The 142838-nt window shown below is 32.8% G+C and overlaps 15 protein-coding genes and 1 long non-coding RNA gene across 36 annotated transcripts in view; 8 read left to right on the top strand and 8 right to left on the bottom strand.

Moving 5' to 3' along the window:
- Positions 1-2110, bottom strand: part of LOC123885403 (sulfite oxidase-like) — a 5972-nt gene extending 3862 nt beyond the window's left edge. Inside the window, exons 1-5 of the mRNA XM_045934679.1 lie at positions 1934-2110; positions 1741-1856; positions 808-870; positions 266-302; positions 72-153 (exon numbers count right to left, since the gene is read on the bottom strand). Coding sequence (XP_045790635.1) covers positions 72-153; positions 266-302; positions 808-870; positions 1741-1856; positions 1934-2008 — 373 coding nt within the window. The 5' untranslated portion in view covers positions 2009-2110. The remainder of the gene's footprint in view (positions 1-71; positions 154-265; positions 303-807; positions 871-1740; positions 1857-1933) is intronic.
- Positions 2111-25544: 23434 nt separating this feature from the next.
- Positions 25545-26103, top strand: LOC123883117 (pectinesterase inhibitor 2-like). The gene has a single exon (XM_045931841.1). It carries the CDS (start codon positions 25573-25575, stop codon positions 26101-26103), a length of 531 nt encoding a protein of 176 aa, XP_045787797.1. The 5' UTR covers positions 25545-25572.
- Positions 26104-27443: 1340 nt separating this feature from the next.
- LOC123883116 (vacuolar protein sorting-associated protein 2 homolog 1-like) lies at positions 27444-29676 on the top strand. The gene is made up of 5 exons (XM_045931840.1): positions 27444-27587; positions 27819-27949; positions 28078-28182; positions 28698-28958; positions 29357-29676. The coding sequence occupies exons 1-5, from the start codon at positions 27551-27553 to the stop codon at positions 29495-29497; spliced, it is 675 nt and encodes a 224-aa protein (XP_045787796.1). The 5' UTR covers positions 27444-27550; the 3' UTR covers positions 29498-29676.
- A 528-nt stretch (positions 29677-30204) lies between these two features.
- On the bottom strand, positions 30205-30675 carry LOC123886743 (RING-H2 finger protein ATL52-like). Its single transcript, XM_045936035.1, has one exon. It carries the CDS (start codon positions 30673-30675, stop codon positions 30205-30207), a length of 471 nt encoding a protein of 156 aa, XP_045791991.1.
- Positions 30676-34226: 3551 nt separating this feature from the next.
- On the bottom strand, positions 34227-106008 carry LOC123883114 (PHD finger protein ALFIN-LIKE 4-like). Of its 5 annotated transcripts, none has more exons than XM_045931834.1 (10): positions 41676-41982; positions 39923-40019; positions 39737-39803; positions 38822-38915; positions 37442-37561; positions 35845-35877; positions 35282-35510; positions 35022-35172; positions 34348-34632; positions 34227-34301 (listed from the first exon to the last, which is right to left on the bottom strand). In XM_045931834.1, exons 5-9 carry the CDS (start codon positions 37527-37529, stop codon positions 34408-34410), a joined length of 726 nt encoding a protein of 241 aa, XP_045787790.1. In that variant the 5' UTR covers positions 37530-37561; positions 38822-38915; positions 39737-39803; positions 39923-40019; positions 41676-41982; the 3' UTR covers positions 34227-34301; positions 34348-34407. The 5 variants fall into 5 exon arrangements, with proteins under 5 accessions (XP_045787790.1, XP_045787794.1, XP_045787791.1 ...); XM_045931838.1 differs by having other exon boundaries at positions 34348-34629; XM_045931835.1 differs by having other exon boundaries at positions 39742-39803.
- On the bottom strand, positions 39919-41004 carry LOC123886742 (PHD finger protein ALFIN-LIKE 4-like). The gene is made up of 4 exons (XM_045936034.1): positions 40889-41004; positions 40626-40782; positions 40202-40235; positions 39919-40019 (listed from the first exon to the last, which is right to left on the bottom strand). Exons 1-4 carry the CDS (start codon positions 41002-41004, stop codon positions 39919-39921), a joined length of 408 nt encoding a protein of 135 aa, XP_045791990.1.
- Positions 44265-59837, top strand: LOC123883110 (disease resistance protein RUN1-like). Its single transcript, XM_045931820.1, has 4 exons — positions 44265-45011; positions 47142-47824; positions 57794-58097; positions 58916-59837. The coding sequence occupies exons 1-4, from the start codon at positions 45004-45006 to the stop codon at positions 59454-59456; spliced, it is 1536 nt and encodes a 511-aa protein (XP_045787776.1). The 5' UTR covers positions 44265-45003; the 3' UTR covers positions 59457-59837.
- LOC123883112 (reticulocalbin-2-like) lies at positions 61101-68263 on the top strand. 4 transcript variants are annotated; one of them, XM_045931830.1, is made up of 7 exons: positions 61101-61571; positions 62849-62951; positions 63092-63157; positions 63554-63727; positions 63846-63942; positions 66074-66211; positions 66355-67015. In XM_045931830.1, exons 1-6 carry the CDS (start codon positions 61202-61204, stop codon positions 66176-66178), a joined length of 915 nt encoding a protein of 304 aa, XP_045787786.1. In that variant the 5' UTR covers positions 61101-61201; the 3' UTR covers positions 66179-66211; positions 66355-67015. The 4 variants fall into 4 exon arrangements, 3 of the variants coding, with proteins under 3 accessions (XP_045787786.1, XP_045787788.1, XP_045787787.1); XR_006800111.1 differs by having other exon boundaries at positions 61112-61571; positions 64214-66211; XM_045931831.1 differs by lacking the exon at positions 66355-67015 and adding an exon at positions 67630-68263 and having other exon boundaries at positions 61114-61571.
- Positions 68189-96986, bottom strand: LOC123883107 (disease resistance-like protein DSC1). 3 transcript variants are annotated; one of them, XM_045931811.1, is made up of 7 exons: positions 96658-96986; positions 95822-95922; positions 90208-90274; positions 72621-72768; positions 70236-71340; positions 69721-70038; positions 68189-69511 (listed from the first exon to the last, which is right to left on the bottom strand). In XM_045931811.1, the coding sequence occupies exons 4-7, from the start codon at positions 72647-72649 to the stop codon at positions 68270-68272; spliced, it is 2694 nt and encodes an 897-aa protein (XP_045787767.1). In that variant the 5' UTR covers positions 72650-72768; positions 90208-90274; positions 95822-95922; positions 96658-96986; the 3' UTR covers positions 68189-68269. The 3 variants fall into 3 exon arrangements, with proteins under 3 accessions (XP_045787767.1, XP_045787769.1, XP_045787766.1); XM_045931813.1 differs by lacking the exons at positions 90208-90274; positions 95822-95922; positions 96658-96986 and having other exon boundaries at positions 72621-73131; XM_045931810.1 differs by lacking the exons at positions 72621-72768; positions 90208-90274; positions 95822-95922; positions 96658-96986 and having other exon boundaries at positions 70236-72216.
- LOC123883108 (disease resistance protein Roq1-like) lies at positions 81886-87706 on the top strand. Its single transcript, XM_045931814.1, has 4 exons — positions 81886-82598; positions 85435-86117; positions 86417-86837; positions 86918-87706. The coding sequence occupies exons 1-4, from the start codon at positions 82039-82041 to the stop codon at positions 87468-87470; spliced, it is 2217 nt and encodes a 738-aa protein (XP_045787770.1). The 5' UTR covers positions 81886-82038; the 3' UTR covers positions 87471-87706.
- On the bottom strand, positions 100854-107980 carry LOC123883111 (PHD finger protein ALFIN-LIKE 3-like). 8 transcript variants are annotated; one of them, XM_045931822.1, is made up of 10 exons: positions 107658-107980; positions 106862-106962; positions 106699-106765; positions 105950-106016; positions 105750-105843; positions 104413-104571; positions 102950-102982; positions 102137-102365; positions 101890-102025; positions 100854-101269 (listed from the first exon to the last, which is right to left on the bottom strand). In XM_045931822.1, exons 2-10 carry the CDS (start codon positions 106863-106865, stop codon positions 101024-101026), a joined length of 1035 nt encoding a protein of 344 aa, XP_045787778.1. In that variant the 5' UTR covers positions 106866-106962; positions 107658-107980; the 3' UTR covers positions 100854-101023. The 8 variants fall into 8 exon arrangements, with proteins under 8 accessions (XP_045787778.1, XP_045787777.1, XP_045787779.1 ...); XM_045931821.1 differs by having other exon boundaries at positions 100854-101275; positions 107658-107978; XM_045931823.1 differs by having other exon boundaries at positions 100854-101275; positions 105950-106008; positions 106704-106765; positions 107658-107977.
- Positions 107981-109080: 1100 nt separating this feature from the next.
- On the top strand, positions 109081-116087 carry LOC123883104 (disease resistance protein RPV1-like). Its single transcript, XM_045931805.1, has 4 exons — positions 109081-109789; positions 111956-113063; positions 113162-113461; positions 113889-116087. Exons 1-4 carry the CDS (start codon positions 109179-109181, stop codon positions 115218-115220), a joined length of 3351 nt encoding a protein of 1116 aa, XP_045787761.1. The 5' UTR covers positions 109081-109178; the 3' UTR covers positions 115221-116087.
- LOC123883115 lies at positions 109932-116319 on the bottom strand. The gene is made up of 2 exons (XR_006800112.1): positions 116191-116319; positions 109932-115533 (listed from the first exon to the last, which is right to left on the bottom strand). It is a non-coding gene; the product is annotated as an uncharacterized LOC123883115 (long non-coding RNA).
- A 2913-nt stretch (positions 116320-119232) lies between these two features.
- On the top strand, positions 119233-125485 carry LOC123883109. 4 transcript variants are annotated; one of them, XM_045931818.1, is made up of 9 exons: positions 119233-119597; positions 120303-120465; positions 120904-121078; positions 121429-121472; positions 121797-122813; positions 123350-123526; positions 124238-124528; positions 124632-124688; positions 124994-125485. In XM_045931818.1, exons 2-9 carry the CDS (start codon positions 120337-120339, stop codon positions 125153-125155), a joined length of 2052 nt encoding a protein of 683 aa, XP_045787774.1. In that variant the 5' UTR covers positions 119233-119597; positions 120303-120336; the 3' UTR covers positions 125156-125485. The 4 variants fall into 4 exon arrangements, with proteins under 4 accessions (XP_045787774.1, XP_045787771.1, XP_045787775.1 ...); XM_045931815.1 differs by having other exon boundaries at positions 119271-119597; positions 121414-121472; XM_045931819.1 differs by having other exon boundaries at positions 119311-119597; positions 121809-122813.
- Positions 125486-128532: 3047 nt separating this feature from the next.
- LOC123883113 (calcineurin subunit B-like) lies at positions 128533-132421 on the top strand. The gene is made up of 6 exons (XM_045931833.1): positions 128533-128902; positions 129497-129599; positions 129715-129780; positions 130036-130209; positions 130323-130419; positions 130710-132421. Exons 1-6 carry the CDS (start codon positions 128569-128571, stop codon positions 130803-130805), a joined length of 870 nt encoding a protein of 289 aa, XP_045787789.1. The 5' UTR covers positions 128533-128568; the 3' UTR covers positions 130806-132421.
- Positions 132422-132812: 391 nt separating this feature from the next.
- On the bottom strand, positions 132813-140931 carry LOC123883105 (disease resistance protein RPV1-like). 2 transcript variants are annotated; one of them, XM_045931808.1, is made up of 6 exons: positions 140848-140931; positions 140159-140735; positions 139034-139523; positions 134765-135385; positions 134287-134604; positions 132813-134089 (listed from the first exon to the last, which is right to left on the bottom strand). In XM_045931808.1, the coding sequence occupies exons 2-6, from the start codon at positions 140716-140718 to the stop codon at positions 132968-132970; spliced, it is 3111 nt and encodes a 1036-aa protein (XP_045787764.1). In that variant the 5' UTR covers positions 140719-140735; positions 140848-140931; the 3' UTR covers positions 132813-132967. The 2 variants fall into 2 exon arrangements, with proteins under 2 accessions (XP_045787764.1, XP_045787762.1); XM_045931806.1 differs by having other exon boundaries at positions 132813-134093; positions 134288-134604.
- Between the last annotated feature and the right edge of the window lie 1907 nt (positions 140932-142838).

The raw sequence follows: 142838 nt of genomic DNA, 5'->3' as shown, positions 1-142838 counted from the left end.
ACGTTTCACTACTGGATGTCCAAGCTCCTACAATCAAAGAGCAATTTAACAATAAAACTGACAATACTAACCATTTCCAATAGCCGAAACATCCCATCCAACCCCTTTCACTGTCCTCGTCTTGCTCATAGCAGTCCTCCGATTTCCTGCGCACTGAAACAATTCATTTGCAGAATGATGTAGTCATCCAAAAATCTATGTAAAAACACCAAAACTACCGCTGCTTCACTTCAATAAAAGTTTAGCAAGATAACAAAACACATACCTGCAGTGTGGCAGTTACATTATACTTTGGAAGCTTCCTGTAATCAAAATAACATGGTCACTTCCTTGCACCACAAGAAAACAATAATAATGAACCAAGAAATCAAAAATTTAAGGGATGCTTGGAAGACTAATTTAGACATTTTTTCTGACATGAGCAGCTGCGTAAGTGTTTAAAAGGGCTTATAAAAATAGCATACGAAATGCTCACAAGATGCTTTTAGCTTTTTTAACTAAGCTCCCTATGGTAGCTTATAGAAACAGCTTTTATCATATAAATGCTTATTTATAAGCTATTTCTACAACATAAAACAGAATAAAGTCAAACTGTTTCCGTATTGGCTATAAATTGTTTTCATACGCTATCTTAGAGAGCTTATGGAAATAAGCAATATGAACATATCACAAGTTGTTTCTATAAGCTCTTCATAGCAGTCACACGAGTGCTTATGCGCATATGTAAGCACAAGTAAGTCAATCCAAACAAACCTAAGCATAAGAAAATCCTAACTGAATTCCGTATTCAAAACAAACTTAACTAACCTGATATCTTTCATAAAGAGCTGTTTGGAATGTTCCAAGAGACCAGATATCACCACAGAGTATCTGTTCATAAATACCAAACATTTCATAAAATATAATAATATAAACTATTATATAAAGTCAACTCTTAAGTTAACTACCATTAACAACTGGGTGGGTTGAGTAGCTCAACTAGTTTGAGCTAAGGGCTCAACCCCGGCAAAGGCGAAAAACAATTAATCTAAAAAACTAAAAACTAATATTGGTCACTTAAAAAAAAAACACTACAATTAACGCTTAATATTTGTTCACATCTTAATCAAATGAATTTAAAAACCAACTACAAAATTTAGTCAATCTTTTCCTGACGAATTTGCCCTCGACAATACAATATTTTCCAAATTCAATTTTGAATTCATAAACATATGACACAAATATTTAAATTGAAATTTGGATAGATTTATATTACCTAAATACTACCTCTTCTCTTACATATAAAAAGCAAGATAAAATACAATAAAACTACTCCTTCCGGTCTCATATAAAACATCAAATATCTGATGTATCTGATCCATAATATATATATATTAGATATATCAGTTATTCAATTAATCTAAAAAATGTATCTTTGCTTGTATATGAGACCGGCGGATGTATGTATTTTACCAAATCACGCCACTACACTCCACTCTACTTTAATCAGGATGGAACCGTGGTCCTCCCTATCAAATACAGCACCAATCACCACTAGACCAACTAACATCGGTGACATGGAAGAATATTTGATTTCTATTCCATGTAGTGTAAAATTAATTTACACCGGCATAGCATATTGAATAAAGTAAAAAATTATATAAAATTGGACCAACAAAAATTGATATGTCTACTCAAAATTTAAAACTTGATAATCCACTAAATAATCAATTTATTGAATTAAGAAAAAGAATAATGAACCTGTCGATGTCTTCAACGATGGGAATAGGGCCATGATTCCTCTTATAGAAGAAATCAGAAGGTGTGACATACGATGCAATAAGTGCCAAACGATTTGGTTCTGCGTTGAAAGGTTCCTGAGAAAACAAAACGACGATGAGAATTAGCGTTTTGGGAAAAAGAAAGAAGAAAATGAAGAGAGTGTAGTAGTTACCTTGGCGTTAATTTGAAGAGAAGGGTGACGAGGTGGTTCTTTCGAATAATCTGACGGTGCTGTTAATCCTGGCATTTTTTGTTGAGGAATAGAGTGATTGGAAATGAAGAAGAAAAAGAACAAGGATTTGGAGATGGAAACAAAGGTTCTTTGGAAATTCCAAACTAATAATCTTATAATCTACTTATATCAATGTAGCATTGCAAGATTACAAAATTAATTTAGTTATTAAAAAAAAAATTAACTCATGAGGAATTATACGAGATTATGCGAGTCTCTCGTAACTTAATTAAAAATTATGGGTTTGATTCATCTTTAAGTGGAATTTCTAACAATTAGGTTATTAGATAAAAAAAATCATGCATTTGATCTTATCTTTAGTAGTTTATGTCCAATTTGAGTCCATAAGACTCAAGTGTTTCATTTTTGCACTTGCGTGTAAAGAATATTTGATTTAAGAAAAATAAAAAACAAAAATAATTTATTCTAAAACATCTATGATAATGTCATATTATTGATTTACTTGTATTATTTGTATTGGAACTTCTTTCATATTGGATAATTGATAAATTAGATTATAGTAGATATATCATAAATTGGTATTTGTGAGCTTAACTCAGTTGGTAGAGACATCGCACTATATGTGTAGTAGATCGGATTCGAACTCGGGATACTCCACTTATTCACTTTTAAGGTGGATTTTCTAGGCTACTTGACAAAAAAAATCATAAATGGTTTAAAAAGAATCATGCATTTGATATTATCTTTGGTAGTTTCCAGACAATTTTAGTCCAAAAGACTGGAGTGATTAGTCTTTAGAGTTGCGCGCAAAAGGTATTTGATTTATGCAAAAACAAAAATAATTTATTCTAAAAGATCTATGATAATATCATATTATTGATTTACTTGTATTCCTATTGGAACTTCTTTTCAATAATTGATAAATTAGATTATAGTAGATATATCATAAATTATTTAAAATATTAAAGGTATTTTTATGGTCGTAAAAATTATTTACATAAAAAAGATAATTTTTTGTTTTTTACATAAAAAATATATTTATTTATTGAAATTGATAAAATACATCGAATATGTTCTGGTGAGCATAGCTCAATTGATAAGGTTATTTCAAATTATTGCATGGACTAGGGAATCATGTACTCCCTTTTTTTTTTACTAAAAAAATGTGGAATTCTAGTCACTAGACTACTTCACCAAAAAAATACATCCAATATAAATATAAAGTTAATATTACTAAAAAAGAAAATGATAAATCACTGAATAAATTTACATTATCTAAGTTAATAACATACAACCAAGGTTGTTAGAACCGAACCGTATTGGCCGGTCGGACCGGGAACCGGAGGGTTGAGCGGTCCAATTAGACCTAAAAAATGGACAGTAAAAACCGGTAAAAAATCGTTCGAACCGGCTTAGAACCGGGTCAAACCGGTGAACCGGCCGGTCGGTTTGGCGGTTCAGTTTTTCTTTTTTTTTACAAAAATTGGACAAAACACGCATTTTAAATTGTTTTTTTTTCTTTTTAAACTGAAAACACCAAAAGTGTTTGGTTTGTTTGGAAAAGAAAAAAGATTGAAACTTGGAAAGAAAGAATTGGAAAGAAGAAGAAGAAGTCATGGTTGTTGTTGTGAAAAGAGAGAGTGATGAACATGAGGAGAATGTCAAATGGGTTTGAAGAGTTCATTTTGATGTTGCTGTTTGTTTGATTATGTAGAGAAAGAGAGAGAGGAGGGAAAGAAGAAGAGATAAGCATGAGATTGAAGAACAAAGAGGCAAAAACTTGAAGAAAAAATGAATATGTGATGGATGATGATTTTGAGAAGAGAGAGTGGCAGCTGCACTCTTTGTTCATTTCTTTGGCATATCTATATATATAAATCCTAGACAGTTATCCAATTGACTATCTAAACCCTAATCCACATCACCCACTTAAACCAATTAAAATCTTTCATTTAGCCACATCACTCACTTACATTCATTTAATGTGTGGTACTAATTATTATTATTATTATTATTATTATTATTATTATTGTTGTTGTTGTTGTTGTTGTTTTGGGTTACTATTCATTTTAATTTTTTTTGTTTAATTTATTTTTTTGGGTACAAAATAGTTAATACTTTTTGCTGATAATTTTTTGTCCAATTTTTGTGCATATAGGAAGTTGGTCGATTGTCAGGACTATTTACTGATAATTTTGGTATGCAAATTCATTGTCACGTAAAAAAAATATTGATGGTGTGTCTAAATATAAAATTCAATTTGAATTGTTAGTAAAAAAAATAGATAAAATAAAATTTATTGATGGTTTGCATGCTTTGTGTGATTTTTATCATATTTGATTTTGAGTACGAGTTAAGTTGGTTTATTTTTGTCTCAATATGTTTCAAATTAATATAAATGACAGATTCGATAATGAAGTAGTTTATCCAACTCAGAATCCTCCAATGAGATTTATAATATAAAAAAACTTATTATGTTTCAAAATCAATTTTTTCCCATTTAGATAATTTCTATTGTTATTGTTATTATTTTGATAATACCTATTGTTTCGATTTTAAAATTATTACCTATACAAATAATTTTTTGATGTTACATTATAAAACAGCGCATAAGACCCGTGCATCGCACGGGTAATCGTCTAGTATCACATGTGAACTTGCATAGTCATTGTATTTTATATTTAGGTTTAGTTAAATGGGTTTGGGCCATATTTCTTTTAAAATGCGGGTTAGTATAAAATAAAATTGTATATTATTTTTATTTAAGTATGAGTTTAGTGCTAAAATCTGCATTTTTTATTTGATTATATATTTTTATTTTGTGTTGACTTTATAATATTTTATCTTTTTAATGTGTGAAATTAGGTAATATTGATTCATTATTTATATATTAATTAAAATATATATTTAATTAAAAATGGTCCGACCCCGGTTGAACCCGTCCGACCAATTGAACATTGAACCGGTGAGCTTGCTGGTTCGACGACCGATCCGATTCTGACAACCTTGCATACAACAATACAATGCCTATAAATAATATGATGAAATCAAAGCTTATCAATAATATCTAATAGTATAACTTACCCGTGCTATCCCTCGGGTTAATGTTCTATGAAAAATATAGATCATTTTTTTTCACACATGAAAAATATGGATTATTAAAATTTTAATATTGTGATTTTTTAATTATTTGTAAAAATAATTTTATATTTAATGTAATAGTTTATTTAAATATGATAAAATATCCAAATTTTGGAGATTTTAAGGAGAAATGACAGAATGAAGAGTGATACTCCACTCCGCGTTCCCAACTCACATGTTCATATATTTGTTCTTTTATTTTCATAAAAAAAAAAGTCATTATGCAAAAACTAATCTAACGGTTAATATATTTGTTCTTAATCGTCATCTCTCTCCTTTAGACATTTATTTTCTTCAGGAGTATTTTATCTCATGTCCCCGTGTGAAAAAATTTCACATTTGAGAAACAAAATGGGGCGATTTTAATTTAAATATTATTTATTTAAAAGTAATGAACAGTAGAATTATTTGTCATTTGCTTGACACAAAAAAAAATTATATAATTTTTTTAAGCATATCTCATTTGTTAATGTGCAAATTTTAAAAAATGTATCTATTTGTTTTTATTTTTATTTGTTTATTTTACGGTGATGTATGGAGAATAAAAATAAAGTAATACATGATATTATTGCTTTTAATTCTTTTTTTTATATATAAAATATATTTTTTATATAATAAAATCTACAAATGTATGTCTCACCCCGTGTAAGTTTTTTTTTTGAAAAAGCTAAAATGATATATATATAAATATGAACAAAACAGCCTCCTCAGCACAAGGTGTGCCAAGATAGACTAACAAAGTTTACAGTGAGACCAAGAAAGAAATACACAATCAAAATCATACAAGACTCAAACATAATAAGGGACTAGACCACCAAACATGGTAGTTTGAAACTAGAGTAACACTCGTCGTCTTCAACCACCTATATGAAAAAAGCTTGATCTTGTCCATCATCTGAAGAGGAGTACTAATTGAGCCTGTAAACAATCTGTGATTTCTTTCTGTCCAAATAACCCACACGCTAGCGAGCCAAACAAGCTGCAAAAAAGACCGACGTGCTCGAGATCCACCAGCTGAAAGAGTGAACCGAACAAAATGATCCCGAATAGAAGTAGAACTCGTCGATGGGATGCCAATCCAAGTGCACACTAAAGCCCAAAGGGAACCAAAACAGCTGCATGAGATGAATAAGTGATAAGCTGACTCTGCCTCCCCACATCCAGAAATGCATAACTGTGCTGCAGAAGACAGAATGCCTCGAGAAATCAGGTTTGATTTTGTAGGCAACCTGTCCCGCAATAAGCGCCACGCACAGATGGATACCTTCAAAGGGACCTGAGAATGCCAAATGAGGTGCTCCGCATCATCTATAGTAACCGAATCAAGGGTAGTCAAAAGCTCATAAGCTCCCCGAACACTGTAGCCTGTATCCGGATCTGGCTGCCACTGCCACCTGTCTGTAATATGTGCCTGCAATGAAATGTTAGAAAGTAAAGTCTGACACTCCCCCAACATCTCCTCCTCCCAAGCCCTCAACTGCCTCCGCCACACCCACGCTGCCCCATCTAACCCCCAACCCAGAGTGAACATCTCAGCCACCGTAAACGACTTGGTCTCTGACAAGACATAAAGACGACCAAATCGCTCACACAAAGGAGTCTCATCCAACCAGGGATCTGTCCAAAAGAGAGTATCAGAGCCATCCCCAACCCTCCTAACCACATGCTCCCCAAACCATCTCCCTCCTGACTCACCAACACCAACTAGTGTAGAAAGGAGATACAACTACTGGCCAAACTGACTTTCCACTACTGGCTGCGGCCAGTAGTAAATGCAGCCGACGTTGTAAGTACACACTTTCCACGTCGGGTATTTTTATACCCGTCGTGGTATGTGTAGTTTCTTCTGTAATTATTATGTAAAATTATGGGGATTCCACGTCGGTTTTTATAAATACCCGTAGTGGTATGTATGAGATTCCACTACGGGTATTTACAATATCCGTAGTGGTATGTATGGTTTCCAGTTTTTTTTTTTTAAGAATTGGGGATTCCACTACGGGTATTTACGCATACCCGTAGTGGTATGTATGGTTTCCAGTTTTTTTTTTAAGAATTGAGGATTCCACTACGGGTCATTACTTTTACCCGTAGTGGTATGTGTAGTTTTCACTACTGATTGTTATAAATATCAGTAGTGGTATGTTAGTTTTATTTTTTTTTTTTTTTCGTTTTTTTGTAGCTTCCTGTGCCTGCATATTAATATTGTAGTTTTGTAACATGTTTAAGACCAAATTTCATCACAGACCCCAAAGAGAAAATAGTGAAAGAATCATAACAAAGGAAAGTAATAAATTAACAGAACAAGAGAAAGCCCAAACCAAGCTGTTCAGAATTCCTCATCCTTGGTGAGGGCAAAGAGATATACTTTGAATCTTGTCTGCACAATGTTCATGCAGCTGATACAAACACAAAACAAAAAACACCAACACTAGCAGACACCATCAAAAGACAAACATCCCCAATCACAAGGCATAGAACACAGCCTGCAGAACAGGATAGTTCATTGGAACAATTTAAGCTTCAACCTAATACCAGAGGAGTCCTAGGGCCACTGTAGTCAATTGATCCGCCACACCCCATTCCCTTCCTACTAACAATACATTGAATATCCTAGTCCCAATTTTCCAGACTGCATTCCTCTTTCCAATGAAATTCGTAACTGAATTTAGTATATGAGCAGCTCGATTAAACTGAACATGTTTCAATGCCCTGCAAGATAGAAACCAATGCAGACTTCAGAATTATAGTCCCATAAACCAGGACTCCCTTGCACTACATTACACTCAAATCTCGCTATTCATACTATGGCAACAAAAATTAACATGTTTTGCCATTTTTTGCAACAGAATCTTTCATGCAAAATCACATGCAATACAATTAGCCAATTATGTTTTGAGAAATAGAAAATTAGACAAGAGTGAACTGGCTTGGTTGGTATTCAATCATAGGATCATAGTCACAACACTCACACATCGAAGATAGTAATAGTCCAATATGCTATGACATGTCAATATAGTTTATGTTTGACAGGTAGGCAAGAGAAAATCATGCTAAAGCGGCTGGTATTCAATCATAGGATCAAGTAGTCCCAGATAAAAAGAAATCAATGCACCAAATTGGTTGGCACACCACAAAGCATCTAAGGCTAGTCTAGTTTAGATTAAGATTGAAAATTCATTCTATTCTCTAAAGAAAATAAGAAAAATTCATTCTATTCTCTAAGAAAATATGAACAACCTTAGCTTAGTCCCACATAGAAAAAAGTCTACAAATAGTCCCTAAATTACAAAATCAAGACAACGCCAGCCTCTTTGTTAGGGTCTTAAACTCTTAAATCAATCAACGAGTTTTCAACCATGGAAAACAAACAAACATGCAAAAAATCATTTCCAATTGTTTCCCAATAATGTAATGGAGTTGGCATACTGCAAAGAGAGAACAATATTCTCTCTTTCAGAGATAAAAATGATGTTTTCATCAAAATCAATATAATACACACTCTTTAATAGCATGTTTTGCAATGAAAATATACAAATTATATTAGTCGATACAAATTAATTCATAAAGATTTATAGCACGTCTAATATTTTAGATATATACCTGCGGACGGCAAGACCACCAAGGAGCTTGTAACGAAGAGACTCAGCCTGAGCAATGGCACAAAGTCCTCTGTTGTTAACCTACCAAGTTGAAGATCATATTGGTCTCTAGCATCAAGTCCAGTAGGAGTGCCACAAGGTGAAAATTCTCTATCAATTTGCTGCTGCAGCTGCTTCCTGCAAACCACAAGAATCATTATGAGCAAAGTTCAAAGCATGTTTGAGACTATATAAGACTAATAGGCTATTACGGACACTGACAAGTCAACACTGGTAATGTCAAAAACATAAGAGAAGGTGAATGTACTTATAAAAAATTATACCTAAAACAAGAGTGTTAATTAAAATTAAAATTAACCCTTTTAGATGAGACCGTGATTGAACCTTTTAACTTCAAACAAAGATGACAACGCCAAAAAACAGCAACACCAGCCCCTGCACAGCAGCAGTCAACACGCAGGAGCAGCAACCACTGCCTAACACAGAAAACAGCTCCACCCCTGCACAGCACAAGCATTGAAACCCTCAATTCATACATGATCTAAGAAAAGCATCAACCCTCAATTCATACATGATCTAAGAAAAGCATCCACATTAAACATACAAACAAACATCAAACATATCCTGAAAAAGAAACAACCCTTTTGACAGAACCATGAATCAAGAATGAAAAACAACCTTATTTACCAAACACATTAAAATCAAAAACTGACAAACAATAAAAAAAACTATAAATGAATAAAATTAACACAAACCTTCCATGTTAGCAGAAACCAACCATAGTGGATGAAGCAACAAAAACAAAAAACCCCAAATGAAAACCAAAGTACACAACTTTCTCTCCATTTAATAATTATGTAGTAAATAACCTCAGATCCATACCAAATCCAAATCCAAATCCAAATAATAATAATAATAACTCACAATACTATTGCGAAATCCTAAATAATAACATCAATGGATTTTTGCACAATGAAACCCTAAATCACTCTCCTATTCCTATAAACCAAATCATCAATGGATCAAAATCAAACGAATAGATCTTTCTTTGTTAATATAAAACCCAAAAACACATGAAATGATGATGAATATACCTGAACAACAGAAGCAAAACGAATGAAAACGAATGAACAAGAATGAAAACGAATGAAAACGAAAACGAATGAAATTTGGAGGAAGTTTGATTTATTCATACCTTTACCGAATGAAAACGAAGAAATTTGGAGGCGATTAAGCGTTCTGCAGGGTCGGCCGTCTAGGGTTTGGAGAATGAAACCGAATGAAATTGGAGATTGGAGAATGGAGAGATTGGAGAATGATTGGGATTTGGCGCAGGAGTGTTTGATTTGAAGAACTTGGGACGATTTGAGGAACTGGGATGATTTGGGACGATTGGAGATCGAGTTGCAGCTTCTTCGAATTCGCGTATGAACAAATGAACAATTAGGGATAATTGGGAATGAATGAGAATATGAAAAAATTAATAACACTAATAGGGATTCCACTACGGGTGAATCCTAGATCGGTAGTGAAATACAATTAAAACAAATTTTAATGTAATTACAACATTGCCACCGTGTCTACTTTTCACTACTGATATAAGAAAGCCAGTAGTGAAATCCCTTGTCTATGAACTTTTCACTACCGGTATTAAAATATCAGTAATGGAATCCTTTGGTCAAATGTATTTCACTACTGGTATTCACATACCAGTAGTGGTATCTCTAAACCAAAAGTCATTTTTCTACTAGTGACCCTCCCTAATCCTCGCTATCTCTCGCCACCACGATGACCCTCTTCGGCCTCCATCTCGCAACCTCCCTCCCTCCACCCCATACCGAGCTGCCAACACCCTAAACCACAACCCCTCTCGATCAACTAACATCCTCCAACACCATTTACCTAAAAGTGCCAAGTTAAACTCCCTCAACTGTCTAACCCCCAAACCGCCATACTCCTTACGTAAACAGATAGTTTTCCAATTAATCCATGCGATTTTCCTAATATCCTCACCCCCACCCCAAAAAAATTTAATGAAAAGAGATTCAATAGAGGAAATGATACCTGAAGGAGCTTTGAAAAAGGAGAGAGCATAGACAGGTAGAGACGTCAAGACAGACTTTAGCAAAACCAAACGACCACCAACAGAAAGAAAACGACTCTTCCACCCAGATAATCGAGTTTTTAAACGATCCAACACTGGTTCCCAAAAGCTCAGACGCCTCGAATCACCCCCTATAGGAAGCCCCAAATAAATGAAAGGAATCTTTCTCACTTTACAACACAGAGCAGACGCAGCTTCGCCTAACCAGGAGTCAGGAATATTCACCCCCACCAGCATACTTTTGTTAAAATTAACCTTCAAACCAGACATAGTCTCAAACAACACTAGAGCAGCTCGCAATGCCCGTACATTACCCCAACTCTTCCCCCCAAGTAGCAATAGATAGAAAAAAAAGTAGTGATTCTGTCAAAAAAAAAAAAAAGAGTAGTGAAGGTGAGAAGAGAAAATAGAGAAGGGGCGCTGAGACACTCAATGACCCTCACTCTTACATGTTAACCCGTATATATAGAAACTATAGTAGATTTTTGGTCCTTTATTTTTGAAATTTCCATACATTTCAACATTGATTTAATTTAATCAATATATATTTCAAAAATGAGTTGGTCAATAATCAAAAGTTTCCATATGTAAAATTTCAATTGTATCAAAATATTAATATATAGACATTTGTTCATAAAACCTGATTGAGCAATTTCTATATTTATAATTGAGCACTAATGACTAAAGGAAAAAACATAGAAGAATGACACATCAACAAAATGAATTGAGAGATTGCCACGTGAGATTTTGACCGGTAAAAAAAATGAGAGGACACCATCTAAGAAATTGAGCATGAGAGAGAAACTCTCAAACATATAATATATAGATATAGATGTCTCAGATCTAGAGCATTGACGCCCAAGTCATTGTTCATTAATTGAATATGTTTGATCTTTGAAGATGAACAAAATGAATACCACAATAAGATAAGAAATAAAAAAAATTGTATCACGATGGCAAACAATACGATACCGACGAAATCAAAATAATAATAATAATAATAATAATAATAATAATAATAATAATAGTAAAAGGAAAAAAATGGAGGAGAGGTGATTCCAAGCTAAAAAATTACTCAAAGTCACTCCTCTTTGATACGTGAAGGAGAAAGAAAAGATGGAGAAAATGCTATAACAAAATTCACTGTAACAAAAAGAAAATTAACAATTGATGATCAAAGGTGGCAGTGTTATCCTAAATTACTAATCTATGGTTTCGCGGCTCCGCACATTGCTTCTAGCCAACGGTAAGTCGGTAACACAGGAAATATGAGATTAATCGTTTTCTATATTTCTCGGTTTGTTCTCATTATTATTATTATTTTTAATTTTATTTTCAACGATAGATTTCTCTCAGAGTCTTTGTTTGAAAAAATTGGAATAAAAAATGATAAGCTATAGGCTATCTCCACATTGACTTCAAATTAGTGATCATACCAATTTAACCATCAATCACCTTGCTGCTCTCTCCATGCTGCATCTATTCTTCGATGAAGTTGATCAAGTCCAAGCAATGCTTGAACCCTGATCTAACAATGATTTGATGAACATGTCCGTTGGATTTTCTTTTAATGCCACTTCTTCTTGATCTATTAGAGATGGGTGATTTAAGGTCAATTTAGGCCTAATATCACTCCTGCAAATCGTTTTTTCCTTTCTATTATAGTTAAATAAGTGCGGGTTCTACATATTTTGGCGTTTCCTTTCTTATTTCACAAACGTTCCAAAATATTCAATACTTTGAATATTCACTCTAGAGTAGGAGAACTCTAAAGAGGAGGCAAGGAAGCCAAGAAACTCCAAGACTAACAAGGTTCTTTTATTTCTGCTTTTTGTAATTTATTTTTCCTATGATAGGTGGAGTCGAGAAACCCTCTTACAAATGATTGGTTATATTATTTATAATATTTATAAATTTCAGTTATTTCTATTTCAAACTCTTTTGTTGTCTGATTTTAGTTATTTTAATATTGATCACATTAGAATAAAATCTAAGGACCTAGTGGATATCGCATAGGAAACGAAGCTAGCAATCCCGACCGAAGGACAACATGCTAGGGCCTACATGAGACCATTAAATTCAGTATCTGCCGTCTTAGTATAGGATTGGAAAGTACGATAATTTCTACCTTGCAGAGTATGCCTATGGGTAGGTGACTAATTTTAGGCACACATGCCAGCTTATAATTTAGGGTCCCCAAGGTGATGAGATCAAAGTTTAAATGAAAAAGTGAAGCTCTGATTAATGGTGTCTAAATAAAGTAAGAGTAACCTTTAACTAGACTCTGTAAAAGCTTGTAATAGAAATAGGAACAGATGTTGCTTCAAACCTATTTTCAACAGTCTAAATCCTTATAGAGGGAAATAATTGAGCAACTCTGTTTATTTTCCGCAATTTACTTTTCCGCACTTTTATTTTTTGTATTTTCTAAATTACCCGCAAAGATATCTTCTTAAACAAACAAAGCGAAGACAACTATCTATATTCGTAAGCGAAACTAATAACTTTGACACAATCCCCGTGGAGAACGATAAACTTACTACTTTATTACTTGATAGCGATTATGTACACTTGCAGAACCACCGTCAATCCTTGAGATCAATTTTTGTAGAGTGCGGGATTAATTTTAAAATGTCACAATTCAAACCCCCCTCTTTCTTGTGACTATTTCAGTATTTCTTCCACTTCAAAACGTTTTTAATTGAGGTGTAAAAACAAAATTAATCCTAAATTTATTTTTGGTTACCATCGATAGGCAATTAATCACTACCAAAACAAAAAACAAAATTAATACTGCAATGCCTAAATTTATTTTTGGTTACTATCGATAGGCAATTAATGTTTTTAATATTGATTGTGTTATGAATATATTAGTAGATGTCAATTAGTCTTGACCCATATTCATTGGCCCATATATTGTCCTATAAATAGAGCATATGATACAATGTGATATACACCTTGAATAGAACAATACAAGAGTCTATTCTCTATCTCTCCTTCATCTCTTCTTCTCTATTCTTGTTATTCTCTAGGAATAGTTCATAACACGTTATCAGCACGATAGTCTCTCCTCTTTCAAAAAAGGTATAACAACAATGGGAATTGACAATTTTATTTTATGTATGAATTTTTTTTATTCTATTTTTTCAGATCATTTTGTTCTTCTCGTTTTTTTATATATTAATTCACAAACCTACGATCCAGAAGTATCGTGGTGATATGAATCCTGAAGATTCATAGTGTGATGAAATTTTAAAATATGAATCCTGAAGATTCATAGTATGATGAAATTTTAAAATATAATCCTGAAGATTCATAAGCATACGCTTATAAAAGTAACGTAAAATATCTTTTAAAATATGAATCCCGAAGATTCATAGATATAATATGATGAAATTTTAAAATATGAATCCCGAAGATTCATAGATATAAGTAAAATCAATATCTTGTTAATCTTTTAGAAGAATTCAAAAACATCAATCCCTGAAGGATTGGATAAATAATTGATTTGATTTGTTATACAATTCTTGAACAATTTAAGAACCAATTTTTATTCTCCATAATTCTTGAAGAATTCATTACGGATACATCTTTGAAGGATCGTACAATTAGATCTATTATATAGTTCTCAAAGAACTTAAAAATTCAAATTTTGTCCTCCATGAAATCTTGATGAATTCAATTGTGACACATCCCTGAAGGATGTACAAAATAATTGATAAGATCTATTATAGAGGTTTTGAAGAACTTATGAATGATTCAATATATATGCATCCTAAAGGATTGTACACAAAAAAAGAAAGATTATTCTTACATTATATTATATAGTTCTTGAAGAACTTCCTATACATGCATCCCTGAAGGATGACTTTATCAATTTATAATTTTCATTGGATTTATTTATTTACTGTAATAATAATAAAAACAAACTAAACATACATATATCATGCGCCGTTTTTTTTAGAATACTTCATGTATGTTGCTCATAATCTATACATATCATGTTAGAATTTTTAGTTAAAAAAAAAAAAGAAAAAAAAAGTACAATCATATGCTAATTTACGTTACCTATTCTATGCATATGCCAAATTTTTTTCAATAACTTACTAATTAATATATGTTACATTATAATTATTATTATAGGTTACATTATAATTATTATTAATTTCATTATGTTACTATTTAATTTGTATTATAAACTTTTATGTTACATTATATTAATATTAATAAAGATAATTGGAATTTTTTATTTGACTGTGTTTACTATGTTTATCTAATTATTTGCTTAATTTTATTATTTGATGATAGTATATATCAATGATAAATGAATGAAAAATTATTCCCAGAAGTGAATGAAATCCGATCCACTGATGTTACTCCATTCCCAGAAGTGAATGTAGTAACACAAGATTACCATGAAAAAAAAAATTGTGGTCATGGTAATAGTCATGACCGTGTTAATTTTAAAATTAAAGTGGGCAAATTAGTTCCCGAAGAACTAAGGAAGAAAAAGGGAAAATTCAATTGAATGCATAAGGAATAAATTATTCTTTTTCTTTGACGCAAGGAATAAATTATTCTTAATCATTATGAAGATCACTTGTGATATAGTTCTTGAAGAATTAATGTTTTAATAATAATGATCTCCGATGGATCACTCAAAGAATATGGATTTCCCGAACCATTGTTAATGAAAAATTATTTGTATAGTTCTTGAAGAACTTAAAATTCAATATTAAAGCATTTCTTGTAGTATCGCTCAAGAACAATTTTTCATAATCAATGTTTATGAATATTGGTGGTATAATTCTTGAAGAACTAATATTTTAATATAATATCCCTAAAGATATAGTTCTTGAATAAGCAAAAATTTAATATCAAGTATTCTAGAAGGATTGGAAAATTGTAATTTTCCATAGCCATTGTTGATAGAGATATATTGTTAAGTTCCTGAAAAACTTATAAAATTTTACAACATGATTACAATTTATATGATATATTTGAACTTGGTATAAGATAGACCAAAATTAAAGAAAATCAATAGAAAAATTATTTATGTCTCTTGAATATGCTCTTGAAGTAGCAACTTTGAAAAGAAAAAAAATAAGTTCAAGAATATTTTGTATATCCATTGTTGTACATACATTGGATGAATATTATTGATATATTAAACTCATGATTGAATGCATGGTTCATACGTTTTTTTTTTCCTCTCATAATAATGATTATTCTTTGCTCTTAAAAAAAAAAATATTCTTTGCAAACATAAACTGACTTTAATTATTCGGTTACATATTTAAATCAATTGATTGATTTGAATTTTAAAATCTTTTAATTGTTACTATATTTTAATTTCTAATTCTACTGAAATCCACATAAGCATTATTTTGTTATACTTTATTTTTACTCTTTTAATTCTCATACAAATAAATTATTACTATTTTTTTTATTGTGTTCCACCGAAAAGATTTTTTTTGTAGAAACATATTTGTTTAGCTTGAAAATATTCATTGATTCTACTATTCATGAAAAATTAAATTTTATATTTGGTAGTACGAAAATTATTAAAGGCTCCAGAAGAATCAATGCATTGTTATATCGAGAAACGAAGTTGCACTTTGCTAATGTATTTTATATTTTAAGTCTTAAAGAGATTTGTTACCGAAGGATATTCACATAAATGAATATCATATTGAAACAAGAAACGACGGAGATATTTTATCTCTATATTACGAGACATATTATCAACTTTTGTCTCTAGTTTGTGGTGTACTTATGATATTAGTGCAACTTAAGCACATGTTCAAGTAAACCAGAAGTTTACAAATAAATCATATTATTTTTGTCATTGGCAAGATCAGTTGGGTCATTTCTGGTCTATTATGATGCGAAATTTTTTTTATGGATATGTATTGAATGGCCAGAAGTTCATTCAATCTAACACTTTTTGTGTATTACTAGTTCCCGAAGAAAATTGATAAATTTAGTAAACGAGCGTCTCTTATTTTATATATAAGGTGATATTTATAAATCAATACACCGATCATGTGGACCAATTAAATTTCTATAATTTTAAAAGATGCATCAACTAAATGGTCACATGTATGTTAGTTATCAACTCACAACCAAAAATTTGTGAGATTATTTTTGAGAGCTCATTTTATATATATATATAAAAAAAATTCTAGAAAGTATTTGATAAGTATCATATGTTAATTGAAATTTATACCAAACATCTTGTAGAATATGTTCATACAAACAAAAATAATAATGGACTTGAAGATCCATTCTTTAGACGTCTAAAGTTAATTACATGGTCGATACTTATGAGATCAATACTTCTAAGTTCTATTTTATATTTTGGGAACATTTAAATATATATGTTGAGATATTGATTCGCTGAAGCCAATATGTTATTATACAAAAGTCTTCCCCTTAACTTGCAATTAAGTTTAGTTTTATAATCTAATATTTTTTATATAAGCATTTTTGGATGTGTTTGTATGTTCCAATTGCTCCAATATAATGCAATACGATGAATTATTAAAGAATATTGGGAAAATATATTTGATATGACTCTTCGTCCCTTATAAATTATATTGAGCCAATAATTAGGGACTTGTTTATAGCCCAGAAGGATAATATTCAAGTGATGATGAATTAGTTTTCCCAATATTAGGGGGAGGAAATTAGCAGCTGAAAAATATGAACCAGAAGTTCAAATGAATCACTTGAAATAAATAGTTATTATTATCTCATCTTGATCCTCATATAAAATAGATTGAACCAGATGTTCAAAAGATATATCATTTGCAAAGTTTATGAAATCAACTATCAGCTGCTAATGCTCCAATCAAAATGGATGTCCCTGTTGGACAATCTTATATTGCAAATGAATTTTAACCACCCTGTAGCGTGGTAGGTCGGTCGGTTCCAAAGATAAAAATCCTCAAATAAGAAAAGGAGCTAAAAAGAAAGATGACCCAAGTGAGGATATAAAAAGATTATTTGACATAATTAATTTTCTAGTTCCATCAGAACTTATCAGGTACCTGAAATTTATGAAAATAAAGAGATCTCGACAAATTATGTCATGAATGGAATCCGATGAAACCGAAAGAAAATCAACGTTGACGGTGTTTATTTATATAATATAGCGCTATATATGATAAGAAATAATGAGGATCATAAATCAAAGTCTATTAAGGATTATAGACAATGAAATGATTGACTAAATAGATAGACGTAATTGATACAAAATTAAACTAGCTTTGCAAAGCGGAACGTTTTTGGACCAATAGTCCATTCCATCTGCAGATGGAAATAATTCGATATGAATAAATTTTCAAGAGAAAAATAATGAAAATCAAATATTTAGAGTTTGAATTGTTATTCAAGTATATTGATAAACGTCTATCTTTTATTTTCAATAAGCATATTCACCTAAAGTGAATTTCAAAACTTCTTTGTAATTAATTAAGTTGAGTAGCATATGAAATACTCAATTTATGTGAAATATGTGTTTTAACGTATTTGACTGGCTCACTGGATAATGATGATTATATGAAAATCCCAGAAGGATTTAATTTTCGTAAGACACATATATATTGGAGAGATGACTTAATAAACATGAATAAGTCTCCTTATATACTCGAGCAACATCTATATGCATGTTGTATAATATTCCTGTTGAATATTTCCAAGTGAGAAATATGAAAATGACAATTTGTTCATTTTAAGAAAATATTTGGCAATGAATTTGATATATTTAAGATTTATGTCGATGATAAAAATATGATCAAGAGACTCCTGAAGAGCTTGAGATATTGTCATTTCTTACAAAATAAGTATTTGAAGAATATTTTGTGAATCATGAAGTTTATATATAGAAGGTTCTAAAATGATTCTATATGAAAGATAAAATCAGTTACGTTTTGTAAGATCACCGATGTAAATAAATGTCATTTTAGAGTTCGAGTAAATGATGAAGAACTATAATAACAATCTCATGAAATAAAATGATGCGGAAAGTTTAGCACTATATGAAATAGATCAAGAATGTGATTTGTTTTGAAGTACGCTATTCACCAGATACAAGGGGTTGTGATTTTTCTAATAAAGGGTTTTTGCTACAATTCAACATGAAGATCATATCACAAACACTGCTAATTTGAAGAATATAATAACGAAGATATAAGATTGTCAACACGTCATCACCAATCGTCAAAGCTTTGGAGCAACTAATATTGAAGATTATTTGACATTTTTCTTCTTAGATATATTTGTATTTATCAGGGGGAGATATAAATATGTTATGCACTCTTTTTCCCTTCACCATGGTTTTATCCCACTGGGTTTTCCTGGTAAGGTTTTTAATGAGGCAGTTCACACACAAAAGACTATGTACTCTTTTTCCTTCACTAGGATTTTTTCCCAATAGGTTTTTTTCTAGTAAGGTTTTAATGAGGCATATCCTCAATGGACATCTAAGGGGGAGTGTTATGAATATATTAGTAGATGTTAATTAGTCTTGACCCATATTCATTGGCCCATATATTGTCCTATAAATAGAGCATATGATACAATGTGATATACACCTTGAATAGAACAATACAAGAGTCTATTCTCTCTTCTCTTTCTCTCCTTCATCTCTTCTTCTCTATTCTTGTTATTCTCTAGGAATAGTTCATAACAGATTGTTATTTATACAATTAAAATATCGATGCTGTAATAAGAAATTATTTAGTTTTCAATTGCTTCCATTTTGATAAATTTGTCAATATATCCAAATTTACAGAAAAAGAATGCGAAAATACAAAATAAAGGGACAAATATGTGTAGACAAATATTGATCATTATATTTTTGTTTTAAGTAAGCGTAAAAAAAGATGTGTAGACAAATACAGCATTAATAAAATGACAACTATATATGAAAATTTTTCATATAAAAATTTCATGAAAAAAAAAAACCAAAATATAAAACAAAAAGACAACTATGTTTTTTTCTAAAGATTTTAAAAAATACATGTGTAGACAAAAATGACATTAAAATTTTAATTTTTTAGGTAATTAGTATTACTGGTTTGATAATTAAAATTAAATTTTCATATATACATTTATTGTTCATTTAACAATTGACCATATTAGTCCCTGTGAGCTTAGCTCAGTTGGTAGAGACATCACACTATATGTGTAAAAGCCCGGGTTTGAACCCGATCGAGACACTCCACTTATTCACCTTTAAGGTGAATTTTCTAGTCACTAAACTACTTGACAAAAAAAATTGACCATATCAAGCATAATATGAAACAATTGATGTGAAAATAAAGGTAAATGAAACCAAAAAAAATAAAGGTATACAAATAATTTTTTATTTGTTGATCTAATTAGTATACGCGTATTAAATGATTGCCTATTGATGTTCAGGGTGTCCATATCTCTGATTTATTAATCCTGATTTATAGGCCGTGATTAAAAAAACGGATTTATAGGCAATTTAATTGATTTATTAGTCATACATTTAACCATCTAAAGCATATTAGGAAATCACTTATTATTTTTTGGTCAAGAAAAAAGGAAATCGTTTATAATTGTTGCCTTATTAATGAAAACTTTCCATAAAAAAATTCAAGAAAAAAAAAACGAAAATATATAAAAAATAAAAGGACAAGCAATTAACGATTAAACACATCAAGCAAAATATGAAATGATAGATTATTTTTTTTTTTTGACAACCAACAAACTATATCATTTCATTATTCAATATAGTAGTAATACAAGGAGGTAATGTCTCAAAAGTACAGCGACAAGACCATGAAACGGCCGCCCGAGCAAGTGTGTGAGCAATCATGTTCGCTTGCCGCTTAATAAACTTAACCTTAAAGTTTGGATTACATAACAAAATATTTTTGATATTGCAAGAAATAAAACTAAACTCAGAGCTACCACCGCGTAAATGTGAAATTGCATCTACCACGCTTTTGGAATCCGTCTAAATGATAACATGAGTTAATCCTCTTTGTTGTAGTACCTTCAAAGCTTCGAGCAAGGCTGAGGCTTCACCTTCTAATATAGAATAGTTGCCTTCCATCCATGCTGTTGCTGCCATGATAAACCTGCCCCTGTCATCGCGCAAAACCCAGCCAAGACTGGTCTTGTTTAACTCTTTGTGAAAACCCGCGTCGACGTTGCACTTGTACCAGTTTTGGTCTGATAGATTATTATATTTAAAAAATTAAAAAATGTCATGAAAAGATTTGTATATCATCAAACAAAAAACGTACTACAACGCTGTTTTTCATTATTTTTTACAAACTCTCATGTTGAGTTTAATAGGAGACAAGCAAATGAGGTAGCTCATGCTTTGGTAAGGGTAGCCACATCTCTAGCTAGCTCCAATATTTTTATTGATGTACCGACATGTATAAGTCAATTGATTATGAATGAAATGCTATAAGCATATTTTTCTAAAAAAAAAAAAAAAACGTACTACAACGTAACGAAGTTATTTAATTGAAATGAACTATTTGAGTTCAAGAATAAAATAGACAGTTTGACACTGTTGAAAACTTTAGGAACACTCAACTGTATACTTTGGCCCTACCGTAGTCTCAGTGTAGCAATCAAACGCTTCCACTCACTACCAATTGTGTAGTGATTAAATGACATAGATCCAAAAATAAGAATGCAGTTCCATATGTTGCCGTTATCATCAACTAACATCGAAGAAGTAGTATTTTTATGTAACGTTAATTGACCAAAACCGTTATATTCCACCATCTACAAATAAGGATAAAATATTTAGTAAATATAAAAAAACCAAAATTAACAACAACAAAAAAACATAAATAAAAAAAAAACTCACAAAAAATTCGGTTTTCACATCATAATCAATCATTTTCTTTTTTAATTTTAACGCAAAATTGGAGTCATTGTGCGAAAACGATATGTGGTCAGTTGATTCTGGCCGATAATTAGGAAAATATGATGGAACATTAAATTTATCCAAATTAAATTTCATAGGAGGAGTGAACTTAGGTGGATAAGACAATCAAATTTGTCCTTCAAAATCAATCCAAACCGACTCATACAAGTGTATAACAATAAAATTGGATTTGATAAGTTTTTGGCAAAATTAGATGAAAGCGTCCCACTGACTCATCCTAGTGTATACCAAAATCCAACGAAAAGATTTTTGGCAACATGATGGCGCCCTAAAATAAATGTTAAATTTTTATTAATGTTAACTAATTTATTGCAACACATACAATCATATGATATAATATATATAGTTACTTCATCAGGATGAATTTCAACATAATACAATTGTATACTTCTCACATTAGAATCTGCTTTTGGTTTATCTCCTGCTCTAATAGATAGATGTCCGCTTCCGACTCTTTGAGGGTTTTGTGTCTGTTTTTCTCCAAGTTGTATCTTGTTTTTATTTCGCTATTTTATTTTATTCCGAATTTTCTCGAGCACTTCTTATACTTTTTTGGTTTTCTTATGTAATATATTTTTGTCATTTGAAAACAAAGTCACGTGAATTAAATTTAAATGTAAAATGATTCTATATAAATAATGTTAGATACACAAATCATGTGATGAACTATGATGGGAGAACAAAAGTAAATTCTAATATGGACCACTTCATCAAGTGGTCCATGGTGGACCAGTCATGAATAACATTATAACGAATACGAATTTTGTAAAATCTACCGTTGGATTGAAAGTTTATATCATATAGATCATCCATAGAAAAATTTAGAAAAATTGAAAATCATTTGATATGTTATTGAGACACATCAAGATTAACGGTTTATTAAATAACGTAAATCTTGATGAGTCTCAATAACATATCAAATGATTTTCAAAAATTTTAAAAAATTTATGGATGATCTATACGATATAAACTTTCAATCCAACAGTGAATTTTGTAAAATTCATATTCGGTAGATCATTTGCCCACGGTGGACCACTTGTGAAGGTGGTCCACCTTAACATTAGCCGGGAGAACAATATAAAATTAATAAATAAAAAATTATGGCCCTTTATGGATCTAAAAAATTTGGTTCAAATATAGTCTCGGTCAAACTTTAGTGAAATACCATATTTAATTAATTTTTCTTTTACTTGGTTAAAAAAAAAATTAATTTTTCTTTTACTAAATTATTATATTCAATATTTTATAAAAATTTCTAGTGTCCAAAATTGAAACATTTTTCCTATATTAGGCTATTCAAAAAATTATATTCAACTTATTTCCTATTAAAAAATATTTGGTGTGATGTACCAAAAAAAAAAAATTTGGTGTGACTGTAGAATATTTTTCTAATAGATTTCTAATAGATTATAAATTATTATTTTATTAAAAAGCATTGACCACACAGACACGGACAAGCGTGCACACATGTATGTGTTTATATATATATATAGAGTCAGCATCAAATAACACCAATTAGTTTAACGGTTTTTGTCTTTTTTTATATGGCGTTAATTTTAATATATCTCAACAGCATATCAAATAACACCAACAATTGTCAATCTATCCCAACATTAATTTTGAATGGATGAATTTGCCCTCATATATAAACTAAAACCCCGAAGAAAAAAATTTGGTTACCGGACACTTTGAAAAAAATTTGGTTACCTGAACACTTTGAAAAAAATTTGGAAAAATTTTATATACCTGAACACTTTTTTCCAAAATGTGTATGTAACAAAATAAATTTGGAAAAATTTTACATACCTACACACTTTTTTTCAAAGTGTTCAGGTAAAAAAAAAATTAGAAAAATTTTACATACCTGAACACTTTTTTCCAAAGTGCGTAGGTAACAAAATAAATTTGGAAAAATTTTACATACCTACATACTTTTTTTCAAAGTGTTCACGTAAAAAAAAAATTAGAAAAATTTTACATACCTGAACACTTTTTTCCAAAGTGTGTAGGTAACAAAATAAATTTGGAAAAATTTTACATACCTACACACTTTTTTTCAAAGTGTTCAGGTAAAAAAAACAAATTTACGTATCAGAACACTTTTTTCCAAAGTGTTCCGGTAACCAAATTTTTTTCTTCAGGGTTTTAGTTTATATATGAGGGCAAATTCGTCCATTCAAAATTAATGTTGGGGTAGATTGACAATTGTTGGGGTAGGAAAAAAATTTTCCTCAATTGATCTCAAGCTAACCAAAGATATGTTTAATATTAAGGGTCATGCTAACCAAGATATTGATCTCAAGTTATAATGAACTTTTTCTAGGACGAATTGTTCGAGAGAACCCGAATTTTATTTCTGATGCGAACAATTATTTATCAGATTTTACATATCTTACGGGCAAACTCTAAATTACTAGAGCCCCTTGCTAGAGAGTAGGGTTGTAAATGGGTTGGACAAATCTAGTTGACCCGACCAAACCCACCCAATCCAACCCAAAAAAGTGGGTTGGTTCGGGTCATTGGGTGGGTATGGATTTCAAAATGAAAAATCCATTAAAAAATCGGGTGTTGGGCAAACCTGGACTCATACCCATAGAAACCCACTGACCCACTAATACGGTATTGCTATGTTTTTTTATAAATATTTTTCATACAAATAACAAAGGCTTTGCTTTTGTTGTTTGATCATTAAAAGAGAAAAATTTAAGGTTCAATACTCTGATTTCTAAAACAAGTTGTATGTGTGAATATTTCAAACCACAAACACGTTACTCTTCCGTACTTTACAATCTCAACGCATTATATATTCTTCTTCTTCTTCGAGTCTTCGCTATTTGACTTTCTCTCATCATACAAAAATAGAGATGCTAAAAATGGTATATTCTGATGACATGCCTATATATAAGACATCATAAACATCAAGAAGAAATACATTTTCCATTCATCAAATATACATACCATAAAACAACACGGACAAGAATTTGGCGCTCATTGTGGGGATCAAATCCAAGATCACAAGGCTAAGACCACTTTGAAAGTAGTGAAAATATGCTTCTTTTTTTTTTAAGAAAAAAATGATGATATTACGATTTTAGATGCTAAAGAATAGTGAAAATAGGTTACACTATTTTTTTAAGAAAATAAAAATGTTGAGTTATTTTTATTAAAAAATATATTGTTTCATCATTTAGTCATTTAATATTAAAAAAATAATAATAATTTGGATAAATCCACTACCCACCCAACCCAACCCGAAAATGAATGGGTTTATCCAACGTGGCCCAATGTTAAAGTGGATGGTTTTATGTGGTTCAGGTTTTGGTCAAACCCTCCAATTCGGCTCATTTACACCCCTATTAGAGAGTTAACGCAGAAAAAAATATAAAAAATATAAACCAATAATCTGGTACATGGGTTAGTTCTGGCATCAAGTGGTTTCAGCTCCCTCCCAATTGCAACTACGGGAACGTCGTTTAAAAATTAAAAATATTTAAACCAATACATTAAGCACAAAAAGTCAAACATACAAAATGTCAAACCAAATAATAACATTCAATTGTGGTGATTTTATATATAGAAAGAAAATCGTATAAAAGTAGTATGTAGTATAATAACATCATTAAATTAAATTTATTTCATATAAATACAAACCAAAATTAAATACAACGTCAAATAATATTTAGGGTTATGACCAGATTATACTTTACTCCTTGACCATAATTTATTGCACTCGTTTTATACAATGTATATAAAGATGCTAATGAGTGAACCAAAATATACCACATCAATAGAAAATAATTGAGAAAAGAAAAGAGAAAAAAAAATCATGGTTCGATTCTCATTTCTAGCGGTATTATTATTTTTATGTGTTGTATCCTCTTATGCAAGGACCGATGTAGATGTGCAAGCTATTTGCAAGCAGGCCAAAAACCCTTCTTTTTGTTTAACTTTGCTCAAATCAAAGCCCGGTGGTCCAGGCAAAAACCTAATTGACCTTGAGTCATACATCATTGGTGTACTTCGTACCGATGTGACCCAGACAGTCACTCTACTAACAAAACTAATTGCCCAAAGTGGTGGTGATCCAAAGAAACAAAGCTATTACAAGATTTGTTTGGAATATTTCGGAGATGAAGGAGCTCTTGGTACGATTGATGAAGGTCTACGACAACTGAAAACCGGCGATTACTCTGGTGTGAATGTGCATATGAGTGCTGTTATGACCTATGTTAACGACTGCCTTTCAGATGAGGATGCTCCGAAAGAAGATACGTCTTTGTTTCCAAAAGATGTTGATCTTGTGAACCAAGTTGCTAAGATTGGTCTTATTATCTCAAATATATTGAGAGAAAAATAGATTATTATATAGTTTCGTTTTGTCTAATGTTACATTTATATTGGTTAATTTTGACGTTGAAGTAATACAAATTTTAAAGGTTTACGTAATAATTGTTGGACTTAATATTTTTGTTTAAGTTACATTTTGTTGGAGGAGGGATCCGTTGACTCCAGGAGTAAGTCTCTATTGATTTACTCCGCTTAATAACTCCTTAGTCTTCATTTGGCCCCCTAAGTTTTAGAAAGTTGTGATTTTGGCCCCCTATGTTTCAAAATAGCAGTTTTAGCCCTAACGTTAACTCCTTTTACAAAAGGTTAATTTTGACCAAGTCAACACTGATGTGGCAAGTAACTTAAGTGACTCAACTGCCACATCAATTTTTTTTGTCACTTATTATTTAAAAAAAAAATAAGAAAAGGAAGAATAAAAGCAGATTAACACTTTTGGAGCATAAAAACTACCGCCGTAGATTATCTTCCTATGCAAAACAATCACCAGATTGTGATCAAAATAGTAGTGACGATCCTCCAAAGAATAATTAAAATCATCATGAAAAGAAAAAAAAAAAAGCATTCAAGTAGCTCCAAATGTGGACATGTTGAAAATTGCAAGTAGCTGCTCCAAATTTTTGAACCAATGCCATAATAGAAATAGGCGAACCCCATAACAGGCTTGATATATTGATGAAACATCGATGTAATTTCAACAAGATTTGGTATATCTTGTAATGTAAAAAAAAATTATATTTCAATTAATCATTTAGAAAAATAATTAAAATAACAAACTCGTAATCGATCATCGCACTTATAGTTTTTTTTTTTTTTTTTTTAATATACTGGACACACTATAAATCGTCTCTTTTTTCAATTTGAAGAGGGTCATAAGAAATTTATTAATTTTTCTAATGAATTTTTTTGGCACAAACTAATGAATGCTCGTTATATATCCATCCGTCTATATCTTTCTATCATTTTGTCTTTGTGAAATTATTAATCATTGATTCATATATTTTTAATATTTATGATAAATATCGTAGATCTTAATTTTTTTTATGCATGTCTATGCATATATGGACCTGGACCGTCGTTTATATTTATTTTAGGTTTTAATTTAATTATTTTTGTTAATTTTGTCACTAATACCGTTTGATTATACACATGTCAGTGAGACCAAATTGAAGTAAGAGACAAAATTAAAACTTAAAATAAACTTTACTGACCAAATATATAGTTAAACCTCGAAAGAAATAACATTGAGTTTATTGCAAACAAACGCAACTACATTTGAAGGGGATTGAAACCACTTTATGCCACACCGAACTCTAGACTAGTAAGGCTCATTCCCCGGTAACTAGAGGGCGAAAAAAAAAAATTGGAATTGCAGAGCATAGAAACAGAGCGAGGCACTCAAAGTAAAACACCGAACAAAGAAAGATAAGCAATCAGCAGTGGCGAGGTGAGCCAACATGAGTTTTCTGTTCGGCCGTAGAAGGACTCCCGCAGGTAATTCTTCCCCTTCTTTTTCTATTTTCAAATTTTCACTTTTAATCAATTGGGTATTTTTATTTTCTCATTAAGATTGTGTTTCTGTTGATTGAATTCAGAAAAAACAATAATTTAATACTGGGTTCATTTTATTTGCTTTTCTAGTTTAGTAAAATTGTATCTTTGATTAGGAACTGTGTTTTTTCTTTAATGGGTAGTTATGATTTTTGTGGACTGTGATTATAACAGAGCTTTTGAGGGAAAATAAAAGAATGCTAGAGAAGTCTATGAAAGAAATTGATAGGGAAAGACAAGGTTTGCAGTCTCAAGAAAAGAAATTGATTGTTGAGATTAAAAAGAGTGCCAAACAAGGACAAATGGTATTACCTATTATGTCTTTTTTAGGTTTTTGTTTTTTGGTTTATTGTCATGTTGTATTGTTTTAAACAGGCATGTAATATGTTTGGTCTGGTTTGAGTAGTTTCTGAGTTTGGCTTCAATTTGTTAGGGTGCTGTGAGGGTTATGGCCAAGGATCTTATCAGAACTCGTCATCAAATTGAAAAGTTTTACAAGCTTAAATCACAACTTCAGGGCGTTTCTTTGAGAATTCAGGTTTGTTTTTGCAAAATTGAAATTTTCTTCATGCTTCTTGAGCTCCTAGGAAACTAGCATATAAGTTAAGATTGTGTCTGTAGCAACAACAATTCTGATTGGAGGGCGTGTCAAGTGTCCGACATGTGTTAGTACACCCGACACCGACACATGTGATTTACATCCATTCAATTCATTTTCTTAAATTATTATCAATGTCGACATGTTAGTGTCGTGTCTGGTATTCGTTTATGTGCTTCATAGCATATAGCTTATACATAATGAAGCATTATTACTGTCACACACATTCATATTTCATACTATGGTAATATCATGTTAGTGTCGTGTCTGGTATTCGTGTATGTGCTTCATAGCATATAGCACTATTACTGTCACACTCATTCATATTTCATACTATGGTACTATCATGTGCATACTGCAAAAGTATTGTTTGATTTATAATTTATAATTTATAATCTGTTAGATTGATTGGTTTACTAAAGCTTTTGAAAATGACTTTCTGAGATCAATTTTAGACGCTTAAATCTACTCAAGCGATGGGGGATGCTATGAAAGGAGTTACTAAAGCGATGGGTCAAATGAATAGGCAGATGAATTTGCCTTCTTTACAGAAGATAATGCAAGAGTTTGAAAGGCAGAATGAGAAAATGGAACTTGTTTCTGAGGTAATGGGAGATGCAATTGATGATGCTTTAGAAGGCGATGAAGAAGAGGAGGAGACGGAAGATCTTGTGAATCAGGTTCTTGATGAGATCGGAATCGATATCAACTCTAAGGTACATTGTTTTCTTTCTTATTATTATAAAGCAAATAAGTTAATAATAGACTAAGCCCTTGTTTGGATAAACAACTTAATTAAGCACTTATTATATAAGTATTTATGTATAAATTATTTCTACAACAAAAGATAAAATAAAGTTAAATTGTTTTTTCATGTAAGTTATAAGCTATTCTAGAGAGCTTATGAAAGTAAGCTAAAAATAACTTATGGACATGTCATAAGTTGTTTCTATAAGCTCTCTCAAACAGTCTCACAATTGTTTATGCAAGTAGATAAGCTTAAATGTCAATCCAAATAGGCCCTAAAATGAATTATTGTTTCCTTAGCTTGGGGAGAATCTGTAACAATAATAATGGAAAATGTTGATACATATTCCTTTTGTTCAACATGCAGCTTTTGAATGCACCTGCATCTACCTCAGTCGTTGCACCAGCGGCAAAGAACAAGGTTGCTCATGCTGAACCAACAGGAAATGATGATGGGGGAATAGATGATGATCTACAGGCTAGGTTAGATAACCTGAGAAAAATGTGATGTGTTCGAATATTTGGAGAATCGTTTTAAAGAAGCATGAAAATGATTGTATATGAAATCAGGATGTGTTTTAGTCACATTTTATTTTCCGGTTTGAAGCTAACTTATTTATGTAAAGAGTAAATCTGAATTTTACACGTTGAATTTCTTAAATACAAATTGAAAGAGATTTGCAATGATGTATATAAACTTCAAAATTGGCGATCTTTTCTTGCGTCAAAGGTATAATTTCTATGATCATATAATTACTAGAAATTCTTTGTGATATACTATGTGTATGTAGCGTCGATACTTTAAATTGAAGGTGTGTCCAGTGTTCGATATGTGTCACCGTCTGACACCGGCACATGTGATAATACTCAATTACTTAAATTTTCTTAAATTATATCACTATTAACATGCCACTGTTGTTGTCTTATTTGATGTTTGTGTCCGTGAATGCTTCATAGGCGATACGCAGGATTATACATATGTATGTATGTACTAGATAGAATCCCTATGCATCAGGGGTTAGATTTGTATAGTTTCTGACTTTCTGTGATTCAGAAGGAACAAATAGCTGATCATAAATGAGTTCATTGTAGAAAGTTTTAATAAAATCTTCAATTTCACATAACATATGGGAGGAACAAAGAAAAAAGTTTTAGTTTAGGAAAAATGCTAGCTATGTCATTGTCAGTAGTAGGTTGCAATGAATCAAAATATTCTCAAATTCTGGAGTCAACAATGGCCACAATCGTGTGATCGTTTGCCAATGATTCATTTGGCGAAGTTACTTGATCAATCTTAGAGCGACATAGCGGACATCCCGAATGAGAACCAAGCCACTTATCAATGCAAGATGTATGAAACACATGCTTGCAACTATGAAGCTTCCGAACACTTTCGTCTTCTTGAAAGACTGATAAACAGATAACACATTCCGTCTGGTTTATGCCTTGTTCTGCAGCATCACCTTCCTTGTACATGAATGTGATTGAATGTGACTCTAAACTCATGCAAGCAGAAAATTTCTCATCATAAGATATGACTGTTGTAGGAAGGGTAGGTTCGTGATCGATAAGGTCGCACCATCCTTGCATTGTGAGTCTGAAAATTATAAAAGCAATTACTATTGATCCAATGATTATAATCCCAGGGAGGACATACATTTCTTTAGATTGTGAAGAATAAGCCATGATGATCGTTACGCCTTTCGTGCGGGTCGGAACTTACCCGGCGCAATGAATTTAGCTACTTTAGCACCATGAAAAATGAAAAGGGTAAAATGAAAAGGGTATCTGTAGAAATACTTATAGAGACGTCTCATGAAAGAGTTGAAGATTACTATGATCTCAACAAGAAGGAATTTGGTCTCAACAAAGCTGGAGATTATTTAAAAAATAATTTTATGAAGTCATATTTATATAGTTTTGGAATTAATAACAGATGTTAACCAAAACATCGGATTCAAGTGGTTAATGAACTTCTTCTAGGACGAATTGTTCGGAAAAACTCAACTTCGATTCCCGATAAGAACAATTCTTTGTCAGACTTTACTTACCCCGCAGTTAAATTCTTAATTATCGAAGCCTATTTCCCTGAGAACATGAGGGTTATCACACAAATAAAAACATAAGAATTATGTGTTGTTTTGGAAAATGAATGTAGGTGGTATATTGTGATGGATTAGGATATAAAGTAATTGTAATTTTGTGATTATTAAAATAAAATGACATGTTATGTGTTTGATGGTGATGACTATTTAATTTCTAGCTTTGTTGGCAGCCGTAGAAGGTATCTTTGTCTGTTGAAGGGGCTTCTGCCTTTCCTTTTTGGTGATAATTCTAAAACATTTTCGACAAAAGCTATGAATGAGATTATGAGAATAACATTGGCGGCATCAAATGAACTTTTGGGAGAAATTTTCTTTTTCTTTTCAAATTAATAGATAGATAATAATGAGTCTATGACACATGAGCTTATGCATATGAAAATGGGACATGTTTGTTTTAAATTTAAAAAAATGATTTTTTTTTTGTTTTTTTGAAAATAGATTTTCTAAAATCGTTTTACAAAATATTTTAAGTTTTTTTATATTTGTTTTTTCTAAATTTAAACACTAATTTTGACATCATATAATATATACACACATTATTGAAGATCAAAACATGATCGAAATCACAATTTTTTCAAAAAGTTTTATTCCAAAAATGATTTTTATGAAAATCTATTTGAAATAGCTTCAAAATTAAGTGATTTTTCAAAATTTTGATATCCAAAAAATATTTCAATAAAATGATCAAATACCTAAAATAACATTTTAAGAATAACTATTCAAACCAAATTGTCATTTGAAGCTTTTATAAAAAAAAATTCTTTGTAAAATATTTTTGCACAAAATTATTTAACACTAAGAATCTATTTTAAAAAATCTATAACAAACAGGCCCAATATTTGCGCAAGTTCAAGGATTTAGTCTAACGGTAAAAAAATAGACATTGAATTTAAAGGACATAGGTTCAAGTTTTGCTAGTACTTTTAAAGGAGGTAATTGTAAAGAAAATAAAAAATTATCAGTCTTATTATTTTGCAGGGGTAAATGAAAGTTTTTGCAGAGGTAATTGAATTCAAAAGTTTTTTCTACTTTGGCTTGATACTATCCCCTCACTGTAAAATTTTAAAATAAAAAATATTGCCCATAAAAATGGGCATAATTTTTTTTTACCAGAGGTAAATGAAAATACGCTAATTTTGCAGGGGTAAAAAGTCATTTACCTTTTTTTTATATAATAAAAGGTGAAAAAGAGGTATTAAATTTCAATCTTAATAAGACTTCACGTTAGATTCATTGTTGATTGAGATTAATTTTGGTGTACCAACTTGTAAATTTTTTTTACATACTAATGTATCTAACCTTCTTTTTATATAGCTAAATAAAAAAGGGGCTAAAGTTAAAATAGTGGTTCTCCATTGTTGCGTGAGAAAAGGTGAAACTAAGTGTCCATTTCCAACATAATGACAAATGTAATTTTTTTTTTAAAATCAAAAGTATCTTTCACGCGCAACTACGAAAATTAATTCTTTTAAAGTAATTGAAATCTATTTAAGGAGTTGACTTCTTTTAATAAATATTTTTCATATATGCAAAGAGAATATAACACATTTTTTCATATATGCAATCAAATATTAATGATAATATAGTATGATGTACTTCAAAAACATTTATGCTACTCACTTTGTCATGTCAACTTCCTTCAATGAAGAGCATAAAATAAGAACATGCTCATTCTTCTCAGAACTCCTCGCATTTATGTTATGGACTTGGACTAAAGCTAGTCCACATCAATGCCTACCTGGACCAATACAATGTATCCACATCAGCAGAGCACAAACAGATCAGCTCTACCAAGATATGAGTAGATTACTACTCTTCCCACTATGCAAAAAGGGGTATCTTGACGGTCTTTCCTATTAGGCCTAACAGCACAATCTAACCCAATAGGAGGACCTTTGGCCCAGAGCTGGGTGCTATATAAGCTCTCATATATAGGAGAGCTAGGTAACACTATTCATTCACTCAATTACTTTCTCTCTCTTGTATCTTGCTTGCTCTCATTCCCTCTCTAACTTTGGCATCGGAGCACCTGCAGGTACAACCCCCCTTCGTGGATCATCTGCTCGACCCGTCGTCAACCACCTGCTCAACGGACTGCTAGCTGGCCATCCACCTGTTCTAATCAACAATTAAGATCAATTTACAAATAAAACAATAACATAATTGACGTAAATTCAATAAGAGTTACATTACATCATTATTTTTTTTATAAATCAAATAGATATCAATTAAACCATTATTTCAATCATAATAATAAAGATGACCATTAACTTTTTTTTTGACTAAAAGATGACCATTAACTTATACTTTTAAACCACAAAATATGTCATTGAAATTTTAAATATTTTGTAAATACCGGTATACAATAAACCTATACTTCATTTTTTTAATTATTTCCAATTTCATTTTTAATTAAAAACTGACCAATGATTTTCAATTTCATTGTAATTTCATGAATTTCAAAAGTCCAAAACGTCTAACCTGTACTTCACTCTATTTTTGTACTTATTTTAAATTTTGAAGGAGGGGCACCATTACTAAACTATCAACAAAGAAAATAGTAACAAGTCAATATAAAAAAAAAAAAGGCTTTAATGCAGTTTTGATCCCCCTATTTTGAAAAACCTGAACTTTTGATCCCCTATTTTAAAACTCAGCACTTTTGATCCCCCTATTTTAGTTTTGTTAGTTTTAGTCCCCCACCTCAATTTGGTCAAATTTTTGCTAATGTGTCATGCTCACTGATGACGTGGTATTGTACATGTGGACAACTTGCTATGATGATGTCAGAAAAATTGGTGACACACAATATTTGACCTATAGAGATGCATGTTTTGCAATAGGATTCCTTAAAGATGATCGTGTTTACATCACTGCAATCAAAGAAGCAAAATATTGGGGCTCGGGACACTAAGGAAATTATTTGTCCACATGTACAATGCCACGTCATCAGTGAGCATGACACATAAGCAAAAATTTGACCAAATTGAGATGGGAGACTAAAACTAACAAAAAACTAAAATAGGGGGATCAAAAGTGCTGAGTTTTAAAATAGAGGGATCAAAAGTTCAGGTTTTTCAAAATATGGGGATCAAAACTGCATTAAAGCCAAAAAAAAAAAAAAACAGTAACAACAAGTCATCATTTTGAATAAATTTCTGTTTCAATATCCTCGTTTTCCTCAAAACATTAAGGAAAATATTATTCTCTCTGGCGCCAATTTGGGCGGGCTAATTTAGCTTCTTCAAAAAAAAACTTTCCAAGCAATTCATGAATAACAAAAAACTACATATTGAACAAATACAAGATATCATCAACCGAAATGCAGCCCACAATACGGACATTTGTATTTATCGATTTCCTCTGCAATGGTACGAGTAACATTCACACACTTCCCATGATACCAATTATCACAGAAGTCGCAGCAAATCCAGAAAGTGTCCTCCCCATAATGCACATGACATACATTGCAGAAAACATTTTCGTCGCCCTCCTCCGGCTCCTCTTCCACAACTTTGGGTTCTGATGCCTTTGTCTGCTTAATAACCATTCAAAAATCAGATTAGAAAACAAACTAGCCAGGAGAGAGAGAGAGAGAGAGAGAGAGAGAGAGATTTATAATATAATATTCTGATAATATCATCCAATATGATAGCAGATTTATATTCTGGAGATGTGTATATAAATTTAGCATATATGTTATACATTCATCCTCCATTTTCATGATATTTGCAAAATCTTTTTAAGATTACAAATTATAGACTGAGCAGTGAACTCCACAGAAAATTAACTAGCTACTCAATTTTAAATAGGGTGTGCATCTAAAAACAGACAACACCTGAAAATCAACAATAGTAACACAGATGTATGTATAAAAAAGTAGATGTATTTGCCATGCATAGGTTAAAGTAGAAAAATATTGTTTACCGCTATCAAGTTGGACTTCGATTTGCTGCCACTGTGGTTTGAAACTGAAGACTTCACCTCAACTTGTTTCTTTGCAGTATCAGTAACGTTTGCAGCATCAACAACTTTCAATATTGTTGGCAGTTCATTGATCATACTGAAAAGGCGCTCCCTGCATTACAATGCAAAACATGAGTACATGGATGAACATAAGATATATGAAGAAAAAAATGATAGATAACTTAACCGCAGATAAGATCTATGGTTAAAACATGAAATACCTGTCAGATTTGTTAAACCGAAATTTAGCTCCATAATAGAATGCAACGCCAAATAACCATGAATCGCAATGACCGGCAACTAAGGACAGCCAATCTGTTTTTTGCATTCCGGACCTAGCAAAGTTAATGCCCAGGGAAGGCTCGGGAAGCTCCAATAGCATATCTTCAGCAGGTAAATTGACTTTCCACTCCTCGTTAGGAAAGCCGTACAAGCACAGGTTTTCCTTGTCTGTAAGAATCAAGTAACCGGTTTATAAAACAAAAGTACCAAATAGAATAGCGAAAAGAAATGGCCTATATTCCCTACAACATGGCAAGTAATCCTTTCTCTACATATTTTTCTTTGCAGCTGCAAAAGATCTGCAATATCATATCTATCTTTGCAACGAAAAAATTGCTGCCAGGAGACTTGAGAAGATAAGAACATAAATATAATGTTCCTTGATGCAAGAACCACGATAGGTGTTACTTAATCACAAGATCATGTAACTAATTTAGTTTATAAAACAGTACTACTCTCATGTAAAATTAACTGGAGTACATGAAAAGAGATTGTAACTTACCAGGATCACATTGGTTATAGAAATCTTCAGCATCTGCAACAACATAATCAGGCAGAAAAATTTCATCAGCAAAGAAAAGACTTCAGAGCATTCATATATATAAATTTAAAATAAACACAATCAAAAAGCCCAAGGCTACATATATCAATTGCAGGTTAACATAAAACGACAAGAAACACATCATATATCAATTGCAGGTTAACATATTGCACAGCCTCCAAATAAAGGGCATAGCAAATCCGAGTTAAATGTATTGAAAAACATTTGGCAACAACGGACTAAAGCGGAAAGAAAAAATAAATGCACCGCAACTTTCTCAGAGCATCTACAATAATACAACTGCTTTGGATTCTTATCGAAACATTAGATGGGATCCACAATGCCGCATCACTTTTAAGCAATCTGCTCATTTGTTACTCTCTCTCTCTCTCTCTCTCTCTCTCTCTCTCTCTCTCTCTCAATGTGTGTCATCTCTGTTCTCATAACCACTAACTCACAGCACCACCAAGCCATGGTGGCCATTCACCATCCGTCATCTCCCTTTTTCTCGCCCACCGTGTGCCTAGGATTTTGTGGCTGATGGCGTTCATTATCCATGGCACTGCGCCTTCCCTGTTGGATGTTGATTTTGTGTTGACCTTACTAGATTTTAAATGTGTTAGTTTTGGTCAACCTCTGTTCTAGTTAAAAAAAAAAGGTAACTATCCGATTATTTTAGCAGTTGACTCGATTAATTTTACTGTAGCGGTTTTATTTCGATCCAAAACAACCGGTTGTTTGTAGAAGAACTATCCTTGCATGTAACGGCCAAATTACCGTTTTCAAGCAGTGAAACTCGGTAAAGACAGGATCTCTTAGAGTTGAGGAACTCTATACACTAAATTGGAGATGCTCTTGTGGTCCTTACAAAGCAACCCAAATCTCAAATAAAAAACAATACTAATATAAACCACATCCACTAACACTATGGTAGTTTCAGTTCAAATTAGACACTCCCATTTCTCAAGAACTAAACTCAATTCCCCTTCCTAAGAACCCATGAATTATTATTACACAAATCAAAATGAGATGAAAGTTAAAATAAAAATAAAAACATTTCATAGCTAGTATATTGTAAACCGTGCAACTGTGCAAGTTCAAAATCAAAACTCAAACACTTATAGTTGAAAGAGAAAAAAAATTGAACCATGTCAAATACTCGATATAAACAAACATCACAAATTCTTGCATTTAACCAAAAAAAATAATCAAATTTCAGAAGGTACTCAAACACTAAAATTTTCAGCTAAACATATAATTGAAAAAAAAAAAAAAAAAAAAACACGGAACCATGTAAAATACCCGATATAAATAAACATCACACATTCTTGTATTTATCCAAAATAATTAATCAAATTTTACAGGAACAACTACGTGTAGGAAACTCAACCCACTTGAAAAATCGGTTGACCAATTAACTAATATTAAAAAATTAAAAAACATGCACAGAACCCTTTGAAATGCTCAGCATAACACATTAATTTACGATGGACACAGTTATTAAAATTTTGATTTGAAAAAAAAAAAACAGAGAGAATATGTGGTCTGTTAGAAATACCAGTGGTGAGAGCTTTGATGAGACCAGCTCGGCGACCCTTAAAATCTTGAAAGACCTCTTCGACAGTGTGATGTGTGCGTGAGTCCATTATAGCTTATCCTAGTATTCTTCTCAAACGAACTGAAAACGCAAAATCACAAGAAAATTTTGTTCATTTGCATTATTTTCAGAATTTGGGTTTAATTTATACTAAATTATTATACATATTAATTAATTTAATAATTTAAAACCATAATATTTTATAATAAAGTTATATAAATTTAACTCCGCATTGATTATAAGTCAAAAATAATTTGCTTTGTTTAAAAATAAATTTAGGTAAATTTGACTTCCGTTGATTAAAAAATTAAATGCAAATACATAAAGGGTACAAATGTAAATGGCATTTCTATTGTGTTGGATTATCGATATAATAATGAGGGCAATTTTTCGTATCATGATCATCATTTTAACACACCACACATCCATATGGTGATTACTGATTAGGGGTGGGAATAGGTTGGGTCGGGTCGAGCTAGACTTTTTGTCATAGCTCTCACCACTGGTATCTCTAAAAAACCAAATATTTTCTCTTTTTTTCAAATCACAATTTTAATATCTGCATTCATTGTAAAGTAATGTGTTTTGGGTGTTAATTTCTCAATTTTCAACTTGGTTTTTAAATTTAATAATTTAAAACCTTAATATTTTATAACAAAGTTATATAAATTTAACTCTACATTGATTATAAGTCAAAAATACTTTGCTTTGAATAAAAATAAATTTACATATATTTGACTTCCGTTGATTAAAAATTTAAATGCAAAGAATACATTGTACCAGTAAAATGCAAATACATAAAGGGTACAAATGTAAATGACATTTTTATTGTGCTGGATTATCGGTATGATAATGACGGCAATTTTTCTTCTTGCGACCATCATTTTAACACACCACACATCCTTATGGTGATTACTGATTAGGGGTGGGAATTGGTTGGGTCGAGCTAGGCTATCCAAGGCCCAAGCCTGACCTGGTAAAGTAAGAATATTTAAGGCCTAGGTTTGACATGTAGTCTATCATAGGTTTATTTTTTGACTTGAGTCTGGCCTTTTCGAATGCCTAGTATGGCCCGTTAGCCTATTTAAAAGCCTACTTTATACAAAATTATGTAAATAAATAATCTGACGTGTTTAAATAGATCAGCGAACTACTACTCTTACTCTGAAGGTCGGAAATTATACTTAAGATGGAGCAATTTTTGCTAGAGCCTATGACAGATTGAACAATTTTTGGATTAAATGAAAAATTAGCTTGCTGATTGACAATTTGAAATGGCATCATTGTCAACAAAGAGAGTATAATTATTATATGCTAGACTCAATATGATAGATTCAATACCTGTGAAATAAGTATTTTACTTGTTGTTTTCCATAAATGCCCAGATGGATGTAGTTTTCCGATTATAGGCAGGAGTTCAATATCTGACAAATATCTGGACAAATGAAATGAAAACCCAAAAATAAATGATAGTATATACTATTAGGTAACTACTATATAATTGGTTCAAAGAAAGTAGAATAATAATGATTGGAAAAAAACATTCTCTGCAGTTAAAAAACAGTAACATATTCTGAAACACTTTATCCAGATATTGAGGTTTCCCTGAAAAGCTAAATATCGGAGTTAGAATTTTGTGTTGGTATCAAGGTGTATGAATATATTGTCATTCAAGATACATGCCAAATAAACAATCCCACGGATTGCAGGTGTCTTGTAAAAACTTTTACCAACTTCCATAAAAAACCAAATTGTATCCTTCAATTTGAAGTTTTATAACAAGGATATGCTAGAGACTCATGTAATTTAAACTTGCATCTAATACCAATGTGGATCTAGATGCAGTCATAGAAAAAATATACATTACCAATATAATTGAGTACATAAAAGTGATCTAATATCATCATTTTTATTGTAAACAAGAAATTATGCATTAATTAACTAAATCTTTTTACCATTATGATGCACAAGCATCGGATACAACAAAGACAGGAAATATCCAAAATATAGAATATTGGGACATGTTTTGTTTGGTTTTGAGGCTTGTAGCTACAACTACAATCCTAAAACTCTTGAGAGTAGTGAATTTTCCAGCTCTGGTCCTCATTTTTGTTTCCTTGTTCTATTTGGCAGAAACCATTAAAAAGGAATTTCTCTCGACCGCTTTCTCTCCTTTCCTTACATTGTGCATAATTTTTACTCTGATACTCTCGTATAGTTATATTTTACATAAATAACTAGAAAGATTAGAGTTACCTTACTTCTGCCTTGCACAACCATCGTTGGAGCTTTGGGATATTGCTGTCAGCCGGGTGAAGAAAAGCTAAAGAACATTGAGAAAAAGAAATGCAAAAAATTAGTCTGGATAAAACTATTATCACAGCAGGTAAATGTGCATGTGCAGACAAGTAACTAGCAAACAAGTATTAGAAAGAAGCTCACTCATTGAACTCGGCTAAGTTTAGAAGACCATTTGCGTCTACATCCGATGCATTAAATTGCTCTTCTTTCCACCAACTCATATCATAACCAAAAGAATCTGATGAATGAAATGCACAAATTGCAACATTCAATTCAACGCACAGGCATAAAGGTTTATAGAAACCAAATTACATATCAGTTGTGTTATTTGAGCAAACAAATTTAGACAACTTTTGCAACAACTTCTTTAAGTGGTTAACGCAATTCAAATTGCTTTCAGTAAATGGTTAATGTATATACCATCATCGAAACTCAATAACCACGACGTAACTACCTTAACCACAAACTTGGACATGATTAATCACAATTTTTCAGATAGTCAAATCTACATGTAATTGAATATCATATAATTGTGGTAATTAAAAATTATGGTTAACTACCCCAAGAGTTCGATTTTTAAATTTCGCAATTTTAGACAACTTTCGCCAAAAGTTTTAGGTGGATAATGCAGTTTAAACTGCTAATTAATTACCTTTGGTTGGGGTTAATGTGGTTAATTGATATATATCGGTTGTCAAAACTCACACGTGGCAGATACCTGGGATCTTTAACCATTTGGTTAAGAGTTCGTTTTGCAGTTATGCGTGGAGATACCTTGGTTTACTATTAAAAAAGTAACTTGATTAATTGTAAATTTGGGTAGTTAGCCATAATTTTTAATTACCACAATTATCTGATATTCAATTACATGTAGATTTGACCATCTGAAAACTGAAGACTTCTCGTCAACTTGTTTTTTTGCAGCACCATTAACAACATCCGCAGCATCGACAACTTCCAATATTGTTGGCAGTTCATCGATACTATTGAAAAGGTGCTCCCTGCATTACAATGCAAAACATGTTCATGGATGGACAGAAGATATATAAAGAAAAAATGATAGATAACTTAACCGCAGATAAGATCTATGGTTAAAACATGAAATACCTGTCAGATTTGTTAAACACAAATTGAGCTCCATAGTAGAATGCAACGCCAAATAACCATGAATCGCTATGAGCGGCAACTAAGGACATCCAATCTGTTTTTTGCATTCCAGACATAGCAAAGTTAATGCCCAGGGAAGGCTCGAGAAGCTCTTATGGAATTCCTTCAGCAGGTTAATTGAAGAAATTCCATCGGAGCTTCACGAGCCTCCCCTGGGCATTAACTTTGCTAGGTCTGGAATGCAAAAAACAGATTGGCTGTCCTTAGTTGCCTCTCACAGCGATTCATGGTTATTTGGCGTTGCATTCTATTATGGAGCTCAATTTATATTTAGCAAATCTGACCGGCATTTCATGTGTTAACCATAGATCTTATCTGCGGTTAAGTTATCTATCATTTTTTCTTTTGTTCATCCATGTACTCTTGTTTTGCATTGTAATGCAGGTAGCGCATTTTCAATATGATCATGTACTGCCAACAATATTGGAAGTTGACAATGCTGCGGAAGTTGTTAATGATGGTCTTCAGTTTTCAGATGGTCAAATCTACATCTAAAATATCAGAAAATTCTGGTAATTAAAAATTATGTCTAACTACACCCAAATTTACAATTAATCAAGTTACTTTTTTGTATCCTCCACGCTGCAAAGACTAATCCATTATCCATCGAGGTAAAAGTTTTGGCGAAAGTTGTCTAAATTTGTTCTTACAAATATAATTTGTTATTGTAAATTTGAAATTTAGTATGAAAAGTGAAAACAAAACAACGCATTAGTAGAAAGATAACCTGAATTTGAAGCAAAATGGGAGGAGCATATTCTGAGAATGAAACGAATCCGTCTTGAATTCGATCCAGAATCTCCCTGAGCTTGCTGAAGGTTCCACTGAGTTGATTCGTGGAGGGAGACGAACCAATCAGTGAGGTCCACATCGATTTAAGGGAAGAGACGGACGATCTTGTCATCGCACTCGTCCGCGTGTTGGTGGTGGGAGGCGGAGAGTGTGGCGGTGGAGAAAGGGTAGGTAGGAAGATTCTTCTTCCCATTGAGCACCGATCAGGTGTTTGTTTGTTTCAATAGCAATTATTCCATGTATCATCCGCAAAGGGTATGTATATATACACATATAGATATTGTCCTCGATAAATAGTCGATAACTGATAAGTTAGTTTATTACCGATAATTTTATGTCAAATGCTTGAATTAATTTATAAATATGAAATAATATATATTTAATTTTGTTTCAAGTAAATGATTGAGATAACATTGGGATAAAAATGTTAATTTATAAGCTAGTAAAAATAAGTTATAATTTTTGTCATATGAAGTTTTTTTGACACTTTTGTAAAAATAAATTATAAGTTAGTAAAAATAAGTTATAAGTTTGTGAGAAAAAACGTATATATTTTTTTCGTCATATGAATTTATAACACATAAACTACAAATTCAAAATTTGACATAACTAAATAAAGCCATGTAATATCTTCGATTAAAGAACCGATCAATATATTATTTTTTACAAAAATGAAATCTAATGCATTTCATTAATAATAATCAAATTACATATATACTTGGTGGAATACCATAAAAAAATTGATTCAGTTAAAAAGAATATTTGAAAACAAGTATTAAGAAGAGATTGTATATAAAGTAGTGCACTTCATTTGTTTCCTAAGCCCGATAACTCTATTAAAAAAATTTACACCAACAAAGTAAGATTGTAGAACGTTTAGAAGAGCTTTAACATCCTCAAGAAAGCAAGAGTAATCCTCAGACAAAAATAAACTTTAAATAAGAGTAATGGCTGGAGGTATTTCACTAAAATATAGAAATTCTAACATTTGGTGTTTCACTAAACTATTAGCAACCTCTCTCGGGACAAAGTACGCGTGAGAGTTAGAATAAATTGAATTCAATAATGGCGGATTCTAGTGTGGGAGATCTTAATAGGTCTCTCACCAATGCACCATATCTTTTATCCATCGGATGAAATGGATTGAATGAGATGCATGATATTATGGTGTACTGTCAGTATTATATAATTTCCATAAAAAATAAAATAAAATTCCCGAAAAAAGTTTCCGATATTTTTTATAGAAAAAATTTTTGATTTTTTTTTTTGGAAAAAAAGTTCAAGGGAACCTAACAGTGCCGAATGAAGTTTTCCGCCTCATCTATAGTAGCAGAAACATTTGAAGCCAAGAGCTAATATGCTCCCCATACGGTGTAGCCTTTATTAGGGTCAGGCTGCCACTGCCACCTATCAGACGGCTGTGCCTGCAATGAGAGGTTCAGAAGTAAAGACTGACACTCTCCCCAACATCTCCTCCTCCCACACCCTCAACTTTCTCTACCACTCCCACGCCTCCCCATCTCAGCAACCGTGTGCAATTTGGTCTTCGCTAAATCAAACAGACGCCCAAACCGCTCACACAAATGAGTCTCATCCACCCAGGGATCGGTCCAGAAAAAAGTATATGACCCGTCCCACACCATTTACCTAAAAGAGCAAAGTTAAACTCCCTCAACTGCCTGATCAATCAAGGTGTTATCGTCAATAAAACGGTTGAAAGAAATGTGATCCAAGGAGCGTTTCCCACCCCGAGAAGAGCTTCGTTCATCTACGTGTTTAACAACATTGAAAGCCCCACAAACATGTTAGAAATAATATAAAACCATTGATATGGCTCTATCCTAACAGCTTAAGCTTTTGGGATAATTGGTTATTTGACAGAAATAATATAAAACCATTGATATGGCTCTATCCTAACACCTTAAGGTTTTGGGATAATCGGTTATTTGACATGGTATCAGAGCCTCTATGACTAAGTGGTCTAGAGTTCGATCCCCGCTCCCCTCACTTTCTAATTAAAAAGTGGAATTTAAGCATATGGTAGGTGAGACTATGCATTATCCACGCTTCAAGCCCAAGTGAGCTCTTGCGTGAGGGGGCGTGTTAGAAATAATATAAAACCATTGATATGGCTCTATCCTAACACCTTAAGGTTTTGGGATAATCGGTTATTTGACAAAACACACACCCTCCTTCTTTAGATTTTACTTTTATTAGTTGTTATTATTATTAGTAGTAGTTAACTCATATTCAGGCCATCTCGCAACCGATGTGAGATTTGTTAACACTCTCGCTCGCGCCCAGCGCGATGAGCTTGGGCACATATATGAATGGTGGATGGCCCAATCATAATTTTGATAGCATGCGACCCAGCGGATCATGGATGAGGCTCTGATACCATGTCAAATAATCGATTATCCCAAAAGCTTAAACCGTTAAGATAGAGCCACATCAATTATTTTATATTATTTTTAACGGATATTATAAAATAAAAACATCCAAAAGAGATCTTATTAGATTTTTCATGGCCGGCACGTGGTTCCTTCTTGGCATTTTCCTAGCCGTCTAGTTTGAAAATTGTGTCGTGTTGACATGAAGAAAAAAATAAAACAGAGGAAATACAGAATATCTCACTCTAAAGTGAGGAAATCTAGTGTTCATATATTTCCTTCCTTTTCTATTTCCATATGTTTTCCTAACAATGAACCACCATGCTACCTACCATAAGGAGCTTATGTTGTTTTGTTTATCTTGTGCTTGTTTCCACATCGATTGAGTCTGAAGCAACAAAAACAGACATTAATGATTCTAACACACCTCAATCTCATATCAACCATGATGTTTTTATCAGCTTTCGAGGTTCAGGCATCCGCCAAGGTTTTCTTAGCCACTTAGTTGATGCTCTTAATGAAAAAAAAAATTATTGCCTTTGTGGATAATCAGATTAACAAAGGAGATGAAATAGCACAATCACTTTTTCAAGCAATTGAAACATCATTGATTTCTTTGGTTATATTCTCTAAAAACTATGCTTCTTCACGTTGGTGCTTAGATGAACTTGTTAAAATTGTTGAGTGTAGAGAGAAAATTGGACAGATTTTAGTGCCTGTTTTCTACAGAGTGGACCCCACAATTGTGAGGCATCAAAATGGAACTTATGCAAATGCATTTGCTAAACATCACAAAAGGTTCAATTTGACGACTGTGCAAGAATGGAAATCTGTTTTAAAGGAATGTGCTAGCATCTCCGGTATCCTTCATCGATGTTTGCGTAAGTCATCTTGTCCCTGTTTTACTGCATTATTTTTAAGGATACAAGAATAGTTTTAAGGATATTTTCAGTCCCTACTTAATCACAATAATTAAGGATATGTTGTTTTTCATGCAATGACCGATAGTAAAAGAAATTGTTTTAACGAGGGAGAGGGAGATAAATAAATGGTTGAGATGATGACAACATAAACAACATGAGAGGATGAGTTGGAGATGATCCATATCCACTTTCGATAGCTTCATGTACCTTTTTTACGGTTGGTGATAGGGAGGAGAAGTTAAGACCATTTCTTGCCCCCATATAGACTAAAGTGTCAAATCAAGAGACGCCCTTTTTCCTTTCCTATTCTTCTAGGCACGATATAAGTGTTAACAATTGAGATACTAGGGAAAATGGAAGGAGGTTACTAGGTTAGGGTTCCAATATGAATGTGCTAGTATCTACGGGTATCCTTCATCGATGTTTGCGTAAGTCATCTCGTCCTTGTTTCCCTGCATTATTTTTTATTTTTTAACTATACAACTGTTATATATTAAAATTATCGTGGATAATTATGGCCACCCAACAAATTATTCAATTACATGGAAAAAGTGCAAGAGGTATTCTAACCACCCAACAAAACTACAAATACAAAAACAAAATCCTCAAACTAGGACGTTTAATACACTCAAATGGATAATTTGACCATTCATAGAATAGGATCCTCTAGTGCCAGTCTGCCACCTTATTTAATTCAAAGCCATATCCAGCTCCAAGAGACACTTTTGATAAAATTGGATTCTTTGTTGCCATTATTGTTCATTCATTTATGTTCCTCTTCATGCAATGACCGATTGTAAAAGAAACGATTTTAAGGAGAGAGAAATAGAGAGAGAACATAAATAAGTAGTTGGAATAATGACAACGCAGACAACATATTAGATGATGAGTTGGAGAGGAATATCCACTTTTGATAGCTTCCCATACCTCTTTTACGGTTGGTGATTGAGAGGAGAAGTTAAGACCATTTCTTGACCCTAAATAGGCCAAAGTGTCAAATCAAGAGACGTCATTTTTCCCTTTCCTATTCTTCTAGGCACGATATAAGTGTTATCAATTGAGATACAAAAGTAGGGGAAAGGAAAGGAGGTTAGGGTTCAAATATGAATTGTATAATATTACATTAGAAAAAATAAGGGTTACATAGAGATAATATATAACAAACCTAATATGATTAAACTACTAACTTAGAAACATAAGCTCTATATCTTAAGCCCACTAATATTATTATCTAACGTCTCTTCTCAAACTCACAATGCATTAATAGATAATCATCGAGAGTTTTTAAAAAAATGAAAAACATGTTTAATAATATAAACTCGGAATATTATCTCTCAAGCTAAAGCTTACTCAGCTTTAAGCTTGTTACAAAATATATTAACCCAACAAATAAACTAAACCAACTATAGCATTGTCAACGAAGAGGAGCATCCAACGATGAAGTTGTAGGCGAAGCGAATAACCAAAGCAAACCAACACCCAATCCAAATCAACCAAACCAAACAAATTGTGAGTTTTATCTTGACTCACCAAACCAACAAAAAAAACACTTAAACATGATGTTTCACAAACAGATTGTGCGTACTAGCTTGACTCACCAGACAACGGGGATGGATCCTCTCCCATTAATTTTCTCTCCCATGAAATCCTGACCATTCACTTTTTTTTTTCTACAAGTTGGTCAACCAAAAAAAGGCAATTGAGGGCATAGATGCACACATGAGGGAATCCAGTGAAATTTTCACTGGAGACAACCCCTGCCCCTAGACAACCAACAAAAACACCTACATGTGGTGTTTCACAAACAGATTGCAAGCATTCACTCACCAAACAAACAAATTGTGAGCATTCGCTCACATTCATGCACGTTGTGTTAAGAAGTCTCACATAAGGCGTGAGATGACTTATAGGGTTGAGTTAGACCCAATTATAATATGGAACGATTATTTTGTTGCTAAAATCCAAGGTGCTCTAACCTGATTGCACCGTTGCATCTAGTCTTCTAGATGATATAAAATTAATGAAAGTTATTTGAATTTTGAAAGGATTAATTAATCTATGAATGACCTTTTTATTCTTCTCCTATAGGAATGATTCTGTGCTTGTTAAAGAAATAGTTCAATATGTGGTGAGTAGGTTGGATGATATTCATAAGTACAAACCACATTCAAAAAGAGCACTTATAGGACTTGACAATCAAATTTCACATGTGAAATCATTGTTACTGGAAGATTCAAAAGATGTTCGTGCCATTGGCATTTGGGGTATGGCTGGTATTGGGAAAACAACTATTGCAGAGGAAGTATTTGACAGGCTATGTTCTGAATATAAAAGTTGTTACTTTATGGCTGATATCAGAGAAGAATGGAGGAGACATGGAAGGATGTATTTAAAGAAAAAGCTTTATTCTGCTCTATTAAGAAAAGAAGATTTGAATATTGAAAGACCACATGGATTGCCCTATGTTGTTGAGAGGAGACTTCGAGGTATGAAGGTTCTCGTTGTTCTTGACGATGTTAGTGATAAAGAGCAACTAGAAATTTTAATAGGAACACTTGAATGGTTTGGAAAAGGTAGTAGAATCATCATAACTACAAGCGATAAGCAAGTACTTTCCAAAAGGGTTGATGATAATGATGTATACCAGCTTAAGCCATTGGATTTTGATGACTCTTTTCAACTTTTCATATCGACAGCCTTTGGACAAAACCATCCTAAAATGGAATATGAAAATGATAAGTTATTAGAGAAAATGGTCAATTATGCCCAAGGTATTCCATTTCATGAACAACCCTCCTTTCTTTCTTTTTTTAAGGCAGATATCATAGATAAATAGATTTAAATGCATTTTGATTCGGTTAATGAACTCTCTTAGGACTTTTTTTTTTTTTTTAAAGAAAAACTCCCTTAAGATGAATCGATCGAGAGAATTCAAAATTTAATGTTTTGTGAAAATAAATTTTGGTTAAACTTTATCTACCTCGCGGCCGAACTCTGGATTACTTGAGTTTCTTTCGCTGAGAACCAGATGATTAATACAAAAAAAATAAAATAAAACATTTTGGTTCTCTTATTTAAAATAAAAAGTTTTGGTCTTTGGACTGGGCGAGACCTAATAATTTGGCTAGGTTACACCCACCTTTATAGTAAGAGGCCTAATACGCCTAGATAACCAACCCGTGTAGTTCTAGCCAGTAATCAATCAAATAAGAATTGACATTTGTAGAAACGGATAGGTCCGCAATAATAGGGCACATGGACACATCGAAAGGGCGGAGTGGAGCTAGTCACCTCTCGCCCATCAGGCGGAGTTATAGCACTACCTATTAGCTAGAGGTCTATATATATATATATATATAGGGGGCTGCTTTGGGTCTAAGTTAGCAAGGTGCACTTTTTCAGTTGGACAAAAATACCCATTTTTTTAATTTTTGAAAGAATAGAGCAACAGGGGCATTTCTGTAATTTACCCAACAGTACACGCGCCCCCACCTTCTTTTCCCACCCCCAGGACACGTGGCAGCGTGTGATTGCACAAAATCCGCGCGCGTGCATCACACGCGCCGACAGACGCGCGTGGTGGAAGGATGACGCGGAGAGAGAAAGCTTTTTGAAAAGGCAGGCCACGTGTCGCTGTCTGATTGGCTGCGTTAATTTTTTTCCATTTAATACTTTAAACTCGATTATTTCGTCGTAAATTAATTTTTTATTTTTTATTTTTTATACCAAAATTCATAATTTTTTTTTCTCTACAAATAGAGACTTGGTTCGTTTGATTTGGACACAGGAAAAAAAACCCAATTTTTCACTACCTTAATCTCATTTTTCACTACCTTACATCAACTCACTGAAACCATTCTACCAGGAAAATGGTTTCATAGTACAAATCTCTGAAACCATTCTACAAGCTAAATGGTTTCAGAAGCAAATAACTAATAATCAACTTACTGAAACCATTCTACCAGCAAAATGGTTTCAGATTACAACTATCCGAAACCATTGTACCAGATAAATGGTTTCAGAAGCAAACACAATTAATAAATTACTCACTGAAACCATTCTACCAGTAAAATGGTTTCAGAATACAACTATGTGCAACCATTCTACAAGCTAAATGGTTTCAGAAGCAAATAACTAATAATCAACTTACTGAAACCATTCTACCAGCAAAATGGTTTCAGATTACAACTCTCTGAAACCATTGTACCAGATAAATGGTTTCAGAAGCAAACACAATTAATAAATTACTCATTGAAACCATTCTACCAGTAAAATGGTTTCAGAATACAACTATGTGCAACTATTCTACCAGTAAAATGGTTTCAGAAGCAAACATTAGTTTTTAATTACCGTTTTATCTCATTTAATTAACTAAAAATAGTTTCAGGTCTCCAAAAATTTCATAAAATATACCAAAAGTTCCAGAATATTATCTACTATTTTCCTGGTATAATGGTTTCAGTGAGTTGGTTGAGTGGTGCGTGTTAAATTACAACACACAAGTAACGTATTTAGTAGACAAAAATGAGATTAAGGTAGTGAAAAATTGCGTTTTTTTTTCGGTGTCCAAATCAAACGAACCAAGTCTCTATTTGTAGACAAAAAAAAATTATGAATTTTGGTATAAAAATAAAAAAATAAAAAATTAATTTACAACGAAATAATTGAGTTCAAAGTATTAAATGAACAAAAATCACGCCCAGCCAACCATTGTGTGACACGTGTCCTACTTTTAAAAAGCAAATTTTTCTCTCTCCAGGTTGTAATCCAATGTGGCGCAGGCGCTGGAATCTGATGGATCAGGATGATCTGGGCTGTATGATTGATCAGACAGTCTTGATGAGATCAGATCTTGGCTGTCTGATGGAAATCAACGGTCTGTAACCATGGTCCTTCGGTACGCGCGCGACACTGGATCCGCATCTATTAATGGTTTCAGAGGGTGGGGGCGCGTGTACTGTTGGGTAAAATTACAGAAATGCCCCTTGTTGCTCTATTCTTTCAAAAATTAAAAGAATGGGTATTTTGGTCCAATTGAAAAGGTGCACCTTGCTAACTTAGACCTAACTAGGGTCTAGGTTAGAAAACGAAAACCCCATATATATATATATATATATATATATATATATATATATATATATAGGGATTTGCTATAACAGACTCACTCATTTTTATGAAGGTGTGCATTAGCAACGTACACTTTAGGGTGTATTTAATCACTTTTTAATTATTGGTTGCTAAAACACACCTTCTAAAAAATTAGTGAGTGTATTATAGCAAATGCTTATAGGAGTTGCTAACGTACACCCACTTTTTTTTTAGAAGGAGTGTTTTAGCAACATGCACCTCAAGGTGTATGTTACCATTTTTTAGTTATGACTTGCTAATACACACCTTCTAAAAAACAAGTGGGTGTACGTTAGCAAAACCCATATATATATATATATATAGCGCCCTATCTAGTGCCATTAGGTTATATCATCACTATTTTACACATCTTTTATATTATAAGCTTGAATACACAAGCAAACTCCACTAGTGCAGAAAGGAGATTCAACTACTGGCCAAACAGACTTTCCACTACTGGCCGTGGCCAGTAGTAAATGCAGTCGACGTTGTAAGTCCACACTTTCCACGTCGGGTATTTTAATACCCGTCGTGGTATCCTAATTTCTTCTGTAATTATTATTTAAAATTATGGGGATTCCACGTCGGTTTTTACAAATACCCGTAGTGGTATGCATGAGATTCCACGTCGGTTATAATGAATACCAGTAGTGGTATGTATGGTTTCAAATTTTTTTAATATAAATCATGGGGATTCCACTACGGGTATTTACACATATCCGTAGTGGTATGTATGATTTTCCATTTTTTTTTTTAAAGAATTGGGGATTCCACTACGGGTCATTACTTTTACCCGTAGTGGTATGTGTAGTTTTCACTACTGATTGTTATAAATATCAGTAGTGGTATGTTAGTTTTATTTTTTTTTTTTCATTTTTTTGTAGCTTCCTGTGCATTAATTATATATCGTCTATACTTTTCCGGCGCAGAAATTATACAACATAATTTCAAGTCACTGGTAGCTAATAACGCACAACAAAATTACTAGTAGCTAATAACGCACAAGAAAATCGACATAATTCCGAATATTATTTTCCACAAGTCATTGTCAATTCCTAATTAACAAGCTAACAAAGTTACATTCAACACATTAAAAGTCAATACTTAACATTATCACTAATTAATTCCAAGCAGACAATCACATGTAACTACTTCATATATGATTCTTTTATAAATCTCGTTACATTACTTATCGTAACAAGATACATACATATAAATATTAGAAAGTCTAAGGTCTCTTAAGAAAATTCTTGAACCATTGTGCTGAGAGCTTGTGAGCTACTAACCATCCAATCATGAAGTCAATTGATCGCTCTGCAGCTCTTTCATCGAATTTGCTATTTGAGAACGGCACAAAATGCATCACAAGCAGCCATCATGACTCTATCATCGTGTTCCAGAAGAGTTGCATGATTGTCATAACCAACTGCGGCGTACAAATAATATATAATGTCAGTTTATAAAGATCAAATATATATGAACCTTGTTTAGGCTTTCTTGCTTAACTTTCTAGTTTTTGTCTGCATCTTCTCTTCCTTCCTACAAAAACCATAACCTAAAAACTAAAAGAAATAAATAGTTTAATTTAAACCTGTACAAACCAAAATGATTAAGGATACAAATATCAGCAGACTTAGCATACAAATCATGGATTGAGGGTTGGAAAAGTGTTACGAATTTACCAAGGATACAAATATCACATATACAAATATCAGCAAATATCAAATATTCCAAGGGGAAGATAATTTTCCCTTCTTTTAAACATTGATATCCTAAAAACTTTCTATATAGGATTGGATTTAGCAACAAACAGATTGATGTACTTCAGTTCAATATCTTTGACCTTAAGTCATACCTTTGGATGACTGGCCAGCTTTTTAAGGGCAGTTGATGCAGACCAAAATCTTTGATTGGTTCAGTTCTTGAGTAATTTGACTAATTTCCTGTGTTTGAGGAAGTAGATTTATCTACAGCTGCATTAATCAGAAAATAATTTAATGTAATTAAATGTGTCGGAGTCGGACACTGACACGTGTTGGACACCAGACCCTGCTTCAATGTGAATGTCCGTGCTACATAGACACTAGTAGCACGAATTGCATGATATAAGCAAAACTATGCAATCAAACAGATAAGGATAGCTGAATTTACTGATCTTTGCGGCCATGCTTGCACGTTCTGCAGCATAGGCATTAAGATAGTGTATCCATGAATGGATCCTTGTGTTCTGAACTGATTATACTTTCCCTTCAATACATAGATTTAAACTGATTCCTAGGTCAATATAAAGGGGTTCACAACAATTCTATCAAGACAAAAAAAACTGTTTTTACAAAATGAATGAAAATTGTATAGTACTTCTGCCTTGGTTACCACATCAGCTCTAGGTCAGAAAACAATTGAACTGATAAAGATTCCAGCTCCAAATTCTTCAACCCTCATCATAGTTTTCGTCTATCGTGATTCGTAACGCCTTTCACCTGGACATTCTTCTCGGTGGAGATGGCTTTCCCTTTGTGGTCCCAACCGTTGTGAACTGCTGAGCCAAAAAAATTTTCAATCGCTGCATAGGTGCTGCCGTTAGAGTTCCGCCAATGGACGATAGCTTTTGTGTAAGTATGATTATCTCTTGCTCTACTGGAGCCAATGCATATAACATGATTCAAGCATTAACTAGCTCTACCAGTGCATATAATTTTTCCTCTTCTTTTAAACTTTGATATCCTAAAAGCTTTCTATTTGGACCCTCCTTCCTTGAGCAAACCTTCAAGAGATCAAATACAACATGAAATTGTTGTACGGTTAAAAGTTCTAAACTGATCAATAACTGTATATTTATGTAAAATAACAGTAAATTCACAAGTACATGTTGGATTTTAATTAAAAAAGAATAATCTAAACTTTGTTCTACCTACAAGAAAAGAAGAAAATCAGAATTTTGATTAGAATGGTATATTCACTGTGATACAAAAAACACCAATTTAAAATTCCAAGTCAATAGGAGGACCAGAAACAACTATCAATATACACAAACCAATTGTGGCCAAAGAAAACAGCCAGTACTTCAGTCAATATCTTTGAATTTAAAACATACCTTTGGAAACTGCATAGATATTTAAATACAGTTCATGAAGAACATAACCTTTGATTGCTGAAGTTCTTCAGTAATTCCCTGTGTTTGAGGGAATAGATTTATCTATTCTGGTTTGAAAACTATATGGATAAATGAATCATCAATATCAGAGAGATTTGAGTATGTAATAATTAGTATACAGTAAATAATTTGCAAAAAATAATCAATAAAGCTTCACCCTTTTGATTAAACAAAACAAGTAGAGTATATGTCCTCATTCAACCTGAAAACAGCAAGCAAAACATTCAAAGGAAGAAATAGACCAGAAATAAGGTAATAAAATACTTTCACAAACAAATTCAAGATCCAAATCTTTTACAAGGCCAGAAAAAAATACCAATATACACAAACCAATTGTGACCAAGAAAATTATTACAATAACAAAACAAAAAACCACCTCCTAGTGTGCAAGTCCAGGTCCACGGGGCATTTTCTTAGAACTCGAGTCTTCAACGTCGTTGAGCTGGTAATAGTGAGAGGCTATCTCCAACAACCACTCTGGCTTTATCTCTGTGACCTGTCTCATATATTCCTTGGTTGTGAGTACTAGTTCATGGTACAAAACCAATCTAGGAACAACCTCTGCCAGCCCCGAACTAGGAATTCCCTCAACAACATTCCATCCGTCATATATTTAACAACGGTCTTCTCAGACGTGCAATCCTCAAAACGTATAGAGTAACCAACCTCATGCGCTAGTTTTACCCCCATTTCTTGAGAAACTCGAGAAGCCACGCTCATAGCAGCAACACGACGTGGCTGAGTACACGCAATCATTCTTCCATTCTTTGTATAACCGGCTTCGTGAAGATACTGGGGAATCTGTGTAGTCTTACCGGAACCAGTTTCACCAACAATGACGATTACTTGATGATTATTACCAACTTGTCTTATGAAACTCACAATTTTGTAACTGTCTTGAAGGAGACAAATGAGGCCAGCAAAATCCTTTTGGAAGTGAACTCTGTTGAGGCCATTCCTTCACTATTCCCCACATGGTATCTCTAACATGAACATTGGCACGCGCAACAAAATTTTATCAAGAAAAGTAACACTAACAGACTCCAAACTACACCCCCATTTCTTTGCCAAGGTTAAATCTAAAAATTTATTAGTGTTTCCACAATCAACCAATTCATAACTGTCACAGACCCAAGTAGACAAAGAATTCAAAGCATAATTCATATAAACTTCTACATACCAAGGGTCTTGGAGTTGAAAATTTTGAGCAGCAAGATCGACTCCTCTAGCATGAGCATAAATCCTGACTCCTTTTGCTTCAGACTTTTGAAAAATCAATTGTTCATAGAATAACTCTCCAATGGTATGTTTAATTCCACTAGCTTTAAAACAAAATCAAATCTTCTGATCCTTGGACTGTCATCAAAATAGCAGTAAATATTGGCTAAAACAGAGCTACAATCATCATGAAAAAGATCATGCGAATAGCCCCAATTGTGAACAAGTTGAAGTCCAGGTGCCAGCACTTTTGGAACTTCAATGCATACTCCACCAAGTAATGCTTCAATTACCTACCTGCTCATTATCCATGAACCTATTAATGATGGCACTCCAAACAGTTATTTGGTACTCTGGCATTTCATCAAACAGTTGGAGGGAAGTTTGCAAGATGGAAAAATGCTTTGCAGTGGTAACCAACAAAGACAATTTGAGGGACGACATCAGAGTGACAACCCTGTCGAGTGGTTTCGGTGGCGGTGGGAGCTCACAAATGTGGTTTCAATTTAGAATCCATTTCCCACAAACAAACCTTGATAATATTATACCTACAAAATATGCAATTAATTAACATAATTAACTACACATATTCATCAAACAATTGTGAAAACTAAAAACCATAAAACACAAGCATTATATTTAAAAAAAAAATACCTAACCTCAAGTGAAAATCTTCAAATCCCATAGTGAAACCCATATAAAAGGGACTCTGTAACTGCATTGTAACCAAAAATCCTTAGATATTCAATGAAATTCATTTTGAGATCTAGAATCAATAAGCAATAAGCAAAATCAATACCCATTCCTCCCAACAAGAGGATTACCCTCAAACACACCAAAAAACGCATGGCACAGCAGAAGAAGCAGAACAACACACAAAGGGCCACAGGTCTCTCGTATTTGAATGAAAATAAAAGACAAAAAGTGTGAAAAAACGCACCTTGAGGAACTAAACACCAACGTCCCAACTCTTTCTATCCAAACAAATCGAGCAGAAGCAACCCAACTCCACTGGTAACCTAATAAACCAAATTGAAGAAAAAAATTTAAAATATGAATTGAATTTAGGTTATAAAAAAATGAAGAATAGAGAGAAAAAGGGATTGTTACCGCAGATTGAAGCTTGTTACCGCAGATTGAAGCAAATTTGGAGAATGATAAAGGGGTCGCCGTCTAGGGTTTGGAGAATGATTGAAGAAATTAGGGACGATGGCGATTTGGGAAGAAATTGGGAAGAAATTTGGGAACGATGAAGAATGAGAATGAAGAATGAAGAAATTAGGGACGACGGTGGTGTACGTTCTCGCGTTCGCGTAGGAGAAGAATTGGGAACGATAAGAATGAAAGAATGACGAATGAACAAATTAATTAATTAATGAACACTAATAGGGATTCCACTACGGGTGAATACCAAAACGGTAGTGAAATCCAATTAAAACAAATTTTAATGTAATTACAACATTGCCACCGTGTCTACTTTTCACTACTGATTTAAGAAAAACAGTAGTGAAATCCCTTGTCTATGAACTTTTCACTACCGGTATTAAAATATCAGTAGTGAAATCCTTTGGTCAAATGTATTTCACTACTGGTATTCACATACCAGTAGTGGAATCTCTAAACCAAAAGTCATTTTTCTACTAGTGCTCTAAACCCTAATTTGTTTTCCATGTTTTCCCTCTATTTTAGATTGCAATTTTTATTAAAAAATAATACAATTTTGTCTTGACTATGATTCGAACCTGCAACCCTTTAGTGCAAGGCAATATTTCCAACCATTATGGCAAGTATATCAATTGTGATTAAAATTATGTGCAATAATTGATAAGCACCATCAATTTTAAAAGTATATCATATCAAAATTATTGTTGACTATATTATTCATCAGAAATATTTTTATGTCTTTCCTGATCAATATTTTTTTTCTACCGGATCATAAATTTAGAGAATAATTATCATGTGAGATTTGGAAAGTTATTATCACGTGTAATTTAGAAAGTTATTATCAAACTCAATTCTGCTAAATCATTTTTTTTTTTGCAATACAACCAAACACAACCATAGTCATGTCACTAATCACATTCATTATTTTGATTTTAACATTGTAGATTTAATATTAACTGATGATCAATTGATACAATATGCACTAGCAGACCAATTGTGATTTAAATTATGTCCACAAAGTGTTAAGCTCCATCAACTTTCATAAGAAAGATTTCATACGACAATTAAGCACCATCAATTTTCATTGCACAATTTAAACAATTAAAAACCGATAATCTCTTATATTATAAGCTTGCCAACATAAGCTAACCCTAAACCAAATTTTTTCCCCTCTCATTTTCTCTTTCTTTTTATTGCAGCTTTATATTAAAAAAATAAAGATTGTCATCGAACCTGCATCCCTTACTTACAATAAAACCTTTCAACCGCTAAAACATGTGCTTCAATTATGAAAAAAATTTAGGAATCCTAATATGTTAACCCTGTTTTCAATAAATTTGAACGGCGGAATTAATCACAATTTTTATTTATTTATGGATGTCTACTTAAGTTTATGTTCTTGATTATGTCTTTAATTTTTTTTTAACCTTTAATTATCATCAATTTTTTAACCTTTAGTTATCAGCAATTTTTTTTTAATAAGTAAACAAAACGATGGGGTTCCAAAATTATTTAAAAAATATATAAAATATAAAATAAGCACATAAACAAATATAGAATAATTAGTCCATGAAATTCCCTATACTACTCTTATTGAAAATAATCTTAGAATTTTTATATTTTATTTTTTATTGTTACATATTACACCTAATTAGACCCATGCATCGCATGAGTCAAAGTTCTAGTTTACTATACTTTTAAAGCTTGACCTCATATTATTTCTGGAGTTCAGGTTCTCTCCAACCTGGACTCATCAAGTATTGCTTAAAAATGATGCTTGCAAGAACAATCTCCATTTTAAAAATCACTTTATCCACCACCAATTTAATATTATTTGATATTTTGGTTTCTCATCTCATTTTTAAATATTTTTTTATCATGCAAAAATTATCTATTGGCATGAATGCAGCGACAGCGACACTTATTTTGAGATGGATAGAATATAATTTTATTAATTTTAACTTTTGGCTTTAAAAAAAAAATTGTTACGATATTGCAATTAGAGAAGCTATTATAAGGTATTCCCATTACGATATTGCAAGAACTAATTACGGCTATTTCTCTTGTTTTTTTATAGGTATTCCTTTAGTTCTGAAAGAACTAGGTTATTTTATTGGTGGAAAAGATAGAGAGGCATGGAAAAGGGAATGTGAGAAGCTAACAAGAGAGCCGTTGAAAAATGGCCATGATGCTATTAGATTGAGTTGTAATTATCTGAATGGTGTTAATGAAATTGTTGAGTGTAGAGAGAAAGATGGACAGATTTTAGAGCCACATGGATTTGCTCAACCACATATGTTAAGTTTGCCGAGGGAGCAAGGATGGAAATTTCTTAGAATGGAACGTTTTAATATCTCTGGGTATGCTTCATCGATATTTGCGTAAGTCATCTTGTCCCTGTTTCACTGCATTAATTTTTTCTATAAAATAGAAATACAAAAGATTATATAGTAAAACCTAGTGGACCATAAACCTAATGGGCCCAATAATTTAAGCCCAATGACTTATTATCTATCAGACACATCTTATACATGCATATTCATCATTGTGAGCATCCGATGGATAATAAGTATCAAGTTATGAAGCATGGACACCTCTATGATTAGACGTGTCGCCTCGCGGTGCTTGACATGTGCTCGTACGACACGTGTCAGATATTTCATACCGGTGTCCCAAAAAATTCAATTTTTTCTTTACTTTGACACTCCTTTAATCGGTGTCCGACACCTGTAAGACACTCGTACAACACGTGTGCGACAAGTGTCGCAAAAAAATTGTTTTTTCTTTGCTTATACTCTCCTTAGGCACATATCAGACATATGTACAAGAGTTAAAAATGTGTCGAAATAACAATATTGATCAATGAGCGATTGAAGACATTACATTTTAATTACGATATTTTTAGTTTTTTCGATAGTAAATAGATAAATAAAGGTAAAATACTATCGTATCTTGTTTTAATTTTTTTATTAAGAAATAACTTGTTCAACTTATATTTTATAAATATGTATCGGTGTCAGTGTCATATATTTTTTACATTAACGATATGGCGGTGTCCGTGATAGTGACGCGGTAACCGTGTCGGAGTATGTACTTCATATCTGTTACATCTAGTCTAGATGATAAAATTAATGAAAGATATTTGAATTTTGAAAGGATTAATTAATCTATCAATAACCTTTTTTTTCTTCTTCTATAGGAATGAATATGTGCATGTTCATAAGCACAAATCTCACTCAGAAAGATTACTTATCGGACTTCAGATGGCTATTCAAATTTCACATGTGGAATCATTGTTAATGTCAGATTCAAAAGATGTTCGTGCCATTGGCATATGGGGTATGGCTGGTATGGGGAAAACAACTATTGTAGAGGAAGTATATAGAAGGCTATGTTCTGAATATGACAGTTGTTACTTTAAGGCTAATGTTAGAAAAGAATGGGAAAGACATGGAAGGATGCATTTAAAGAAAGAGCTTTATTCTGCTCTATTAAGAAAAGAAAATTTGAATATTGAAAGACCACATGGATTGCCCTATTTTATTGAGAGGAGACTTCGACATTTGAAGGTTCTTGTTGTTCTTGACGATGTTAGTGATGAAGAGCAACTAGAAATTTTAATTGAAACACTTGATTGGTTTGGAAGAGGTAGTAGAATCATCATAACCTCAAGACATAAGCAAGTATTCCTCAACAAGGTTGATGATAATGATGTGTATCAAGCCATTGGATTTTTATGACTCTTTTCTGCTTTTCAATTTGAATGCCTTTGAAAATACACATCATTTGGTTATTTTTTAGGCTTAAGTGTAGTTTTTGTCTCTCTATTTAACAGATTTAATTTCTTTATCAACTTTTATTATCTTAAACTCTTTCTCTAATTCTTAGAGAAAAATATCTTGCTAATCCAAAATCCGGCCATAAGATAAATAAAGTTGATAAAGAAATTATTTGCATAGATCTTATCTTTTTCTGTTTGCTGACAAGACATGACTTGATCCAGTCTTGATACCAATATACAATGTGTTTCTACTTTTTTTTTTTTGTTACAAAAAAAGAGCACAACTCCAATGTGTTTCTACTTTAACTATAAATAAATAAATCAAGATTATTCATTTGAATAATATGATGAATGATGACAATAGAGGAAAAGTTGAGGATTTAATAATTTTATGACAAACAAACGAGACCTACTCCATCCGACTTTAATTTTAAGTAAATTTTTATTTTTTAAATTTATTGAATAACTAATCTATATGACTTTAATTATAGATCAGATATATTATCTAATTCTAAGAAATGTAATTTTGTTTATTAGGTAAAGGACTATAATTATAAAAACTTGTACAATGTTCAATGGAAATTAATTTCTCCATATATCAAACTATAAAAATGGGGTGTAGGTATGGTTTACTAGTACTCCTACACCATCAAAACCAGTGTTGGGTCTCTGTCTTGGGGGCAAACTTTAAATTAGTAAATCTAAATTTGACCGACTAATTCTGAAATTGAATTAGTATTAGTCGTTTCAAATATATAAAAAACAAAAATTTACATTTTAGCATCAATGAATAATTGATTTATTTAATATAACAGTTACTCTATCCCAAATCTTTGATTCTTTTGAGTTTAATTGATATGCACCGACCGTATAAAATTGTTTTAAACAATTGTTCAATAAGCAACCATTAGACATGAAAATAAAATTCATACCCGCGAGTACCCACCCAAATCATATCCACTTTGACAGGGAAAATCCAAGTTGACTGAGTTTGAGTTCGGGTTTGAGTTTTCTCCGATTTCAAAAGATGAGTTTGGGGCAGGTAATGAGTACATTGATACCCACCCCGAACCCGTCTCCGAACCCGCCCCGCTTATACTAAAAATTAGATTTCACCTCTTTTAAATTAGAAACGCTTAAACAATATCTTGTTCATATATATATTTTTTAATAAAAAAATACTAAAATATAATCTAAATTCATGTGGAAAGAGGCGTAATGATACCCGAAACTCGATGGGGATACCCGATCCCCGTTGGGTATGGGTTTGAGGTTATCATTTTTATCCCTGCTCGAATTTGGGATGAGTTTGGGGAAACCCGAACTTTATGGGTTTGAGTTTGGAGAGGGCAAAACCCGTCCCCGCCCCGCCCCATTGTCATGCCTAACAATTATTATTTAGTCATGTCATATCAAGAAAGTGGGGTGAAGCGGGGTATGTGACGAAAAACATGATTGATATTGGTTGACAGTGTAAAATTATTTTACACCGTCGGTGCATATTAATTAAATCCGATTCTTTTAGCTTTTTTAATTTTGTTTTGTTCCAAAACTTTTGATTCTTTTAAAAAATTAAAGGATAATTAATGATGTTTTACCTTTCTACCCTTACAACATTTTACATGCCCGGAGAGAGTATATACTACAAAATTGGAATCTAAAAAATTTGGAAGAATTGGAATTCATATTCTTATACCGAAGCCAATGGGAAGAATCTCCATTTTTGTTTGCACAATCGCAGTAATATTCATATTTTTTCTTCTCTCCCGCTCATCCAACAACAACCACCGTCCCATCCACCGCCGCCTCCGCTCAAACTCCACACACTCTGCCGAGTCCTACGATGACAAGTTCAATCTCACCAACAGGATCGTCCGTCTCTTCCCTGAAATCGATGTGGATCCCACCGATTGGTTCGTATCTCTCCATGAATTGACTCAGTGGAACCTTCAACAAGCTCAGAGGGAGTTCTTGCATCGAAGCCAGAGGGAGATGGTTATTCACGATAAGAATCACGACGGATTCGTTTCATTCTCTGAATATGCTCCTCCTTCCACTTGGTTTCATCATGCAGGTTCTCTTTCTACTACTTTTTCTCCACTATCATGTTCTTCTGTACATTTATTTTTGAGCTTATGCAAAACCGTCAGTTTATACAAATAAATAGATTTTTACTTATTATTATAAGTTTTTAAGTTAGTTTACGAACGAAGATAAGTAGTACGATTTTTGTTGGTAAGAACTTATGAATTAACATAAAAGCTTACTTATTTGGATAAGCTAAAAAATAAAACGGTCAACTCATTCTTCATACTTAACTTAAGCACTTTTTGGAAGTGATTGTCATTATGGTAAACAAACATAACAACTTCTAAGTCATTAGGTTTGGTCTAGTGGTGAGGGGTTTGAGTAGTATGTATGAGGTCGTGGGTTCGTTCCTCTGCTCCATGGTAAAAAGATAAAAAATAATAACTTCTACTTTTTAAAAAATCTCTAAAAATTATTCTCTTAATTATAGGGTGATGGGTATCATGTTTTTTTTTTTTTTTATAATTCCGTAACAAACGAGTCCTTGAAGGTTTGCTACAGTTTTTATAAACAAAATAATCACTTTTAGAAATTTTCATAAGTTTGTTATAGATTTCCAAAAAATAATAATTTGAGAAAAATATAATTATTTTTATTTTTTTCAAATGATAAGCCGTTTTTGATAGTTTCTCCTAAAAATTGTTTCAATTGATATTGATTTAAAAAAAATGATTTTCATTCGTGTAAACAAACACAAAATAACTTCAGTCACGGCCAAATTTGGGCAACGTTAGCGACAGTTTTAAGTGGTGAAAGAAACAATAAAACTAGGTGGTTAATTGCATTGAGTAGGGATTAATGGATATCGGGTGTCGAAACTCATTAACCACAACTAACATAATTTCATTAACCATAAATTTGGGTGTGGTTAGCTATAATTTTCAGGTGTATAATTACATTTAGATTTTAACATCTGAAAAGTGTGGTTGATCACCTCTAAATTTGTGGACTATGTAGTTAAATCAGTGTTTAATAAGTTTTGACACCTAATATATCCATTAATCATGTATTGAACGTAACTTGATCTTCACTAACCGCTTGAAAAGTTGTCGTAAAAGTTACCTAATTTTGATTCTTCAAATAACACAAATGATTTGCAGTTTTGTTTTGATATGATGCTGATCACTACAACTCATTTGCAATTTTGTTTCGATATGATGCTGCTGATCATTGTCTCTGAGATACACTGTGTTTTGTAATTTTTTTAATCTCGATGCCTGTGTATTGAATTGAATGTTGCAATTTATCTCTTTCTCTCATCAGATGGTGATTCTTTTGGTTATGATACGAGTTGGTGGAAAGAAGAGCATTTTAATGCATCGGATATAGACGGAAATGGTCTTCTAAACTTAACTGAGTTCAATGAGTGAGCTTCTTTTTCTACTACATGTTTGTTAGTGTTACTTTTTTCTAGTTGTCTGCACATCCACATCTGACTGCTGTCTGTGATGAATGCCGATCCTTTTAATTTATGCTATTTTTTCCATTTTTTCCAATGTCTTGTAGCTTTCTTCACCCGGCTGACAGCAAGAACCCCAATCTTCGACAATGGCTGTGCAAGGCTGAAGTCAGGTAACTTGAATCTTGCTTGTTATTTATATACATCGGACGCTATATGAACAAATCAAATTAAAAACTATATACTACATAAGAAAAAGAGAAAGAGGAAGAGAGAAATTCTGCTGCACTGGTCTCGAAACAAAAGTGAGGACCAGAGCTGGAAAATTCTCTAGTCTAAGGGTTTGAGTTTTAAGCTTCTAGCTATAGGCCTCCAACCAAACATTACACCTCATAGTATCCTATATTTTGCATATTTCCTGTCTTTGTTGTGTCCGGTATTTGTGCATCATAATTGTGTTAAACTTATTTTTCTGAAAGGAATAGGTAATCTTCAGTTTATATACATTTAGCTTATTTGTATCGCTGTTCGTGTACTCATGCTTAATGTATTATTTTATTTCTTTATAGAGAAAGAGATATGGACAGAGATGGGAAGGTCAATTTTAAAGAATTTTTCCACGGGCTGTTTGATTTGGTACGAAACTATGATGAAGGAAGTTACAATGATTCACGTCATTTTGACGATTCAATGGATGCTTCAGCTAGAGTGTTGTTTTCTCAGCTTGACAAAGATGGAGATGGGTATTTAGAATTTACCTTTTTCTTTTCCATCATTATTCTACTTTTTTTGAATCAATATGGTAGTTTCCTAATAGTATATACTATCATTTATTTTTGGGTTTTCATTTCAATTGTGCAGATATTTGTCAGATATTGAACTCCTGCCTATAATTGGGAAACTCCATCCATCTGGGCATCATTATGCAAAGCAACAAGCAGAAGATATAATTTCACAGGTATTGAATCTAACCATATAATAAATACCCTCTGATTATTGACAATGATGCCACGTCTTTCTTGCAAAGTCGTTTGACTATGCGAATGACATTAGTTATCAAATATCAGCGAGCTGATTTTTTTGAATTGTAAACGTTAGTGAATCATAAGATTTAAAAGCACCATAAAAACTAGTTGAAATATATAATATTCCGTATAAAATTGACAAAATTACTAAATAGTAAATATATGTAACAATTACCAAGTTGGTGTGGTCTTTGTTGTAAGCAGCTTGGGCGCTGTGAGTATGGAAATTCACTCTTTGGGAGAGAAGACCCTTTAATGTGTTCCAGATCTTCGAAGGAATTAGTTTCTTCAGTTGCACGGGGAGAATATCCCAAGAAACCAAAAGAATTATGTCACAAGTTAAAATGATAACTGTGCAAAAGGTACAGTCAAATAAGCAGTGTTTGCTTTAACTGTGAAATCGTGTTCTGAGGCATTTCTTGGTGAAAGCTATCTCTACTACCTTGACACGGACGCATGTTTGACAAGGAATGGACATTCTTCTAAACACTCAGTAAGATGTGTACGAGTGAGAAAGCGACTGTATGAAGTTTCAATGTGAACAAGTAACTTAACGAGTGCCTGTGTGAAACATCAAATTTCTAAAGAATGAAAGTATAGCAATGAAATGATTAAACAATGTGTATTTGGTAGCACTACTTTAGTTTCTTTTCAATCTTCATTTAACAATTTATGCTTGAGTTGTAATTTATGTTATGAGAATTGGTGAAAGAAAAATGAAACTGGAACAAAACATAACAAATTGAATCTTGCTATTCATAATGGTTTTATGAATAGAACTGGTTGATACATATAGTCATTGAAGAGGCGCTAACTTCACATCCCATTCTCCTTGCTTGTGATCTCTTGAATTCCCTTTCTGCGTTGTTCTCTGCTATGAAATCTCCTTGTTCTACTGTGCATCCTAGTAATGGTCGAGCATTTATCACATTTATTATATGCTATAGTGTGTTTTTGTGATTTCTTAAACAAATTAACAAGATGTTTTCGTTAGGCAACATATCTGAACCAATAATGTTGATGTCATTTAGTTGACAAAGCTGATAAGATTTTTATACCTTGGTGATGTCTCTGAGGGCTATTCTTCATCTGTGACACATCTATGCAAGAGCAGTAATAATGTCTCTTACTACAGTCATGTGGATTGATAGCTGCACAATAGGATACAAATAACATACCGTGTTAGGTTCCTGTCTATGGGAAATCAGTGACCGAAAATTTCGTTCCCAACAAATATGGCCTCCTATGTCGGAAGGTTAAGACTAAGGCCATTGATTCTTTCTCTTGTACTGATTTAGTAAGAGAGGAACCGGCTAAACTCATGCCGTAGTAAGCTATAGGCTTCTGATTTTTGGACAAAACTGCACCTATCCCTTTGTCCAAAGCATCACAGTCGAGGGTGAAAGGTTGGGAAAAATCGGGAATAGCTAGTAGAACAGTAGCTGTGGCAACAGCCTGCTGCTAACTTCTGAATGCCTCCAAATTGTTATTGTTCCGCAGACAATTTCCTTTCTTCAACAGGTTTGTCGATGGCCTTGCTATTTAGTGTAGAATTCATTAGACATTGGAATGTTGCAAGAGCATTTGTAAGTCCAAAAGGAAGCACCTCCTCGTGCATTCTGATTTGGTGGATACCCAACTTTTAAATCAACTCTTGAAAAATAGGAAGCACCTATAACTGATCCAACAATTCCTCAGTGACCCGTTTGGGAAACTTGGCAGGAACTGTAGCTTTCTTCAAAGCTCTGTAAACTACTAAAAAGCGCCAACGTCCATCCTTTTTCTTCACCAAGGCCATAGGACTAGAAAAAGGGCTAATACTAGGACAATGATACCTATATGACCAGTCTTTCTGTTTATGGAGGGTTTATATCCTCATGCTAGATTTACATGTTAGGGGGTCTCTTAACTAGATGCAGTTGCGTAACACCTCATTAAGCATAATATTGTTATGAGAAGTAGATTGTTTTGTCAAAGATTGCTCAACGAGCACTCCGAGTCGACTTCTGTTGGATAACATCATTCATTAATTTCATTAATAACCATTGCATAATGTTGTGACAGGCAGAAATTGACGAAGATGGACGTCTTACACTGAGTGAGATGATTGAGAATCCATATCCATTTTATAGTGCTATTTTCAATAATGATAAAGATGAAATAGGATGATTCACATGACGAGTTATGTGAAATTAATGCTAGGTAAGAGCAGTTCTTACATTGTCTATCTCAACCAGCATTTACTATAGATTTTTGTTAGGAAATGCTAGCATGTGCCCTTAGAACACATGTTAGCATGACCCTTTTCGTTATATCATAATATATTCTATGATCATCAAATGCAGGATATGCAGAAAAAGTTGGGACAGTAGTAATGGAAAAGTGACGAGTTATGTTGTAAATAATGTATATTTGTAATTATTTATAATAATTGTACTCGGCCCATTTATCATTCATGCTCTAGGTGTAAGCGGTTCCGTCAAAACCGATCAATCCGACAAATTAATCCAACCTAAAAATGACTGGTTTTGTTTGGTTTGGAACAAAAACTGAACCGAACTGAAGAAAACCAAATTGGTTCTGTTTGGTTCTCAGTTTTTAATTTTAAAATAAAAACAGGTGAACCAAACCGAACCTCTTACTAATACTATTTTAGTCTAGGGCCGGATCCAAAAGTGACCCACCCTCAAGTTGGAAGGAAATGAATTGGAATTTTAGTTTAGATGTATTTGTAATTTGAGATTAATTTAATTTCAGGATGGTGAACTATCATCATTTTAGTTTGTATTTGGAATTCATTTTGGATGTATTTGTAATTTGAGATCTAAAGTTGTGTCTTATGGTTTGCAATGTTGAGGGTATGCAATGTTTCTGCAATTATAGCTGTTGTGCTGGTCCCTTTATTACAGTGTTCAGGGGACTCTACTATTATTTGAAGACTTTTTCTTTGTTATCTTCAGCAAGAAACGGTCACATGACATCAATAAATATATCAGATGATAGATATGTTGTGGTTTTAGACTTAAATGCTGCTTATACTAGCTCTAGGAGTACATGAATTTCTTGATTTTGATATCACCGATCATATAACATTTGATTCTCGAGCCTTTTTTGAAGTATACTTTTCCTTCCGACATTTTTTATATTACTGTTAAAGATGATTTTCATACTCGTGTTGATGGTTGTGGAGACAATGGCCTTCAATCTTTTAAATTGAAAGATGTCTCTGATCGAACAACTTTATCTTTATTCGCAAGCTTACAGACGATACTAGTTATGCAGTAATCTTTATTCATTCTCATAATGCTTTTTAGGGTCTTCCATTGGGGAAAACTATTGGAGTTTCGATAAATTAAATTCTTGAAAAAAAAATTAAATTTACGCTTAAACAAAATACATTCATTGAGAAGTCATGTATGGGAGAGTAGCAATAAATCTTCTTCAAATTCCATATATAACTTGTTGATGATTTTGTAGATATATGAGTTAATGTTACTTTCACAGTACTATATCCTGCTTCATATATACACTTTTTTTTTTTTGTATCAACTACAGTTTCTCTGTCTTAATAACTGTTTAATATCATCAAGAGTTTCTAATCAACTTTTTTTCTATACAAGGTGATCATCAATTTAGCATTGCATGTAAAGATGTATTGCTGAGCAACATATCGATTTGGATTCACGATACAAATTGCTAAGAAAAGGTCAGCATATCTATGTATACACTTAATTTGTTTTCTGAGTTCTGGTAGGCTGGTAGCACAATTACATTATAAATAAAGTTTAATTTTGGTACACTTTCTGCATAACCAGTTTTACACGTATGTGATTTTAGAAGTAATTATGGAAGGAAAATATTTTTAATGATCAGACGATTATCATTGGTTATTATGTAAAAAATATTTAAACTAAAGCTGTATATGAATTAGATCCTTATAAGAAAGCTGGTAGTTTGTTGGATTGAAAAAAGACTCATAATTAGTATCAGTGGTGCCAAAAATCAGATAAAAACAGTAGAACGACAACGTGATATATAGCAGGCACCCTGTTCAATTAGGAGACTGGCCTACAAGGACAGCCAATTCAATTAAGTATGCATTCATCAGAATCCATCAATTCAACTCTAATATATGAACTGTTAAAAGAAATGATGAAGTGTGTGTGTGACTTTCATTCCTAAAAGAAAATGAGCTCAAGATTAAATTTACTATACAGAACATGAGTATTATTATTTATTATTGGTAAGGCAAAGTCATCATTAAACAAACCATAGGAATAATACTATACAAATAAGTACTACTAAAAGACTGTTAACAACACTCCATAATGAAGTTGGGATACTTGGACCTTCAGCCATTTCCATTTGTTGAATGAAATTTAGATATTGTGAGGTGTTTATAGGACTGACCCCAAACCCTCTCAACATCATTAATGACACATACTCTGATGTTAGTCTGCGTGATTCTGCTGTAATCTTAATTTTGAACTTTGGCTGATCTTCGACTCGGCTATTGAGATAGCGAGAAAAACCTCGGTCATATACTAAATACACATGATCTGATTTAATTTCATGACTTGGCCTATCTAAGTGCAATTGACTATCATCACCATCAACACTAATATTAAATCTCAAAATGAAACCCTGTGATGGAACCGGTGGAACAACGAAGCAAAATATGAAGCCCAATTGAGAGGAATGGTTGGCAAAAGAGAGATCAATAGTCATGTAATCATGTGTTGTTCTATACACCAACCATTTTGGAACACTGCTTCCCGGGAACACGTACGTGCCTTTAGCATCATAAGGGTGACTACGAGACATGGATATATGCTGATGTGCAAATTTCATCATGTTAATTTGTGCATTTAGCTCAATTTCCTTGAGAGAATGTTCATTCAGTTTCAGGCAATTCCAGAAGGCAACCCTCGTCTTGTTTTCCTTTAACATTTGAATTGCAGTTGAAGGAAAAGTTACATTCTCCAATGATAGACAGCCACTGACATCTAGAGCTATCAATGATGAAGGTAGCTCAGGAAGACTTTGAAGCTTCCTACAATCTTCTAAGCCTAGATGTCTCAGACTTGTAAGAAGTTTGATGCTTTCGGGCAAGTTCCCAATGTAACTGTGTCCAAGAAGCAACTTTTCAAGTTTGGTTTGAAGTCCAATTGATGATGGTAATTGTTTGATACCTGTGAATTCTAAATTCAACTTTACCATTTCCTTTGAGGTTACTGAAAAATCCTTCAGTGAAATGCAACTAGCGAGGGACAGATAACGAAGGGAGCTTAAATGGATATTGCTTCGAAAGCTTATGAGGGAAATGCATCCACCTAGGTCTAATTTCATAAGCTTATTTAGAGTAAAGACAGATGGATGTACACTAGTCAACCCACATAGACGAAGATCGATTACTTCAAGATTTGTAGCAGATGATAAGTCTGGAAGCTCCACCAGGTGCGAGGATGAACGAAGCTTAAGATATTTTAAATTAACTAGATCCTGCAGAAATGAAGACATTAAGTGAGTGAGCTACTTAAAAGTGAGTTTACCAATTATATATGTGACTTTAGAAGTAGTTATAATTAAAGTCAAACATTTTTAATGATCTGACAATTACTATTATTTGACACGATAAAAAGTTTTTAAAATGACGGTGTATATGAATTGAATTTATATAAATCAAAAAGAAAATGTGGAAATACTTTTACCTTATGATCTTCATGCCAAAGTTTTCTCACTTGGCTGTCTTGCAAGTCCAATAGAACTAGTTTTTCTCCAGAAAAATTGGATGGTAAGGACTCCAAAGGGAAATGTGCCCACCGAAGGTATCTGAGTTCATTTGGCAAAGATTCAAGCCCTTGAGGAAGATACAAGACACCTCGACTCTGGAGAATATCACAAGAGGACCCCTTACCATAAATATCCAGATATTGTAGTTTCTTCATTTTAGCAAACACCTTTGAATTTAACTGCACCTCCTTCATTTTCGACAAGTTGATAGCTATGCTTCTAATAGCCTCACTACCCTGCCATCAAAGTAGTTGAAAATTTTCAAACATTGATGTAAGTTACTTTACTTCCTACAAAAATCAAATCTTATGATCATTGATTTCAACCTTCTATGATTTGTTATTTATACATGTGCATATAATATCGATGATTGATTTATTTATTCATCAACAGTTGATGCTACTTTACTTTTTAAAACGAGTTAAGCTTTTACCTTGTTATTTTTCAGTACTTGATAAATATCATCAGGATCTAGTAGCCGACTTTGCTTTCCAGGGTCATCAATGGATTCTTCCCGAACAATTTCCTCAGCCGTTTCTTGTATAATGCTATGCATGGATACAACATTATCTTGAGAAATAGTTATGAGAGCTTTATTTTTAAGGCTTTCCAACTCAACATCTACCGAATAACCATGATCTTTCACTAACAGTTTTATTTGGTCAACTTTTAGATGCAATCCATCAAAAAAACATGCAATGTCCAAAAGTATCTTCTTCTCATGACGATCAAGGTCAGTATAACTCAATCTAACAGCATCTTGGACTCTCTTAATTGGTACTTTTGTAAGCCTCTGCAACTGGCTTTCCCATATTGTTTTGTCTTTTCCGCGAAGATGACGACCCAAAACTTCAACAATTAATGGATTTCCTTTAGCATAATTGACCATCTTTTTCGACAACTCAAAGTACTCTTTTTCAATATGGTTTTGTTCAAAGGCATTCAAAATGAAAAGCCTAAAAGAGTCATCAAATTCCAATGCTCTTACCTCATATATATCATTCTCAACAACCCTTTTGGCAAGTACTTGTTTATCTCTTGTTGTTATGATGATTCTACTACCATTTCCAAACCAATCTAGTCTTCCAATTAAAATTTCTAGTTGCTGTGGATCATTGACATCGTCAAGAACAACGAGAACCTTCATACGACGAAGCCTCCTCTCAACAAAACCTGGCAATCCATGTGGTGTGTCAATTTTCAATTCTTGGTCCCCTAATAGAGTTGAAAAAATATCTTTCTTTAAATACATATCTCCATATCTTCCCCATTCTTCTCTTACATTAGCCTTAAAGTAACAAGATTCATATTCAGAACATAATCTGCTGTATACTTGTTCTGCAATAGTTGTTTTACCTATACCACTCATCCCCCAAATTCCAATGGCACGAACATGATTTGACTCTGTCTGTAACAATGATTCCACATGAGAAATTTGTTTGCCAATTCCAACAAGTCCTTTTGAGTTAACTTGTTGCACATGATCCAACCTTGTCAACACATACTTAACTATTTCCTTAACAAGTAGAGCATCATTCCTATAGAAGAAATTAAGAAAAGTGTATAACCAAAAAAATAATGTAGACATGTAGAACTGACTTAAAATTAAAGTCTGATATGTACTAAAATAATACTATATATTATGTTATTATGCGGTGGTGTACTAAAAGTATGATATGATGAAATAATATTATCATGTTTCTTATTTTGTGTTCATCAAACACTTTATAAGATAAATATTTATCTAGTTTATATCAATATATTATACTACCTCCGTCCCTAACTATAACACCCTTTAGAAAGAAAAAAAATTATCATTTTTTATAACTCTCTTTGAATTTTCAACCACATTAATTACTTATTTACCAAATATACCCCTAATTATTCTACCTTTTTATCTACACCTTATGTTATCAATCATGAAATCGAAGGGATAAAGATCATAAATGTCGGCAAGATAGAGTGCATAAGAGTATTCATGAGGAAAATATCCATAGGAATTCATATTGAATGAATATAAATTGATAAAAGAATGATTAAAATGTACAATGGAGTAGCTTATTTATAGAACCTATTTGAAGTAACTAACTTTCTAATCTCCTAACCAACTTGGTAACCTATCAACTGACTATAGTTGATTAACTAACTACTATACTCTTTTAACACCTTATAATAAATATCTTGATAAAACAAAGAAATCCTCTCTCTTAAAGAATAAAATTGTGCCTAAAAAAAAAATTGTAAAAATAACACTCACTATCAATAAATTTATTACTACTACTAATTTTTTTTAATATCCATAATTAATCAACGGAATCTTATATTTAGAGACGGAGATCATACTTTTTTATAGTCCATCATGTTTTTATAATTTCAACGTCAAATAATTTGACGTCACTTTTTTAGATTTAATTCATTTTTAAGTTTTTTTTTTTTTTTGATACGCAATTCATTTTTAAGTTAATTTTGTCTTATGTATACTAGCTAGCCTCCAACTTTTTTCATGGGTGGGCAAAGAATTCTCTATTAAAAATGAAAAGAAAAATAAAAACTAAAATGTTCATTGACTATTAATTTTTTGTACACCTCATCACATGGTTAATCACATACAAAATTATAGTGATTAATTTAGATCATATTCAAAAATAAGAAATTGTGATAAATTGTTTAATTGAATACACCACAATTTTAATGGTCAATTGAATATCACGAGTCAAATAAAATGTGCTATTTTAAAATGTTCTTAATAACTTTTGCAAATTAATAAAAAATAACTTGATGATGATGAATTGATGGAAAGAAACTTAAAAGAACTCACCTAAAATTTGATGAATGAAATCCAAACATATTACCAGATTCCTTTAGAGCAAATCTCCATTGGTGCACCTTACTCAAATTGTACTTTTTTTCATGTTCATCAAATTCATTTGCATAAGGTCCTTTTTGATGCCTCACAATAGTAGGTTCTAATTTGTAAAAAACAGGCAATAAAATCTGTCCATTTTTCTCTCTACACTCAACAATTTTGACTAACTCATCCAAACACCAAGGTGAAGAAGCATAATTGGTTGAAAATATTACCAAAGAAATCAATGATGTTTCAATAGCTTGAACAAGTGATTGTGATATTTCATCTCCTTTAGGAAGCTTATTATCTACAAAGACAACAATTTTCTTTCTAGAAAAAGCTTCAACCAAATGACTAAGAAAACCTTCACGGATGTCAGAACCTCGGAAGCTAACAAAGACATCATACTTAATCTTAGGATTATATATCAAAGGATACACATAATCTTTGTTGTCAGATATTGATGTTGTCTTAACGTTTGTTAGTGGCATTTAACTAAGTCAAGGTGTCCCCATCAATGGACGTTGTTTGGTGGCATTTAACTATAGTCAAGTCAAGGTTCCTTAAAAAAAAACTAAGTCAAGGTGTCCCCATCAAAACGTACCCTTGTTGTTATTAAAAAGTAGTACTTTACTAAATGTACATGTATATGTTGCCTAAAAAATATTTAAATAAAATTTGTCTCTTTTTTTTAAAAAAATAATATATTGTAGAAACAACAACCACCTCAAAAAAAATGTTCATTCAGTTTCAAGCAATTCTAGAAGGCAGCCCTCGTCTTGTTTTCCTTTAACATTTGAATTGCAGTTGAAGGAAAAGTTACATTAGAGCTTATCAATGATGAAGGTAGCTCAGGTAAACTTTGAAGCTTCCTACAATCTTGTAAGCCTAGATGTCTCAGACTTCTAAGAAGTTTGACACTTTCGGGCAAGTTCTCAATGTAACTTTTCAAGAAGCAACTTTTCAAGTTTGGTTTGAAGTCCAATTGATGATGGTAATTGTTTGATACCTGTGAATTCTAAATTCAACTTTACCATTTCCTTTGAGGTTACTGAAAAATCCTTCAGTGAAATGCAACTAGCGAGGGACAGATAACGAAGGGAGCTTAAATACTGGATATTGCTTCGAAAGCTTATGAGGGAAATGCATCCACCTAGGTCTAATTTCATAAGCTTATTTAGAGTAAAGACAGATGGATGTACACTAGTCAACCCACAGAGACGAAGATCAATTACTTCAAGATTTGTAGCACATGACAAGTCTGGAAGCTCCACCAGGTGCGAGGATGAACGAAGCTTAAGATATTTTAAATTAACTAGATCCTGCAGTAACTAAGACATTAAGTGAGCGAGCTACTTAAAAGTTAAAAGTGAGTTTACCAGTTATATGTTCTCTTCATTAGTACACTCATCAAACTTTGAGTTTGTCTCTGATGGATTTGACGATGAATTGCAGGCATTCATTTCAAACCTTTCAAGTAGTTCACCAATGTATTTTTGCTGGTGCATTACTATACCATATTTGCCTTTCAAAAATTCCATTCCTAAGAAGAATGAGAGTTCACCAAGATAAGACATCTCAAATTCACTTTTGAGTTTGTCTTTCACTTTTCCAATTTCTGTAGTTTTACTGCCAGTTATGAGCAAGTCATCTACATATAAGCAGATTATGATGATTTCTTCATCTTTAGGACATTGCACATATACACCAAACTCTGCTGCACACTTTTTGAATCCAATTTGAGTCAGAAAATCATTAATCCTTTTGTTTCATGCTCTAGGTGCCTGCTTTAAGCCATATAGAGCCTTATACAGCTTATACACCATTGCTTCTTTCCCTTTAATTTCAAAACCTGGAGGTTGTGACTTGTGACACATACACCTCCTCATCTAGTGGACTATTTAAAAATGCTGACTTGACATCCAAATGGTGAAGGTGTGAAAACACAAGAAGGGGGGGTTGAATTGTGTTTTAGCCAAGTTAAAACTTTTTCAAAGTTCTTAACTCAACTACAATGGCAGCGGATAAATAACACAATATAACGAGATAAGAGAGAGAGAGAGAGATCACACAAGCAATTTATACTGGTTCCTCTCACAAAACGAGAGTAGTCCAGTCCCCTTGCACTTCCAAGGGATTTCACTATAATCACACAAGATTACAAATGCTCAAGCACACAAGCAAGAGACTTCACAACTATGCTCAAGCACACAAGCTTAAGACTTCTCACTTAAGCACACAAGCTTAAGACTTCACAAACTTACAGAGATAATAAAGTTGTTGAAAGAATACAACTGCTCTTAAGAGAACCTTAATAAACAAATACAGTGAGTACAAAGTATTTGGACTAAGAGTTAAAAAACACTAGTTCAGAGGTTCAGAGCTTGTATTCGCAAATCAGAATTTTTCGAGCGCGTGTAAAGATTGTTAATTTTTTTGCAACTTGATTCTTCTAGTATATATAGGACTGATAAAGAGTCGTTGCAAAGATGACCGTTGATGAAGATAGTCTTTTGTCTTCAAGCAACTTGTCTTGATGTAGTTTGGTCGTTTCCAAAACAGAGTAAGAGTTTCAGTAACTTTGACCATGTGCAGAGAAGACTAATTCCTTATTCAGCTAATAAGTCTGATAACCCACGTTCTCCATTGTGGACAGACAAAATGTAAGTAGCTGTTCTGATCAAGGTTGAGAGGTCCTTTTCTTCATTGGTAAGAGAGTTGACCTTCAAATTCGAATCTTCACACCATTCAAAATATACCTCAGAGTTTGATTCACTTCAGACTTTAGTAAGTTCTGATGTCTTCATCCTCTGATGTAAGTAACTTCTGAAGATTCTTATCTTCTGAGTTCTTGCGAACTTCTGAGGACTTGTCTTCTGAGCTTTCCTCAGAGCTTGTTTGAAGCTAAGTTCTGCACACTTAAAATAAATTTTTAGTCCTTCCAATTGTATATTAATACTTTGTTATCATCAAAACCTTAATAGATTTAGGGGCAAACATTTTTAAATCAATTTTGTTCCAACAAATGGTACAATCTCCATCTATTCTTACAAGCCAATGCTACAACCAATCTTACAGTTTCAATTCTAGCAACTGGTGCAAAAACTTCATTGTAGTCAATACCATGTTTCTGCAAGAAACCTCTAGCCACTAACCTTGCTTTATGCTTTAAAATTATGCCATCAGGGTTCAGTTTCACTTTGAATACCCATTTCACATCTATTTTCTTTTTCTTGTCTGGCAAGGCAACTAGCTTCCAAGTCTGATTCTTTTCAATTGACTTAAGCTCTTCTTCCATAGCCTTCTTCCATACATTATTTTTCAAAACATCCCTGAAATTCACTGGTTCAAAGTCAGCAAGTAATGCAAAATGAATGAGATCACCCTCATCATTCACTACATTATCTTGAGTGACTTCACAGTCATTCAATCTAGCAGGCACACGTTTGGTTCTCTGAGTCCTTCCAATTATATGAATTATATCATCATCATCACTTGAGAGATTCATATCTCCATTAATTTTGTTCCAACAATCTCCCCCTTTTTGATGATGACAAACATAAGTATTAATTGACAATTGTTGTTAAATTAACTTATCATGTTTCTCTTAGGTTTGTGAGGTTTGCAAGCTCCCCCTAAGATTGATACTTCATAAAGCCTTAGCTTTAAGATTTATCCATGATATTTTAATTTAGTATAAGATTAAGTAATTAAAATAAAATTAAATTCTGTATTTTTCTTCAGGACGAGAGGTTTGCAAGCTCTCCCCCTAAGTCTCATAATGTTAAGTTAAAATTGCACTCTTAACTTATCCTTACTAATGAAATTTATTTTCAGTTTAAAATACTCAGTCTCCGCAATAAAACAAATATTTGCTAAACAACTTTAATAACATAACAAACATAAAGCGTATAAAGCGTGGTTTCAGCTTTTTGAAACATATCAATTAATGCGTAACTACTCCCCCTTTTGTCATTATCAAAAAGTAAAAAAAAAAACAAAAAGTTAGGAAATCAAGACAGTCAAAGATAGGAATTGGTTGTTACGGAGGTGAAATTTATTTCAAAAGCAAAAACCAAAGCGCCAAAAAGGCTATAAATAGAGAACTAGTTTGACAAACATTCTTCACAACAAAAACGCAAACAATATACAAAGAAAAAAATCAAGAAAAATGAAGAGATTTAGTGCTCGTATCGCAGAGTATCGCAGAAAGAGAGATGAGGAACGTGAAAGAGAGGAGAAAAAGAAAGAAGAAGACAAGAAACCACAAGAAGCAGAAATTATCATCATCTCTTTAGAGTCCGAAGCTGAAGAAGATGAGATAGATGCTGACTATGCTGAGTTTTTAGCGTGATATGTTCCTGAAGAGGAACAAGAAGAAGACGATGAAGAACAAGATCCAGAGCCTATTGAGATTTCTTCAGATGATTCTGAGACAAAATCTGTGATCTCTTCAGAATCTGAATAGGATTAGATGTTCTTTTTCTGTTGCTAATGTATTCAATATCATATTCGGCAGTTTTTAATAAAAAAAATTAATGAAATTCTGCTTGTGTTTCTGTGTTTCTTTCTTTAGATAAGTGTAAAGAAAAATTTTGTAAAGATAAAAAGAATCAAAACAAAAACACACAATATAAGCAAGAACATAATAATCATAACCAATTGTTCAGAAGGAGATAAATAAAACAAAAAAAATTGAAACAACAGATAAAAGTGCTTAGAATCCTAAGGTTTCTTGAGGAGGGCTATGATGGTATCAAATTTGTCATTCAGAGTGTCCACTTTAGAATCCAGCTTGTCCACCTTGGTTTCAAGACTCTGATGATCAGACCTCTGTCTTTCAATAGCCTGCTGCAAAACACTCAATTGATCCACATCTGCTTCCAACGGAGCCTTTCCTTTATCAGAGGAAGATTCATCATCCTCTGAATACTCAAGCATAAGAACTTCTTGTTGATTCAACAGTTCAGCTTCTGAAGCAATCCTCTCAGTCTCTTGAGCAATTCGTTCAGATTCAATCCTCTGATCTTCTAAACTCTTGAACAACTTGGAGTCCACCCAGCAGTTCTTGAACACATTGAGTAGCAATTCATCAGCAGTTTCCCTTGCAGACAGAGCAGAAATCCTAGCAAGCTCAGTTTCCTCATGATTGAACATGGTTAACCTCTTCAGACTGACCCTTGCAAGACCTTCCTTCATAAGATTGACAACCTCCAGATCCCTCTTACCAATCACAGCCTTGATATCCTTACCAACCAAATCCAGAGCATGACAAACCTTGGCCTTGATAGTAGATACTTCAACATCCACATCAGAAGGACAGACCAAGAACCTGTTCTTAATATTAGACAACCTAAGAAGATCATCATAAAGCTGATTGGATAGGTTACTAAAAAGGTCAGAAGGTGTGGGAGAGATATAGGGAATTGTGGAGTGTTTTGGTGATTCAGGAGCAGAGTTGTCAATAAGAACAACATCTACCTCTGAAGGGCAGGGAGCACAAGTATGAACACGCTCAGGAGAAATATGTTCAGCACCTGAGTTAGGGTTAAGTCCAGGAGCTTGTTCAGATGATGTGGGTTCAGAGGTTGGTTCAGGAGATTTTCTAGGAGAGATTTGTTTGGTGGGAGAGTTAATGGGTGCAGAAGTAATATCTGGTTGAGGTTCAGATGATGATTTGGCAGGTGTTTCTAGTTGTGGTTGAGTTGGTGGTGATTTTGGTTTGGGAGGTGATGTGAGCTTGGTGGTTTCATGAGAAAAAGAATGATTATTCAAAGAGTCAGGGCTTAGGTATTTTTCTAGTTTAGAAAGAGGGTTGTCAGAAGGAGCTTGTTTATCCTTCTGTTGAGATTTATCAAAAGAACAAGCAAGTTCTTCTGAATTGTCAGAAGATGAAATGTTAATGGGGTTAGGGTGGATAGTTCTAAGGGGTTTGGTAAAACCTATTCCAATTTCAGCTTCATTAAATACATACTTAGGAGTCTTACCTTTTGTAACAGGAACTGGTTTCTTTCGCAGCTTAGCAGCAAGAGTCTCTTCATCAGAACTAGTCTCTTCTGAATCACTTTCATCCTCATCAAGATTGATTGGCTTTTGAGATGATTCTTCAGCAATCTTCTCAGCAGTAGCTTCATGTTTCCTCTTTGTCCTCTGTTCAGCCATAGATTGTTCAACTTTGATTTTCTTCTGAGCAAGAAGATCTGGCTGAACTTCCACCTCTTGAGTATCAGCTTTCCTCTTAGACTTCCTCTGTCTAGGTTTATACATATTCTCAGGAGCCTTAGGAACCATTTCTCGGGTAACAGTAAATCCTTCATCTTGTAGCTTCTTCAAATAATCCTGAATGACTTCCTCAACATCCAATTCAGAGATTAAGGGATAACCATCTACATACAACCGATCTTCTAGGCGAACTGAGAATTCTTGAGCAGGTTGAACCTGTTGGAGTAAGCCCTAAAAGCCAATCTATTTTGATAGAATCGTCTTTTGTATGATGACTTTGATTTATATATATATATTTAATATATATTAAAAGGCATTTCTTTATTATGTTTGTATGTCCAAAAATGATAAAGTCCCTAGAATAGTTGAATCCATTTAACTATTCTTAAAGTATCCGTAGTCGAGTTTTATTATGAATTGGGATAATAATAAAACATAGAGACTATTATGAAGATAGACTGATGATCACATCTCATGGATCATAGGATAAGGAGTTATCAAGTCTTGACATAGGTATAAATATTAGGAGTAATATTTATACTGGATTGACCCGCTATGAGAGTACTACATATAATGTTATGCAAGATGTCATAAGTTGCTCTCATGGTGATAGTGGTGTATACCACCCTCCGACCTGAAACCACTATGGACCCTAAATGTAGAGTCAGGTACTTTGTTGCTGATCAAACGTTGTCCGTAACAGGATAACCATAAAGACAGTTAATGGGTACTTCACAAAGCATGCTTAGGGACATGAGTGACCTAGATGGAATTTGCCCGTCCTGCATAACATGATAAATGTCTAAGGGCCCAATATTGAATCGAACAAGGGTGACACAGTGTATGCCTTGTGTTCAATATAGACATAGGGGCAAAAGGGTAATTATACACAAGATATTTATCACGGAAAAAGGTTTGTCAGATCACGTGACATTCTTGTGACTTGGGTAGCAGTGATGTGTTGCTAGATACCGCTCACTGTTTATAATATTAAGATTAATATTATTGCCAACGTCATAAGAACCTACAGGGTCACACACATAAGGACAGTTAAGACGGGAGAAATAAGTAAGACTTATTAGAAAGGGTGCGATTAGTAAAAGGCGGTTATTGGGCTTATGAAGACCAAAACCGTGTGACCCAATTGACCACACAAGAAACTCTATAAATAGAAGCTTGTGTAGTTCAATTGTGACACTGCTCCTTCACAACCGAATTTTAGAGAATAACCCTAACTTGGTAGTTTTTCTAACTAACTAACTACCTAAAACAATTTTAACCAACTTTCAATTGATCAAAACTAACCAACAAACATGTAAGATCAGTTATGGATTACACATTTCAACACATTTAGCTTCATTGCCTTTAGAGAATGTTCATTCAGTAAAACAAAAAAATGTAAATTTTGTATTGAAAACAAACTTTTATATATTTTAAAAATAATAAATTACACAAGTTCTAAAATTATTTTATCATATTAGTCTCTTTAGTTAGTACCGCACACTAGTTAGCATTTTTCTTAAACATTAAAGAGTCTTTTAAATTCATTATAACTTTGACCTGAATTTTGTTTTGATTAGAAATGAAGAGTACGAATATTATTAAATTTTAGTAAATAGAAAGATGGGTTAACTTTTCTTTTTAAACTAGTTTAGAAACCCGTGCGAATGCATGGGTCCATCGACTTCTACTCGATTAAGTTTGTCATTATGATAATGTAAAAATTTATTTAAAATAAAATATTTAAAAATTTGTTATAAAATATTTTTAAAATATAAAAGATATTATTGTGCTTTTTTTGTAAAACATATTAAATTAATAAATTTGTTTTATTAAAGCTATTGTCCCGTTTATATTTTTAAAATAAATTATAATTAATATTTTCTATTTTTTTAATTAAACTTTCTATAATTAATAAACTTAATTAAACTTTCTATAATTAATAATCTTTTATTGTTTTTGTTTTGTTCATATTTTTATTGTTGCTTTTTTATGCATATATTTTTAATATAGTAAAATTACAATGATAGATATAAAATTTGGAATACTATTCAAATTAATAAAGACAAATTAGTAAATTTGATAGTAATCAATTTTATTATATTATTATTATATTATACTAGCGGTCAGACAGGCGCGGAACGCGCCCTGTCAGTGTCTATTATGAAAATTTTATGTCAAAAAAAAAAATGCATGTCTTATGTTATGGTGAGTTTGTTAATAAAAGATTTTTGCTGCTTAAATAAAAAACCATATGGTGAGTTGGTTAACAAAAGATTTTTGCTGCTAAAAAAAAATTAAGGGTATTGTTGGTATTATGAAAAGTACACACTAAAATTTTTTGTATCCTCTTTATATATTTTATTGAATTAATCCTCTTTATATATAGGTAGATTAGAAGTATATATATATATTTTTTTTATGTAAGATTAGAAGTATATTGAAAGTTAAATATATGAATATTGCTATGTGCTAATTTTTTATTATTATTTCTTAAAAGGAAGCTAAATTTTTTTTTTCAGGAAATTAAAAAGAATTCTTTACAAAAATCACAATTTTTTTTAATCCTCCGTCAATATTTGTAAATATTTCCGTGTAATTTAAAATCTATTAATTATCCGCTAAGTAAATATCAGCATAGATATATTTTTTTTTTTACTAAAATCAGCATAGATATAAACATATAGGATATATTTATCTAACGCTAGGGACACATATATCATACTATCCAGCTACGAATATTCATTTACATTTTTTTGGTTTGTTTACGATGAAACTGATACACGAATCTAAGTTCTCTAGCATACTATTCAAACCTATCACTACTAAACCAAACTTAATATGTGATAATCCACACCATTGAAATCATGTTTTAATAATTAATTATTTTTATCAATTATTTTTTAAAAATTGAAATTATACCGGACCCTCCATTGACCGGAGAGCATGTAGTCTCCCCTGGATATAAAGGAAAATTTCATGGTCGGTACGTGATTCCTTCTTGGCACTTTCCTAGCCGTCTAGTGTGGAAATTGTGTCGTGTTGACATGAAGAAAAAAATAAAACAGAGGAAATACAGAATATCTCACTCTAAAGTGAGGAAATCTAGTGTTCATATATTTCCTTCCTTTTCTATTTCCATATGTTTTCCTAACAATGAACCACCATGCTACCTACCATAAGGAGCTTATGTTGTTTTGTTTATCTTGTGCTTGTTTCCACATCGATTGAGTCTGAAGCAACAAAAACAGACATTAATGATTCTAACACACCTCAATCTCATATCAACCATGATGTTTTTATCAGCTTTCGAGGTTCAGACATCCGCCAAGGTTTTCTTAGCCACTTAGTTGATGCTCTTAATGAAAAAAAAATTATTGCCTTTGTGGATAATCAGATTAACAAAGGAGATGAAATAGCACAATCACTTTTTCAAGCAATTGAAACATCATTGATTTCTTTGGTTATATTCTCTAAAAACTATGCTTCTTCACGTTGGTGCTTAGATGAACTTGTTAAAATTGTTGAGTGTAGAGAGAAAATTGGACAGATTTTAGTGCCTGTTTTCTACAGAGTGGACCCCACAATTGTGAGGCATCAAAATGGAACTTATGCAAATGCATTTGCTAAACATGACAAAAGGTTCAATTTGACGACTGTGCAAGAATGGAAATCTGTTTTAAACGAATGTGCTAGCATATCCGGGTATCCTTCATCGATGTTTGCGTAAGTCATCTTGTCCCTGTTTTACTGCATTATTTTTAAGGATACAAAAATAGTTTTAAGGATATTTTCGGTCCCTACTTAATCACAATAATTAAGGATATGTTGTTTTTCATGCAATGACTGATAGTAAAAGAAATAGTTTTAACGAGGGAGAGGGAGAGGGAGGGAGCATAAATAAATGGTTGAGATGATGACAACATAGACAACATGAGAGGATGAGTTGGAGAGAATCCAGATCCACTTTCGATAGCTTCCCGTACCTTTTTTACAGTTGGTGATAGGGAGGAGAAGTTAAGACAATTTCTTGCCCCCATATAGACTAAAGCGTCAAATCAAGAGAGGCCCTTTTTCCTTTCCTATTCTTCTAGGCACGATATAAGTGGGTGGCATTTAGGGTGCACAAAGTGTAAAATTTGTGCACCATGCACAAGTTTCAAAAAACAAGATGAGTGGTTGGATTTTACCGTCCTACTAAACATTAATGTGATCTTTCAGTACTAGATTATTTTTTATGTTGTCTTCTTCATTGACACAAGAACACAGCAACTGAAGCAGGCAAGCAGCAACAGAAATGAAACCCAAAAAATGCAGGGAAACAATTCATATTCATCACCAACTTTTAACCCTCAAAATAACAACACAACAATTTCAAATCTCACCAATTTCAACCCTCATCATCACAACAACAACAACAACAACAACAACAAACCCTCCAAATCTCTGACCTTATTCAATTTCTCAAAATCTAAAATTTGTGTGATTTTTAACTCCCAAACCTTTTTATGATAGACTCACGAAATCCCTAACCTTATTCTGACACTCACAAATCGTTCTTATTTAGATTTCGACTATACGTCTTGGTCTTCTTTCTCTCAAATTCACTATTATGAATATGCTATTTTTTCCCAATTTTTTTGGATCTGAATTTTTTTTATTTCCCATATCTTTTATTAGCAATAATCTTCAATGTAATACTAACCAAGAACAGAGTTATAAACACAAAATCAGAGTTGCAATTAAGTTGGATTTTTTTTTTTTTTTGCAAAATTAGAAACATAAATTGCAGTTTTGAAAATGACAAGAAACGCAGCAACAACGTTGATGGGTTAGATTTGATAGTTGGGTGTGAGAAAAAAATCTAGTGTTGATAGACTACAATAAAACTGTGTTCCTTATTTGATCTAATGGTCAAAAATTAACTTATAAACTTGTGCATCTATGCACAAATTGTTAAATGTCACCATATAAGTGTTAATAATTGAGATACTAGGGGAAATGGAAGGAGGTTACTAGGTTAGGGTTCCAATATGAATGTGCTAGTATCTACGGTATCCTTCATCGATGTTTGTGTAAGTCATCTTGTCCCTGTTTCCTGCATTATTTTTTAGTTTTTAACTATACAACTGTTATATATTAAAATTATCGTGGATAATTTGGCCACCCAGTAAATTATTCAATTACACGGAAAAAAGTGCAAGAGGTATTCTAACCACCCAACAAAACTACAAATACAAAAACAAAATCCCCAAACTAGGACATTTAATACACTCAAATGGATAATTTGACCGTTCATAGAATAGGATCCTTTAGTGCCGGTCTGCCACCTTATTTAATTCAAAGCCATATCCATCTCCAAGAGACACTTTTGATAAAATTGGATTCTTTGTTACCATTATTGTTCATTCATTTCTGTTGCTCTTCATGCAATGATCGATAGTAAAAGAAACGATTTTAAGGAGAGAGAGAGAGAGAACATAAATAAGCAGTTGGAATAATGAAAACACAGACAACATATGAGATGATGAGTTGGAGAGAAATATCCACTTTTGATAGCTTCCCATACATCTTTTACGGTTGGTGATTGAGAGGAGAAGTTAAGACCATTTCTTGCCCCTAAATAGGCCAAAGTGTCAAATCAAGAGACGTCATTTTTCCCTTTACTATTCTTCTAGGCACGATATAAGTGTTAACAATTGAGATACAAAAGTAGGGGAAAGGAAAGGAGGTTAGGGTTCAAATATGAATTGTATAATATTACATTAGAAAATAAGGGTTACATAGAGATAATATATAACAAACCTAATATGATTAAACTACTAACTTAGAAACATAAGCTCTATATCTTAAGCCCACTAATATTATTATTTAACGGCTCTTCTCAAATTCACAATACATTAATAGATAATCATTGAGAGTTTTTAAAAAAATGAAAAACATGTTTAATAATATAAACTCGAAATACTATCTCTCAAGCTAAAGCTTACTCAGCTTTAAGCTTGTTACAAAATATATTAACCCAAAAAATAAACTAAACCAACTATAGCATTGTCAACGAAGAGGAGCATCCAACGATGAAGTTGTAGCCGAAGCGAATAACCAAAGCAAACCAACACCCAATCCAAAGCAACCAAACCAAACAAATTGTGAGTTTTACCTTGACTCACCAAACTAACAAAAAAAACACTTAAACATGATGTTTCACAAACAAATTGTGCATACTAGCTTGACTCACCAGACAACCAACCAAAACACCTACATGTGGTGTTTCACAAACAGATTGCAAGCATTCACTCACCAAACAGACAAATTGTGAGCATTCGCTCACATTCATGCACGTTGTGTTAAGAAGTCCCACATAAGGCGTGAGATGACTTATAGGGTTGAGTTAGACCAAATTCTAATATGGAACGATTATTTTGTTGCTAAAATCCAAGGTGCTCTAACCTGATTGCACCGTTGCATCTAGTCTTCTAGATGATATAAAATTAATGAAAGTTATTTGAATTTTGAAAGGATTAATTAATTTATGAATGACCTTTTTATTCTTCTCCTATAGGAATGATTCTGTGCTTGTTAAAGAAATAGTTCAATATGTGGTGAGTAGGTTGGATGATATTCATAAGTACAAACCACATTCAAAAAGAGCACTTATAGGACTTGACAATCAAATTTCACATGTGAAATCATTGTTACTGGAAGATTCAAAAGATGTTCGTGCCATTGGCATTTGGGGTATGGCTGGTATTGGGAAAACAACTATTGCAGAGGAAGTATTTGACAGGCTATGTTCTGAATATAAAAGTTGTTACTTTATGGCTGATATCAGAGAAGAATGGAGGAGACATGGAAGGATGTATTTAAAGAAAAAGCTTTATTCTGCTCTATTAAGAAAAGAAGATTTGAATATTGAAAGACCACATGGATTGCCCTATGTTGTTGAGAGGAGACTTCGAGGTATGAAGGTTCTCGTTGTTCTTGACGATGTTAGTGATAAAGAGCAACTAGAAATTTTAATAGGAACACTTGAATGGTTTGGAAAAGGTAGTAGAATCATCATAACTACAAGCGATAAACAAGTACTTTCCAAAAGGGTTGATGATAATGATGTATACGAGCTTAAGCCATTGGATTTTGATGACTCTTTTCAACTTTTCATATCGACAGCCTTTGGACAAAACCATCCTAAAATGGAGTATGAAAATGATAAGTTATTAGAGAAAATGGTCAATTATGCCCAAGGTATTCCATTCTATGAACCGCTTTTCTTTTCTTTCTTTTTTCATTTTAAAAAAAGCAGATATCATAGATAATATAGATTTAAGTTGATTTTGGTTCGGTTAATGAACTTCCTTTAGGACGAAGCTATTAAGAATAAGGAGAAGCTATTAAGAATAAGGAGAAGCTATTAAGAATAATGAACTTCTTTTTTCATTTTAAAATTCGGTTTGTAACCCAAAAAAATAAGGAGAAGCTATTAAGAATTCCCATTAGAATTAGATTGAGTTCTTACTAATTACTGCTATTTGTTTTTTTTAAAGGTAATCCTTTAGTTCTGAAAGAACTGGGTTATTTTATTGGTGGAAAAGATAGAAAGACATGGAAAAGCGAATGTGAGAAGCTAACAAGAGAGCCGTTGCAAAATGCCCATGATGCTATTAGATTGAGTTGTAATATTTATCTCAATGGTGTTGATGAAATTGTTGAGTGTAGAAAGAAAGATAGAGAGATTTTAGAGCCTGCTGCCTACACTTTCTTCGGTGATAGGAGGGATCTATCAAGAACTAATTATGAAGATTCATTTGCTGAGATTTTAGAGCCTGCTGCCTACACTTTCTTCGGTGATGGGAGGGATCTATCAAGAACTAATTATGAAGATTCATTTGCTGAACATGACAAAAACTTCAATTTGACGACGGTGCAAGAAATAAGATTTGGGAGGCACTGTGGTGGTATCTCTAGGTATTTGAATTAATGACAGATATTTGAATTTTGAAAGGATTAATTAATCTATCAATGACCTTATTTTTCTTCTTCTACAGGAATGAATTTGTGCCTGTTCATAAGCACAAATCTCACTCAGAAAGATTACTTATCAGACATGGCAATCAAATTTCACATGTGGAATCATTGTTACTAGCAGATTCAAAAGATGTTCGTGCCATTGGCATTTGGGGTATGGCTGTTATGGGGAAAAGAATTATTGCAGAGGAAGTATATAGAAGGCTATGTTCTGAATATGACAGTTGTTACTTTAAGGCTAATGTTAGAGAAGAATGGGAGAGAAATGGAAGGATGCATTTAAAGAAAGAGCTTTATTCTGCTCTATTAAGAAAAGATGATTTGAATATTGAAAGACCGCATGGATTGCCCTATTTTGTTGAGAGGAGACTTCGACATATGAAGGTTCTTGTTGTTCTTGACGATGTTAGGGATGAAGAGCAACTAGAAATTTTAATTGAAACACTTGATTGGTTTGGAAAAGGTAGTAGAATCATCATAACTTCAAGGCAAGTATTCCTCAATAAGGTTGATGATAATGATGATGGTTTTAAATTATTGTCCGTTTCAACCACAATATTGCGGATGTGGTAGTGTCTGCAATTAAGATTTGCAGTGTGATTTTAATTCACGAGTACAGCCGCATCGTAACCGCATCAGAAGCCGCATCAGACGATTTCGGCGATGTTCGTTCAAATTTTCTCACCAAAAAAAAAATTTATGAACTTCAAATCTTAATTTGTGTCAAATCTAATGAAAAATCTTACATTTAACATTAGTGTTTATGGAATAAACTAAGACTCTACAATAGTGGATATATTTTGTAGTGACATGGTAGTGTCATTTTATATATTTTGTAAAATTTCAAAATGATTTCACGCCGCAACAGCCGCATTGCGCGTTGCAATGACCGCATTCACAACAACTGCACCCGCGACCGCAATTTAAAACCTTAGGTTGAAGACATTAGATTTTTATGACTCTTTTGTGCTTTTCAATTTGAATGCCTATGAACAAAACCATCCTAAAATTATCATGGGAGCTTTATTTTTAAGGCTTTCTAACTCCATCTACTGAATAACCATGATCTTTCACCAACAATTTTATTTGGTCTGTTAGATATACTAGTGGTGAGAGCTTTGATGAGACCAGCTCAGCGACCCTTAAAATCTTGTAAGATCTGTTCGACAGTGTAAGTATTATACTGTGTGTGTGAGTCCGTTATAGCTTGTCCTAGTATTCTTCTCAAACGAATTGAAAAAGCAAAATCAGAAGAAATTTTTGTTCATTTGCATTGTTTTCAGAATTGGGGTTTCGCTTTATACTAAGTTATTATACATATTAATTAATATATTGATTTAAAACCATAATATTTTATAATAAAGTTATATAAATTTAACTCCACGTTGATTATAAGTCAAAAATAATTCGCTTTGTTTAAAAATAAATTTAGGTAAATTTGACTTCCGTTGATTAAAAATTTAAATGCAAATACATAAGGGGTACAAATGTAAATGACATTTCTATTGTGCTGGATTATCGGTATGATAATGAGGGCAATTTTTCTTGTCATGATCATCATTTTAACACACCACACATCCTTATGGTGATTAAGGGTGGGAATAGGTCAGGTCAGGTCGAGCTAGGCTTTTTGCAAGGCCCAAGCCTGACCTGGTCGGAATATTTACGGCCTAGTTCTGACGTGTAGTCTGTCATAGCTCTCACCACTGGTATATCTAACAAAACAAATATTCTCTCGTTTTTCAAATTAAAATTTTAATATCTGCATTCATGGTAAAGTAATATGTTCTGGGTGTTAATTTCAAAATTTTCAACTTGGTTTTTAAATTTAATAATCTAAAACCTAATATTTTATAATAAAGTTATATAAATTTAACTCCGCATTGATTATAAGTCAAAAATAATTCGCTTTGAATAAAAATAAATTTGCGTATATTTGACTTCCGTTGATTAAAAATTTAAATGCAAAGAATACATTGTACCAGTAAAATGCATATACATAAAGGGTACAAATGTAAATGACATTTTTATTGTGCTGAATTATTGGTATGATAATGACGGCAATTTTTCTTGTCATGACCATCATTTTAACACACCACACATCCTTATGGTGATTAGGGGTGGGAATTGGTTGGGTCGAGTTATGCTATCCAAGGCCCAAGCCTGACCAGGTATGAATATTAAGGCCTAGGTTTGACTTATATAGTCTATCATAAGTTTAATTTTAGATTTGAGTCTAGCCTTTTCGAAAGCCTAGTATGGCCCGTTAGCCTAATTAAAAGTTTATTTTATATGAAATCGTGTAAATAAATAATCTGATGTGTTTAAATCAATGTTTTAAGAACCGGACCGGAGGTCGAACCGTTGTGACAACTGGTTCAAGGGTCAACCGGTCGGATCGGTTCAACCGTTATTGAACCGTTTATATTGAACCGTTCATATAATTTTTTCACGTGTTTGAGTCTATGGTTGGAAAGGAAAGATTTTTGATTTTTTAACCTTTCAATTTCAATCCATCGTTTTTTTTAATTAAAAAATCAGTTTTTTTTTTTTTTTTTAAGTGAGAGAAAAACCGGCCGGTTTTCCGGTTCACCGGTTCACCGGTTCACACCGGTTCACACCGGTTCATACCGGTTCACACCGGTTTTTGACCGGTTCCACTGACTAGCGGTTCTTGCTAGTCGTCCGGACCGCCGAGGGCACCGGTTCGTGGTCGAACCGGTCGGACCGGCCGGTCCGGTCCGGTTTTCAAAACATTGGTTTAAATATATCAGCGAACTACTACTCTTACTCTTAAGGTCGGAAATTATACTTGAGATGGAGCAATTTTTGCTACATCCTATGACAGATTGTACAATTTTTGGATTAAATGAAAAATTGGCTTGCTGATTAACAATTTGAAATGGCATCATTGAACACAAAGAGAGAGTAATTATTATATGATAGATTCAATATGTTTATTATAAAATATTATGGTTTTAAATTAATATATATTAATTAATATGTATAATAACTTAGTATAAAGCGAAACCCTAATTCTGAAAACAATGCAAATGAACAAAAATTTCTTCTGATTTTGCTTTTTCAGTTCGTTTGAGAAGAATACTAGGATAAGCTATAATGGACTCACGTGCACAGTATAATGCTCACACTGTCGAAGAGGTCTTTCAAGATTTTAAGGGTCGCCGAGCTAGTCTCATCAAAAAGCTCTCACCACTGGTATATCTAACAGACCAAATATTCTGTGTTTTTTTTTTTTTTTTCAAATCAAAATTTCAATAACTATAAAATATAACAAGATTAGAGTTACCTTACTTCTGCCTTGCACAACCATCGTAGGAGCTTTGGGTTATTGCTGTCAGCCGGGTGAAGAAAAGCTACAGAACATTGAGAAAAAGAAATGCAAAAAATTAGCGTATATTAACACAGCATGTAAATGTGAATGTGCAAACAGGTAACTAGCAAACAAGTATTAGAAAGAAGCTCACTCATTGAACTCGGCTAAGTTTAGTAGAACATCTGCGTCTACATCCAATGCATTAAAATGCTCTTCTTTCCACCAACTCATATCATAACCAAAAGAATCACCAACTGATGAATAAAATGCAGAGATTGCAACATTCAATTCAACGCACAGGCATAAAAGGTTTATAAAAAGCACCAAATTCGAAACATGTTGCACCTCAGAGAAAGAAAGTAATGAGCATCATATAGAAACCAAATTGCAAATCAGTTGTGTTATTTGAGCAAACAAATTTCGACAACTTTCGCAACAACTTCTTTAAGTGGTTGACGCAATTCAAATTGCTTTCAGTAAATCGTTAATGTATATACCATGATCGAAACTCATTAACCACGACGTAACTACCTTAACCACAAACTAGGACATGATTAATCACAATTTTTCAGATAATCAAATCTACATGTAATTGAATATCAGATAATTGTGGTAATTAAAAGTTACGGTTAACTACACCCAAATTTACAATTAATCAAGTTACTCTTATTTTACTAAACCAATGTATCCTTAGCACACAACTGCAAAAACTAATCGATCTAGGTAACTATGGTTGACCTCTCCCAACATATGTTTTTCTATCAGCATTGGAACTCTTAACCAAATGGTTAACGGACACAGGTATCTACCGCATGTGAGTTTTGACATCTGATATATCAATTAACCCCCAACCAAAGGTAATTAATTAGCAGTTTAAACTGCATTATCCACCTAAAAATTGTCACGAAAGTTGTCTAAATTTGTTCTTACAAACATCATTTCTTATTGCAGATTTGAAGCTTAGTATGAAAAGTGAAAACAAGGCAATGCATTAGTAGAAAGATAACCTGAATTTGACGCAAAATGGGAGGAGCATATTCGGAGAATGAAACGAATCTGTCGTGAAAATCCATCTCCCTTGGAGCTTGCTGAAGGTTCCGTTGAGTTGATTCGTGGAGGGGGACGAACCAATCGGTGAGGTCCACATCGATTTGACCATCTGAAAACCGAAGACTTCTTGTCATCTTTTTTTTTTTTAACAACATCCCCAGCATCGACGACTTCTAATATTGTTGGCAGTTCACTGATCATATTGAAAAGGCGCTCCTTGCATTACAATGCAAAACACGAGTACATGGATGAACAAAAGATATATAAAGAAAAAATGATAGATAACTTAACCGCAAATAAGATATGGTTAAAACATGAAATACCTGTCAGATTTTTTAAACCCGAATTGAGCTCCATAATAGAATGCAACGCCAAATAACCATGAATCGCTATGAGCGGAAACTAAGGACAGCCAATCTGTTTTTTGCATTCCAGACCTAGCAAAGTTGATGCCCACGGAAGGCTCGAGAAGCTCTTATGGAATTCCTTCAGCAGGTTAATTGACTTTCCACTCCTCATTAGGAAAGCCGTAGAGATAGAGGTTTTCCTTGTCTGTATTGAGGAGTGGAAAGTCAATTTACCTGCTGAAGAAATTCCATCAAAGCTTCCCGAGCCTTCCCTGGGCATTAACTTTGCTAGGTCTGGAATACAAAAAACAGATTGGCTGTCCTTAGTTTCCGCTCATAGCGATTCATGGTTATTTGGCGTTGCATTCTATTATGGAGCTCAATTTGTGTTTAACAAATCTGACAGGTATTTCATGTGTTAACCATAGATCTTATCTGTTGTTAAGTTATCTATCATTTTTTCTTTTGTTCATCCATGTACATGTGTTTTGCATTGTAATGCAGGGAGCACATTTTCAATATGATCAATGGACTGCCAACAATATTGGAAGTTGTCGATGCTGCGGAAGTTGTTAATGATGCTGCAAAGAAACAAGTAGAGGAGAAGTCTTCAGTTTGAATATCAGATAATTGTGGTAATTAAAAATTATGGCTAACTACACCCAGATTTACAATTAATCAATTTACTTTTTTTATAGTAAACCAATGTATCCTCCACGCACAACTGCAAAGACTAATCCATTATCCATTGAGGTAACGTTGACTAAATTTGTTCTTACAAATATAATTTGTTATTGAAATTTGAAATTTAGTATGAAAAGTGAAAACAAAACAACACATTAGTAGAAAGATAACCTGAATTTGAAGCAAAATGGGAGGAGCATATTCGGAAAATGAAACGAATCCGTCGCGAAAATCCATCTCCCTCTGAGCTTGCTGAACATTCCACTGAGTTGATTCGTGGAGGGAGACGAACCAATCGGTGTGGCCCACATCGATTTAAGGGAAGAGATGGACGACCCTGTTGGTGAGAATTGAACTTGTCATCGTACTCGTCGGTGTGTTGGTGGTGGGAGGCGGAGAGTGTGGCGGTGGATTGTATTGATCATGGGTGGAGAAAGGGTAGGAAGATTCGTCTTCCCATTGAGCACCGATCAGTTGTTCGTTTGTTTGCCTGCGTTCAATGTATCATATAGCAATTATTCCATGTATCATCGGCAAAGGGGATGTATGATAAGTTAATTTATTACCGATAATCTTATGTCAAATGCTTGAATTTTGTAGTACTGTATTTGAAGCACAAAATGTCATATATGTATTGAAAATGAAGAAAATTATCAGGAGGAAAAAGAAAACGACAAGAAACACATCATATATCAATTGCAGGTTAACATATTGCATAGCCTCCACAAGAGTTCATGGCAAATCCGAGTTAAATGTATTGAAAAACATTTGGCAACACGGCAACTTTCTCAGAGCATCTACAGTATTACAACTGCTTTGGATTCTTATCTAAACATTCACAATGCCACATCACTTTTAAGCAATCTGCTCATTTGTTACTCCATTGGTAAATACCCTTCCCTTAATTATGTCACATTAATTAAAAAAGAGTTGCCTCGTATTAATTACAAGAATTGTCTTGTGTAAAAATGAGAAGGTTTTTTTTTTGGTTAAAAAATACATTACGACACCCTCCCTCCCTCCCTCCCTCCCTCCCTCCCTCCCTCCCTCCCTCTCTCTCTATATATATATATATATATCCTTCTCTCTCAATGTGTCTCATCTCTCGTCTCATAAGTCATAACCACTAGCTCATTGCACCACCATGCCAAGGTGGCCATTCACCATCTGTCATCTCCCTTTTTCTCACCCACCCTGTGCCTAAGATTTTGTGGCTGATGGCGTCCATTATCCATGGCACTGCGCCTTCCCTGTTGAATGTTGATTTTGGGTTGACCTTACTAGATTTTAAATATGTTATTTTCAGTCAACCTCTGTTCTAGTTAAAAAAGAGAAAAGGTAACTATCCGATTATTTTAGCACTTGACTCGATTAATTTTACTGTAGCAATTTATTTCAATCCAAAACAACCTGTTGTTTGTAGAAGATCTATCCTCTCATGTAACGGCCGCATTGCCGTTCTCAAGCAGTGAAACTCGGTAAAGACAGGATCTTAGAGTTGAGGAACTCTATGCCCCAAATTGGAGATGCTCTTGTGGTCCTTAAAAAGCAACCCAAATCTCAAATAAAAAACAATACTAATAAACCACATCCACTACCACTATGGTAGTTTCAGTTCAAATTAGACACTCCCATTTCTCAAGAACTAAAGTCAACTCCCCTTCCCAAGAACCCATGAATTGTTTATTACACCAATCAAAATGAGATGAAATTTAAAAATAAATATAAAAAAAACATTAAAATATTTCATAGCTAGTATATTGTAAACAGTGCAACTGTGCAAGTTCAAAATCAAAAGGTACCCAAACATTAAAATTTTCAGCTAAACATATAGTTGAAAAAGAAGAAAAAAAATTGAATCATGTCAAATACTCGATATAAATAAACATCACACATTCTTGCATTTAACCAAAAAAAATTATCAAATGGTACTCAAACACTAAAATTTACAGCTAAACATATAATTGAAAAAGAAAAAAAAGAAAAAAAACACGGAACCATGTAAAATACTCGATATAAACAAACATCACACATTCTTGCATTTAACCAAAATAACTAATCAAATTTCACAGGAACAACTACCTGTAGGAAACTAAACCGACTTGAAAAATCGGTTGACCAATTAAGTAAAATTAAAAAGAAAACGCACAGAACCATGTGAAATGCTCAGCATACACATTACTTTACAATGAACACAGTTTAAAATTTTGATTTGCAAAAAAAAAACAGAGAATATTTGGTCTATTTGATATACCAGTAGTGAGAGCTTTGATGAGACAAGCTCGGCGACCCTTAAAATCTTGAAAGACCTGTACGACAGTGTAAGCATTATACTGTGTGCGTGAGTCCATTATAGCTTATCCTAGTATTCTTCTCAAACGAACTGAAAAAGCAAAATCAGAAGAAATTTTTGTTCATTTGCTTTGTTTTCAGAATTGGGGATTCGCTTTATACTAAGTTATTATACATATTAATTAATATATTAATTTAAAACCATAATATTTTATAATAAAGTTATATAAATTTAACTCCGCATTGATTATAAGTCAAAAATAATTCGCTTTGAATAAAAATAAATTTAAGTATATTTGACTTCTGTTGATTAAAAATTTAAATGCAAAGAATACATTGTACCAGTAAAATGCAAATACATAAGGGTACAAATGTAAATGACATTTTTATTGTGCTGGATTATCGGTATGATAATGGCGGCAATTTTTCTTGTCACGGCCATCATTTTAACACACCACACATCCTTATGGTGATTAGGGGTGGGAATTGGTTGGGACGAGCTAGGCTATCCAAGGCCTAAGCCTGCCTGGTATGAATATTAAGGCCTGGGTTTGACTTAGTCTATCATAGGTTTAATTTTAGACTTGAGTATGGCCCTTTAGCCTATTTAAAAGTCTATTTTATATGAAATCGTATAAATAAATAATCTGATGTGTTTATAATCAATGCGGAGTTAAATTTATATAACTTTATTATAAAATATTATGGTTTTAAATTAATATATTAATTACTATGTTTAATAACTTAGTATAAAGTGAAACCCCAATTCTGAAAACAATGCAAATGAACAAAAATTTCTTCTGATTTTGCTTTTTCAGTTCATTTGAGAAGAATACTAGGATAAGCTATAATGGACTCACGCACACAGTATAATGCTCACACTGACGAAGAGGTCTTTCAAGATTTTCATGGTCGCCAAGCTGGTCTCATCAAAGCTCTCACCACTGGTATATCTAACAGACCAAATATTCTCTGTTTTTTTTTTCAAATCAAAATTTTAATAACTATAAAATATAACAAGATTAGATTACCTTACTTCTGCATCGTAGAAAAGCTTTGGGTTATTGCTGTCAGCCGGGTGAAGAAAAGCTACAGAACATTGAGAAAAAGAAATGCAAAAAATTAGCCTAGATAAAACTATGAACACAGCAGGTAAATGTGCATGTGCATGTGCAAACAGGTAACTAGCAAACAAGTATTAGAAAGAAGCTCACTCATTGAACTCGGCTAAGTTTAGTAGACCAACCATCTGCATCTACATCCGATGCATTAAAATGCTCTTCTTTCCACCAACTCATATCATAACCAAAAGAATCTGATGAATGACATGCACAGATTGCAACATTCAATTCAATGCACAGGCATAAAGGTTTATAAAAAGCACCAAATTCAAAACACGTTGCATCTCAGAGAAAGACAGCAATGAGCATCATATAGAAACCAAATTGCAAATCAGTTGTGTTATTTGAGCAAACAAATTTAGACAACTTTCGCAACAACTTCTTTAAGTGGTTAGCGGAATTCAAATTGCTTTCCGTAAATGGTTAATGTATATAACATCATCGAAACTCATTAACCACGACGTAACTACCTTAACCACAAACTTGGACATGATTAATCACAATTTTTCAGATAGTCAAATCTACATGTAATTGAATATCAAATAATTGTGGTAATTAAAAGTTATGGTTAACTACACCCAAATTTACAATTAATCAAGTTACTTTTATTTTACTAAACCAAGGTATCCTCAGCGCACAACTGCAAAAACTAATCCATCGAGGTAACTAAGGTTGACACTTGACCTCTCCCAACAGATGTTTTTCTATCCGCATTCGAACTCTTAACCAAATGGTTAACGGACACAGGTATCTACCACATGTGAGTTTTGACATCTGATATATCAATTAATTAACCTCAACCAAAGGTAATTAATTAGCAGTTTAAACTGCATTATCTAAATTTGTTCTTACAAACATGATTTGTTATTGCAAATTTGACGCTTAGTATGAAAAGTGAAAACAAAACAACGCATTAGTAGAAAGATAACCTGAATTTGAAGCAAAATGGGAGGAGTAATGAAACGAATCCATCTCCTTCTGACTTGGATCCAGAATCTCCTCTGAGCATGCTGAAGGTTCCATTGAGTTGATTCGTGGAGGGAGACGAACCAATCGGTGAGTTCCACATCGATTTGAAGGAAGAGACGGACGATCTTGTCATCGAAGTCGTCCGCGTGTTGGTGGTGAGAGGCGGAGAGTGTGGCGGTGGAGAAAGGGTAGGTAGGAAGATTCTTCTTCCCATTGAGCGCCGTTCAATGTATCATATCAATATCATGTATGGGCTATCTTCTCTAATAAATAGCGGATAACCCATATAAGTAGTTTATATCGGAGAAGATTAGCATGGCCCCCGCGAAAGGATGACATACAACTAAAAGTTAGTTTATAACGAATATAGTTAACGGAATAACGGTTATTGTGAATATGTCAATCGATTGAATTTTGTAGTGTTTTGTTAAATTAGTGATGGAATTAAGTTATTATAAATATAAAATGACAACCGTTAAGTTATAAGCTGGTAAAAATACAAAGTAAGCTATAGATTTATACAAACAAAATTAAAAAATATGTGTCGGACCAAATGCATGCCTATACTTGGGGAATATGGGATCTCCGCCTACACAAGTAAATTGTCGATAAAACTCCAAAATAGCATTTTCTTTTGACCCTATTTTTTCCTTCTCCTTTTCATTGAGAAAAGATAAGAAAATTTCAGGATAGCATACGTTCTCAAGAATTTCGCTTAAATTTGAATCCATAGTTGATGATAGAACTAGAATAGATAATTTTTGTTTCCTATTTACACGAGCCCGTATTCTTGCTTTTCTATCCATTTTTAACTCTAATCTTCCTCCCCAATCAGTATAGACTGAAATTTTCCGTTAGGTCCAATTCTGAATGATAATAGATACGAGGGCTTTGCAATATTTGAACGATTACAACCCCGTGTATTCCATTTACTATAGAAGTTCCCAAGAAATTCATTAGAGGAATGTTTCCAAGAAAAATAATTTGTTATCGCATAGTCTTACTGTTTTTCCAAATTAATCCCGCGGATATATAGAATTCTGAGGAATATGTAAGTGATTCATATACAACATATTTTTCTTTTATCGAGGGTTGTACCAATTGATATGTTTCCACAAATAACTGAAATTCAATTTCTTGATCTGTATCTTTCATTTTTGGAAACTTCAAAAATTCTTATGTTAAGCCCCGATCAATAAATCTACAAAACCCTTCAAATTGTGTCCGATTCAAAGAGTACCAGTACTTATATTGTACTTGTCCTGGTACTCTTTGGTCACAAGGGGAATTTGTGGATTATTATTATTATTATGTATTTGAATTTCTTTATTATGGTAACCAAATACTATTTTCAAGCAATCAATCTCTATTCGACAAAGTGTCACAAACGTTCATAGGAGATAATCTTATTCGAGCAACTGACACTAAATGTGAGATCTCTTTTAGTCGAAATTTAAATTTAGTTATGAGAGTCTAAGTTAATGACTATATCCAATCATTATTATCTAATTCTTGTAAAATGTTTGCAAAGTATTGATTCATATATTCAAATTTTTAGTCAAAAACATATTCAATTCAATCATAAGACAAGATTAGCTTCAAAACCATAGTCCATAAGGTGTTGGACCAGAATTCCAATTGAATAGTATTATCATAATAAAAGAGTAGTAATCATTATGGTCACAAATAGCAACACACTATCTCACTCTCTTGCTTATTTCAAAACCATGGGGAGTAACTGCAAGCATAATTCCAAATCTAATTTCAAACAAGCATTGTTCATTCTACATATATATCCTGTGATATTTTCTCCTTCCAGCCATGTTTCTTAAATAAAATATGATGGGTCTTTTTGATAAAAATAAGCTATAAGCTAGTTGATAGCTGAAAAGATAGCTTATAGCTGATAAGTTAATTTATAATTGATAACTGATAGCTAATAGCTTATAGCTGAAAAGCTAACTTATTAAAATTGAGTGTTTGGTAAATTTAGCTATTATAAATATAAAATGATCAAAAAGTACATAATAATTTAATTTTCAAAAAAACAAAAATATAACTTTTTTACACAAAAAATATAATTTAATCTTCATCGATATTGTTCCTCTTCATTTCTTCTCTCCTACCCAACCCCCGCCAAAAAAATATGAATATGATAATCAAGAAGCACCACCGCTCTCCGCCGTCGTCCAGCAACCCTCACGCCTCACTGTTTTAGTGTCTCCTCTGCACCACATCAGCTCATGTACGTTCATGTTTTTTTTTCAACAACAAAGAGAAATCAATATTGTTAAATAAAAGGCTTAAGGGATGCCTATAAGCAAGATTTTAAATAAAGGTTCGTTACCGCGAAAAAGGCCGCGACAAAAAGGTATTGGCGCCTACCGTTATCATTTTTCACCGTTTTTATATGATGAAAAAAAAAAATCACGCCGAAACACCGTTACAGCTGCAACGAAACACCGATACAGCCGCAATACGGCCGCGACAAAATGCTAATGGATAGAGACTTCTGTTTTTTCCAATAGAAATGCATAAAAATCACATTTTTAGTACAAATATGAACATAAATTATAAAGTGTTATATCTTTTTAACTCTTTCCTAGTTCAAAACTTTACATTTATCTCATATTTAAGTTGTTATACATATATCATAGTACAAATAATTTTAATAAGATTTGTGCGATATTGTGATTAATTCACACCGCGACAACCGTATTTCATAACGCAATAGCCGTAACAGCCAAAATCACAAAATCCTTAACGCGAGCGTGATCGCGACCGTATTTAAAACCTTGCCTATAAGTATAAGTGATAACAATCAGAGTTTACAAATTACAAGAGAACATAATTCTCCCCATCCAATACAATTAAAAAATATTCAAAGAAAGCAAGAGCTACCCATCCCTGATACTAAAATGAAACGTGGCCTGAGTAGTGGAGCGGTTTCTTTTTCTTTTGTCTTTGACAAGTCAGTTTCTTTAATATACATAAGGGTAATAAAGTAATAAAATGAAAATTATAAGGATAAAAATGGAATAAAATATAAAAAGCTATAAATTATAAGCTCAAACGCTAGTTGAAATAGCATATCAAAAAACGCTATAAGCTAGTTAGAGAAGCTTGTTACCAAACACTTCTTATTTTTATCAAACAAGTTTATAAGCTAGTCCAATAAGCTATAAGCTAACTTATTGGACTTATCAAACAGTGTCATGTAATTCGTTAGCTTTAGGGGTGCTGATATTCGCAAAAATTTCCTTAGTCATGCCATCGAGGCTTTAGCACAAAAGCAAATTGTTGTCTTTTCGGACAATAAGCTTTTTCACATTCACCATTAATCATTTACTGTGATAATCAATCAGCCGTCCATATATTGCTTATCAAAAAAAAAAAAAAACAGCCGTCCATATTGCTGTCAATCCTTTATTTCATGAGCGTGCTAAACACATTGAGATTGACTGCCATTTAGTGAAAGATAAGGTTCAATTGAGAATCCCGCATCTATTGCATGTTTCATCCAAGGACCAAGTGGCTGAAAAATTGGATGCTAAATTTATTAACGACCGATATAGAGATCAATTTTAAACGGTTGATAAACCAGACTAGTTACTAAGTTGTAGCGATAGATTAAGAAACTTAAATTTGCTTGTTCAAAAAAAGAAACTTAAATTTAGCGACCATTCTAGAGACAAATAGATAAAGACGGAGATGGTGGTTAATGGAGTGATGGAGACCGAGATAGTGAACAAAATAACTATTTATCAAAAGACTTGGGGTTCCGGTGGAGAGAGCAATTGAATAACAACAAAGAGAATAGATTTTTTAACTCTCAATAGCTTGTTCATACCAATAAATTTTGGTTAGTGTTCCTTGATTAGTTTTAATGGTTTAGATGAAATTCCAATGTTTATGTTGTAATGGCTTAATGATTATTAAGTTATTCCTTGTTTAATATAAATTTTCAATGTTAAATGAAACGTACAATCAAGTTTACATTAGTCTTTTTGTGTTGGTAAATTTGATTTCAAAATTGTCCAAGATAAAAACTGAGCAATAATTTTCAATTTTATTGAAATTTCATGAATTTCTAGTCCAAAACGTCTAACCTACTATACTTCACTTTATTTTTGAACTTATTTTAAATTATGAAGGAGGGACACCATTACCAAGCTAGCAACAAGGAAAATAGTAACAAAACATCATTTTGAATAAGTTTCTGTTTCAATATCCTAGTTTTCCTCAAAATATTAAGGAAAATATTATTTAGTCAACAATTCATAAACAATAACAATAAACTATAAATTGAACAAATACAAGAGATCATCACTTGAATTGCACCCGACAGAATGGACACTTGTATTTATTTATTTCCGCAGCAATGGAAGCCGTAACCTTCACACACTTCCCATGAAACCAATGATCACAGTAGTCGCAGAAAATCCAGAAAGAGTCCACGCCATGATGCATGAAACATATATTGCATAATATATTCTCGTCGTCCTCCTCGATTTGCACTTCCACAACTTTGGGTTTCAATGCCTTCGTCCTCTTAGTCCGTGGATCTCGAGCCTGGTGCTTCACCATGCAAAAATCAGATTAGAAAACAAACTAGCGAGTGCTTATAATTTGAATTGAATATTTATATACCAAATGAAATTCACACAAGATGAGACTGTGTGTGTGTGTGTCTTCAGCAAATATTTTGTCCTGTCCAATATACCTTACTTTAACAAATCAAACAGACCCATAGCAAGTGTATCAAGTGAGAACACGATAACAACTAATTTTATCTACAACTAATTTTATCTACGGTTATATTGTTGAGATTAATTGTTCTCATGAGACCTATTCAACCTAAAAATGTATATATCGAATAAATATTATAATATTCTGATAGTATCATCCAATATGATACCAACCAGATTTATATTCTGGAGATGTGTATATAAATTTAGCATATATGTTATACATTCTTCCTCCATTTTCATGATATTTGCAAAATCTTTTTAAGATTACAAATTATAGACTGAGCAGTGAACTCCACAGAAAATTAACTAGCTACTCAATTTTAAATAGGGTGTGAATCTAAAAACAGACAACACCCGAAATCAACAATAGTAACACAGATGTATGTATAAAAAGTAGATGTATTTGCCATGCATAGGTTAAAGTAGAAAAATATTGTTTACCGCTATCGAGTTGGACTTGGATTTGCTGCCACTGTGGTTTGAAACTGAAGACTTCACCTCAACTTGTTTCTTTGTAGCATCAGTAACAACTTCCAATAATGTTGGCAGTTCATTGATCATATTGAAAAGGCGCTCCCTACATTACAATGCAACACGTGAGTACATGGATGAACAGAAGATATATAAAGAAAAAAATGATAGATAACTTAACCACAGATAAGAGATCTATGGTTAATACATGAAATACCTGTCAGATTTGTTAAACTCAAATACACCTCCATAATAGAGTGCAACGCCAAATAACCATGAATCGCTATGAGCGGCAACTAAGGAAAGCCAATCTGTTTTTTGCATTCCCGGCCTAGCAAAGTTAATGCCTAGGGAAGGCTCGGGAAGCTCCGATGGCATATCTTCAGCAGGTAAACTGACTTTCCACTCCTCATTAGGAAAGCCATATAAACACAGGTTTTCCTTGTCTGTAAGAATCAAGTAACCGGTTTATAAAACAAAAGTACCAAATAGAATAGCGAAAAGAAATGGCCTATATTCCCTACAACATGGCAAGTATTCCTATCTCTACATATTTTTCTTGCAGCTACAGAAGATCTGCAATTTCATATCTATATTTGCAACGAAAAAATTGCTTCTAGGAGACTTGAGAAGATAAGAACATAAATATAATGTTCCTTGATGCAAGAACCACGATAGGTGTTACTTAATCACAAGATCATGTAACTAATTTAGTTTTTAAAACTGTAGTACTCTCATGTAAAATTAACTGGAGTATATATATTGAAAAAGGAATGTGAGAGAACAAGTGCTCAAAGACCAAAGTGGCCATGTGTTTACAAAAACCAATAACAACTAAACCTACAGTCAGAACAAACATAAAATCTTACAAACATCATAATAAATCAACAAAATGATACTTATTTATGATTTTTAGGGAAGCCCCTGTTGCGTTCAGCCCTCCATCATGTTTAAAAGTCAATTCATAGATCAAAAACACAAAGGATGTGGTGCACAACTAACTACCACGTGAAAAGAGATTGTAACTTACCAGGATCACATTGGTTATATAAATTTTCAGCATCTGCAACAACATAATCAGGCAGAAAAATTTCATCAGTAAGGAAAAGACTTCAGAGCATTCATATATATAAATTTAAAATAAACACAATCAAAAAGCTCGAGGCTACATTGAAGCACAAAATGTCATATACATATTGAAAATGAATAAAATTCTCAGGAGAAAAAAGAAAACGACAAGAAACACATCATATATCAATTGCAGGTTAACATATTGCACAGCCTCCACATCAAGGGCATGGCAAATCCAAATTAAATGTATTTAAAAATATTTGCCAACAACCGACTAAAGCGGAAAGAAATAATAAATGCACCGGAACTTCCTCAGTGCATCTACAATATTACAACTGCTTTGGATTCTTATCTAAACATTAGATGCGCTCCACAATGCCACATCCCTTTTAAGCAATCTGCTCATTTGTTACTCCATTGGTAAAACCCTTCCCTTAATTGTGTCACATTAATTAAAAGAGTTGCCAACAATTGTCTTGTGTAAAAATGAGAAGGTTTTCTTTTGGTTAAAAAATACATTACGACACAATCTCTTATCTTTCTGAAAGACCCTCTCTCTCTCTCTCTCTCTCTCTCTCTCTCTCTAAACCAGCTAGAGATAGGATCTAGAGTTGAGGAACTCTATACCCCAAATTGGAGATGCTCTTGTGGTCCTTACAAAGCAACTCAAATCTCAAATAAAAAACAATACTAATAAACCACATCCACTACCACTATGGTAGTTTCAGTTCAAATTACACACTCCCATTTCTCAAGAACTAAACTCAATTCCCCTCCTAAGAACTCATTAATTATTATTACACAAATAAAAATGAGATGAAAATTAATCATTATCATCCCATCAAACAGGGGCGGTTCTAAGGCCCAGCAATTGTTGGTATTTTAGGGGTTAGTTTAGGGTAAAACTGAGATTTTAGGGGTTAGTTTAGGGAAAAACTGAGATTTGTAGGTGTTAGTTTAGGGGTTAATTCATATATTATGTCACATGTGAAATTTTTCCCAGGCTCTATCCTGGCTCTGCCACTGCCATCAAGTATATATTATCAGTTTCATCCAAACAACAAAATTAAAACGTAAAACAAATTAAAAAAAAAAGTCAAATATCGTGCATAAACATGAGTAAACAGTACAAGTTCAAAATCAAAAGGTACTCAAACATGAAAATTTTCAGCTAAACATCACAGTGATCACACATTCTTGCATTTAACCAAAATAATTAATCAAATTTCACAGAAACAACTACGTGTACGAAACTAAACCCACTTGAAAAATCGGTTGACCAATTAAGTAAAATTAAAAAATCAAAAAAATGCAAAAGATCCATTTGAAATGCTCAGCATAACACATTACTTTACAATGAACACAGTTATTAAAATTTGAACTAAAAAACCAGAGAGAGAATATTTGGCCTGTTAGATATACCAGTGGTGAGAGCTTTGATGAGACCAGCTCGACGACGCTTAAAATCTTCAAAGACCAGCTCGAGCTTTGATGAGACCTTTTCGACGGTGTAACCATTATACCTTTTCGACGCTTTGTGCGAGTCCATTATAGCTTCTCCTGATATTCTTCTCAAACGAACTGAAGAAGCGAAATCAGAAGTTTTGGTTCATTTGCTTTGTTTTCAGGAGATTAGGGTTTTGCTTTGGTTCAAAAAATCAGCTTCGATTAAAAATAAATTTATGTAGATTTGACTTCGCTTTGATTATTAGTCAAAAAAATCGCTTTGATTAATTTTTTTAATGCAAATAGATAAAGGGTACAAATGTAAATGACATTTTTATTGTGCTGGATTATCTGTATGATAATGAGGGCAGTTTTTCTTGTCATGACCATCATTTTAACATACCACACATCCTTATGGTGATTAGGGGTGGGAATTGGTCGGGTCGAGCTAGCTTTGCAAGGCCCAAGCCTGACCTGGTCGGAATATTTAAGGCCTAGGTCTGACATGCAGTCTGTCATAGCTCTCGCCACTGGTATATCTAACAAACAAAATATTCTCTCTTTTTTTCATATCAAAATTTTAATATCTGCGTTCATTGTAAAATAATGTGTTTTGCGTATTAATTTCTCGATTTTCAATTTTTTTTTAAATTTAATAATTTAAAACCATAATATTTTATAATAAATTTATATAAATTTAACTCCGTATTGATTGAGTCAGAAATAAATTTGCTTTGTTTAAAAATAAATTGATGTAAATTTGATTTCGCATTGATTAAAAATTCAAATGCAAAGAATACATAAGGGTATAAATGTAAATGACATTTTTATTGTGTTGAATTATCTGTACGATAATGAGGGCAATTTTTCTTGTTATGACCATCATTTTAACACATCACATGTCCTTATGGTGATTAGGGGTGGGAATTGGTTGGGGCGAGATAGGCTATCCAAGGCCCAAGCCTGACCTGGTAAGAATATTTAATGCCTAGGTTTGACTTGTAGTCTATCATAGGTTTAACTTTTGACTTGAGTCTGGCCTTTTCGAAAGCCTAGTATGGCCCGTTAGCCTATTTAAAAGTCTATTTTATATGAAATCATTTAAATAAATAATCTGACGTGTTTAAATAGATCAGCGAACTACTACTCTTACTCTTGAGCCTATGACAAATTGAACAAATTTTGGATTCAATGAAAAATTAGCTCACTGATTAACAATTTGAAATGGCGTCATTTTCAACAAAGAGAGTGTAATTATTATATGATAGATTCAATACGTTGAGAGTGTAATTATTATATGATAGATTTAATACCTGTGAAATAAGTATGTTCTTTGTTGCTTTCCATAAATGCCCAGATGGATGTAGTTTTCCGATTATAGGCAGAAGTCCAATATCTGACAAATATCTGGACAAATGAAATGAAAACCCAAAAATAAATGATGGTATATACTTTTAGGAAACTACTATATTGGTTCAAGGAAAGTAGAATAATGATTAGAAAAGAAACATACTCCGCATTTAAAAAACAGTAACATATTCTGCAACACTTTATCCAGATACTGAGGTTTCCCTGAAAAGCTAAATATCTGAGCTAGAATTTTGTGTTGGTATCCAGGTATATGAATATATTGTCATTCAAGATACATGCCAAATAAACAATCCCACGGATTGCAGGTGTCTTGTGTGAATCTAAGATTCCTAAGTAAAAAGCTTTACCAACTTCCATAAATAACCAAATTGTATCCTTCAATTTGAAGTTTTGTACCAAGGATATGCTAGATACTCAGGTAATATAAGCTTGCATCTAATACCAATGTGGATCCAGATGTAGTCAAAGAAAAAATATATATTACCAAGATAAGCGAGTACATAAAAGTGAAAGAAGCTCACAAAGTACTGTAGACTATCATCATCTTTATTGTAAACAAGAAATTATGCATTAATTAACTAAATTATTTTACAATTATGATGCACAACCACCGGATACAACAAAGACAGGAAATATCCAAAATACAGAATACTGGGACATGTTTTGTTTGGTTTTGAGGCTTGTAGCTAGAATCCTAAAACTCATGAGACTACTGAATTTTCCAGCTCTGGTCCTCATTTTTGTTTCCTTGTTCTATTTGGCAGAAACCATGAAAAAGGAATTTCTCTCGACCACTTTCTCTCCTTTACTTACGTTGTGCATAATTTTTACTCTGATACTCTCATTCATATAGTTATATTTTATATAAATAACAAGAAAGATTAGAGTTACCTTACTTTTGCCTTGCACAACCATCGTTGAAGCTTTGGGTTAATGTTGTCAGCCGGGTGAAGAAAAGCTACAGAACATTGAGAAAAAAGAAATGCAAAAAATTAGCCTAGATAAAACTATAAGAGAGAAAAACTTGCAAACATAGTATTAGAAAGAAGCTCACTCATTGAACTCGGCTAAGTTTAGAAGACCATTTGTGTCTACATCTGATGCATTAAAATGCTCTTCTTTCCACCAACTCATCATAACCAAAAGAATCACCATCTGATAAATGAAATGCACAAATTGCAACATTCAATTCAACGCACAGGCATAAAGGTTTATAAAAAGCACCAAATTCAAAACACATTGTATCTCAGAGTAAGACAGTAATGAGCATCATATAGAAACCAAATTGCAAATCAGTTGTGTTATTTGAGCAAACAAATTTAGACAACTTTCGCAACAACTTCTTTAAGTGGTTAACGCAATTCAAATTGCTTTCATTAAATGGTTAATGTATATACCATCATCAAAACACATTAACCACGATGTAACAACCTTAACCACAAACTTGGACATGATTAATCACAATTTTTCAGATGGTCAAATATCTACATGTAAATGAATATCAGATAATTGTGGTTAACTACACACAAATTTTTACAACTAATCAAGTTACTTTTTTTCTTAGTAAACCAAGGTATCCTACGTGCACAACTGCAAAGACTAATCTTAACGGACACACACACACACACAGGTACTATCTAGCACATGTGAGTTTTGACATCTGATATTATATCAATTAATTAACCTCCTCAACCAAAGGTAATTAATTACCAGATTAAACAAACTGCATTATCCACCTAAAAATTGTCTAAATTTGTTGTTCTTACGAATATAATTTGTTGTTATTGCAAATTTGAAATATAGCATGAGGAAAAGTGAAATCCAAACAACGACATTAGTAGAAAGAGAACCTGCAGCATTTTGGGAGAATGAAACGAAACGAAACCGTCTCCTTCTGAGTTGAATCTCCTTCTGAGCTTGCTGAGACAATTCGTGGAGGAATCGGTGGGGTCCACATCTCGATTTCAGGGAAGAGGCAGAAGACGATCGTGTTGGTGACATTGAAATTCTCAGATTTTGAGCACCGACCACCAGGTGTTTGTTTGTTTGTTTCCTGATTTGAACATGCGCAGGTGCTTTCAAATTCAAGCCAAATCTCTCAAGTCTCTCAACAATGAATGTATCATATTCATATCATCTCTTGTTGGTATAGTTGACTGAATTTATGTGACTTTCATTGCCAAAATAGCAACTACATAATACTACAAAATAACACAAAATATCATATGATAGCATAAATAAAATTATAACAGAGAAATAATATAGAGGTAATATTTTTTTTATATTTGATTTTCTCATTTTATATTTTATTTTATTTACTTTAGAGTATTTAAATCCATTTAATTAATATTTATTTTTTAAAATAAGATGACAAGGTTAAAATTGCTAGAAAAATAGGTCTTTTTTGTCCTAAGTTTATAAGCTTAAAATTTGACATTTTAACTAAAGAATAGATCAATTTATTTAATGTTCTTTACAAAAATAAAATCTAATGCATTTCATTAATTAATTAATAATCATATTACATGTATATGGTGGGATATGAAAAAAAAATCATAAAATATTTGAAAACAAGTATTAAGAATGGTGTTTCATGATCAACGTGTCTCGTGACAAATTTCACATGAGTTAAATTATAAGACCGAATTCAATGACATAGACATAAGTACTTGCACAATCTCGAAAACATGGATACTTGTAAAACACTAAAGTGCTCGTACCGAGTACATACCTGATACTCGTACTCATATTGTGTGGTACTCTTTTTCCTTTTTGTTGCTGGGGACATTTGTTGATTCCTTATATAATAATATAATATCATTTGTGTATTTGAATTTTCTTTATAACATAAACTAATTCAAGCAATCTTATTCGACAAAGTATCTCATGTTTATAAGAGATAATCATATTCGAGCAACTGTCAAGCATTAAATGTGATATCTCTTTTAGCAGGAATTCGAATTTAGTTCATTATATTATAAGAGTCTAATTAATCACTTTCAAGTTGTCAAAAAAATTAATCACTTTCAGATATCGTTATGTAATTCTTGTAAAATATTTACAAAGTACTCATATATTCAAATTTTTAGTCAAAAATATATTCAATTCAATCATGAGACAAGATTAGCTTCAAATCCATAAGGTGTTGGACCAAAATTCCATTTGAATAGTATTATCATAATAAAAGAGTAGTAATCATTATGGTCACAAGATAGCAACATACTAACTCTTATATTTTTAAAATTATAGCAACAGAACTGCAATATTGACTGGAACAAGTCATTACTCACTGGCCAAATCTGTTTGGTCTTTCTTTACCTTCATTGCTTTTTTCTTTCTGTTTTTGCAGATATCTTGTGGCTCCCTTCAGAATGAAAAATAGTGAATCCAGTAGTAGCATAAGTTTATTTGTTTATCTCACTCTCTTGCTTATTTCAAAACCATGGGGAGTAGCTGCAAGCATAATTCCAAATCCAATTTCAAACAAGCATTACTATTCTGCATATCCTGTGATATTTTCACCTTCCAGCCCTGTTCCTGAAATAAAATATGATGTCTTTGTTAGCTTTAGGGGTGCTGATATTCGCAAGAATTTCCTTAGTCATGTCCTCGAGGCTTTAGCACGAAAGCAAATTGTTGTCTTTTCGGACAAGAAGCTTAAAGGAGGAGATGAAATATCAGAACTTCATAGAGCAATTGAAAAATCATTCATTTCATTGGTCATATTTTCCCCAAACTTTGCATCTTCACATTGGTGTTTAGACGAGGTTGTGAAAATAGTCGAGTGGAGAGAAAAATATGGTAGGATACTGATTCCGGTATTCTACCAAGTAGATCCCTCAGATGTACGGCATCAAAATGGGACTTATAGAGATGTTTTTGCTCAACATGAAAAAAACTATGATATGAACAAGGTCCTAAGCTGGAGATCTGCTTTGAAGCAATCTGCCAATATGTCTGGATTTGATTCATCACATGTTTCGTAAGTGTTCTTTCACAGACAATTTTTCATATTTTCCCACAACTAATTTATTTCATATATGTGTGTGCGCGTGGCCGCGTGTGGCTTCTAATATATGTTAGAACATACAATCACTAATTGGTAAATTCTAAAGAGAAGAAAGTGAAAGAATCAAATTTTATTCACACTGTATAAGTAACACACTTGGTTTACAATTATAGTATTTCATATGGGATGGGATTCTCTCCCATTAAATTTATCTCCCATGAAATCTTAGCCATCCATTATTTTTTTGCAAGCAACCCAATCAATAAAAAAAAACAATTGAAAGGCAAGGATAACACTGGATTGTCTCCGGTGAAATTCTCACGGGAGACAATCCCTTCCCATTTCATATGTAACTACTACCTGTTAACTAACAAACAGTTTCTTAAGTAACTTGATAGTACTTTCTAACTAATAACTGAATTACAAGTTCAACACACTCCCTAATTCATAGTACTTAAGGATACAACACCAAGCTTGTCCCTCGTCTCTTGGAATTTCAATCTCTTCAATGGCTTTGTAAGTATGTCAGCTGTTTGTTCATCTGACTTACACTGTTCCAGCTCCAATTTACCTTTGTTCACACCTCGAAGAAAATGGAACCTTGTCTCAAGATGCTTACTTCTACCATGTGCAATGGGATGCTCGGCTAAATCAATTGTTGACTTGTCAATCAGCATCTTCAAAGGCTTGTCTTCTTTTAGATTCATTTTCTCAATTCCTCCATTAGTGTTGTTAACCATAAGGCTTGGCAAGCTCCCATTAATGCAGCCACATATTCCGCCTCACATGAGGATAAAGCTGCTAATCTACTATGCTTTGCTTTTTTGCACACCATGAAATTGGTGAATTCTCAAGCATAAAGACATGGTCAGTTGTGTTTTTCCAATCATCTTTATCTACACACCAGTCAGCATCAGTGTACCCAATTAACTCAGCTTCTGAATTAGGTGAACTCCTTGGATATAGTATGCCAAAGCCTGCAGTACCATTGATATACTTCAATATTCTCTTGACTGCCAAAAAATGTGGTGTTTGAGGCTCTTCTGTGAATCAACTAATCAGTCCCATGGACTATAAGGTATGTCAGGTATAGTGTTACAAAGATACCTCAATGATCCTACTAATTGCTTGAACAATGTCGGGTCGATAAGTTGTTCCCTTCTTTGGATAGCACAACTCCAGTTTCAAATGGAGTTGTAGTGCTATAGCAATCATTCATGCTAAGCCTCTCCAGTACATCACTAGCATACCTCTTTGATGCATAAAAACTCCGCTATTTGTTGTGACAAACTCTATCCCAAGGAAGAGTATATGATAGCATTCCCAAATCTAACAATTCAAATTCCACCTTCATTCTTGACTTGAATTTGGCTATCTCCACTTCAGCATAGAGACATATCAGCAATATAGGTAGGGATTCTGACCTTTTGACATAGACACTATGTTCATTATTTCACTTCTCAAAATCCTGCTGCAAGAGGATGCTGTCAATTCTCTTGTTTCAGGCTCTAGGTGCCTGTTTTAGACCATATAGAGCCGTTCTCAATCTGTATAATTTGTTCTCTTGGTCTGTTATTTCATATCCGGTGGTTACTTCATATATACTTCTTCCTCTGATGACCCATCAAGGAATGCGGATTTTACATCAAATTGATACATTGGCCAACCCTTGTCACTAGTCATTGCAACAACAAGCCTTACTGTCTCAATTCTTGCAACTGGAGCAAACACTTGATCAAAATCTAGACCATGCCTTTGTAGGAAGCCTTTGGTCACAAGTCTGGCTTCATACTTTGCCATCTCACCATTAGTGTTCTAGTGTCCTATATTGTGGACATTAGTCATGTCACGGTATCCATGTCCATATGAGTAGGATACTACTCATAGTATATAGTATCCTACTCATATCAATGACATTGATTTCATACTCATCATGTTGAACTCAAATCATATCCATCGTCATCCCCAGTTGTAATTGTAAATCATAAAAACAAAGTTAAAGATATTTGAAAGGATAAATACATAAATAATCTGTTTTAAAAATTTCTTCTTTGTAATTTTACATACAAAGTAAGGTATTGTTAAAATAAATATAATTTGATTGAAGTTTACACGTTTTCTCTTTTCTTTGTTTTACAGGGATGATGCTAAGCTTGTTGAAGAAATAGTTCAAAATGTGTTGACAAAGTTGAATCAAGTGGACCAAGGCAAGTCAAAAGGACTTGTAGGAATTGAAAAGCAAATTTCACCTATAGAATCCTTGTTACATTTAGAGTTGGAAGATGTTCGTGTTCTTGGAATTTGGGGTATGCCCGGTATTGGTAAAACAACTATTACTGAAGAAGTATTTCGTAGACTACATTCTAAATACGAAAGTTATTGTTTTATGGCTAATGTAAGAGAAGAATCAGAAAGATATGGCACAAACAATTTGAGGTTAAGAAACAAGCTTTTATCCACTCTATTAAAGGAAGAAAATTTGAAAGATGACCTGATTAATGGATTACCTTCTTGGGTTAAGAAAAGGCTTAGCCGCATGAAGGTTCTTATTGTTCTTGATGATGTCAAAGATGCAGAGCAACTAGAAGTTTTGATTGGAACAGATGATTGGTTAGGACCAGGAAGTAGAATCATCATAACTACTAGAGATAAGCAAGTACTAGCTGGAAAAGTTGATGATATATATGAGGTTGAGCCATTGGACTCTGCTGAATCTTTTCAACTTTTCAATCTGCATGCTTTTACTAAACATGAGGATCTTGAAATGGAGTACTATAAGCTATCAGAGAAGATGGTAGATTATACCAAAGGTGTCCCACTAGTTCTTAAAGCTTTAGCTAACCTTCTTTGTGGGAAAGATAAAGACATATGGGAAAGCCAAGCAAGGATTTTGAAAATAGAGCAGATTGAAAATGTCCATGATGTTTTCAGATTGATATACACTAATCTTGATTATCATGAAAAGAATATATTCTTGGATATTGCCTGCTTTTTTGACGGATTGAAATTGAATCTTGACCTCATAAAACTTCTATTAAAAGATCGTCGTTATTCCGTGAGCACTAAATTAGACAGGCTGAAAGATAAAGCTCTTGTAACTATTTCTCAACAGAGCATTGTATCAATGCATGACATTATACAAGAAACCGCTTGGGATATTGTACGACAAGAGTCTGTTGAAGAACCTGGAAGCCGAAGCCGACTATTTGAGCCTGATGACATTTATCATGTATTGAAAGATGACAAGGTAAATATTTTTTTTTATAGAAGATTTAATTATTTTTGTTAGGTTTTGTATTGTTGAAATGATTGATGTTTAAAAAACCTGTACTGTTATTTTAGCAGGGAAGTGAGGCCATCAGAAGTATGGCCATTAGATTATCTGAAATTAAGGAGCTGCAGTTAAGCCCTCAAGTATTTGCCAAGATGAGCAAGTTGAAATTTTTGGATATTTACACTAAGGGGTCTCCAAATGAAGGTAGTCTGTGTCTTCCTCAAGGGCTTGAATTCTTGCCTAATGAACTGAGATATCTTCGTTGGGAGTATTACCCTTTGGAATCCTTGCCATCCAAATTTTCTGCAGAAAACCTTGTTACATTGAGCTTGCCTTATAGCCGATTGAAAAAACTTTGGCATGGAGTGAAGGTAAGTAATATAAATAGTCTAAAATATATTTTTAATCAAGTCACTGTTGGTTCCCCAAGAACTTGTAACATTTTAATCCTTTATATCTAAAATTGTGTCAACTTCAATCTGTAGCTAACTGTCTATCAGAGAACCTGTGTAAAAGCTATCAAATTTTAGTTGCGAGTTAAATGTGCTTGAATAGTTGCAAGCAATTATTTCTACCACCATGATTCAATAGCTTTTTTATATGCTCTCTGTGTGGCGTAGTTCGCTACAAATAAAGACCAAAGTTGACACATATAGAAATGAAGGACCAATATGAGACCAAAGATAATTAGGTACTAAAAAACATATTTAAACAATATATATTCCAGTATTAGCATTCAGTTAAATTCATATTCATTTGGTTCATAAATCTTGTCTTGGTTTGTTCTAAATGGAACAGGATCTTGTGAATTTGAATGTCCTGATACTCCATTCATCAACACTCCTAACAGAGCTACCAGACTTTTCAAAGGCCACAAGTCTTGCAGTAATGGACCTCCAATTCTGTCCAGGGTTGACTAGTGTCCATCCATCTATTTTCTCTCTCAAAAATCTTAAGAAACTGGATCTGAGTGGATGCATTTCCCTTACAAGACTTCAAAGCAATAATAACCATTTAAGTTCCCTTAGTCATCTCTCCCTCTACAACTGCACATCACTGAAGGAATTCTCAGTGACCTCAAAGAATATGAACGAACTGAATTTAGAACTCACAAGTATCAAAGAACTACCCTCATCAATTGGACTTCAAACCAAACTTGAAAAGTTACTTCTAGGACACACTCACATTGAGAGCTTGCCTAGGAGCATCAAGAATCTTACAAGGTTGAAACAACTAGGCTTGCATCATTGCAGAGAGCTTCAAACTCTACCGGAGCTTCCTCTATCGCTAGAAATACTAGATGCTATTGGTTGTGTATCACTGGAGAATGTAGTGTTTGGTTCAACTGCTAGTGAACAACTTAAGGAAAAGAGGAAAAGGGTTATCTTCTGGAATTGCCTTAAACTAAATGAGCCTTCTCTCAAGGCTATTGGGTTGAATGCTCAAATTAACATGATGAGCTTTTCACACAAACATATATCCACATGCGATCATAATCGTGATCGTCATCATGATCATGATCACGATCTTAATCAACGCATGTACGTGTACCCAGGTAGCAAAATTCCAGAGTGGTTGGAATATAGTACAACTACACATGATTTCATAACTATTGATCTTTCTTCTGCTCCTTATTTCTCTAGGTTAGGCTTCATTTTTGGCTTCATCATTCCAACCATCTCATCAGAGGGTTCAATTCTTAAATTCAAAATTAGTGATTGCAATGGCTTCATCATTCCAACCATCTCATCAAAGGGTTCAATTCTTAAATTAAAAATCAATGACTGTGATGGTGAAGATGAAGGTATTAAAGTGTACTTGAACAGACCACATCACGGAATTGAATCGGATCATGTGTATCTAATGTATGACCCAAGATTGTCTCATTACCTAGCTAGCCGAGTCAATGATTGGTCAATGATTAAAATTCAGGTTAGAGCATCATCAAGAACACCGACATCACAGTACATGCCAGTGCAGTTAAGAGGATTTGGTGTTAGCCTAGTAACCCCTTCACTATATGACAAGTTTAAACAGCAATTGGAATTTGGTGATGATAGTGTTGTTCCGGATAATACATGTCCAGTGGAAGAGAGATCGATATTGCAGGCTTTGAATTTGCTAAAGTAAATTGGAACATGAAATCTGTCTTTGATTGAATAATAGTCTTTGTGGCAGTATGTTATATGTATTGCTGTGAAGTAAGTTTATTTGGTGTTTTATTAACTTGTTTTCGATCCTTATTGTTTTGTTTCAGAGCTTACAAAATTTCTAGAGGCAAGATTCAGTATACATAATAATATACTATGTACTAGTGGTTTAGCAAATCAATGTATACTCACCTCGATATAACTTTGAGACGCTTCAATTCAACACTGGTTTGTTTATCCTTCTGCAGTGCCTTTACTCGAAAATTATTTCAATGATCAATGACAATGCAGATCTGTTTGTATAAACAACTTAATTAAGTGCATACAAATTAGAATATAATGGTCCGTTTGGATTGGCTTATTGTTTAGCTTATGCAAAACAACTTGTGCAAATAAATAAGTTTTTGTGTATTATTATAAGTTTTTCAAAGTAGTTTATGAAAAAACAGTTTATAAAGACACAATTTTTGTTAGTGAAAACATATGAATTAACATAAAAGTTTATTTGTTTGCATAAGCTATTTTCATAAGGTCAAAAAATAAGCCAAATTCAAATGGCCCCAAGTGTTTATCACCAAATGCTTATGTATAAGTCATTTCTATAACAAAAGATAAAATAAAACCAAATTGTTTTCATATAAGCAATAAGCTATTTTTATTGGACAGCTTATTTTTATAAGCTATAAACTATTTTGGCGAGCTTATAAGCTATAAGCTGAAAACAACTTATGGACATGTCATAAACTGTTGTTTTCATAAGCTCTTCCAAACAGTCTCAAAGTGCTTATGGTATGAATTGTGATAATAATATGATAATTTAAAAACGGATAATCATTTCATCTAGAAAATAATCAACAAATTTGAATAAAAATGATAAAAGGTGCATTGAAAATGTATGAATAAACCAAGAATTAGCATCAAAGAGAGATAACAAATCGTGGAAACCATACATTGCGCTGCTTCAGCCCATGTGAGAACCATCGGGTTGCCACGAACTTTTCGATCGCCGGTTCCGCCGTGGAGGTTTGGCATGGCCGCTGCAAGGTTCGTTTTTTGTTTCCCTATGCTGCCATGTCTGCAACTCTAATAACCGGTGTAAATTGTTTTATAACTTTTTTGTTCATTTCAAAAATAATTTAACTTTTAATGTACTTTATAATTTTAAATTTAGAAATAATTTTTATGATAATTTATTTTATTTTACAGAATTTTTATGAGAATTTATTAAAATCCATTAGAAGTTACTTCGAATGATTCAAAAAATATATTTTAAAAAAAATAGAATTTTTAACTCATTTGTTATAAATTAAAATTAAAATAGTAGTTTCGATAATTTAGATATTTGAGATTTAATATGATAAAATCACATATTCTTAAAAAAATACAGTTTGTTAATCAAGATAGTTTCTCATTTTAAGTATTTTTAAAAGATTTATTATAAAAAAAAATCATAGCTCAAGGATTAAATACTTAAAAGTTTTGTTTTTAGATAGACATAATGATTTCCCGCTCTCGTAAGTCCTCAAGTGAGATGGATTTGCTTTATTTTTTAGTTGAATCAGGCTCAATGTATCATTATGTGAATCATGTGTGGTTTAACCAAACTTGTTCATAGATTTACCCTCACCAAATTTGTTCATAGTTTAACGGGTAGACTTACCCTCACCAAATTTGTTCATAGCTATCTATTATTTACTACAACATGCAATATGTCAAGCTCCCAAAGACTCTTTGTGAATAGATAGAAAATACACAAAGAGGTTTTTTATGGGGTGATATTGACAAAACTCGAAAACTCATTTAATTAGTCACAAGGTATATTGCTTAGCTCATAAAAAACAGTATGTTGCTCACGTAAATTGTTGAACGAAGTTTTCCTTATAAAATTTGTTTGAAATATGATAACCGTCTGGATGATCTTTGGTGTAAAGTCATATATAATAAGTATGACAGAAACACCCGCCAATTTGTTGTGCAAAGTGCCTATTACCTTCAACGAAGGAATTACCTCTCCATTTAGGGGAATTAGAATAGTTTACGGAGTTGGAAGAGACCCATAGAATTCAAAATTTCATATAGATTGTGGCTCATGAGCGGCCCCTAATGAACTACCGCATAAGTAAATGAGAAAATATAATTTCGCCCACATGTCCTGATTGTGAGAATGAAAACTAAACTATTATCCATGTTTTAAGGGATTGCGTCTATGCAACCCAAATTTAGATCAGGCCAGTTTCTAATTGCATTACCAAATTATTACTCTGACTTGTAGAGATTGAATATTTGATGATATGGCATGAGCACATAACAATAATTGGCAAACTATTTTCATGGCAGCATGTTGACACATGTGGATGTGGAGAATCAAAATTATCTCTGAAGAGAGCTTTCTTTGTCCAACAATCCAACTTATGTGATTCTCAAGATGGCAACAAAGATCAATTTATAGATGCAAACAAACTCATTTGAATGAATGTCTTCAGTAAAATGATACATTTTTTGTTTGTTGGATGCGACCTCTGGAAGGATGGGTCAGACTTAACTGTGATGATGCTCATAAAAGTTCAATTAACCATTCAGGGTGTGACGGTCTCCTCTAAGATAGCAATGATATATGTCTCAATAGTTTTGCCCGTAAAATTGACTCTTGTGATATGCTCCATGATGAGATGTGGGTATGTACATTGGAATGAATTTAGTTCGAAGACAAGGAGTTACTCAGCTTCAAGTAGACAATGATTCGAATGTGTCAGTCGACATAGTCACATGAAACTGTTATGTTAACGGAAATATTATACTTTGATTAAGTGCATTTGTGATCTCAAGAGCATGAATTGACAAGTTGAAATTAACCATACTTGGTGTGAAAGAAATAGATCAGCCGATTGGTTAGCAAACATCAGTTTTAACTTTGAACTCTTTTGATCCGTATGTTATAAGAACTTCTCCTAGAGAGCAAAACTTGGAACCTAATATAGGATATGAATGGTTGAAGAGGGAAACTCAGACGATAAAAAATAACGGATGTCATAAAATGCTTCTTGAAACATAGGAAATTGAATGAGGTAAATTTAATGACTATCACGATAAAAAAAAACCAATAACAACGAAGATGAAATTAAAAATCTAATTGAACACTCTGCAACTTGTTATCCATTTATCGTTCATTCATGTGTAATTATCTTATACTTATTAATATATTTACAAAGTTGTTTTTTTGGTTAGTTTGCTTGCCAAAATATTATCTATCCTCGTGCAAATTAGTGTCGTATAATATATATGATCTATTTTACACATATAAAGAATCAGATAAAATTATAATTTTTATCTAATCAAATAATTTTTTTGAATATATCTGGACTGGGCGACTATCCAAGGAGTATTTTGTCCAGGCCCAATAACGTTTGATCCACTAAATGTAAGCCCAATAAATTCAAAAAGGAATAGGCGGGAAGAAGAAGTGGTCGAGACACGGTCAATGGAATATCTCCCCCCATTGTCCACCATGATCACACCATGATTACATGTGACCACCGTCAACCCACAATCCCACGACGGATGTAGTGGTGGCTAGAAAACATGGCCACAACCTCAGGCAAAGGAGGAAGGCCAACCTATAAATAGCCTCTCATAGCTTTTGTAAAAGGATGGGCTTTTTTCGGTTCACATTGTATCGATCATTCCATTAATAATAAAAAATATAATCCCCTTAAATTTTTACAAGCAGAATATCTAATCAAATAATTGAGTTTAAGTATTTAATAAACCCTTTTTAATAATAAAAAAAAATTTTGATCACATTTTATTTACTTTTCGGCCGAACTTTAAAATATCAAAATTTTAAAAAACCAAACTTTATTTACTTTTTGACCTACCTCTAAATTACTGGATACACTGTGTTAAAACTTAAAACAATTTATTTTGGTTACAATTTTTTTTCATAAATTTTATCTTAACCATTAAGAAAAATATGATTTTTGAAAGTTGTGTACACACTAGTACAGACAGATAGAGTCCAAAGGACCAAAACAACAAACCATAACCCCGGAATCAAGTGCCAAAATTAAATTCCATTTAACTGAACATTTCAAATCCGAAGCTAAAATCTCGCAACAGCGTGTTCAAAAAGCGAACCTAAAAACCACTGTCACACCTACACACACCAGATAAAAAAAAAAAAAAATCTAATTTTTCATTTTCAGTAATTTTTTTTTTCTAAATTCGCTCAATTAATTTTTCTTTTACGTATGTGAGAAGTTTTAATTCTTTCTTAATCTCTTCAACTCGGTTTGAATCGGTTACTTTCATTTCTATTTTGTCGCTTCAGCTACTGAGTCAACTCGCTCTCTTCTCTATGGTGAGTCCAAAATTTCTATTTTTTATTACATGGGCTGTTTTTAATTGAGTTTATGAGTAAACCCCTTATTGCATTTTCTTTATTTGGGTAGTTCTCGTAGCATTTCTGAATTGGGTTTTTTTTTTTTAATGGTTCTAGGGTGTGATTTTTATTTTTGAAAAGTTTTGATTTTTTTGAGGTTTTGGATGTGTAGAATGCAATTTTTTTTATTTTTTTTATCTGGGTTTGTTGCATGTGTTGGAAAAGAGAGGATTTTTGTTTTTTTAACTTAATTTGTTTTATAGATTGTGTACTTGTGTGTTGGAATAGAGATTTTTGTATGTTAATTTTGTTTTTCATTGTGTCATAGATTGTGTACTTTTATGCTGGAATAAGAGAGGATTTTGTTTGTTAATTTTTGTAGATTGTATACTTGTGTTGGAATAGAAGAGGATTTTATGTGTTAATGATAGGATCATGAAGGTTAAGAGTTAATTAAATAATTATAATATTGATATTTAAATTAGATATGGAATTTATGTTTGGGCTTTATTTTAATTGTTGCGTAGTTATTATTGGGTCTTTAGCCTTTTAGGCCTTTTAAGTTTACTATCCACTTGCACTGTATATGTGTAGTCATTGAAACACTTTGGAGTGAAAATGAATGGATGCTTAGGTTTTAGCATCTAGAGCCTATCAATTAATTTGTTTTTCTTTGTTTTATAGATTGTGTATTTGAGGTGCATGTGGTTGATATTCAATGGAAACAGTGATTGGAATTGAGGATAATGATGATGGGAAGCTCGAAGAGAGTGGAGTTGATAGAAGCAATTCTGCTTTGTTCTCACCTAAGCAGATTTCCAACCCAGTTGTATACAAACTTGTTCGGGTATATATTTATTTATTACTCGCCGATTCGGTGTGTCAATTAATTTGGATTTGGATTTTTTAGTCTAGCGTTGTGTGCTCGATGTATGGAGAAAAGTTTCTAACTATTTTGTTTAATGATATCTGTCCATTAGATTTCTATGCCAAATTAAGATAATGGGAGTTGCTATGGCACCCCGAGTAATTTTCTCCCGGTATGCCAATAGCTTTTTATGAGTTGTCGAATAGTTATACAGTTACGATTTCCAGCCTTATGAATTACTAGACTAAAGCCCTAATCGCTGTCCCCTAATTTTCTTAAATAAAAAAAATGAAATGTTGAAATTAGAAAATGGATTGTAATGTGTGGAGATTGGAGAAAAGGAATTACTAGACTAAAGCCGTAATCGCTGTCCCCTAATTTTTGTTATATACTTATATGGTCTGATATAATGTTTAGGTTGAAGGTGATGGGAGGTTAGTGCCTGCAACAGATGATGAAGTAATGGAGGTGGAGGATTTTCTTGAATATGAAAACAGTGATATGCGTGTTGTTGCAGACACTGGACAAAGTTTGGAATGCATATCAATTGAAAGATCATCTTCTGGAAAGCTTCGATTGGAGTGCTCAGAAGGTAATGCTCAATCTTTCAGTTGCAGAAATTGTTATTCATTAGTCTGTGCTGTATTGGTCACATTAATGTCGTTGGTTTAATTTTTTTATGTTATAAACAGCCCCCCTCTCTACTCATAGGTAATTTGGGGATCAGTTTTTTCTGTTTGTGAAGCTTTTGAACGACTGAAGCTTTGTTTATCTAACATATCCCTTAAGATTTTTTTTTGATCGACTCTTGATATTTGCTTAGTTATATGGTTTCAATTTTTCTTTAGTTTTACGAAAATTCCATGTTAGCTAGTTTATTTCACTTGCTAATATCTTTTTTCGTATTTTCTTCCAACTAATTATCAGGTGTTTCACAATTAGGTACTTCAGAGGCAGATTTGGGGAAGCTAAATGCCAAGTTTCAGGTGATTGCCTTTTCTTTTCCTTCTCCCATGCTTTCTTCTGAAATGTAGATAAAGTGAGCCAGCGATGAATATGTTTATAATATTCCTGTTTGGGTTTAAATTTTCTTACTAGTCTTTTACATTGGATTTTTTTCCTTTACAATATTATGTGTAGTTTTATTTGGGAAGTGGTTAATGATCTCATATTTTCTTAATAGCATGCTGTGAATTTTTCTTGGGTAATGGGTGCATAGTTTCTGGTTTTTGGCTTGCATGTCTTCATATCCTGATATTTGTAGTATTTTGTTTTCTAGGGTCCTTCTTTACCTCTAAAATTTCTTCTAGTATATTGAACAGATACTGCAAAAGGTTAAACAGGAAGAGAAACTTCGTTTGTCGTCCCGATCACCTGTTCATTCCCATGTACAAATAGATAGCCAGTGTTCTGCTGATAATCCTGTCATAATCGAGAAGGTTCAGTCCAAAACTCCTTACCAGGAAGCACCTTCTATAGCATCGAGTTTAAATTACAGTCATAGCAATCAATCTGGTAGTATTGATCAGTGTTCCCGACCTTCTGAAGGAGTGATAGAAAGTGGATCATCTGCTTCTGCTGTCAATTCCGCTTTGACGCATGATTTTTCCATGACAGATGGAGAAATATGTTTGGACAAGTTGTCGGTCAAAGAACTTCATGAACTGTTTAAGGTCACTTTTGGTCGGGAAACTACTGTGAAAGACAAACAGTGGTTGAGGAGGAGGATTGCTATGAGTTTAACCAACTCATGCGATGTTTCAGCAACAACATTCACTGTTAAAGATAAGAAAATGACTAGAAAATGTGAAGCAGAATCTTCTGGAAATGTGAGTGCTGCACCTGTAATCTCTGTGGAAAATATGGCTGGAGAAGGGGATGTCAAGTATAAAGATTCATGTGTAGTGGAGGATTGCAGAGTTGATGATAACCAAGTCGCTTCTGAAACAAGACTGGAAACTCTTAATACTGAACATGAATTAGGGGATGAGGATCAGCAGAGTGAAGAGAGAGCTGCGAAAAGAATGCGTAAGCCTACTAAGCGATATATTGAAGAGCTCTCTGAAAATGAATCTAGAGAGTACAATCCTAGGTCATCAAGTTCTAATAAAAATACGGGACACATACATGTTTCTCCAACTTCTAATAAAAATACGGGACACAGACATGTTTCTCCAACTTCTCAGGTCAGGCCTGCTACGAATGCTTTACCAGAGGCAAGAACATTTGTCACCAGGTTAGACTCTCTTGGAGGTTATGGTGTTCAAATTCCTTGTGTTTCTCGGGTTCGTAGAAGTCGTCCAAGGAAAACTATCACGTCTCTTATGGTAAGTTATACTTTTTCATGCTTAAATATGTCTCAGTAACACTTAGTTTTATGTTTTAGTCATACCCCCTCAATAAAGAATGATTCTTGTTCATACATTTTGGTTCATCCTTTGGCCTCTATTGGTTCTTGATGCAAGATGTTGAAATTAAGGGGTTTATGTAGAGATGGAGGAAAAGAGCAAACTGACACTGCATAATTGAATATAATTATAATATGTATAGTATATGGTGTATAATGTTGTGTTACAAAATACAAAGCACTAACCTCTATTTATGCTAGTACAATACTCCTGTTTTTAATCAAATATGGAAGCAAATCATTACATGTATAAACCAAATCTAATGCTACCTTTTGGCGTTGTCTTTGGGACTTGCCATGTTTGATTGCATGCTCGTATCTTTCTAATAGTTCATTTCTACTCCTGTTGTGTCTTTCCTACAGGCTCTTGAATGTTCTGGAAATAACTGATATATTATAGTTCTGGAAAGTGTTTTTATTTTCTTACAAACAGAAAACATTATGATTTTGTTTCAGAAATTTCATCCAACTGGCATGGTTGAGGCTGCAAAATTAGGCAATAAAGTTGTTAGAGATCATGGTTCTGAAGCTGATAGTGTGATTCAGGACAAAATCTCAAAGCCAAGTTCCATGCCTGTGAAGATTCATCAGCCAGTGAGACCAACTGAGTCTGCTAGTGATAGAATGTCTAAGGTATTCAATTTTATTTTTTGTGATGAAAGACCATATGTATGTGCGTTAGTGCGTATGTTTGTCTAAGAAGAAACTCATTAAGATAAAAAGGATGAATATCATTACAAAGGTAAAAACAAAGTACAATTATAGGGTTATAATTTATAACCGTGTCTGTGGGTTATAGTGTTTAATAACTCTTAACCTGCCACTGGAGTTGGAAGATTATCACCCTTTGAGATATTGAGTTGTGAATTGAATTTTTTCAACTTCTCTTTATTTGTTTAAGATGCAAATGGCTTCTAATATGTTGTGTAATTAGCTTCTGTATATTTCCTTTATTGAACACATGAACTCAATGTGGTGGCTAAAAGTGTTGTCACATATCGGCCGTGGCAGATTGTGGTGGTGCGTTCTTTTACAACTGCCATGGTCAATTCATATTTTATGGCAGATATGGCAGTGTGGCGGCTTTCATGTCTTATAACTATTAGAAGTATTAATAGCAAGTAATAACAAGTAATAACAAGTAATGGAGCCTTATTGACTATCTAGTTTATGTTAGTATTGATATACATTCTTACTTCGGCACTTTTCAAGGCCCAAGCTCGAAAGAAAGATAACTTTCTACTTTGATATTGCATCATTTCCTCTTTTTTTTTTTTTTCCCTTCCAATTCAATATAGCAGCGTGGTTTAATCATTTTTCTCGCTTTTGGTGTCTTTCTTATAGTCTACTTCTGAATCTGGAAAAGAGAAGCAGTGTCCAGTAACTGTCACAACTGAACCAAGGCAGGAATCAAAGCCAAAAAAGACAGATACATCTAGCTGCACTGAAGAGCGCAATATAGTTACTGTTCCCACTGCTAAAGGTGGAATGAGGAGGAAACATCATCGAGCATGGACCCTTGTTGAAGTAATGAAATTGATCGAAGGTGTGTCACGGTGTGGACCAGGGAGATGGTCTGAGATCAAACGGCTCTCCTTTTCTTCGTACTCGCATCGTACCTCTGTTGATCTCAAGGTACTCATTAATAAGTCCACGTGAAGTGGACTTCTGATCATGTTACAACGTGAGATTTTGGTCTTCACACCTACATACACTGAATCCATATTTTGCTTTGCAGGACAAATGGAGGAATTTGCTCAAAGCTAGCTTTGCACCGACACCTGCAGATGAGGGGGTAAGAGTATATGACCCGAAATATTAGTTTGATCTTGCAGAAGTGGGTTAAGTTAGTTTCTAATAAAATCTCGTGTCTTTTACTGGTGCCTGCTGTTAAATGTGTCCTTTTCCGGTTCACACCATGTATGCTGCTGCGACTTAAGATGCTGTTAATGTCTTATCCCATATATTACGAGTGAATCGTCGTTTTTTCTCAAATTATTTTCTAGAAAAAAAAAAATACTACAAGACTTAAATTAGAAACTTATGAAATTATAAGTTCAGCTTTGACGATTACATTGACATTTATTTGTGTTATGACAGATGAATTCGCGGAAGCATGGTACAGCTCCGATTCCTGAGCCAATTTTAGTACGCGTAAGAGAGCTTGCAGAGATAAATTCTCAAGTACCTCCAAATTTCAGCTCAAGCAAGTTAACAACAACTGGTGGTACAGTGAGTGGAGACAGATTGGGGTACTTGTAGTAGTGATATGTACATATTACCAAATTGCTTAATGCTGCAAAAATTCAAAAAAAGGAAAAGAAAAGAAGTATTAACTTGTGCTCTTCTTTAGACCTATCCTTATTTAGATGCATAGAGTTGTTTAGCAATCTTATAGGCAGTTGAGAGACTGGTCATCAGATTATTAGAGTACTGAGGAAGCATATAATACAATAATGTCTAAGTTCTTCATTTTGTGTGTTTTGAGTAACACGGGCGAGAAGAACAATCATCATATGTTTGTTGGGGTGTTTATCTCCTTAATCTATCTATCTAAATTAAAATTGCAAATCGATAAAAAAAAACAAAAAATTGATTATTATTTGATGTTATTGTATGTTCTTTTGGGAAAATCGCGAATTACATTTTAGATTACTTCAAAATTAAACCAAATTGTGCGCATAAATTTTAATGCTCCCCCCCCCCCCCCCCCCCCGGAATGAAGCTTAGATTTTGCATTCTGATCTGAATTGCTGGATTGCCTAATATCTTTAACAATTCTAAAGCAAGTTATCATCAGTAGGGTTACCCAATGTCATCAAGATTGCAAATTCTAATGGTATCATTAAGCATACATAGCAAGTTATCATCAGTAGGGTTACCCCCAAATTTTTCAAAATGATGTAAAGTGAGGCTAAGATCCCTAAAGACCAACCACTTAGAGTTATTGTCCTTTAAGATACAAATCCTTTAAAAGATCACAAGTTAAAACTTTCAAGTTATTATAAGCATAACCATACGAAGATTTCTCTTCTCACCCCAATGTTTCTTTTCTACCTCCATTTTTGCAAGTTGAAAAATATTTCGTAATGCATTTTTCAATTTTTTTTTGCCTTTGAAAAAAATTTCGGAATATGTTTTATAAGCATAACCATACGAAGATTTCTCTTCTCACCCCGAATTTGAACTGAAAAAACTTCAAAAAATATATTCCGAAATTTTTATACAACGGCTTTTTCTTTTTCATTTAATACAATCAATCAAAGTTGTACTTTTTGTTTTTCAATTTACCTTTATATTTATGCTTCACAATTTATCTATATTTTTAGTAGCTCACAAAAAAACTTAACTTTCATACTTAACATTATTTGGAGTTTGGACGAGTTAAAAAACTCATTTAAAGTAAAGAAAATTAGACTATTTATCAAATACTACTAGTATTCAACTAAAGCTTTATTTGGTAAAAATTAGCGGATGAACTTATAAACTAGCTTTTATCTTATAGTGAATAAGCTAGCTGATTAAATTTGTAGTATTTGGTAAAATTATCGGTTGAACTAGCTTATAAGTATGAAATGACATAAAAGATATATGTTTAAGAACAAAACTTATATGCATTGCTTTAGGTACAATTTTTCCCATTTCTCTCACAAAAAGGTAGTTTTCTATATTTTTTTAATTAAAAAGAAAAAGAGAAAACTGTTTTTAAATAATAATAATAATAATCACCTTCACGTATCTAGTACAGTAAGAATTGTGTATAAGGCATTGTAAATAAGTTTGGTCCTATGTTTAATTTTAATATTTAATTTTTCCATGTAGGATGATAGGGTAAAATTGGAAGAAAAGATGATAAACTATAAGCTCATAAGCTACTTGAAATAACATTTAAAAAATAAGCTATAAGCTCATTTTTAAAAACTGTTACCAAATAGAGCTTTTAGCTTATAAGCTAAAAACTAAGCTATAAGGTGACTTATTTACCTTCTCCCAAACAGAGCCTAATTGAACAAAATGTTACTATTTCTAGAAACTGTTAGGAAGAACATCTATATATCATTATCAATATCATTATCGAACACAACTGATACATCACTTATCATTATTGATCGTTCCACCTTCCGTGTCAACAACGCAACATTAGCTCTGGAATATATTTTGGATTTCGAAGGTTTGAACATTCAATTCAACCACTTAAAGCTAGTGGATTGACAATGACAAACTTCATTTTAAAGGAGAAGGAGATGATCCATGTTCTTTGGTTATGCTTCAATAATCAAATTCCTTTTTGCCTTCCAAAAAAATAAACGACATGCATAATCAAAAGTACAAAGAAACGTGTTCCACTTTGAATACTAAGCTCACATTCATAATGAATCACATTCATTAATATGCTTTTAGCTAAGTTCACATTCATTAATATTCGATAATGAATCATAATTATAAATTTGATTATAATTATCAACGATAAATTATCCAATTATTTTTGTATTTATCACAAATAATAGTCCCGTGTATATTTTTTAATAAAAATTTAGAAATTTGATTAGGAATATTTAGGATAATTTAGTAAATTTGATAGTAATTAACTTTATTATATTATTATTATTAATAATAGTTAATAGTATTTTTTTTTTATGAAAAATATTGTTTATGTTTCTATTTCTATATTCGTAATTTTATGCATATTCATCTTTTTTTTATTGACTATTTTATTCTTTTTTTTTTCAATAGATTATTGAGTTGATCGTATTAATCTATTTTGTTGCTATTTTTATGAGAATAGATTGGTCTGTTTTCTTTCAATCTATAATCTGTTTTGTTGCTATAAACAAATGTATATCGAAAAATTCACCATAATATAATCACGCCACATGATCTAATAAAATGACATTAGAATTATTTGAAAAAAAGAAAAGAAAAGTGGTAGGTGTTAGGATTTGGAGAATATTCTAGTATATTCAGAAAAAAGAAATCAAAATATTCTTCTGCTACCTTTTTTCCTTGCATTTGCACGGGTCAGTCTCTCTGCTCTAAAAAGTACTCTTGATCTTTAATTAGAGCAACAATATCGCCAGTGCTCTAAGTCCCAAGTTTCTAATAACTAACGTGTGTAATAAGGAACCTGCAATGTTAATGTGTGAGGTGGCAGAGTTGGTGCACTAACTTTAGTTCACATGCTCTAACTAGCATACGTAAACTAACTCTCTTCTCACTGGTAAAAAACAATTTTTTATTCAATCAAAACTCATGCATTGTAATAACTATTTGAACAAAAATAATTATAAATAAAAAAATATAAATATGTGAGGTCAAGTTTTGGTTCTTTATAAGCAATCACCATTAAAGTAAAAATTACTCAAATCAACTATAAATTTTTTAAATCCTACGAATAACTTTGGACCCACAAAAAATAATTTAGTTTACCCACTTAGTTCATTACAACTAAAGATGCTCTTATAAGTAATAGTTACTTTTAATTGATTGAATAACCGATAAATTTGATCTATAATATAGAATAATTCAGATTTATCAATTATTTAATGAACCTAAAATGTAACTTTTGCTTATGATTAAAGACGGAGGGAGTATTTGCAAAAGCTATAAAACTCAAACCCAAACCCAAACCGATCATTTTTCTTCAAATTACTCTCTCTCTCTCTCTCTCCAATAGCATGATGAAACCAATATTTGTTTACGCAATTGTCACAATTGTCATTCTGTTTCTCCTCTCCCGCTCATCCAACAAAACAGAACCAGATCAGATTCACAATTCTCACCCCACCGAACAAACTGTTTCCGAGTGGGAGGAAGAAGATGAATTCAATCTCAAAAACAAAATCGTCCACATCTTCCCACAAATTGATGTTGATCCCACTGATCAGTTCATCTCCGTTCATGAATTGACTCAGTGGAACCTTCACCATCACACTCAGAGAGAGATGGTCATTTACGATAAGGACCATGACGGATTTGTTTCTTTCTCCGATCTTAACAGTTCCATCACAGGTTGCTTCTCTTTTTCCTTCCCCATTTTCCAGTTTTTCTGGAAATCATCTTAAGTTGAGTGTGAATTGTGAATTGTGTGTTTCTCCAACCTGTTCTATGGCCAATTTTCCCTTATATTTTGGGACAGAGTAGTAAGCTATAAGCTTGTAAGCTACTTCAAATAGCGTTTATAAGCTATAAGGTTTTTTTTTAAAAGCTGTTACCAAATATAGCTATAAGCTCTTTTTTAAAATCTGCTTTTAGCTTATAAGCTATAGGGCTATAGGTTAGCTTATTTGCGTTCTCAAACATAGTCATTTTCTTCAAACAAGTAAAACCAAACTTTTTAGTAAAAAAAAAGTCAACCCAAACTTGAAATTTCAGCATAAATCATAAACAAATACTAATACAGATTGAGCTTGAATTACTAAATGAGCGAAGGACCTATTCTTAATAGAACCAATCTTATTCTCGGAATTTCATACTTTTGTTGGATCTTTCTATCTCCAGATGGTTTTGATAGTGATTGAAATTGACATATATTGTTTTTCTTTCTTTAACCTTTTATGTCTGTGTATTGAATTGAATGTTGTAATTTGTGTTTTTGATTCACAGATGATGATTCTTTTGGTTATGATATGAGGCTGTTGGAAGAAGAGCATTTTAATGCATCCGATGCAGACGGAGATGGTCTTCTAAACTTTGCTGAATTAAATGAGTGAGCTTCTTTCTACTACAAGTTTGTTAGTGTTAGGTATCTGCACATTCACATCTAGCTGTTGTGGTGAATGAATGGTGATCCTTTTTATTTAAACTAATTCAATGTCTTGTAGTTTTCTTCACTCGGCTAACAGCAACAGCCCAAAGCTTCAACAATGGTTGTGTAAAGAGGAAGTCAGGTAACTCGAATCTTGCTTGTTATTTATATACTCTCTCAGTGACAAAATATAAGCAAAAATCACCTTTTTATGTTCATTGCGTAATTAATGTATCTGGTCTATATTGACCAGATACATTAATTATGCAATGCGTGACTGATTTGCATTTGAAAACGACTTCTGTTTTAATTTGCAATCATTTGTATCTTGTTGTAGAAGTTACAATATTGGTTGGATTACCTTTTTTAGAGATTGGTGTCTTTTATTTCTGTATAGGGAAAGTGATATGGACAGAGATGGGAAGGTCAATTTTAGAGAATTCTTCCTTAGGCTCTTTCATTTGGTAAGAAAGTATGATGAAGAAAATTACATTGATCCACATCATTCTGATGATTCAATGGATGCTTCAGCTAAACTTTTGTTTTCTCAGCTTGACAAAGATTGCGACGGGTATTTTCCTTTACTTTTCCCATAATTATTCTACTTGATTTCTTCGAATCAATATATATGGTAGTGTTCTATATAACATACTCCTATCCATTTTTTCTTTTCAATATGTGCAGGTTTTTGTCGGATACTGAACTACTGCCTGTAATTGGGAAACTCCATCCATCTGAGCATTATTATGCAACAAAACAATCAGAAAACTTCATTTCACAGGTATTGAATTTAACATTACAGTAATACACTCTAATTGTTGACAAATACCTTTCTTACAAAGTCGTCTGAACATGCGAATGGTCATTGTTATTACATTGCAATTAAAATTTTGAATCAGCAAGCTAATTTTTTCAATTGTACATGGTATCAAATCACAAGATTCAAAAGCATTATTGAAACTAATTAGAAATTGACTACGATATAGTATAGCTCAACAAGCACTACATATCTGTTGGATAACATCATGCATTAATTTCACGAGTAACCTTTCTATATTGTTATGATGACAGGCACAGGATAACAAAGATGGGCACCTTAGTTTGACTGAGATGATTGAGAATGCGCATATATTATATGCTGCTATTTTCCCAGATGAGTTCTTTTAAGTACTTGTTCTTTGAAGTTCTTCAGTCGTCGACAGGGGCGGACCTCTTCGAGGCTTGGTGTGGCTATAGCCACACCAGCCCAGCTCAGCTCAATTTTTTTTTTTTAAAAAATAAATAAATATTTTATAAATAATTTTAGGTCATTTTGTATATATATTCATACAAATATTAATGTAAATATTAGTTTAGAGTTTATTATTGATGACTCTAAGTCCCTCGTACATATATTAGTTTAAGCATTAGTGCAAATATTAGTTTCTAGTCTATTAATGATGTCAAGTCTTTCATTATATGTAAAGTATTATTTTAAGCTATATATAGTTTAATTTTATAACAATTAACTTTAACTTTGTTTGACAAAAAAATGTGAATAACTAATTGAATTTGTAGTATTGGGTAAAATTGTCAATTCAACTGGAATATAAATATGAAATAACATAATTAATATTTAATTTTTTGAAGTAAGATAGAGTAAAATTGAAATAAAAATTAATTAGTTATAAACTAATTGAATTAGTTTATCAAAATAAACTATATGCTAGTATAATTTTGTGTTCTATATATTTTGGTCTAAGGTAGAATCTTGTGAAGACTCTAACAATAGTGATATGCATGATTTAACAATTATAGTCTTTTTCTTATTCGAATAGAAATTTTGTGGTTTTTTTTTATGTTTGTTTTTTTTAAAAGAAATTTTATAGTTCGTTGATTTGTTGTTCTTTTTTTGGAGATACATGTTATATTGTTTGTTGTTCAACTGAATTATAAGTGAATTTTTTTTTCGAGTAGTGCCTAAAATTTTTAGCCCCACCAATTATTTGTGTCTGGGTCCGCCCCTGGTCGTCGATCTCAACTACATTCAGTGAAGATTTTCGTTCTTATATTCTGTAATCATTGATTGCAGGAAATTTTGGCAAATGAGTCTAAATTTGAATACCATCATTGCAATTTTTTGCAATATCAGTGACATTGAGTCAGTTTTGAGTTGAATGGCACAAGCTCATTGTAGCAGCAGGGAACAAAATTGGTAGTGGTACTAATAATGGACAAGAACTGGATCTTCAATTGGTGTTGCTAATAAGCGTCGAATGCTCATGAAATCAAAAAAAGGAGTTGGTGAGTGCTAAACTCACGTTGGGCAATGATTTTGAGCAGGTGCAGTTAGTAGGATTTCAAGTCAGCAGCAAGTGAATGGAGAGATCTAACATGTTTGGTACCATGGTGAGTTTGTTGAGATTACAGTGTAGCTTTTGGAAAATCATGATGGCTCATCCTGATTTCGGAAAACTCATTATGATACCAAACATGCATTATGCGATTAAGATTGGGTGCTAAATGTCTTTAGCTATTGTTTTATTGTTATGTTTAATGTTTTCTTTGCTGTACTGTGTTTTGTGAATCGTTTGTTTTTGTGGCTGTGGCCTATGGGTGTTCTAGACCGTGCAAACTCTGTAATTTTTATTGTTCTTTCCTTAGCAGTCTTGTGCCTAGATTAGAGCCATAATAATGTATTTCTTTGCATCTTAATAATTAGACTGACTTCAATCATATCACCGGCAAAGACATGGAGAGTCATATTTTTTACTTTTAAAGAATATTGTTGACAGTCGTTAAAATTTCTAATAATTTTGAACATTAGTCCATGGTAGACCACTTATGAAGGTGGTGGTTCACCGTAGCACTAGCCAACCAATCATGTGTGATTTTACATTATAGTCATTAGTTATATCATATTTTTAATTATTATTATTGTTTGTAAGCAATTGATACAGGGCTGATAATTAGCCTCAGTGGTGCAAAAAATCAGATAAACCAGTACAACTACAAAGTGATATAATCCTGTTCCTATAGCAGGTGCCCTGCACAACTAGGAAAAACACCTACTGGGACAGCCAATTAACAAAATACCACCCTTCAATTGATAGTTCATAATATCCCTATATAGAGAAACTAGGGCACACATAATATTTAAAAGTAAATTAGTTGTGAATGATGACTGCTATACTATAAAATGAGAAGATAAGTATTATTATTTATTATTGGTAAGGTATCATAGGTAGAACAAAGTTTATAAGTAAAAAAAGGCTGTAAACAATACTCAACAATGAATTTGAAATACTTGGACCTTCAGCCATTTCTATGTGTTCAATGAGATTGAGATATTATGAGGTGTTTATTGGGCTGACCCCAAATCCTCTCAACATTATTAATGACACATAATCTGATGTTAGTGTGTGTGATTCTGCTGTAACCTTAATTTTGAACTTTGGCTGATCTTTGACTTGGTTATTGAGATAGCGAGAAAAACCTCGATCAGATATTAAATACACGTGATCTGATTTAATTTCTCGACTTGGCCTGTCCAAGTACAATTGGATATCTTCACCTTCATCAATACCAATATTAAATCTCAAAATGAAACCTGGTGATTCAACTTGTGGAACAATGAAGCATAAAATGAAGGCCAATGGAGACGAATGATTCACAAAAGAGAGATCAATAGTCATGTAATCATGTGTTGTCCTATACACCAACCATTCTGGAACACTGCTTCCCGGGTACACGTAGGTGCCTTGAGCATCATGATCGTGATCAAGGGATATGGATATATGCTGATGTGCAAATTTCTTAATGTTAATTTGTGCATTCAATCCTATTGCCCTGAGAGAATGTTGATCCAGTTTCAAGCAATTCCAGAATGACACTCTTGTTTTGTTTTCCTTTAACATTTGAACATCAGTTGAAGGGAAAGTTACATTCTCCAATGATACACAGTCACTGGCATTTAGAGTTATCAACGATGAAGGAAGTTTTGGTAGACTTCGAAGCTTCCTACAATGTCGCAAGTCTAGATGTCTAAGCCTTGGAAGATGCTTGATGCTTTTAGGCAAGTTCTCAATGTAACTGTGTGCAAGAAGCAACTTTTCAAGTTTGGTTTGAAGTCCAATTGCTGATGGCAGTTGTTTGATACCCGATAGTTCTAAATTCAAGTTTACCATTTCCTTTGAGGTTACTGAGAACTCCTTTAGTGCAGTGCAACCAGCAAGCGAGAGATAACGAAGGGAGCTGAAACGGATATTGCTTCGAAAGCTTCTGAGGGAAAAACATCCACCTAGGTCCAATTTCTCAAGCTTATTGAGAGTAAAGACAGATGGATGTACACTAGTCAACCCGGTACAAAGGCGAAGATCAACTACTTCAAGATTTTTAGCATTTGACAAGTCTGGTAGCTCCAACAAGTCTGACGATGAGCCGAGTTTAAGGTATTTTAAATTTGCAAGATCCTTCGGTAGCAACAATTATGTATAACAAATGAAGAAATCAAGTGAGTGAGCTACTTAAAAGTGGTTAATTCTAATTAATGATCTGACGTTGGCGTTTACTATAGATTGACGCTATAATTTTTTTTAAACTAGCGGTGTATATGAATTGAATTCATTTGATATCATGAAAAAGCAATTGCAGATGCATATTCTTTTACCTTATGATCATCGTGCCAAAGTTTTCTCACACGGCTGTACTGCAAGTCCAATACGACAAGTTTTTCACCCGAAAAAGTGCATGGTAAGGACTCCAAAGGGAAACGTGCCCAACGAAGGTATCTGAGTTCATTTGGCAAATATTCAAGACCTTGAGAAAGATTCAAGCCCCCTCGACTTCGAACAAAATCATAAGAGTACCCGTTACTATAAATATCCAAATATCGTAGTTTGTTCATTTTTGCAAACACCTTTGGATGTAACTGCAACTCCTTAATTATCGACACATCGATAGCTAAGCTTCTAATAGCCTCACTCCCCTGCCAACAAAGCAGTAGAAAATTATCAAACATCAATGTAAGTTACTTCCAACAAAAATTAAATCCTTTAGGTCTGTCAAATTTTTCGAAACTAAGTGTCTAGACTATAACACTCATGAGTTTTAAAACAGATGGATTCATCAATGAGTTAGGCTTTTACCTTGTTATTTTTCAGCACATAATAAATATCATCAGGATCCTGTAGTCGGCTTTGTTTTCCAGGGTCGTCATTGGATTCTTCGCGAACAATTTCCAAAGCTGTTTGTTGTATAATGTTTAGCATGGATACAACATTATCTGGAGAAATGGTTATAAGAGCTTTATTTATCAAACTATCGAGCTCATCAGCCAATGAATAATCACGATCTTTTACCAACAGTTGTATGTCGTCATTTTTGAGATTCAATCCATCAAAAAAACATGCAATGTCTAATAGTATCTTCTGCTCGTGACGATCAAGATCATTGTAACTCAATTTAAAAATTTCATGAACTTTTTTAATTGGAACTCTTTTTTTAAGCCTCCCTAACTGCTTTTCCCATGCTTCTATATCTTTTCCACGAAGCCGACGACCCAAATGTTCAAGAGCAGGTGGAATTCCTGCGGCATGCTTGACCATCATCTTCGACAACTCATAGTACTCTTCCTGATATGCATGATTTTGTTCAAAGGCATACATATTGAAAAGCATAAGAGAGTCATCAAAGTCTAATGCCTTAACCTCATATATATCAACCCCTCTTTCGACAAGTACTTGCTTATCTCCACTTGTTATGATTATGGCAAATTCTTATCTACCCATTCTTACAAAATGGGTAGAGTAGCCCATCTGTGTTGGCAGCATCATAACCATCCATTCATTTTTCATCATTTATGTTATAAACAATATTTAATTTACAATTCTAGTAACTCAAAATACTTTAATTGCAAAAAATACCCACTAAATTTTAACACTAAATTTTTTTTTTTTTTTTTTTGATAATAACACTAAATTTTCATTCCTCCTTCTTCTTCATGTTTTGCAGTAATCAACTTCTTCATTTTTTTTTCAACTAAACTAAACAATTCTTCTTTTTTTCTTAACTCATGGGTAATTTTCGTTTTTCTTGTTTCTCAAATTTTCGAATCTTGATATGTCATAAACTGAAAGGAATAATAATAGGGATTTTGTAGAGCATGATTTTACGAATCTAAAGGTACAAATTTCGTGTTTTTTCGACAATTCTAGAGGGAGAAATCTAAAAAATACCTTTTCTTTTATGGGTTTTAAAGATTTGCGAATTTGTGTGTAAATCTCACTTTTTTATGTTTAAGACTTGGTTAATTTGTGTTAAGATCGTTAGAAATTGCATTTCGATCGAAACCCACAAAAAATCATGCGAAACGGTGCTGAAAAACGGAATTTTCATGTGTTGGAGCTTGACCCGCGTTTTGACCCGGTTCTGGTCATGGGTCGACCCGCCAGAGGTTGAAGATGACACTGTTCATGTGTGTGCAAAGCCCACTCACATATTAGAGAGAGTGCGAGAGAGTGTGATCGCTACGAACGTCCGTTTTTTATGCCGTTTTTTGCATTGCGCTCTATTTAACGAGATTTGTTTTACTAATATTTTTCTGAAATTTTTTCAGGCGTTAAAGAATTTTTTATAAAATATAAAACCATATATGATTTAATCAAATATATTTCTAATAAAATTATTATGAAAATATATGTTGCAAAATATAATTATAGTAATATTGAACTAATAAAATATATTATAAGAGTAATTATTTGAAAAGGTTCAATAATTTCATGTGTAAATTTATTAATATTATATAGCATATATAGTATTCCTTGTAATAAAAAAAATAAAGTATTGTATTACTGGATAAATAATATTTATCTGATAAACAATTTACCAATTTTTTTAGTATCGTTATAATATATTTGTTATCTTATACTTTAATTCAATTATGAAAATTTTCATAAAAAATTATTTTAATATATATATATACATACATGATAAGTAAAAAAAATCTCTTTTAACTACCGAACCCTAAAACACCATGACTGCTAGATAGTCCCGTCGCACTCACCACTTAATCGTGATGTTATTGTTCACCCTCACAATACCACTGGTTCTTTGTTTCTTCTCTCATAACAAGGAAGGAGGTTGCTGTGAAGAAAACCTAACCCACATGCGTCACTCTAACTCGCATCTCCAATATCACCCTCTAGTCTTCACCGCTCCATCTCGTGTCGTCACTCTCCTCCACTACTATGTTCGCGTCACACCATGGCAAATTTTCAAATATTTTCTAAGTAAAGTTTCTACCATAATATAATGACAAACTTAAATATCGAATAAAAGTCAATCACCTGTGCGAATGCACAGGTATTTAAACTAGTACTCTATAAAAAAAAATACAAACAATATTTTTCATCAAAAAAAAGAAAAGAAACATAAACGTTTTTTTTTATATATATAAACGAAACATAAACAATATTGCTACAAAATTTGATACTAACCATTAATAATAATATAATAAAATTAATTAGTATGAAAAACAATCAAAAGGGGTGATTCCGGGTCAAAATTGATCATAAACCACCACTCTCTAATTAATAAACCAAGAAAAATCATGTACAGTGTCATATACAGAGTTTTTACTACATTTTTATGAGAGGAGCGGAGAAAACTGCACCTAAAACAATACATATAAGTTTTGTCCTATCTATAAAAAGGCCATTAAATCTTTCAAAAGCTCTTCTAATTTGTTATGAGAGGAACAGAGAAAACTGCACATAAAACAATACATATAAGTTTTGTTCTATCTATAAAAAGACCATTAAATCTTTCAAAAGCTCTTCTAAAACTCATAAATGATCCGTAACACTAATGCAAACTAGATAGATTAAATATACAATAAACTGATAAAATACATTTTTGCTTATAAAGTATTACGAAGGGAGTAACTAATTGAGTCGCCACTCTTTAATTAATTATGAGTAATATATATTTTTAAATTCAAATTAAGCAATTACTTAGAATTATGAGTAAATCAACCTTGCATATTTACGTTCAATTTTTATCTTTTTACTAGAATTACTTATTTTTATTTTTTATTTTCTCCTTCAATTTAGCATTTAAAATTCTAATCATAAAAATAATAAATTAATATTTATATTTTAAAAATAGAGTTAATAGGTTTTACCGCCTATAAGTACATAAATCAACCTTGCGTGTCAGATTTCACTTTATAAAAATACCACATTGATGTTGGTATATTAAAAATACTCACAAATTTTCAAAATTTTATCATATCGTGACATAAAAATCTTTTTTCACATATATAAGTACATAAATCTGTGACGAATGCTGTTGAAATTAATGTTAGTATTAATAATAGTACGATTTAAAATTTCTAATTTTTCATAATAATTTCATTTAAAATATATTTAATTAACTAATTTAAGGTGTTATATTTTATAAAAAATCTTTAACGCATGAAAAAAATTCAGAAAAATATTGGTAAAATAAAGCTAGTAAAATAGAGCGCAACGCAAAAAACGGTATTAAAAACGGACGTTCGTAGCAAGCACACTCTCTCCCACTCTCTCTAATCCGCGAGTGGACTTTGTACACCCATGAGCAACATCATCTTCAACCTCTGGTGGGTCAACCCATGATCAGAAACGGGTCAAAACGCGGGTCACACTCAAACACATGAAAATTTCGAGTTTTTCAGCACTGTTTTGTACTATTTTTGTGGGTTTCGACCGGATTTCAATTTCTAATGATCTTAACACAAAATAATCAAGTTTTAAACATAAAAACTTGATATTTACAAAGAAAACTGCAAATCTTTGAACCCACAAAAGACAATATTTTTCTTAGATTTCTCCATCTTTGATTGTCAAAAAAACATGAAATTTGTGACATTAAATTCGTAAAATCTTGCTCTATAATAACCCTATAGATTTTCCCTTCAGTTTGTTGCATAACAAGATTTGAAAATTTGGCAAACAAGATAAAACGAAAATTACCCGATTGTTAAGAAATAAAGAAGAAGATTAAACAAATTTTATGTCATGAAGAAGAAGATATGCTGAAGTTCATTTGCTAAAAAAGAGGTTGAAAATATGAGTTCATTTGCTGAAGAAAATAAATAAGAAGATTAAACGAATTCTTTTTGTTTGGTTAAAAATATGATGAAGTTCATTTGCTCTTTGCTGCAAACAAGAAGAAGATTAAACGATAAATTGATGTCAAAATTCAGTGGGTGTTTTTGCAATTAAACTATTTTGAGTTACTAGTTTTATAAATTATATAATCTTTACAACATAAATAATAGATGATAAAATGGATGGTTTTGATGACTGCCAACTCAAATGGGCTAGTTTACCCATTGTATAGTGATGGGTAACCAAGTTGTCACCTATGATTATTCTACTACCATTTCCAAACCAATCAAGTGTCGTCGATCCAATTAAATAATTTAGTTGTTGTAGATCATTGACACCATCAAGAACAACAAGAACCTTCATACGACGAAGCATCCTCACAACAGAAGAAGGTAATCCACTTCGTGTGTCGATATCCAAATCTTGTTGCTTTAATAGAGTAGAATAAATCTCTTTCTTTAAAGACATTATTCCATTTTTTCTACATTCTTCTCGAACATCAGTCATCGAGTAACAACCGTCATACTCGGAACATAGCTTGCTATATACTTCTTCTGCAATAGTTGTTTTACCTATACCACTCATCCCCCAAATTCCAATAGCACGAACATCTTGTGACTCTAATTGTAACAATGATTCCACATTTGAAATTTGTTTTCCAATTCCAACAATTCCTTTTGAATTAACTAGACGCCCATGATCCAACCTCTTCAACACAACTTTAACTATTTCTTCAATAAGCTTAGCATCATTCCTATGGGAAAAAATGTAAAGCAAACAGGAAAAAGATCTTAAAAGGGAGGGGACTGGAATAACTTGATATCAGAAATGACCCCTGAACAAGATTAGGCGGTCCAGTGGGCCGGTGTTGAAAGAAAAAAGTTTATTTAAGATTGTACCCAAATAAATATTCCTATATAGATTATCCACTTAAAGAATGCATGCACATATATGTGACATTTATGAATATCATATTTATCAAACGGGTGAGACACATACATGTACCATATTATTTACTTTCATACCTTATGCCAAGACAACTACCATCGTATAACATTTCTTTCTCAATAAGTGTTATAAAATATCAACAAAAAACTCTTAACTACGTATTTGGTCTCTTACGTTTATTTTAAGTTTTAATTTGGTCCCTTATATTTAAAAAGTATCAATTTGGTCCCTTACGTTTCCACTATTTGCAATATTTCTACTTCTATCAACTGAATTTTTTCTTTACAAAAGAGTCGATGATCGAATCTCTGACTATCTATTTATGGAGTTAAAGAACCTAATCACTTGAACTAATAGTTTTATGAGTTATATTAACACAATATGATAAATTTAACAGCTGCAAAATATCAAATATTAAAAATTAATTAAAACAAAACTTACGAAAAATCAGAGGAAGGAAACCCACTAATATCAGCCGATTTTTTCAAAGCAGATTTCCATTTTGCCACCCTACTCGAATCGAACCATTTTTCTTGTTCAGCAACAGCAATATTACCATAACTTCCATTTTGATTCCTCACATTAGTAGGGTCCACTTTATAGAAAACAGGCAATAAAATCTGTCCATTTTTTTCTCTACATTCAACAATTTTGACTAACTCATCCAAACACCAAGCTGAACTAGTATAATTTTGAGAGAATATAACCAAAGATATCAATGATTTTTCAATTGCATCATAAAGTGCTGATATTTCATCTCCTCTTTTAAGTTTATCATCTACAAAAGTAACAATTTTCTTTTCAGATAAAGCTTTAATCAAATGAGCAAGAAAACCTTTGCGGATGTCTGAACCACGAAAGTTAACAAAGACATCATACTTATGATGATGATGAATTTCAGGAACATTGTTGTTTGGATGATTTTCAACTACTGATTTTGGCATAAACCAGAAGAGACAAATAAAAGATAACCATATTAATATCCATTCTATTTTGTGCATTGTAGCTTCCTTTGTCTCTGCATGTATAGCCACAACCACAATAAAAAATATATAATTAAAGGGAGGAATTATATAAAGAAAAAATAATTAAATATATAAGATCAAACAAACAACAACATTATTGCTTACATTAATTGAATTTCCTCGGATGATTTCACCAAGTATTGGATTAGTACTTGTATGGATCGATCATGTGAATATATAGTATAGTATAGTATAGTATAGTATAATGTGTGTATAAAGATAAGAATAAAATTTGACTATTATTTTTTCTTGGAAGTAGTTTCATGGAAGTGGCTATTTTTTGTTTTTTAGGCAATGGAAGTGGCAATTAGTTAACCAAAATAATTCTTTTTTGTTTATATTTTATAAATGGTGCGTAAATTCTGGAGAACCTGAGTTCGATTTCTAGGTGAAATAATTTTTTTGTTAGGCTTTACTTATTTCGCAGCGAAACTCTGAATTACTAGATCTCTTTTCCGCATGAACCATTATAAAAAAAACTATTATTTTTTCTTCACAACTTTAACTACTCAATTCATGCGTGTATTGTAAGAAATTAATTAATTAATTAGTACAAATTGGTAATGGAAATTAAATATGTTCAAAAATAAAAGTCATGCTATATGGAACTATGCGCTTTGTGATTTGTGAATCAAATTATACACATTAGAATAAAATCTTATTAGTTCACCTCTAAACATAGTTCGGTTAGTATGATGGATTTAATTGATATGCACCGACGGTGTAAAATAATTTTACACTGTCAACCAATACCAACCATGTTTTCCGCCACATCACCCCACTTCACCTCACTTTCTTGACATGACATGGCAAAATGATGGTTATTTATTGGACGATGGTGTAAAAGTATTTTACACCGTCGGTGCATATCAATTAAACTCTAGTATGATATTGTAATATAATTTGTATTTAGAATTCTCCATTTATTTATTTATTAGTTTGACTCTGTAAACATAGTTCGGTTAGAATAATATTGCAATATAGTTCGAATTAATGATTCTCATTTATTCACTTTAGGGTATTGTGATATTCTTACTTTGTTAGTATGAGTTTCAAAATCACACTAGAGAAAATCGAACTTGAGATCTTAAAAGAGAAACACACTCTCAGGTTCCAATTCAATATCATTGGACCCCAAGTGAGTTTTTGATTAATTAATATTATTTACACTAGCGGGCCAGGCTAGCGCGTTCCGCGTCTGCCTGTGTCTAACTTATGTCCAAAAACAATGTCTTATATTATGGTGAGTTTGTTAATAAAAAAATTTACTGCTAAAAAAAATTGTGTCTTATATTATGATGAGTTTGTTAATAAAACATTGTTGTTGCTACTAAAAAAATCAAGGGTATTGTTGGTATTATGAAAAGTCCACACCAAAATTCATGTATTTCTCTTTATATATATGGTATAGAATAGATGACTTTGACTTACAACTGAATTACTCGTTCCCTCAAGTCTACACGCGCCTTTACATGCGAAAAAAAAACAAATGTACTACAGTCTACATCAATGATATATTATTGTTACAAGGATAGTGTGGACAAACTAATGAGAAGAAAAATGCTAATTGATGTTTCCGAAATATATTTGAGATGACTAATGGAAAATCTGAAGCTTAAATGCTAATATGAAGCTACGGTCGTAGCACATTGACTGACAAGTTTTCGGTTACATTTGATGTGTTTCAATGGGTTCATGTAATAATCAACACTAAAGTGTGTGACTAATGAGTAGCTAGGAATTTTGGGTTCCTAATGCACATATAAAGGATTGTAACTAATCATTTCAACATATAATTCTCATAGGAACTTGGTGGTCATTTCAACATTGATTTATGAGGCGGTGTGGTACCTGCAGAGACTCTGATGCTCAAGTGAGTGAGAATTCAATGGATTAATCAGTAATCTCAATTAGAATGAAAAGTGTATCTTTAATAGTAATTTGGTTCGGTAGTTTGTTGTGAGTCATGCGTTTAGTAGATAAAAATATAAATCTAGTAACTTATGTCATGAGGTTCTCCCACCTAATGGATTAGTCGTTTAGGTTGGATGCTCCTCAGACTTAAGTCATAACATAGTTTTGACGTGAAAGTTGAT

The sequence above is a fragment of the Trifolium pratense genome, linkage group LG5, assembly GCF_020283565.1.
Source record: "Trifolium pratense cultivar HEN17-A07 linkage group LG5, ARS_RC_1.1, whole genome shotgun sequence".
In the NCBI taxonomy this organism is placed as follows: Eukaryota; Viridiplantae; Streptophyta; class Magnoliopsida; order Fabales; family Fabaceae; genus Trifolium; species Trifolium pratense.
This window is presented reverse-complemented; position numbering and strand designations above follow the sequence as displayed.

Bases quoted from the DNA above. Each gene is read 5' to 3' on its own strand.
- LOC123883110 (XM_045931820.1), top strand. The intron at 47,825-57,793 runs GTATTCCATTTC...GTTTTTTTATAG, and splicing joins AATGGTCAATTATGCCCAAG to GTATTCCTTTAGTTCTGAAA. The intron at 58,098-58,915 runs GTAAGTCATCTT...CTTCTTCTATAG, and splicing joins TATGCTTCATCGATATTTGC to GAATGAATATGTGCATGTTC.
- LOC123883112 (XM_045931831.1), top strand. From the start codon at position 61,202: ATGGGAAGAATCTCCATTTTTGTTTGCACAATCGCAGTAATATTCATA. The intron at 63,158-63,553 runs GTAACTTGAATC...ATTTCTTTATAG, and splicing joins CTGTGCAAGGCTGAAGTCAG to AGAAAGAGATATGGACAGAG. The intron at 63,943-66,073 runs GTATTGAATCTA...ATGTTGTGACAG, and splicing joins CAGAAGATATAATTTCACAG to GCAGAAATTGACGAAGATGG.
- LOC123883104 (XM_045931805.1), top strand. From the start codon at position 109,179: ATGAAAAATAGTGAATCCAGTAGTAGCATAAGTTTATTTGTTTATCTC. The intron at 113,064-113,161 runs GTAAATATTTTT...TTATTTTAGCAG, and splicing joins ATGTATTGAAAGATGACAAG to GGAAGTGAGGCCATCAGAAG. The intron at 113,462-113,888 runs GTAAGTAATATA...TAAATGGAACAG, and splicing joins AACTTTGGCATGGAGTGAAG to GATCTTGTGAATTTGAATGT.
- LOC123883108 (XM_045931814.1), top strand. From the start codon at position 82,039: ATGCTACCTACCATAAGGAGCTTATGTTGTTTTGTTTATCTTGTGCTT. The intron at 86,118-86,416 runs GTATTCCATTCT...TTTTTTTTAAAG, and splicing joins AATGGTCAATTATGCCCAAG to GTAATCCTTTAGTTCTGAAA. The intron at 86,838-86,917 runs GTATTTGAATTA...CTTCTTCTACAG, and splicing joins CACTGTGGTGGTATCTCTAG to GAATGAATTTGTGCCTGTTC.
- LOC123883113 (XM_045931833.1), top strand. From the start codon at position 128,569: ATGATGAAACCAATATTTGTTTACGCAATTGTCACAATTGTCATTCTG. The intron at 128,903-129,496 runs GTTGCTTCTCTT...TTTGATTCACAG, and splicing joins TCTTAACAGTTCCATCACAG to ATGATGATTCTTTTGGTTAT. The intron at 130,420-130,709 runs GTATTGAATTTA...TTATGATGACAG, and splicing joins CAGAAAACTTCATTTCACAG to GCACAGGATAACAAAGATGG.
- LOC123886742 (XM_045936034.1), bottom strand. From the start codon at position 41,004: ATGTCTGGAATGCAAAAAACAGATTGGATGTCCTTAGTTGCCGCTCAT. The intron at 40,783-40,888 runs GTATTTCATGTT...ATTGTAATGCAG, and splicing joins GTGTTTAACAAATCTGACAG to GGAGCACCTTTTCAATAGTA. The intron at 40,236-40,625 runs GTAATTAAAAAT...TTTGTGGTTAAG, and splicing joins TTGAATATCAGATAATTGTG to GTAGTTACGTCGTGGTTATT.
- LOC123883117 (XM_045931841.1), top strand. From the start codon at position 25,573: ATGGTTCGATTCTCATTTCTAGCGGTATTATTATTTTTATGTGTTGTA.
- LOC123883109 (XM_045931815.1), top strand. From the start codon at position 120,337: ATGGAAACAGTGATTGGAATTGAGGATAATGATGATGGGAAGCTCGAA. The intron at 122,814-123,349 runs GTAAGTTATACT...ATTTTGTTTCAG, and splicing joins AAACTATCACGTCTCTTATG to AAATTTCATCCAACTGGCAT. The intron at 124,529-124,631 runs GTACTCATTAAT...TTTGCTTTGCAG, and splicing joins GTACCTCTGTTGATCTCAAG to GACAAATGGAGGAATTTGCT.
- LOC123883116 (XM_045931840.1), top strand. From the start codon at position 27,551: ATGAGTTTTCTGTTCGGCCGTAGAAGGACTCCCGCAG. The intron at 27,588-27,818 runs GTAATTCTTCCC...TGATTATAACAG, and splicing joins CCGTAGAAGGACTCCCGCAG to AGCTTTTGAGGGAAAATAAA. The intron at 27,950-28,077 runs GTATTACCTATT...TCAATTTGTTAG, and splicing joins GTGCCAAACAAGGACAAATG to GGTGCTGTGAGGGTTATGGC.
- LOC123883107 (XM_045931810.1), bottom strand. From the start codon at position 71,390: ATGTCTACATTATTTTTTTGGTTATACACTTTTCTTAATTTCTTCTAT. The intron at 70,039-70,235 runs GTAAAAGCTTAA...CTTTGATGGCAG, and splicing joins AAGTACTGAAAAATAACAAG to GGTAGTGAGGCTATTAGAAG. The intron at 69,512-69,720 runs GTAAAAGTATTT...TCATTTCTGCAG, and splicing joins TTTGGCATGAAGATCATAAG to GATCTAGTTAATTTAAAATA.
- LOC123883105 (XM_045931806.1), bottom strand. From the start codon at position 140,718: ATGCACAAAATAGAATGGATATTAATATGGTTATCTTTTATTTGTCTC. The intron at 134,605-134,764 runs GTAAAAGCCTAA...CTTTGTTGGCAG, and splicing joins ATGTGCTGAAAAATAACAAG to GGGAGTGAGGCTATTAGAAG. The intron at 134,094-134,287 runs GGTAAAAGAATA...ATTGTTGCTACC, and splicing joins CTTTGGCACGATGATCATAA to GAAGGATCTTGCAAATTTAA.
- LOC123883111 (XM_045931821.1), bottom strand. The intron at 104,572-105,749 runs GTATTAAATCTA...TCGCTTCTTCAG, and splicing joins AGAACATACTTATTTCACAG to TTCGTTTGAGAAGAATATCA. The intron at 102,366-102,949 runs GTAAGTTACAAT...TGATTCTTACAG, and splicing joins ATATAACCAATGTGATCCTG to ACAAGGAAAACCTGTGTTTA.
- LOC123883114 (XM_045931837.1), bottom strand. From the start codon at position 37,529: ATGGACTCACGCACACATCACACTGTCGAAGAGGTCTTTCAAGATTTT. The intron at 35,878-37,441 runs GTATTTCTAACA...ATGTTGTTGCAG, and splicing joins CATCAAAGCTCTCACCACTG to ATGCTGAAGATTTCTATAAC. The intron at 34,633-35,021 runs GTAAACAATATT...ATGGTTATTAAG, and splicing joins CGAAGTCCAACTTGATAGCG to CAGACAAAGGCATCAGAACC.
- LOC123886743 (XM_045936035.1), bottom strand. From the start codon at position 30,675: ATGGCTTATTCTTCACAATCTAAAGAAATGTATGTCCTCCCTGGGATT.